At 39.1% G+C, this 144,179-nt stretch overlaps 3 protein-coding genes across 6 annotated transcripts; 1 reads left to right on the forward strand and 2 right to left on the reverse strand.

Annotated features, from left to right (window-relative positions):
• The first annotated feature begins 35,935 nt into the window (after positions 1-35,935).
• On the forward strand, positions 35,936-52,440 carry LRIF1 (ligand dependent nuclear receptor interacting factor 1). Of its 2 annotated transcripts, XM_004769753.3 has the most exons (4): positions 35,936-36,451; positions 47,491-49,000; positions 50,192-50,464; positions 51,457-52,440. In XM_004769753.3, exons 1-4 carry the CDS (start codon positions 36,384-36,386, stop codon positions 51,892-51,894), a joined length of 2,289 nt encoding a protein of 762 aa, XP_004769810.1. In that variant the 5' UTR covers positions 35,936-36,383; the 3' UTR covers positions 51,895-52,440. The 2 variants fall into 2 exon arrangements, with proteins under 2 accessions (XP_004769810.1, XP_004769812.1); XM_004769755.3 differs by lacking the exon at positions 47,491-49,000 and having other exon boundaries at positions 35,940-36,451.
• On the reverse strand, positions 48,014-101,784 carry CD53 (CD53 molecule). 3 transcript variants are annotated; one of them, XM_045081924.1, is made up of 8 exons: positions 101,554-101,784; positions 81,622-81,701; positions 79,959-80,135; positions 78,395-78,469; positions 77,783-77,878; positions 77,183-77,263; positions 76,011-76,094; positions 48,014-48,125 (listed from the first exon to the last, which is right to left on the reverse strand). In XM_045081924.1, exons 2-8 carry the CDS (start codon positions 81,682-81,684, stop codon positions 48,111-48,113), a joined length of 591 nt encoding a protein of 196 aa, XP_044937859.1. In that variant the 5' UTR covers positions 81,685-81,701; positions 101,554-101,784; the 3' UTR covers positions 48,014-48,110. The 3 variants fall into 3 exon arrangements, with proteins under 3 accessions (XP_044937859.1, XP_004769809.1, XP_044937860.1); XM_004769752.3 differs by lacking the exon at positions 48,014-48,125 and adding an exon at positions 74,335-75,203; XM_045081925.1 differs by lacking the exons at positions 48,014-48,125; positions 79,959-80,135 and adding an exon at positions 74,335-75,203.
• A 38,375-nt stretch (positions 101,785-140,159) lies between these two features.
• On the reverse strand, positions 140,160-141,110 carry LOC101688344 (olfactory receptor 11A1-like). The gene has a single exon (XM_004769887.1). The coding sequence runs from the start codon at positions 141,108-141,110 to the stop codon at positions 140,160-140,162; it is 951 nt and encodes a 316-aa protein (XP_004769944.1).
• Between the last annotated feature and the right edge of the window lie 3,069 nt (positions 141,111-144,179).

The raw sequence follows: 144,179 nt of genomic DNA on the forward strand, positions 1-144,179 counted from the left end.
GAGCCGAAGGCAATTTCTTAATAAACTGAGCCACCCAGGCGGCCCCTAGCTATAGCTATTTTAATACTTTTTTACTTTAGTCTTTACACAAAAGTGATTAACATATCACTATATTATACCATATCACCATACCACCAATTGAAGGATTCCAAATTTGACCATATACTTATCCATACCAGTGTGTTTTATATTTTCAAGTTTATATGTTACTGGTAGCATCCTTTCATTTCAGCTTTATGAACTTCTTTCAGCATTTCCTGTATTGCAGATGTAGTGGTGATGAATTCCCTTAACTTTTTTCTGGGTAACCTTTATTTTCCTTTACTCCTGAATAACATCTTTGCTAAATAAAATATTATTTGTTAGCAGTTTAATTACTATTTACTTATTCTTATTTATTTATTTATTTATTTAGCACTTTGAATATATCACTCTATTCTCTTATGGCTTGTGTGGTTTGTGATGACTACTCCACTAGTAGCTTTATGGGAGTTTCCTTGTAAGTGACAATCTTCTTTTTGTCATGCTGTCTTCAAATTCCCTTTGTCTTTGATTTTTGGCAGTTGTATTACAACGTGTGTTGGAGAAGAGCTCTCTGAATTTGGGGACCTAGAAACTAGATGAACTTGGATGTCCAAATCTCTCCCCAAGTTTGGAAGATTCTCGCCTATACTTTCTCTCTCTCTCTCTTTCTTTCTTTCTTCTTTTCTTTTCTTTTTTTGTTAAAAGTGCATTCTATTTTTAATTTAATTTAATTCAATTTAATTAATTTTTCCAGTGTTACAAGATTCATTGTTTATGCACCATACACAGTGCTCCATGAAATATGTGCCCTTCTTAATACCCACCACCTGAGATATTACTTCTTTAATTAAGCTTTTTGTTCCTTTCTTCTTCTCTTCCCCTCATGGGAATCCAATAATGCAGTTTCCCTTAACAATGTCTGTAAGTCATATAGACTTTCTTCACTTTTCACTTTTTTAACTTTTTGCTCCCCCAAGTGGATAGCTTATTTTTTTCATTTTTTAATGTTAATTTTTAATTCTGTTCAGTAAGCGAAAATATAGTACATCATTAGTTTTTGATGTAGGGTTCAGTGCTTCATTAGTTGCATATAATACCCAGTGCTCATCACAATACATGTCCTCCTTAACACTCAACACCCAGTTACCCCATTCCCCCACCCACCTCCTTTCTGTAATCTTCAGTTTGTTTCCTGGAATCCAGAGTCTTTCATGTTTTGTCTCCCTCTGGTTTCTTCCCATTCCTCTTTGGTCCTCTGCTCTATTCCTTATGTTCCACATATGAATGAAACTATATGATAATTGTCTTTCTCTGCTTGACTTAATTCGCTTAGCATAATCCCCTCCAGTTCCATCCGTGTCAGTGCAAATGGGAGGTATTCATCTTTTCTAATGGGTTTAGTAATAGTCTAATGTATATATGAACCACATCTTCTTTATCCATTTGTCTATTGAAGGGCATCTTGGTTCTTTTCACAGTTTGGCTATTGTGGACATTGCTGCTATGAACATTGGGATGCACGTGCCCCTTCTTTTCACTACATCTGTATCTTTGGAATAAATACCTAGTAGTGCAATTGCTGGGTCATAGGGTAGCTCTATTTTTAACTTCTTGAGGAACCTCCATACTATTTTCCAGAGTGGCTGTACCAGCATGAATTCTCACCAACAGTATAAGAGGGTTCCCCTTTCTCCACATCCTCACCAAAATTTATTGTTTCCTGTCTTATTAATTTTAGCCATTCTAACTGGTATAAGGTGGTATCTCAGTGTGGTTTTGATTTGTATTTCCCCGATGGGTAGCAATGTTGAACTTTTTTTTTTTTCATGTGTCTGTTACCCATTTGTATATCTTCTTTGGAGAAGTGTCTGTTCAGGTCTTCTGCCCATTTTGTGACTGGATTATTTGCTTTCTGGATGTTGAATTTGAGGAGTTCTTTATAGATCATAGATAATAGCCCTTTATCTGTAGTGTCATTTGCAAATATATTCTCCCATTCCATAGGTTGCCTTTTAGTTTTGTTGATTGTATCCTTCACCATGCAGAAATTTCTTATCCTGATGAAGTCCCCAAAGTTCATTTTTACTTTTATTTCTCTTGCCTTTAGAAATGTGTTTTGCAAGAATTTGTTGCATCCGAGGTCAAAGAAATACTGTCTTTGTTCTTCTCTAGGATTTTGATGGATTCCTATCTCCCATTGAGATATTGTGGCTGTCCAGTTTCCTCAGAGCCATGTATTGAAGAGATTGTTTTTTTTTCCCCCATTGGATATTCTTTCCTGTTTTGTTGAAATTTAGGTGACCACAGAGTTGAGAGTCCATTTCTGGGCTCTCTATTCTGTTCCATTGATCTATGTGTCTGTTTTTGTGCCAGTACCATGCTGTCTTGATGATCACAGCTTAGTAGTATAGCTTGAAGTCAGGCATTGTGATGTCCCAGCTTTATTCTTCTCTTTCAACATTCCCCTGGTGATTCGGGGTCATTTCAGGTTCCATACATATTTTAGAATTGTTTGTTGCAGCTCTCTGAAAAATACTGGTGGTATTTTGATAGGGACTGCATTGAATGTGTAGATTGGTCTAGGCAGCATAGACATTTTAACGATGTTTATTCTTCCAACCCATAAGCTTGGAATGTTTTTCTATCTCTTTGTGTCTTCCTCAATTTCTTTCATAAGTGTTCTGTAGTTTACAGGATACAGATATTTTACCTCTTTGGTTAGGTTTATTCCTAGGTATCTTTGGGTTTTGCGCATTTGTAAATGGAATAAATTTCTTAATTTCTCTTTCTTCATTCACATTGTTAGTGTATAGAGATGCAACTGATTTCTGTCCATTGATTTTGTATCCTGCCATGTTGCTAAATTGCTGTATGAGTTCTAGCAATGTGGGGGTGGATTCTTTTGGGTTTTCCACATAAAGTATCATGTCATCTTATTCACCAATTTGAATGCCTCTTATTTCTTTTTGTTGTCTGATTGCTGAGTCTAGGACTTCTACTACTATGTTGAACAATAGTGGCGAGAGTGGGCCTTCCTGTTCTCTTCCTGACCTTAAAGGAAAAGCTCTGTTTTTCCCCATTGATAATGACATTCACTGTGGCCTTTTCATAGGTGACTTTTATGATTTGGAGGTATGTTCCCTCTATCCCTGTATTTTGAGGAGTCTTAATCAAGAAAGAATGCTTTATTTTGTCAAATGCTTTTTCTAAATCAATTAAGATGATCATATGGTTCTTGTCTTTTCTTTTATTAATGTGTTTTATCATGTCGATTGATTTGCAAATGTTATAACACCCTTGCATCCCAGGAATAAATCCCACCTGGTCATGGTGAATAATCCTTTTAATGTATGGCCGGATCCTATTGGCTAGGATCTTGATGAGTATTTTGGCCTCCGTGTTCATCAGGGATATTGGTCTGTAATTCTCCTTTTTGATGGGGTCTTTGCCTGGTTTTGGGATCAAGGTAATGCTGGCCTCATAGAATGAGTTTGGAAGTTTTTCTTCCATTTCTTTTTTCTTTTTCTTTCTTTTTTTTTTTTTTTTTTTGAAACAGCTTCACCTGAATAGGTATACTTTCCTCTTTAAATGTTTGACAGAATTCCCTTGGGAAACTGTCTGGTCCTGGACTCTTGTTTTTGGGGAAGTTTTTGGTTACTGCTTCAATTTCCTTGCTGGTTATTGGTATGTTCAGGTTTTCTACCTCTTCCTGTTTAATTTTTGGTTGCTTATAAGTTTCCAGGGATACATCCATTTATTCCAGATTGCTTAATTTGTTGGCATATAGTTGCTGGCAATAATTTCTAATAATTGTTTCTATTTCCTTGGTGCTAGTCATGATCTCTCCCCTTTCATTCATGACTTTGATTTCCTTTTTGTTTTAGATAAGTCTGGCCAGAGGTTTATTGCTCTTATTAATTCTTTCAAAAAACCAGCTTCTAGTTTTGTTGATCTGATCTATTGTTCTGGTTTCTATTTCATTGATTTCTGCTCTAATCTTTATTTCTCTTCTCCTGCTGCATTTAGGTATTTTTACTGTACATTCTCCAGCTCATTTGGTGTAACATTAGCTTGTGCACTTGGAATTTTTCTACTTTTTTGAAAGAGGCATGGATGGCTATGTATTTCCCTCCTAGGACCACCTTTTCCATATCCCATAGGTTTTAGACTGATGTGTTTTCATTCTCATTAGTTTACATGAAATTTTTAGGTTCTTCTTTAATTTCCTGGCTGGCCTGATCATTCTTTATCAGGATGCTCTTTAACTTCCAAGTGTTTGAGTCCCTTCCAAATTTATTCTTGTGGTTGAGTTCCAGTACCAAAGCACTGTGATCTGGAAATATGCAGGGAATAATCCCAGTCTCTTGGTATCAATTGAGACCTGATTTGTGACCCAGTATGTGATCAATTCTGGAGAAAGTTCCATGTGCACTTGAAAAGAATGAGTATTCTTTTGTTTTAAGATGGAATGTTCTATATATATCTACAAAGTCCACCTAGTCCTATATGTCATTCAAAGGTCTTGCTTTTTTGTTGATCAACTGCTTAGATGATCTGTCCATTGTTCTGAGTGGAGTGATGAGGTGTCCTACTATTAATATATTATTAGTAGTAGGTTTCTTTATTTTGGTTATTAATTGGTTCATATCATTGACTGTTCCCATGTTGGAGGCATAGATATTTACAATTGTTAGATCATCTTGCTGGATAGACCCTTTAAGTATGATGTAGTGTCCCTCTTCATCTCTTACTACAGTCTTTGTTTTAAAATATAATTTGTCTGATATGAGGATTGCTGCTCCCAGCTTTCATTTTGAGGTCCACTCGCATGGTAAATGGTTCCCCATGCCCTCACTTTCAATCTGAAGATGTCTTTAGTTTCAAAATGAGTCTCTTGTAGATAGCATATGGATGGGTCCTGCTTTTTTATCCAATCTGAAACCCTGTGTATTTTCATGGGAACATTAATCCCATTTACATTCAGAGTAACTATTGAAAGATATGAATTTGGTGCCATTGAATTGCCTGTAGTCCCTGTTTCTGTAGATTTTCTCTGTTTCTTTCTTGTCTATGTTACTCTTGGGCTCTCTGTTCTCTGACAGTATCTCCCTTAGTATTTCTTGCAAGGCTGGCCTGATGGTCAAATAATCTTTCGGTTTTTGCCTGTGGTGAAGATTCTTTATCTCTCCTTCCATTCTGAATGACAGTCTTGCTGGATAAAGTATTCTTGGCTGCATGTTCTCATTTAATACCCTGAATGTGTCTTGCCAGCCCTTACTAATTTCTAATAATTGTTTATTATTGGCTTGCCAGATTTCTGTGGCCAGGTCTGATAATATTCTGATTTTCCTCTCTCTCTATGTAGGAAAATCCCTCTCCCTGGTATTCTCAGGATAGTTTATTTGTGTGTAAAATTTGCAAGCTTCACTATTATATGTTGGGGTGTTGATCTATTTTTATTGATTTTTGGAGGGGTCCTCTTTGTCTCTTGGACTCAAATTTTTGTTTCCTTCCCCTGATTAGGGACGTTCTCACCAATGATTTGCTCAAATATACTTTCTAGTCCTCTTTCCACCCTCTTGAGGTTCCCAATAATTCTGACATTGGAATGTTTCATGGCATCATTAATATCTCCAATCCTTTTTTCATGTGTTACTAGCAGCCTATCTTTTTCCTCCTCAACTTCATACCTTTCCATCAGCTTATATTCTAGATCACCAATTCTCTCTTCTGCCTTATTTACCCTGGCTGTTAGGTATGCTGTTTAGACTGCATCTCATTCATTGCATTTTTTAGTTTGGCCTGATTAGATCTAATTCTACTCTTTGAGTTTCTATATTGTCACTAATGCTTTTTTCAAGCCTAGCTATTGACTTTATGATTGCTATCCTGAATTCTATCTCTAATCTCTTGTTTATATCCATACCCATTTGTTCTGTGGCAAAGGACTTAGTCTTTTGTTCTTTTCTTTGTTGAGTGTTCCTCCTCCTCCTCATTCTATCGAGGAATGGTTGAGTGAATAAGCAGAGCCCAAAATATCAAGCACAATCAAAGCAAGATGCACACTAGCAGAATCTGAAGTGGTCAGAAGCCACTGCCAAAAAAACAAAGCCAACATGAAACACAAGAATAAAATTTAAAAAACAAATTTAAGGGGGGGGTATGGTGAGGAGGACTATAATCTCTCAGTCTGGAAAAGTCAGGGTATTTCAGTTGTTTTGGATGTATTTTGGCTTGTGTGCTAGAGAACACTATGTCCCAAAATTACAATGAATATAAAATTGTATATATATTAAGGTAAAATAGAATAGAGTGGGAAAAGGGCTAAAATAAAGCATATATCCATAAAAAATATAGGTGTGAAAAATTCAAGTTAAAAAGCTACTGTGAGATACAAGTTGCTATAATAAACATCTAGTTGAGCACCAGGTGTGGTGCATAAACAGTGAATCTTGGAACACTGAAAAAATAAAATTAAATTAAAAAATAAACATCTTCTAGTTCCATCCATGTTGTTGCAAATGGCAAGATTTCATTTCTTTTGATGGCTGCATAGTATTCCATTGTGTATATATACCACATCTTCTTGATCCATTCATCTGTTGATGGACATCTAGGTTCTTTCCATAGTTTGGCTATTGTGGACATTGCTGCTATAAACATTCGGGTGCATGTGTCCCTTTGGATCACTACATTTGTATCTTTAGGGTTTAGCGAAATAAGTCAAGCAGAGAAAGACAACTATCATATGATCTCCCTGATATGAGGAAGTGGTGATGCAACATGGAGGATTAAGTGGGTAGAAGAATAAATGAAACAAGATGGGATTGGGAGGGAGACAAACCATAAGTGGCTCTTAATCTCACAAAACAAACTGAGGGTTGCCGGGGGGAGGGGGTTTGGGAGAAGGGGGTGGGATTATGGACATTGGGGAGGGTATGTGATTTGGTGAGTGCTGTGAAGTGTGTAAACCTGGTGATTCACAGACCTGTACCCCTGGGGATAAAAATATATGTTTATAAAAAATAAAAAATTAAAAAAAAAATTAAAAAAAAATAAACATCTTGTTGAAATGAGGAGGTTAAAAAAAAAGAGAGAGAGAGAGAAAGTGTAAGAAAAAAAGAAAAGGAGAATTTTATCTGAAAAATAAACAAGTCATGAGGCCCTGCCTAGAGCTCAATATACAATTTTCTCCCGGCATTGGGATTTTACAGTATTATAGGATCCATAGGATTGTCGTTCACTTGTTTTTCCAGCCTGTCTTCTGGGGAAGGGGTCTGCCGCGCTGTTTCTCAGGTAACTCCACTTGCGGAGTTGCCCCATGCCCCCTCAGGAGGATATGCTCAGTGGATGCTGGTCCTCTGTATGTCCCTTTTTCCCTGGGAGATTTCTGTGCTTCTTCAGAGGATCAGAGCAAAAATGGCCATAACCAAACCTCTGGTCCAGAACAGAAAATTCACAGTCCACCCTCTTTAATAAACTCTCCAGGACAAACAGTATCCACTTCTATTTGCACTCCTGAAAATCGCAGACTTCTGCCTTGCATGCTCAAAACTACTATCTCAGAGGTAGTCCCAGGAGCCTGGGAGTGCCACTGCCCTTTGCTATTCTAAAACCACAAGCAGCTGTGGTCTCAGGCATAGACCTGAAGTTCCTGAACCAGGTCTAGATGCTGCTATAAGCCCTTTCTGGGCCACTACCACTCTACAAGTTTTTGAATGGTTATGTGTGCAGGTTCTAGATTTTTTCAGGCTGTTCAAGAGAAGAGTGATTATTGAATGGCTTGGCTGGAGGCTTATGGTGGCTTGAGCTGTGAGTCCCTTCCTGGGCTCACTGACTATAACCTGCTTCCTTGCTCCACTGGCAACCATCTATTTGCTATCTGTAGTGAAGAGTCTGTTTCTTGGGGCACCCGGGTGGGACGGTGTGTTAAAGCCTCTGCCTTCGGCTCAGGTCATGATCCCAGGGTCCTGGAATCAAGTCCTGCATCAGGCTCTCTGCTCAGCAGGAAGCCTGCTTCCTCCTCTCTCTCTCTCTGCCTGCCTCTCTGCCTACTTGTGATCTCTATCAAATAAATAAATAAAATCTTTTAAAAAGAGTCTGTTTCCTGGTTTACTTCTCTCATGTTTCCCCTCTGTTTATTTGTTGTTTTATCTGAAAAATAAATAAATGGAATCATATGGTAATTGTCTTTCTCTGACTGAATTATTTTATTTAGCATAATACTCTCTGGCTTTATCCATGTCATGGAAGATTTCAAGATTTCATTCTTTTTTATGACTCCATAATAGTCCATTGTATATATATTCACCATAACTTCTTTATCCATTCATCAGTCAGTGGACACTTGGGCTATTTCCATAATTTGGCTATTGTAGATAACGCGGCTATAAACATCAAAGTGCATGTATCCCTTTGAATTGGTATTTTTCTGTGCTTTTATATTTCCTTAAGCAATCCACTATCTTTTTTTTTTTTCAAGTTTTTATTTAAATTCTAGGAGTTAACATATAGTGTAATATTGATTTGGGGAGCATAATTAAAAGCTATCTTTTGTCATTGACTTCTAGCTTAATATCACACCCAGACAGGCTGGAAATATTTCAACAAAGTCAGCCAGTGTATGTTCATCTAGTATGATTCTCTACGGGGTCATGATTTAATGTCCTCTGTTATCATCTACTAGCAACTGATGGGAATGTAAACTTTTTTTATTGAATTAAAATTGGCATATAACATAACATAATTTTCAGGTGTACATTATGATTTGACATCTTTATGAACTACAAAGTGATCACCACAAAAAGTCTTGTTACCATCTGATACCATAAGTTTGACCTCCTTTACCCATTGCACCCACTTTCAACCCAGTTCCCATCTGGGAATCATCAATCAGTTTTCTGTATCTATGAGTTTGTTTTTGTATTATTTTTCTTCTTTTTTTTTATATGCCATATATTTGTGAAGTCATGGGGTATTTGTCTTTCTCCAGTTGATTTATTTCACTTAGCATAATATCCTCAAGGTCCATCCATGTTGTGTCTGTGGGAAGAGGTGAGTTCACGTCCTTTTAGTGCTGCCATTCTGAACCCGTTTCCCTGGAATGCAAATATTTCTTAAATGATTTCAAGTGACCAACTTTTTAAAAACTTTAAGCCAAGAGACTATGAACAAAACTTTATTTTTGAGTGACTGAAATAAGATGGTTTTCAGTCTGGATAAAACCCCTAATATGCTGATGGTATATGAAAAAAAAAATTCTTTTACTGAAAAGAGTAAAAATTAAACTATTATGTGGTTTATTAAACATTGTAATATGTTATTTGATGTAAACTTACACTAGATTCCCAGGATACAAACACCTGTAGGCATTTAAAAACTCATTAGCTAAAGAAAAGTCCAACTTGTTAAGGGATATTTGAACATTGATTAGGAAGTCTCATTAATAAAAGTTCTGTTGATTATAAAATGTGATAGCTTGTCTTTTCCTATTTTAAAGGTATTAAGAAAAGGTATTAAGAAAAATAAGAGGTAGAGAGTTTAAAAAGTGTCAAATTATCTCCTTTTCTGAATGAGAACTTTGCTTTCTGTTAGCTTCCTAGTTCTTGAAATAAATAAAGGTGTTATAAAATAAAATCAATAAAATGTTATTAAGTGACAATTACCATGGTTAAAATAACCTTGATTGATAAATTAAGTATGGGCCTGGAGAGCCATAAATACCTCATGAGAAGCCATATTTTCTGGGGCTCCTTATTGTGGGACTTATAACTGGCAATTTCCCTGTGAGAACCCTAGAAGGTTGGATTTGCATCGTTTCTGAGGATCATCAGGTTTTTAAGCCAGAGAGGCTTCCACATTTTACCCATTAAGTTAATTTCCATTTCTTTGAAACTGAGTTCTTACTTGGGGTGGGAGGGGGGGTTGGAATCAGAGAAAATAGGACCAAAGTTGCTGTGTAAACTACAGCAGGGACTGCTGTAAGTTTTAATTTGCAGTAAACACAGAGCAACACATGGCAAGCTCCGGTGACTGTCTCATAGCCTCTGAGTAGGCCTAAGAGTGGCCTATGATTGTTTTATAAGACCAAATCCTCAGTTAAACCTAAGGAAACTTAAAGTTGGGTGATGAAATCAGCATGATGATGGACTTGGAAATCCTGATATTTGTCTTCCTCACAAAAACAATAAGTAAACAACAAACCAACAAAGACAGCTCTTTGAAAGCTCAGCACTACAGTAAAGGAGCAACAGAAACCTGTGGAGCACAAAAACTGAGGATGGCTGCATAGAAAAGAGAAAGGATTATACCTGCATTACCCCATACAGCAGTCCAAAGAAGCTTAACACCAAGGAGGAGACACTTAGGGGGACTCACCCCACGAGGAAAAAGGGAAAAATCTCTATCATTACATGGGACATCTATAGCATTGCTACCAAGAATCCAATAGACTTTACCAACATTAAATAGCTGATGTAGTTGCCCAAGGTCCCTGTTGATGCATCTCTTCCCCGGGGCTGGTGCTGCTGCTGTGCTGTGTCTCATCCCTTGGGTTCTGAGGCAGGGATTTGACCCACCATTACCAGGGCTGCACTGTCACTACTCTGCACCCCACCAACTAGCACCTAAGTTGTGGCCATAGCTGCACTATTGCTACTCTGTACTCTGCTCCCTAAGGGATAAGTGATGATTGTGACCTTCCACCACCAGAGATTCACTAATTCTGCATCTTGTCCCCTAAGCCCAGGCCACAACTGCACCTTTTAGTCCCTGGGCCCATGCCCTGCTAGATTCTGCCTCCCTTCTCCTGGGGCCCATTACAGCAAGCCCCAAATACTCAGACCACAGTTCCATGAATGACCTGCACATGCCTCTGCCTCAAACACCAATGCCATCACAATAGCAAGTGTGACTGTGACCCAGACCTCAATCAACATGGTAGTTATGCATGTTCCTATGCACAGTTTGGCTGCTGCACTGGAGGCCATTGCTCTAGACTTGATGCCAGAAGAATATTCTGGGCTAGAATTTCCTCCCATGGACATAAAAGAAAAAGAGAACCCCAGCAGCCTTAGCCACCAAGTATCACAACATCCCTAGGTGCCACTATCACCAAAGACACCCATAACATTAGCCACTGAGGACCCTCACAGTCTTCTTGATATTGACTACCCATAATGGAGCTGTATAAATACTACACCGCTGTACTTTCCTTGGAATCAAAGATAATGCACCCCACCAACCACTACCCTCACAACCACAGGGAAGTTGCATGTGAAAGTGTTCCCTACTGAATAGATGATTTCTACCTCAAATGTACAGAGATCAACATAAACCCCCTAGAAAAATGAAGAAGTAAATAAATATGTTACCACTAAAGAAATAAAATAATTATCCAGTAACTGACCCAAAAGAAATGGAGATCTACCAGTTACCTGAAAAGGAATTCAGAATAATTATTTAAAGGAAGACCAGGGATTATCAAATAAACACAAATAAACAGCTCAACAATTTAGGAATATAATATATGAACAAAGTGAGAAGTTCAACAAAGAGATAGAAATACTTTTTAAAAGAAATAACCACAAAAATATACTGGAGCCAAAGAATATAGAGTGCAATGAAAAAATTAATAGAAAGCTTCAACAGTAGACTTGATCAAACAGAAAAATCTGTGAAGGTAAAGATGGATCTCTTTAAATTATCTAGTCAAAGAAAAAGAATTAAAAAGGAAGAAAGTATATGAGATTCTGGGACACCATCACAAGAACAAATATATTCACTATGGGAATCCTAGGAATCAAAGAGAGAGAAAGACAGAGACAGAGAGAGAAGGGGAAAGAAATCTTAAAAGTTAGTTCAGTTAACAAATGTATTATTATAATTAGTCCTTGATGCAGTGTTTAGTGATTTATTTATTTAAGTATAACACCCAGTGCTCATCACAGCATGTGCCCTCCTCAATATCCATCATTCTTCTATGCCCTTCCCGCATCTACTTCCCCTCTGAAACTCCCAGATTGTTTCTCATGGTCCGTAGTTTCTCATGATTCATCTCCCTCTCTGATTTCTCCCCCTTTGGATTTCCTTCCCTTCACATATTGTCTTCTGTGCTATTGCTTATGTTCCACATATTAGTAAACCATATGATAATTGTCTTTTTCTGTTTGACTTATTTCACTTAACATAATCACCTCCAGTTCCATCCATGTTGATGCAAAAATTAACAAAACAGGAAACAACAAATGTTGGTGAGGATGTGGAGAAAGGAGAACCCTCTTACACTGTTGGTGGAAAGACAAGTTGGTACAGCCACTCTGGAAAACAGTATGAGGTTTCTCAGAAGGCTTATTTAAAAAGTAATGTCTGAAAACTTCCCAAATCCAGGGAGATATATTGACATTCAAGTACATCAATTTCAAAGATCCCCAAACAGACTCAACCCGAAGAGATTTTATCCAAGACACATCATAATCAACTCTCAAAATCAAAGATAGAGTGAGAATTTTGAAAGCAGCAAGAGAAAAAAATCATCACTTACAAGAGAACATCCATAAGGCTATCAGCAGATTTTGCAGCAGAAATCTTACAGACCAGGAAAAAGTAGGCTAAAATATTCAAAGGTTGAAAGGGGAGGGAAAGCCAACCAAGAATACTTTACCTAACAAAGTTGTCCTTCAGAAATAAAAGAGAGATAGAGTTTCTTAGACAAACAAAACTTTAGGGAGTTGATTTTCACTAAGAAAACTAGCCAAAAGGTAGCAGAAGGAAGGAGATAAAGATTAGAGCAGAAATAAATGAAATAGAACACAAAGAAAATAGAAGATATAAAAAAAATAGAGTTTAAAAAAAATACCCAAACTGACAAACATTTAGCTATGCTAAAGAATAAAGAGAAATGACTAAAATAAAATTATAAATAAAAGAGGAGACATTGCAACTGATTCCACAACAATCAAAAGGATCATGAGAGATATTATGAACAATTATATGCCAAAAAATTGGGTAACCTAGAAGAAATGGATAAATTCCCAAATATATACAACTTACCAAGATTGAATTATGAAAAATGGCCAAAATTAACAAAACAGGAAACAACTTGTGTTGGAGAGGATGTGGAGAAAGGGGAACCCTCTTACACTGTTGGTGGGAATGCAAGTTGGTGCAGCCACTTTGGAGAACAGTGTGGAGATTCCTCAAGAAATTAAAAATAGAACTTCCCTATGACCCTGCAATTGCACTCCTGGGTATTTACCCCAAAGATAAAGATGTCATGAAAAAAAGGGCCATCTGTACCCCAATGTTTATAGCAGCAATGGCCACAGTCGCCAAACTATGGAAAGAACCAAGATGCCCTTCAACGGATGAATGGATAAGGAAGATGTGGTCCATATACACTATGGAGTATTATGCCTCCATCAGAAGGGATGAACACCCAACTTTTGTAGCAACATGAACGGGACTGGAAGAGATTATGCTGAGTGAAATAAGTCAAGCAGAGAGAGTCAGTTATCATATGGTTTCACTTATTTGTGGAGCATAACAAATATCATGGAGGACAAGGGGTGTTAGAGAGGAGAAGGGGGTTGGGGTAAATTTGAAGGGGAGGTGAATCATGAGAGACTACGGACTCTGAAAAACAATCTGGGGGGTTTGAAGTGGCGGGGCGGGGGGTTGGGGTACCAGGTGGTGGGTATTAGAGAGGGCACGGATTGCATAGAGCACTGGGTGTGGTGAAAAAATAATGAATACTGTTATGCTGAAAATAAATAAATTTAATTAAAAAAAGAATTATGAAAAATGGAAAATCCAAACACACTAATAAGAAATACACATACATATATGTATTTGGTTTAAAATATAATGAAATATATATATTTCAATTAGCCAACAAGTAGTAAATCGTTAGTTTTTGGTGTATTGTTCAATGACTCATTAGCTGCCTAATACCCAGTGCTTATCAGATCACATGTTCCCCTTAATGCACATCACCCAGTTACATCCCTCCACCCCCTCGTTTCTCCAACTCTCAGTTTGTTTCCCAGAATCCAAAGTTGCTCATGGTTTGTCTCTCTCTCTCTGATTTCTTCCCATTCAGTTTTCCCTCCCTTCTCCGTGCTACTGTTTATGTTCTACATATGAGTGAAGCCATCTGATAATTGCCTTTCTCTGATAGACTTATTTCACTTAGCATAATCTCCCCCCATCCAGTTCCATCAATGTCATTGCAAATGGTAGGTTTTCATCCTTTCTGGTGGCTGAGTAACATTCCATTGTATATATGAACCATATCTTATTCATTCATCAGTTAAAGGACATCTCAACTCCTTCCACAGTTTGGCTCATGTGGACATTGCTGCAATGAACATGGGGGTGCATGTGGCCCTTCTTTTCACTATATCTATATCTTTGGGGAAAATATCCAGTAATGCAAGTGCAGGGTCATAGGGTAGTTCTATTTTTAACATCCTGATGAACCTCCATACTGTTTTCCAGGGTGTCTATACCAGCTTGCATTCCCACCAACAGTGTAAGAGTGTTCCCCTTTCTCTACATCCTTGTTAACACTTGTTGTTTCCTGTCTTGTTAATTTTAGCCATCCTCACTGGTGTAATGTGGGATCTCCTTGTGGTTTTGATTCGGATTTCCCTAATGGCAAATGATGTGGAGCATTTTTTCATGTATCTGTTACCCATTTGCATGTCTTCTTTGGAGAATTGTCTGTCAGGTCTTTTGCCCACTCTGTGACTGCATTATTTGTTTTTTGGGTGTTGAGACTGAGAAGTTCTTTATAAATCTTGGATACTAGCCCTTTATCTATAGTGTCATTTGCAAACGTCTCCTCCCATTCTGTGGGTTGCCTCTTAGTTTTTCTGAGTGCTTCCTTTGCTGTGCAGAAGATTTTTATCTTGATGAAATCCCAAAAACTGACTTTCACTTTTATTTCCCTTGCCTTTAGAGACATACCTTACAAGAAGTGGCTGCAGTCAAGGTCAAAGAGGTTACGCCTGTGTTCTCCTCTAGGATTTTGATGAATTCCTGTCTCACCTGGAGGTATTTCATCCTTTTAGAGTTTATCTTTGTGTATGTATAGGAGAATGGTCCAGTGTCATTCTTCTGCTTGTGGCTGTCCAATTTTCCCAGCCCTGTTTATTGAAGAGACTGGTCCCCCCCCCCCATCGGATAGTCTTTCCTGTTTTGTTAAAGATTAGTTGACCACAGAGTTGAGGGTCAATTTCTGGGCAATCTATTCTGTTCCATTGATTTATGTGTCTGTTTTTGTGCTGGTACCATGCTGTCTTGGTGATCACAGCTTAGTAGTATAGCTTCAAGTACTATAGTTTGCCTTATAGCAGGCATTGTGACATCCCAGCTTTGATTTTCTCTTTCAACATTCCCCTGGTGACTTGGAGTCTTTTCTGGTTCCATACATATTTTAGGATTGTTTGTTCCAGCTCTCTGGTGGTATTTTGATAGGGATTGCACTGAATATGTTGATTGCTCTGGGCAGCATAGGCATTTTAACGATGTTTATTCTTCCAATCCATAAGCATGGAATGTTTTTCCACCTCTGTGTCTTCCTCAATTTCTTTCATAAGTGTTCTGTAGTTATAGAGTACAGATATTTTACCTTTATGGTTAGGTTTATTCCTAGGTATTTTATGGGCTTTGGTGCATTTGGGGAAATGCACCAAATGGAATTGATTTCTTAATTTCTCTTTCTACATTCACATTGTTAGTGTATAGAGATGCAACTGGTTTCTGTCCATAGATTTTTTTTAATTTTAAGCATAACAGTGTTCATTATTTTTGCACCACACCCAGTGCTCCATGCAATCCGTGCCTCTATAATACCCACCACCTGGTTCCCCCAATCTCCCGCCCCCCTGCCCCTTCAAAACCCTCAGATTGTTTTTCAGAGTCCATAGTCTCTCATGATTCACCTTCCCTTCCAATTTCCCTCAACTCCCTTCTCCTCTCCATCTCCCCTTGTCCTCCATGTTATTTGTTATGCTCCACAAATAAGTGAAATCATATGATAATTGACTCTCTCTGCTTGACTGATTTCACTCAGCATAATCTCTTCCAGTCCTGTCCATGTTGCTACAAAAGTTGGGTATTCATCCTTTCTGATGGAGGCATAATACTCCATAGTGTATATGGACCACATCTTCCTTATCCATTCGTCCATTGAAGGGCATCTTGGTTCTTTCCGCAGTTTGGCGACCGTGACCATTGCTGCTATAAACAGTGGGGTACAGATGGCCCTTCTTTTCACTACATCTGTATCTTTGGGGTAAATACCCAGTAGTGCAATTTCAGGGTCATAGGGAAGCTCTATTTCTAATTTCTTGAGGAATCTCCACACTGTTCTCCAAAGTGGCTGCACCAACTTGCATTCCCACCAACAGTGTAAGAGGGTTCCCCTTTCTCCACATCCTCTCCAACACATGTTGTTTCCTGTCTTGCTAATTTTGGCCATTTTAACTGGTGTAAGGGGGTATCTCAATGTGATTTTGATTTGAATCTCCCTGATGGCTAGTGATGATGAACATTTTTTCATGTGTCTGATAGCCATTTGTATGTCTTCATTGGACAAGTGTCTGTTCATATCTTCTGCCCATTTTTTAATACACTAACAATGAAAATACAGAAAGGAAAATTAGAGAATCGATTCCATTTACTATAGCACCAAGAACCATAAGATACCTGGGAATAAACCTAACCAACGAGGTAAAGGAACTGTACTTAAGGAACTACAGAACACTCGTGAAAGAAATTGAAGAAGACACAACGCTCTTGGATCAGAAGAATAAACATTGTTAAAATGTCTATACTGCCTAGAGCAATCTATACTTTTAATTCCATTCTGATCAAAATTCCAAAGAGCTAGACCAAATAATCCTAAAATTTGTACGGAATCAGAAGAGACCCCAAATTGCTAAGGAAATGTTGAAAAAGAAAAAACTGGTGGCATCACATTGCCTGATTTCAAGCTTTACTACAAAGCTGTGATTACCAAGACAGCATGGTACTGGCATAAAAACAGACACATAGACCAGTGGAACAGAGCCCAGTTATGGACCCTCAACTCTATTGTCAACTAATCTTTGACAAAGCAGGAAAAAATATACAATGGAAAAAAAAAAAAAACAGTCTCTTCAATAAATGGTGCTGGGAAAATTGGACAGCTATGTGTTGAAGAATGACACTCGTTCGCTTACACCATACACAAAGATAAACTCAAAATGGATAAAAGACCATAATGTGAAGCAGGAATCCATTAGAATCCTAGAGGAGAACATAGACAGTAACCTCTTTGACATCAGCCACAGCAACTTCTTTCAAGATATGCTTCCAAAGGCAAAGGAAACAAAAGCAAAAATGAACTTTTGGGACTTCATCAAGATCAAAAGCTTCTGCATAGCAAAGGAAACAGTCAACAAAACAAAGAGACAACCCACGGAATGGGAGAAGATATTTGCAAATGACAGTGGAGACAAAAGGTTGATATCCAGGATCTATAAAGAATGTCTCAAACTCAACACACACAAAACAGACAATCATATTAAAAAATGGGTTTTAAGATCTTGTTGCGAATTTTTGCATCCATATTCATCAGGGATATTGGTGGTAACATATAATGTATTACTTGTTTCACAGATACAGGTCTGTGATTCATTAATCTTACACAATTCACAGTGCTCACCATATCACTTACTCTCCCCAACATCCATAATCCAGCCATTCTTTAACAGGATTTTTAAAAAATTTTTATTTTTTAAAAATTTCTTTTCAGTGTACTAGAATTCATTGTTTATGCACCACACCCAGTGCTTCATGCAATATGTGCCCTCCATAATACACACCACCAGGTTGGCCCAACTTCCCACCCCCCCCAAAACCCTCAGATTGTTTTTCAGAGTTAATAGTCTCTCATGGTTCATCTCCCCTTCCAATTTCCCTCAACTCCCTTCTCTCCATCTCCCCATGTCCTCCGTGTTATTCCTTATGCTCCACAAATAAGTGAAATCATATGATAATTGACTCTCTCTGCTTGACTTATTTCACTCAGCATAATCTCTTCCAGTCCCATCCACATTGATACAAAAGTTGGGTAGTCATCCTTTCTGATGGAGGCATAATACTCCATAGTGTATATGGACCACATCTTCCTTATCTATTCATCAGTTGAAGGGCATCTTGGTTCTTTCCACAGTTTGGAGACTATGGCCATTGCTGCTATGAACATTGGGGTACAGATAGCCCTTCTTTTCACGACATCTGTATCTTTGGGGTAAATACCCAGTAGTGCAATTGCAGGGTCATAGGAAGCTCTATTTCTAATTTCTTGAGGAATCTCCACACTGTTCTCCAAAGTGGCTGCACCAACTTGCATTCCCACCAACAGTGTAAGAGGGTTCCCCTTTCTCCACATCCTCTCCAACACACGTTGTTTCCTGTCTTGCTAATTTTCACCATTCTAACTGGTGTAAGGTGGTATCTCAATGTGGTTTTTTTTTTTTTTAAAGATTTTATTTATTTATTTATTTGACAGAGAGAAATCACAAGTAGATGGAGAGGCAGGCAGAGAGAGACAGAGGGAAGCAGGCTCCCCGCTGAGCAGAGAGCCCGATGCGGGACTCGATCCCAGCACCCTGAGATCATGACCTGAGCCAAAGGCAGCGGCTTAACCCACTGAGCCACCCAGGTGCCCCTCAATGTGGTTTTGATTTGAATCTCCCTGATGGCTAGTGATGATGAACATTGTTTCATGTGTCTGATAGCCATTTGTGTGTCTTCACTGGAGAAGTGTCTGTTCATGTCTTCTGCCCATTTTTTGACATGATTATCTGTTTTGTGTGTGTTGAGTTTGAGACATTCTTTATAGATCCTGGATATCAGCCTTTTGTCTGTACTGTCATTTGCAAATATCTTCTCCCATTCCGTGGGTTGTCTCTTTGTTTTGTTGACTGTTTCCTTTGCTATGCAGAAGCTTTTGATCTTGATGAAGTCCCAAAAGTTCATTTTTGCTTTTGTTTCCTTTGCCTTTGGAAGCATATCTTGAAAGAAGTTGCTGTGGCTGATGTCAAAGAGGTTACTGTCTATGTTCTCCTCTAGGATTCTAATGGATTCCTGCTTCACATTATGGTCTTTTATCCATTTTGAGTTTATCTTTGTGTATGGTGTAAGCGAACGAGTGTCATTCTTCAACACATAGCTGTCCAATTTTCCCAGCACCATTTATTGAAGAGACTGTTTTTTTTTTTTTTCCATTGTATATTTTTTCCTGCTTTGTCAAAGATTAGTTGACAATAGAGTTGAGGGTCCATAACTGGGCTCTGTTCCACTGGTCTATGTGTCTGTTTTTATGCCAGTACCATGCTGTCTTGGTAATCACAGCTTTGTAGTAAAGCTTGAAATCAGGCAATGTGATGCCACCAGTTTTTTCTTTTTCAACATTTCCTTAGCAATTTGGGGTCTCTTCTGATTCCGTACAAATTTTAGGATTATTTGGTCTAGCTCTTTGGAATTTTGATCAGAATGGAATTAAAAGTATAGATTGCTCTAGGCAGTATAGACATTTTAACAATGTTTATTCTTCCAATCCAAGAGCATGGAATGGTCTTTGATCTTTTTGTGTCTTCTTCTATTTTTTTTTTAAAGATTTTATTTATTTGACAGAGATCACAGGTGGGCAGAGAGGCAGGCAGAGAGAGAGAGGAGGAGAAAGCAGACTCCCTGCTGAGCAGAGATCCCAATGTGGGGCTCGATCCCAAGATCCTGGGATCATGACCTGAGCCAAAGGCAAAGATTTTAACCCACTGAGCCACCCAGGCGCCCCTCTTCTTTGATTTTTTCATGAGTGTTCTGTAGTTCCTCGAGTACAGATCCTTTATCTCTTTGGTTAGGTTTATGCCCAGGTACCTTATGGTTCTTGGTGCTATAGTAAATGGAATCGACTCTCTCATTTCCCTCTCTGTATTATCATTTTTAGTGTATAAGAAAGCAACTGACTTCTGTACATTGACTTTGTATCCTGCCACATTACTGAATTGCTGTATGAGTTCTAGTAGTTTGGGGGTGGAGTCTTTTGGATTTTCCATATAACGTATCATGTCATCTGCAAAGAGAGAGAGAGTTTGACTTCTTCATTGCCAATTTGGATACCTTTTATTTCTCTTTGTTGTCTGGTTGCTATTGCTAGGACTTTTAATACTTGTTGAGCAAGAATGGTGAGAGTGGGCATCCTTGTCGTGTTCCTTATCTCAACGGGAAGGCTGTGAGCTTTTTCCCATTGAGGATGATATTTGCTGTGGGTTTTTCATATATAGATTTTATGAAATTTAGAAATGTTCCCTCTATCCCTATACTTTGAAATGTTTTAATCAGGAACAGATGCTGTATTTTGTCAATGCTTTTTCTGCATCAATTGAGAGGACTATGTGGTTCTTCTCTCTTCTCTTATTGATTTGTTCAATGAGAGATTTGCAAATGTTGAACCATCCTTACAACCAGGAACGATCCCACCTGGTCATGGTGGATAATCTTTTTAATGTGTTGTTGTATCCTATTTGCTAGGATCTTGTTGGGAATCTTAGCATCTATATTCATCAGTGATATTGGTCTGAAATTCTCCTTTTTGGTCGGGTCTTTGCCTGGTTGATCAGGGTAATGTTGGCTTCATAAAAAGAGTTGGAAGTTTTCCTTCTGCTTCAGTTTTTTGAAACAGCTTCAGGAGAATATGTGTTATTTCTTCTTTGTAAGTTTGGTAGAATTCCCCAGGGAACCCATCAGGTCCTGAGCTCTGTTTTTGTTGTTGTTGTTGTTGTTGCTGTTGTTTTTAAGATTTTATTTTATTTTTTTATTTCACAGAGCGATCACAAGTAGGCAGAGAGGCAGGCAGAGAGAGAGGAGGAAGCAGGCTCCCTGCCAAGCAGAGAGCCCGATGCGGGGCTCAATCCCAAAGCCATGGGATCATGACCTGACCCGAAGGCAGAGCCTTTAACCCACTGAGCGACCCAGGTGCCCCCTGAGCTCTTGTTTTTTGGGAGGTTTTTGATCACTGCTTCAATCTCGTTACTAGATATCAGTCTATTCAGGTTGTCGATTTCTTCCTGGTTCAATTTTGGAAGTTTATAGTTTTCCAGGAAGGCATCCATTTTATCTAGGTTGCTTAACTTATTGGCATATAACTGTTGATAATAATTTCTGATGATTGTTTCTATTTCCTTGGTGTTAGTTGTGATCTCTCCCTTTTCATTCATAATTTTATTAATTTGGACCTTCTCTAATTTCTTTTGGATTAGTTTGTCCAATGGTTTATTGATCTTGTTGATTCTTTCAAAAAACCAACTTCTAGTTTCATTGATGCATTCTACTGAATCTCTAGTTTCTATCTCATTGATCTATGCTCTAATCTTGATTATTTCCCTTCTTGTGTGTGGAGTTGGCTTAATTTGTTGTTGATTCTCCAGTTCTTTAAGGTGTAGAGACAGCTGGTGTATTCTGGATTCTTTAGTTTTTTTGAGGGAGATTTGGATGGCTATGTATTTCCCCCTTAGGACCACCTTTGCTGTATCCCATAGGTTTTGGACTGGAGTGTCTTCACTCTTATTGGTTTCCATGAATTGTTTAAGTTCTTTGATCACCTGGTTGATCCAAGCATTCTTAAGCAAGGTGGTCTTTAGCTTCCAGGTGTTTGCGTTCCTTCGGAACTTTTCCTTGTGGTTGAGCTCCAGTTTCAAGGCATTGTGACCTGAGAATATGCAGGGAATAATCTCAATCTTTTGGTACTGGTTGAGCTCTGATTTGTGACCCAGAATATGGTCTACTCTGGAGAAGGTTCCATGTGCACTCAAGAAGAATGAGTATTCTGTTGTTTTAGGGTGGAGTGTTCTGTATATATCTATGAGGTCCATCTGGTCCAATGTATCATTCAATGCTCTTGTTTCTTTATTGATTTTCTGCTTGGATGATCTGTCTATTACTGAGGGTGGCATGTTAAGATCTCCTACTAATAATGTATTCATATCAATATGACTCTTTATCTTGATTAACAGTTTTCTTATGTAATTGTCTGCTCCCATATGGGGGCATAAATATTTACAATTGTTAGATCTTCTTGGTGGATAGTCCCTTTAAGAATTAAGTAGCATCCTTCTGTATTTCTGACTATAGTATTTAGTTTAAAATCTAATTTATCAGATATGAGAATTGCTACCCCAGCCTTCTTTTGAGGCCCATTGGCATGAAAAATGCTTCTCCATCCCTTCACTTTCAGTCTGGATGTATCCTTAGGTTCTAAATGGGTCTCTTGTAGACAATGTATGGGTGGGTCCTGTCATTTTACCCAATCTGCAACCCTGTGTCATTTTATGGGTGCATTTAGGCCATTCACGTTGAAAGTGATTATTGGGAGATACGTTTTTACTGAGATCGTGTTACCTGTGAAGTCTTTGTTTCTATAGATTGTCTCCATATATTTCTGTTCAATGATATTCTTAGGATTTTTCCTCTTTTATAGAAACCCCCCTTAATATTTCCTGCAGTGTCGGGTTGATGGTTGCATACTCTTTTAAACCTTGCTGGTCTTGGAAGCTCTTTATCACTCCATCCATTTTGAATGTCAGTCTTGTTGGATAAAGTATTCTTGGGTGCATGTTCTTCTCATTTAGTGCCCTGAATATGTCTTGTCAGCCCTTTCTGGCTTGCCAGGTTTCTGTGGACAGGTCTGATGTTAAAGTCTGATGGGCTTTCCTCTGGACATAAGGAATTTCTTTGCCCTAGCTGCTTTGAAGAGCTCCTGTCCACAATTAAGATTCATCATTTTCACTATCAGGTGTCTTGAGGTCTTTCTAGATTCTATGATATTGGGGGGAGACCTTTCTGCCTCTAGTACATGAACGCTAGTTCCATTTTCGAGATTGGAAAAATTTTCATGGAGAATTTGTCCAACTATATCTTCTAGTTTTCTTTCTTTCTCCTCCCCCTCAGGGATTCCAATAATTCTGACATTGGAACATTTCATGGCATCATTTATTTCTCTAATTCTGTTTTTGTGGCTTCTAAGCTGTTTATTCCAGGCTTCCTCCTGATCTTTTTTCTCTATCTGTTTGTCCTCCAGATCACTAATTCTATCTTCTGCCTCAGTTACCCTAGCTTTTAGAGAATTTAGATTAGATTAGAACTCATTCAGAACATTGTGAACATCATCCTTGGTGGCTTTCACTTCTGCCCTAATCAATTCCATTTTGTCATCAACGGCTTTCTGCAACCTAGCTATTGCCTGGATAATTGTTAGCCTGAATTCCTTTTTTGACATGTTGTCTATTCCGTATCCAATAGCTCTGATGCAGAAGGCCCAGTCTCTAAATTTTTCTTCTGTTGGGCATTCCTTCTCCTAGTCATTTTGGTGAGAGATGGCTGAATGGAAGTGTAGCTGAATGTATTGACTGTGGTGCAGGCAAGGTGCATCCTGGAACGCTTCTGAGTAATCAAGAATCCCCACCCAAAAGAAAGAAAAAAGAAAATAAAAGAGAGAGAGATACAGGGAAAAAAAAGAAAGATAAAATAAAAAAGAAGGCCCAGCCCAAATGGGCCCCAAGGTAAGATTTATGAAGTATACAAACGAAAACAGACAAACAAAAAGACCGACAAAAGTAGATGACAAGAGAAAAATAAATAAAAACAAAAAAAGGAACTTCTTGAAAAAGAACCCCAAGTATAAGATTTATATACTACCAAGACAAAAACAAATACACAGAAACACTGGCAGAAGAAAAAGATGGGAGAGTGGCTATAAACTCTGTGTGGGCGAGGAAGTTTATTTTGATTCTTCCTAGATGTATCTTGATATCTCTGTTAAAGGACTCAACTTTCCTAAGATAAAGGGTGATTAAAATGGTTTGCCTATAGGGGTAGCATTGACTGGGGAAAGGGGATTACCTTGAAGCTTATCTCTATATGACTATTAAAAAAATAAATTAAAGTAAAATAAGATAGAATTAAAAAAATTAAAAATAGAAAAGCAAAGGAAAACACAGTTATATGTATCAAAAAGTTCAGGTTAAAAGGTTATTATGGAATTTGATGTACTGGACATCTCATTGTGATGGTAAATAGGTTAAAAAGTATATATATATATTTTTTTTTAAATGAAAAGAACCAGAATAGTAGGGATGAATTAAAAATAAAAGTTGTATCTGTGAAGTAGTGGTGGTTGTCCTCTTGTCTTTTTTTTTTTTTTTTCCCCAGTTGGCTTTCTGAGGGAGGCATCTGCCACGTGGGTTTTCAGGGAGTCTTTCTAGAGTCAAGTCCTCCTTCCCCCATCAAGGGGGTGGACTCTGAGGAAACTGGTTTTTCAGGCTTTTGCTCTCTGGACGTTTTGTTTGTTTGTTTGTTCGTTTCTCTTCCCTTGGCAGCTTTTGATGGTTTTTGGAGGTTTAGAGGAAAGCAAACTTCACCCAGACCTCCCTCTCAGAGAGAAGTCCCAGTCTGTTTCCCTCTGGGTGCTCCAGAGCACATAAATTCCCCCTCTGCTTCTGGTAGAGCACGTTCCCAGTCACAGTCTCTGGGGTCACAGGAACTCCTGCTTGTACTCAGGAAATGAGAAATACTAGCTGCAGCTATCTGGGCATCTCCAGTCCTCCAGAGAGGTCCCAAGCATGATAGCGCACTGCGATTTTCACACTGGCCCAGGCTGGGAATGCTCAGACTCTCCGGGTCCAAGAGAGCTCCAGCTGGCACCAGCACACAGCTCTCTCAGGGGACGGTGTAGGGCACAACTCAGACTCTGGTTGCACGGTGTGCATGTGGAGAGTGCAAAAGGCTGTGGTTCTGCTGGCTGGTGAGGCTCCCTCACCCTCACGGGTCCCACCACCCAGATGCTGTCAGGTGCACTGGTGACTCAGGGACCAAGACCTGGCTTCCTTGCCACACTCTCTCTGGCTCAGCACCATAGGTGGCTTTCCTGGGTTGGTGGACTTAAGCCCCTGTCCCTAACCGCCTGATTCCCACAATTTCTGCCTATGATCTTTGCTCTTTTTGAGTGCTTTCAACCAGACTCCAAGTTAATGCTGGTCCCCAATCACAGGACACTCTTGTATTGGGGTATTACTTTCCAATGGGTCTTTTCTATTGGCTCCCTCCCCCTTTTGTTTATCTTCCAATATCAGTCCCATGTTCCCACTCTGCTTTACCTTCCCACTGACATCTTCTGCCCCAGCAGAGATCCAGAAGTGTATAATTCTAATCTCAGGCTGATTTCATGGGTGATCAGAGTTCTTTGGTAGGTAATCAGCTCACTTTAGGATACAGGTTGAAATGGTGCCCTCTCCTACTCCCCCCCCCCCATCTTGTCTCTCCGCCTAGAGGGATGTTTTTTAATCTCCAAGTGTTTGAGTTCCTTTCAAATTTCTTCTTGTGGTTGAGTTTCAGTTTCATAGCATTGTGATTTGAAAATATGCAGGGAATAATCACAGTCTTTTGGTACCTCAATTGAGACCTGATTTGTGACCCAGTGTGTGATCTATTCTGGAGAAAGTTCCATGTGCCCTCTAAAAGATTGAGTATTCTGTTGATTTAGAATGGAATGTTCTGTTTATATTTGCGAAGTCCATCTGGTCCAGTGTGTCATTCAAAGCCCTTTTTTCTTTCTTGATGTTCTGCTTAGATGATCTGTCCATTGCTCTGAGTGGAGTGCTGAGGTGTCCTACTATTAATGTATTATTAGTAGTAGGTTTCTTTATTTTGGTTATTAATTGGTTCATATCATTGGCTGTTTCCATGTTGGAGGCATAGATATTTACAATTGTTAGATCATCTTGCTGGATAGACCCTTTAAGTATGATGTAGTGTCCCTCTTCATATCTTACTATAGTCTTTGTTTTAAAATATAAATTGTCTGATATGAGGATTGCTGCCTCAGCTTTCATTTTGAGGTCCACTAGCATGGTAAATGGTTCTCCATGCCCTCACTTTCAATCTGGAGGTATCTTTAGTCTCAAAATGAGTCTCTTGTGGACAGCATATGGATGAGTCTTGCCTTTTTATCCAATCTGAAACCCTCTGTCTTTTGATTGGAGCATTTAGCCCATTTACATTCAGAGTAACTACTATAAGATATGAATTTAGTGTCATTGTATTGCCTGTAAAGTCCATCTTTCTGTAGATTGTCTATGTTACTCTTGCGCTCTCTGTTCTCTTATGGTATCCCCTTAATATTTCTTGCAGGGCTGGCTTGGTGATCACATATTCTTTCAGTTTCCATCTGTCCTAGAAACTCTCTATCTCTCCTTCCATTCTGAATGATAACCTTGCTGGATAAAGTACTCTTGGCTACATGTTCTTCTCATTTAGTACTCTGAATATGTCTTGCCAGCCCTTTCTGACCTGCCAGCTTTCTGTGGGTAGGTCTGATGGTATTCTGATTTTTGTCCCTTGATACATAAGGAACCTCCTCTCCCTAGCTTTTCTCAGTATATATTCTTCACCTCTGAGATTTGCAAGCTTCACTATTATATGTTGGGGTGTTGATCTATTTTTATTGATTTTTGGAGGGATCCTTTCTGCCTCTTGGACATGAATCTTTGCTTCTTCTCCAGATTCCAGAAGTTACTCAAATTTACCTTCTAGTACCTCCCCCCCCCGCACCCCACCCCACCCCCCACCATCTACCCTCTCTGTGATCCTGATAATTCAGACATTGGTTTGTTTCAAGGCATCGTTAAATCCTTGAAAACTTTCTTCATGGGTTATTAGTTGTCTTTCTTTTTCTCAACTTCCTTTCTATCAGCTTGTCCTCTAGATCACTTATTCTCTCTTCTGCCTCATTAACTCTAGCTGTTAGAACATCCAATTTAGCCTGCATCTCATTCATAGCGTTTTTAAGTTCAGCCTGTTTAGAACTCATTTCTGCCCTTAGAGATTCTGTATTTTCATTTATGCATTTTCAAGTCTACCTATTAACTTTATAATTGCTATCCTGAACTCCATCTCTGACATCTTACTTATATATCTATATATTGATTAACTCTGTGGCAGAGAACATTGCCTCTGTTTCTTTCCTTTGTTATGAGTTCCTCTTTCTAGTTATTCTGTCCAGGGAAGGATAGGTAAGTGAAGTGAGTACAAAATATCAACCACAACCCAAGCAAAATGCACCCTAGAAAAAAATTTGAAGTGGTCTGAAGCTACCACAGAAAAGCACACGAACCCAAAATGCAATAAAACTAACATGAGGAAACACCTGGAACTCAATATACTATTTTCCCCTGGGATCCATAAGCTTTTCATTCACCTGTTCTTCTAGTCTGTCTTCTGGGGGTGGGGCCTCCTGTGCTGCTTCTGAGGTGTCTTTGTCTGAATGGAGTTTCCCCACCCCTTTTTGGGGGCTGGGCTTAATGTAAGCTGGTCCTCTATGTGGCTTTTTTTCCCTGGCAAATTTCGGCACCTCTTAAAAGAGGGTCAGAGCAAAAATGACCATACCCAAATCTCCATCCCAGAGACACAAGATTGCAGTGTCACCTCTTCAATAAACCCTCTGAGTCAGACAGAATCCACTTCTGTGTGTGCCAAAGTCTGCAGACTCCCATGGTTCATACCCACTGCAATCCTCCCCAAGGTGGGGGGGGGGTAATACCAGGGAGCCATGAGCGTCACTGTGCTTTGTGTCTTTGTGACTGTGAGCATGTGTGAGCTCATGTGTGCACCTTGCTCCACTATTCCCAGTTCCTGGCTGAGTGCCACCCTATTGTCCTTTCCAGGGCTGCTACCTCCCTGAGAGCCATTTTCCAGGTATGGGAACACCCATGTCATCACTCCCAGGATTGATAACTGACCCACATGTTCTGGTCCTTTTCCAAGTTCTCAGGCAAAGAGTGGTCTCCCTACCAACCCCACTCATGGTTTATAGCGACCAAAGATGAAATCCCTACTGGGTTCACTGACCATAAACAGTTTCCCATCTCCACTGCTTGGGCACTCTATCAGTTCAGGCACCCTCATTCATTCTGTCTCCTGGGATCTTGAGACCACAATGACCCACATAGAATTCTGTACTTTTAATTTCCTGAGCCCTTTTCAGAAAGGGATGTCTCTCACTGGAGCAGATTTCTAAAGGTTCCAATCTTGTGCTCCAGTGTTATATCACTTTCTGGCAGCAAGCTTATTGAGGCTGCCTCCCTCCTTCACTTATCTTCTGATATTTCCCTGCAGATTTATGACTCCCCTCTTCCTACCTTGCAAAAATCAGTTGCTTTTTTGCTTGTAGAGTTCCAGATATATTTTCTTACATCTCAGGCTGATTTCATTGGTGTTCAGAATGGTTTGATAGATATCAAGCTCATTCAAAGGACCAAATGAAATGCCCTTTACTCTACCACCATCTTCTAGAAGTAAGTATATTGAATCAGTAAATAAAAAAAACCTTCCCAATAAGGAAAAAGTCCAGGGCAAGATGCCTTCTCTGGTGAAATCTATCAAAGATTTAAAAAAGAATTGACAACAGCATTTTTCAAACTTTTCCAGAAAGTTGAGGAGGGAACACTCTCCAACTTGTTTTGTGAAACCAACATTATCTAATACCAAAGCTAGACAATGATACAAGAAAAGAAATTTACAGATCAATATTTTTGATGAATACTGATATAAAAATCCTTTACAATACTAGCAAACCAAACTCAAATGCATGCTAAAAGGATCCTACATTATAATAAAGTGGGTTTTATCCCTGGAATGCAAGGATGATTCAATATAAGCATATTGGTAAAAGGGATATACCACATTAACAGAATGAAGGTAAAATCATTGATCATTTCAGTAGATGCAGAAAAATTATTTTACCAATTTAACTTGCTTTCATACTAAAATATATTTTCAACAGATTAGGGATAGAAGAAATGTACATCAGCATAATAAAGTCCATAAATGAAAAACTTACAGTGAACATAAAACTCAAATGTAAAAAGCAAAGAACTTTTCCTCTAAGGTCAGGAACAAGATAAGGATTCCCACTCTCCAGACTTATATTCAACATAGTACTGGAAGTTCTAGCCAGAACGATTAGGCAAGAAAAGGAAATAAATGTTCATTATAGATCCTGGATATCAACCTTTTGTCTGTACTGTCACTTGCAAATATCTTCTCCCATTCTGTGGGTTGTCTCTTTGTTTTGTTGACTGTTTCCTTTGCTGTGCAGAAGCTTTTGATTTTGATGAAGTCCCAAAAGTTTATTTTCGCTTTTGTTTCCTTTGCCTTTGGAGACATATCTTGAAAGAAGTTGCTGTGGCTGATATCGAAGAGATTACTGCCTATGTTTTGCTCTAGGATTCTGATGGATTCCTGCCTCACGTTGAGGACTTTCATCCATTTCGATTTTATCTTTGTGTACGGTGTAAGAGAATGGTCGAGTTTCATTCTTCTACATATAGCTACCCAGTTTTCCCAGCACCATTTATTGAAGAGACTGTCTTTTTTTTCACTGTATATTTTTTCCTGCTTTGTTGAAGATTATTTGCCCATAGAGTTGAGGGTCCATATCTGGGCTCTCTACTCTGTTTCACTGGTCTATGTGTCTGTTTTTATGCCAGTACCATGCTGTCTTGGTGATCACAGTTTTGTAATAAAGCTTGAAATCAGGTAACGTGATGCCCCCAGTTTTATTTTTGTTTTTCAACATTTCCTTAGCAATTCGGGGTCTCTTCTGGTTCCATACAAATTTTTGGATTATTTCCTCAAACTCAACACACACAAAACAGACAAGCATATCAAAAAAATGGGCAGAAGATATGAACAGAGACTTCTCCAATGAAGACATAGAAATGGCTATCAGACACATGAAGAAATGTTCATCATCACTAGCCATCAGGGAGATTCAAATTAAAACCACATTGAGATGTCACCTTACACCAGTTACAATGGCCAAAATTAACAAGACAGGAAACAACATGCGTTGGAGGGGATGTGGAGAAAGGGGAACCCTCTTACACTGTTGGTGGGAATGCAAGTTGGTGCAGCCACTTTGGAGATCAGTGTGGAGATTCCTCAAGAAATTAGAAATAGAGCTTCCCTATGACCCTGAAATTGCACTACTGGGTATTTACCCCAAAGATACAGATGTAGTGAAAAGAAGGGCCATCTGTACCCCAATGTTTATAGCAGCAATGGCCACAGTCACCAAACTGTGGAAAGAACCAAGATGCCCTTCAACGGATGAATGGATAAGGAAGATGTGGTGCATATACACTATGGAGTATTATGCCTCCATCAGAAAGAATGAATACCCAACTTTTGTAGCAACATGGACGGGACTGGAAGAGATTATGCTGAGTGAAATGAGTCAAGCAGAGAGAGTCAATTATCATATGGTTTCACTTATTTGTGGAGCAAAACAAATAGCATGGAGGACATGGGGAGTTAGAGAGGAGAAGGGAGTTGGGGGAAATTGGAAGGGGAGGTGAACCATGAGAGACGATGGACTCTAAAAAACAATCTGAGGGTTTTGAATTGGTGGGGGGGCGGGGTGGGAGGTTGGGGTACCAGATGGTGGGTATTATAGAGGGCACGGATTGCATGGAGCACTGGGTGTGGTGAAAAAATAATGAATACTGTTATGCCGAAAATAAATAAAAAATAAATTAAAAAAAAAAAAGAAGGAAAAGGAAGTAAATGGCATCCAAGTCAGGGAAGAAGAAGTGAAACTGCCTCCATTTGCAAATGACATTATCTTATATATGGTAAACCCTAAGATCCCACCAAACAGCCATTAGAACTAATCAACAAATCTAGTAAAGTTACAGGATACAAAATTGATGTATCAGTTGCATTTCTATACACTAACAATGAACAGCAAGGCAAATTAAGAAAGCAATGCCATGAGCAGACACTTCTCCAAAGAAGATGTACAAATGGCAAACAGACACATGAAAAAATGTTCATCATCATTAGCCATTAGGGAAATTCGAATCAAAACCACATTGAGATACCACCTTACACCAGTTTGAATGGCAAAAATTAGCAAGGCAGGAAACAATAAATGTCAGAGAGGATGTGGAGAAAGGCGAACACTCTTACCTTGTTGGTGAGAATGCAAATTGGTGCAGCCACTTTGCAAAAGAGTGTGGAAGTTCCTCAAAAAATTAAAAATATGGGGCACCTGGGTGGCTCAGTTGGTTAAGCCTCTGCCTTCTGCTCAGGTCATGATCCCAGGGCCCTGGGATCGAGCCATGCATTGGGTTTCCTGCTCAGTGTAGGGCATGCTTCTCCCTTTCCCTGCCACTCTGCCTACTTGTGCTCTCTCTGTCAAATAAATAAATAAAATCTTTTAAAAATTTAAAAATAAAACTACCCTATGGCCCAGCCAATGCACTAATGGTTATTTACCCCAAAGATACAGATGTAGTGAAAAGAAGGGCCTTATGCAACCCAATGTTCATAGCAGCAAAGTCCACAATAGCCAAAATGTGGAGAGAGCCAAGATGCCCTTCAACAGATGAATGACTAACTTAGTTTTGTTTTTTAACTCTTTTATCTCTTTGGCAGATGACTTCCTGAAGTCTTCCATTCTTTTCTCAAGCCCAGTAAGTAACTTTATGCTTATTGCTTTAAAATCGTGATCAAGCATGTTACTTATATCTGTTTCACTTAGGTCTCTGGCCTATCTTATTCTTTCATTTGGCATGAATTCCTCCACCCTGGCATTTTATGTAAGTCTTATTACATAATAATATGTCTTCTTCTGTTTATTAGAAATTGCCATTAGGTTTCCTGCTCCAGAGAGTAATGGCTTTATGAAGAAGAGGTCATATAGTCTAGGATCTGTTGCTTCAGGGGGTGTCTCTTTGTGCTGTGTGTGCTCTCTGGTTGTGTTTTTGACTGCACTATCCTTCAGGCAAGTCTGCAGAGGTTCTCCTTGTCTGTAGTGGGCAGTGTCTGGACCTTTGCCATAATGTGGTAACTTGTCCTAGTGTGCTCTGGTCTGCTTGTTAAACAAGACCTGATATTACTTCCACTAGAACTGAAGCCCTGCAGAAATGTTTGGATGGGAGAAGTGGTGTGGGCAGGAGTTTCTGCTGGTCTTCTGAGGAAGGGATTTGCCACACTAGGACTTAGACAAATTTGATGAAGAAGGACAGTACTATGAGAGTGCAGGGGTGTGGAATTTGGTGTAAGCAGGCTAGGTAGCCAATTTTGTTACTGTGCTGCTTACTGCAGGTTGCTTTGCTCTTATGCTGAGGGGTAGGAAAATGGGGCCAGTTTCTTTGTCCCTGGAGCAACGTGGGAGGCAACAGAAATAATTTTAATAATTTAAAACTTCCTTTCTCCAACCTGATCTTTCACTATGTTCTCTAAGTGTTCTCCACCCAACTGCAGCTATCTTCTTCCCTTGCCACATACATTCATTGCTTTAAAACAGCCTTCAGCTCCCTCAGAAACATTTCTTAAAATGTTTCCCTTTTATAATTTAGATAAAGGAACCAGCATCAAATGATAGCTCATCATTGTAGCAGGATTCAGCAAGTGTTGTATTATAACTGCTGTTCATAATATTTCAAAGAAAAATCTGTCTTGTATTTAGTTATTTTCCCTTTTTATTCTGTCTTTTGCTTTCTTGTATCTTTTTTGGGGAGGGAGCTTGACCAATCTTGCTAAGTTTATCTTTTCTTTTTAGAGATTTTATTTATTTACTTCAGGGGGGAGGGATACAGGGAAAGGGAGAAAAAAAAATCCCAAGCGGATTCTGCACTGAGTTAAGAGCATGATGTGGGGCTTGGTTTTGAGACCCAGAGGTTCCGAACTGAGCTGAAACTAAGTCAGATTCTCAACTGACTGAGCCTCCCAGGTGCCCCACAACAGTTTATCTCTTTCATTGGTCTTATCAAAGAACAAGCTCTGGTCTTGTGAGTTTAATGAAAAATTTTTCTTCTATACTCCACTTATTCTTGTGTCTTTTGGTTTTGTTTTTCTAATACTTTTCTTTAACTGTTTTTTCTGCATTCCAAGATTCATTGTTTATGCACCACACCCAGTGCTCTATGCAATCCCTGCCCTCCTTAATACCCACCAACAAGTTCACCTATTCTTCCACCCTCCTTCCCTCCAAAACCCTCAGTTTGTTTCTCGGAGTCCACAGTCTCTCATGCTTCATCTCCCCCTCCAATGTCTCCCAATTTACTTTCCCTTTCCTTCTCCTAAGGTCCTCCATATTTTATAATATGTTTTAAATTGAATGCTTAATTCATTTGCTTTAATCTTATTTTATGACAAATGTATTTAAGTCACTTAATTTCCATTATTTCTTCTTTAATTCAAAGGTAATTTAGCAATAGCTTATTTAGTTCCTAAATGTCTCAAAGATATTCTTTATTATCTGAACTTCTAATTTAATCAATTTGCAGCCAGAAAACATAGTCTGTATAGTATTGGTTCTTTGAAACTATCAGGGTTTCCTTTATTACCATTACCATTATATAGCTTATTTTCATACATATTCTACATATGCTTAAAAATAATGGTAAACTAGGTGTCTTACTGGCTCAATCAGAAGAACATATGAATCTTGATCTTGGGGTTATGGGTTACTTAAGTAACAAATTAATTAAGAAAATGGTAAATTATCTAATGAATGGAGTTATTTATGTATCTACTGGATTGACTGGGTTTATTGTTTAGAATTTGTTATCTATGCCAGTTCTTTGTCTGCTTCAACTATTAATTTCTCAGAGATGTGTGTAAAATCATCCTCTACATGTATTGACTTATGAATCTACTCATTTCTGTCAGTTGTTCTTTAAATTTGTCACTATCTGTTATTATCAAAATATATATTTCAAGATGCTCTAATTTCTTTTTGTTCTTACTCTCATCCCTTTATTCTGTTATGTTATTCTCTGTGCATCAGTTTCTTTAACTGTAGTAATTTTTACTAGTTGTTGAGTAAGAGTTAATATTCGTAAAATACTTGAATAGCATTTGGCATAGAATTACATAAGTATTTAGTTAGTATTGCAATGAGTAGACGTGGTAATTAAAGCGATGGGCATGCCTGAAAACATCTGAGGAGACATGACAGTTCAAAAAACATAAAAGGATCAATGATAAATATTTAAGAAACTCATTTAATGGCTGAGAAGGGAGGGATAAACCTCCAAAAAAGACCGAGGAGAAGACAAAAAAGTAGGATGAAAACCGAGAAAGTACATTCCCAAATGGATAAAGAGTGAAGGAATAATTAAGTGCTGCTGAATACAGATCTGAATAAATGTGAGACAAACAGCATTAATTTGAACAGTTGAATGAGAGATTTAATGAGTACTGTGGATGCCGTGATGTAGCTCTAGGACCTCCCTTGAGGAATAAAGTCTTATTCCACCAGTTGCTGGGAGTGCTGCCAGCAGACATGTCTCAGCTGTCAACCTCCTTGAGTAATTGCTTTGGCTAAAGAGATCCTCCTTGCCTAAGGTCATACACCTTGCAAAGCCTGCATTCCTACTGGGAAAACTTTGAAAGTACATCACGTTAGAGGTCTATGTGGGATACCTTGTTGAAACTGGGCATCACAACTTAGCTTCTCCCTCTTCCCAGTTTCACGTCCCCTCACTCCCTTCCCCAAATATTGATACCTAATAAATTCCCTTCACAGCAAAAAGGCATTGAAAAAGTCTGCTTCCCAAGGAAATCAATCTGTGACAATGAGTTTCATTTATAGGAAGAGGTGATGGACAGGAAAACTGAGAATGCGAAAGGTAAGAAATAAATAATAAAAACATGGAAGAACTATGAATGGGCAAATTATTCAAGTAATTTGCTTTCACAGATCAGAGAATGACCAAAATGAAGACAGTATAAAAGGGTCACCACCCTGCTCCTTCTTTAGTATGGGCAATATTCGACTGAAAGATAAATGCCAGTTTCACATACAGGATTGTGTATCGCTGAAACTAACCTTCAACAAAGATGAACAACAATTAAAAAGTATTGCTTTCTGTTAAGGTACCAGGACATTAATAACTATTAACTTTAATAACTATTAACTCATTAAGAAGTTAGGTGAATGAGTAAACAGCATTTTAGAAAGATAAACGTAAAGCTTTGATTCGGCCACCTTATGCCAGCCTTCTAAATTTGAACAGTCCGTTTGAGCCAGTTTACATTTTTATTTTCTATACCTGATAAAACCATATTCTAAACTACTTCTCCCACAACTTCCTTCTAGTCCCAGCTGAACTAGAATGTCCACCCTTTAACCCAGAGACCTAAACGTTTCTCAGCTAAGTGATTCAACAACAGGAATCAAGAGATTTCCGGAAAGGATTTCTCTGGAAATCCAAATGAAGGTGGAAAACAAAAACAAAAACAAAAACAAACAAACAAACAAAAAACCCAAACAACAACAACAACTATGTGGAGAATAAACTTTTGAAGAATTAACGAATTAACTATATGGCCATGAGTAGTAATTTTGACCGAGGAATGAGATGAGCGTGGGGTGGAGGAAAGGTTAAAACTAGAGCCAAAGCTTCAAGAAAAAGTTAAAAAACAAACAAACAAACAAAACTAAACTAAACTAAACGAGAAACCCTATAAAGCTGCAAGAAATACAGCGCTGGCTACACGCAGGCGTCTAAAAGGTTCACACATCACCAGTGCACAGAGTCCAAAAGAGCCTTCCGACCCCTTTTAAAGCACTGGCGGGAAAGGAAAACTTACACTACCGGCTAACACAGAAGGCTGAAAATTTACGAATGACCCCGGAAACATTTTATTTTGCGTAGAAATCTTTAGAATATTCTTTTGTGATTCGTTATTTGATCCGGAAGAAGAGAGGGCAAACGCCACTTGCGATTGGATCCCATCATAAGGGCGGTGCTTCAGCGAGCCAGTCACCTTGGCAACCGGACGTGACGAACCCGGAAGCCAGTCTGAGCTTTGCCCGGCTGGCTACTGCGGTGGGCGGGGTCGGCCGGGCCTGTCCCGCACGGTCTTCTCCACTGACCCGGCACCCCTAGGGGCGGCGCCATTAAAGCCACGCCTTCCGTGTTGTCTCCGGATGGCTCTGAAGCGATGTCGTAGGCTCGCCGGGGCGGAGACTCGGGCCGCTCCTCTCAGAGGCTAGGGCCCGAGCGGCGTCGTCACCCGCTTGGATTCTTCCGGTTTGTGGTGGCTGCGTCGCGTCTTTCCGAAGGCTAGGGATACGCCCTCCCTAGACCCTGCCGTCGCCCTCCTTTCAGCATCGAACCTGAGTTGCTCCGGGACACCTCCAGCCCAACCTAATCTCGCTCAGGTTCTCTCCCTTTGGAGGACCTCGGCCCCCCATTGCCCACTTTCCTGGATGTGCTGGCCCCTCCCACCCCTCTAAAATGTCCAATAACCTACAGAGGGTCTTCCTGAAACCCGCAGAGGAAAAGTCAGGCAACGCCTCGCAGTGGTAAGTACCGGTTTCGAATCTCCCTCGACACACTGCCCCTCGCCCGCCTCTTAGCAGGGTGCCGAGTCGGCCGTCGTTTCCGGACGCCCTGAGAGTCAGAGGAGCGTGACCCCGCAGTGGGGGCGACTGCCGGGCTCGTCCCTTGGGCTACTCAGAGCCCTCAGAGCGCGCCTCGCTTGGAAGCGTAAAGCCTCTTCAGACCCTGACGCGGGCAGCCTCGGCCGCGGTTCCGCAGGATTCCAGCGTCTCAAGTTTCATAGGCGAAGGAGTAGATCTCCACGGGAGAGGAAGACCAACATGGCCGACGCTCCTGTGTGACTAAAACTTTCTGGAAGATTCTCGCGCACTCGCAGAAAAACACGCCGCGCCCAGCACGGAATAATAGCAAGTGCAGCCCAGGTGGCGCTGGACCTTCCGTGGAAATAGCAATTATTTAAGAGTTAGTGAAAAGGGAAGGAAAAATTTGTGCAGATGATAAGTACATGAATTCAGAAACTGAAAAATTGATACAGAGCTGGAATGGATTTTTAAAAAATTTCAAATAGTTTTTATATGCAAAGGAAGAAAAGTAGAGTAATTCTCATGTGAAATCCATCCTTTGGAACAGCGTGTTTGAAGCAGGTGTAATGAGAATGCCGTCTCTAATTGGATGTCTCTATACAGGAACTCTGACATAGGGAGATCGGTATTTCTTTAAAAGACTTAGTTGCACATTTACAATTTTTTTTTTAATCACTCAGTAGTTTCTTTCTTTCTTTCTTTCTTTCTTTTTTTTTTTTAAGGTTATGTTAGTCAAGATGAATTAAACGGGAACAAAACTGTTAGAGAAGATCAAGTATTTTAAGTTGTAGACTCCATGGTCAGTGGATGTGTAATTGGTGAGAAAAAACTTAATGAGTCTCTGCAGAAGGAAAATGTGAAGAAAACATGGAAATTGGAATGTAAAATTCATGGAAGAGGATTTATGTTTGAAGAACATCAGTCTACCTAAATTTAACCCTAGCTTTGACATTTACTGTTCCTGAGGCGAAGTGCGTTCTCTCCAGTCTCCTTTCCAGTAAATAAGAGTGCCTAGAGATATTTTAAGGATCAAAAGAATGAGTATATGTGAAATAGTGTAGGAAAAAAGAAAAGCAATACTTATATGTTATGTATTATTATTAGGAGAATACAACTTTATTTCTGTACAAATTTTAGCCCAGGAAATAGGTTTAATTACAAGTAGAGGCAAAACGGAATTGTAATAACGACTGAAAAAGCACGCACAATATTTTAAGAAGAACTCACTAAATGCGATGAGCCAAAACAATATGAAGAACTGCCAAGAAAGAACCGTTGCATTACATGTTGTAAAAAGAGCCAGCTTGTGTATACGGATAACGTTTGTTGGTTTCCTTTTGGTGGAAGCTGGGGGAGAGGCAGAGATAGTACTCTGTATGGATGACAAAAAAGTACAATTACTTCCTAATAACTGTTCATTTTTTCTCATTTGTTTTGGTATCTGGATATTTGATGACATTTGACTTGCCGTAACTTAACACAATTTGTCTTAGGATTGCATTGTTTTTCAGTATTAGAAATAAGGATAAGAATTTAACGTTTTTGTTTATTGTGTATTTTAACTCTTTTATTTAGTTTCTAAGCCTTTGGCTATCTGTATTTGACTTTTTTTTTTTTAATTACAAACAGTTGTATTTTGATTACATTCACAAGTCATTGGAAGTTCATTAACTCATTGGTTTATGCACTGTTTTCATCATCTTCAAATGCATTTATTTCTTCAGACCACTAAGGTTTGACATCACATTTTTGGAACATTACCAGATGCTTTTCTGAAATTATTTGACTCTTATTTTCGTTATTGCTTGCATATTTGATTCTATTCTGTTTTGTAAGTAACAATTGGCATGATGTACAACTATAACTTAAAAATCATTTGATTAATATCAGCTGTTGGAAGCTTGGTTTCCTTATTTTCCTGATAATTTTAATGGTACTAAATCATCTTCATAAACTTAAAATGAGTATGATTTATTTTCTATAGATGCTTGGATTTTTCTTGAGTTACTGCTGCTTGCTTTATAAGTTTTTCATTATTGGTTTTCAGAATGTTTATTTAATGTATATCTAATTCATCAGGGCATAAAGTATAAAAGTCTTTAGAACAAAGGAAAAATCTGTAAGATATTTGTGATAGAAGGCATTCAGTTTATCTAGATTGATGCTTTATCTGCAAAGAGCAAAGCAGGAGTTAGAATGGTTTAGTGGAAAGAAGGTAAGCTTTGGAATTCTAGCAATCGAGGTTTATGTCCTAGTTTACCATTATAGTATAGTTCAAACATTTGGTTGAAAAACATTCACTGAGTGCCTACATGATAGACTTTGCTAAGTGGAGAGACTGACTAAAGAAGAGAATATGAACCATGCACGAAAAACCTTAGAGTCTAGGGGGAGGTGATGTAATACACTTTTAAAATAGTGTTGTGCATAGGATGCTGTGAGAGCATAGAGAAAGGAAATTGTAGGAAAGGTTTATGGAGCACCTGAGTTTGGGAATGTAAGTGTCAGCTATCCAATTAAAGATGAATGCAGGCTGCATCCAAATGGAGGGAACTGGTAAATAAAGCACCAGTATGACTTATTACCAGGAATCAGTATTTTTGTTTGATTCTGTACTACAAGCAGGATAAATAGATAGCTCTTCGTTTGCTATGCTCTGCTGGGAAGATTAGACTTAAATCTACCTGAGGTCATTCAGAGGATTTTAAGAAAAGGTGGTCATGTTCCTGTGTGCATTATAGATAACTGATGGTAGTGTGGATTTGGGAGTGATGGATCAGGCATATAAAGATTCTATTTAAGTTGTCCTTTCAGATTTCAGAGATTTTGAGGGCCTGAACTAGCTGATGTAGAGTAAGGTTGGATTCAAAGAAATACAGAAGGGAAAATGGGCAGATTTTGTCAGTGAATTGGCATGAGGAAAAGGGGATCAATTATAATGCCAATTATCTGGATAAGTATTGGTAAATTAATTGAGATGAGGTGAACACACCCCAAAAAAATAATCGAAGAGGTATTTGAATTTGAAACTCAGGCAGGGTCAGAGCTGAAAACAGAGATGTAAGTCATCAGCTCAGAGGTATTATAATAAAAGCCTGTGATGATACATGTCAGAATAATGAGAATCAGGAAGTGACTGGCAACTGGCTTCTATCTGCATTTAATCCTTTGTTGTTAGATGGGGAGCTAAAGTTAGTGTCCCCAGCAGTGGGCTTGGTTTGGTCAGAAACTTGATGTTTCATTATCAGTTTATTGTGCATTTCCTTTGTAAAGTGTGTTATATTATCTTTACTGTTTTGGTGTGTAAGAAAGAGACATTGATACATATACCTGATGGGCTAACTGAAATCTGTTTCTCATTAATCTCTCACTTTAATCAGTCGAATATTTTGGATCCTGTTATGTTTGGCTTATACTAAAGCATATTCAAAAAAGTGGATGGGATTGTTAAAGAAAGCATGTAATTTTGAATAACTTATTTAATATTACTGAATCTCCAGCTATAAAAATCATAATGGCAATATCCACATTGCTGATACGTTTATCAGAATTAGAGTTAATGACAACTATTTACAATAATGGATCTGTTATGTATATAATATTATGTAGTATATATTGTTGTATGTTATTACATTATGTATATTGTGTGTGTACATAATGTTAAATCATAGATGGAAAAAAATGTCTGCTAGCAGTTGAAAAAATATATTTCGCAAAAATATCTGCAAAATGTTCATAAGCCTGCAAAATTTTTATCATTCCATTTCTTATATGTGAATGTTTTATGTCAATATTAGAATAATTTAAAATGTCAAGTTATGTAAGTATGTTTAATATACTTTTTATTAAGAGTTCTCATACCTTTTTATTCAAGTTCTTACATTGTCAAAAAACTACCTGATTCATTTACTTATTTTTGGACACCAATTACATATTTTAATGGAATATGATAACTAGCATATATTGGACCTTTATCATAATTCCAGCCAGTTATTTCATTTACTTCTCATTGCAAGCCTTACTGTCCCCATTTTGCAAATGAAGAAACAGATTCAAAGAAGTTAAGCAAATTTACTCCAATTAATTAACAATCGGAAGAGCCAAGATTAGAATCCTGTGAACTTTCTAATGTATTCTTTTCAGTTTTTTTAAAGTCTTAAACTTGACTGTGTTTGCAGTATAGTTCTCAGTTCAAACACCAACTGATCTAAAGTAACTAGCACATTGATGATTTTTCTAAATTTTTAAATAACCACACCAGAACATGGGGTGCAGAATCTGATTCTAATTTTAGTTCTAACATTAGCTAGCAGAATATGATTATTAAGAAGGAGAATCTTTATGAGGTTTTAGTTATAGGTGTTTTTTTTCTCTTTTTGAATTAGTTATAGTTTAAATGGAATGTCTTTTCTAGATCTGAAAAAAAAAGTATACTAATTGAAGAAGTATGAATTTCACCCTGATTTATTATTTTTTGCTTAGCATTCTACACTCCAGTTGAATTTTTAGAACTTATTCCATTTTCTGCTAGGAAATCATGGTGCTGTGGTTTTGTTTTGTTTTGTTTTGTTTTTAATGATGACTTGTAGCAGGAGATAATTCAGCTAACATTTTTACAATGTGCCAGTTGCTCTTTTAGGTGGAGAGGATGTGAATTGGATAATGAATTGGATAATTTACCTTTAAGGAATTTATGGTCTCTTGTAGATTATGTGAATCTGTATTGATACACTGACATAGAAGTTGTATTTTCCTTCGTTTTTTGGGGGGGGGAGGGGAAAGGGAAGAGAGAGGAAAAATGAATGATGAGACTTGAAAATAGTTTGTGCAATATAAATGTTTTCTGTAAAGCAGAAACATATAGGCCATATAATGAAGTATGTGAGTGAGGTATCAGAAGCCTGTGTCCTTTGTTTAAAAACCATACCAATTAAAAATGTACATTCCCATATGCAAATAATTATAAAAACATTATAAAAGTTCTGCTGTGTTGAAGCTTCTAGTCTGTGAGCCAGATATTATCGACAGATTCATTGACAAAAGTGTGTAAATAAACAAAAGGAGACTAAAGAAAAGGTATTGAGATAGTTCAGTTAAAGTAGAAATTTGAAAGAGCTCCATTTTTTATATAAGTTTTTTGAGGGCCTACTATACTTGGTATTGGGGGAATCATTACAAAGTAAATGATATAGTCTCTGTAAGAAAAACAAAATTTTACTTACTTTTTAGAAGACACTATATAGAAGGCATTATATAACTCCTAGCATTAGTGGCATCAGTGGGAGTACTTTAGGCATTTTTTTTTTAAAAGATTTTATTTATTTATTTGACAGAGAGAAATCACAAGCAGAGAGAGAGGAGGAAGCAGGCTCCCTGCTGAGCAGAGAGCCTGACGCGGGCCTTGATCCCAGGACCCTGAGATCATGACCTGAGCTGAAGGCAGCGGCTTAACCCACTGAGCCACCCAGGCGCCCTACTTTAGGCATTTTAAGTTGGAAGAAATCAATGTGAGTTTGACGGACTTGGAAATATTCGTGGAGAAGATGGAGTTGGTCCTCAGTTTATAGCTATGTTTTAGATTGTTGAAGAAAGAAAGAAAATAACCTGAAGTATACTTGGAGTAAATAATATACTTAGGATAATCAAGAATAATCCTCCCTTCCTGGGAGGACCAGAGATTTTTAAGTTGAGAAGTTATAGATGGTACTGTTGTAGAGATTGGTTGGATCTAGATTTTAGACAATTTTTCAAGTCAAGCTGAATTGGCAGTGATGAATCATTGGAATGTTGAGAAAGGAGGTAGCAGGATGAAAATAATGCTTTAATCTTCCAGAGATTAAAAACTTAAAACTAGTTTAAAAGTGAAGCAAAATACAGGGGTGAGATAGTGAGGACTGGACACAAGGTAATGCAGGTCTGATCTAGATAGTAGGAGTGGCAGTGGTGAAAGAGAAGAATGAGTAAAAGCTATAAAAAAAAAAAAAAACTTTACAAACTCAGTGATTCATTCACTATGCATTTATTGAATGTTTACACTTTGTAAGCATCTATACAAGATGTTTAGGGTGAATCAAAGGTCAAAAGGGTGATAAAGGTAAGTCAGAGACGACTAGGTGATTTAAAACCTAAGTGACTTGGGAAATAGTAGTGCTAACCTATGACTGGATAACTGGGTGGTAGGATTAGAGTACTAGTTAACAGTAGAGAGTAATTTGAACTTGAAAGTCATGGTTTTAAAAAAAAGTCATAGTATTAAAAGTGAAAATGTTTGGTAAGACAACACAGATAAGGAACTGAGGTCAATATTAGGGAATAGGAATAAAGGATATAACTATGGGAGTCACTATTGCAAAGGCAATAGTTGAAGCAGTTGATGCAATAGTTGAAGCATTTGGTTTTATGTAAGGAAGAATGTCTTGAGGAGAAATGGGTCAAGAGTTGTGCTTTGGGGAATAGTCATAGTTGGATACTTAAAATGCAGAAAGTGAATAAGAAAGGAAACATTAAGAAAAACAAGCAAATTGTGCACAGTGGAATTCATGTTAGGTAAAGGTCCACAGTGTGTAATTAGCTAGAAATGTCAGTTTCACTAGGGGGCACCTAGACAATGAGGATAAAGACAGATTTAACTGTGAGAACATAAATTGATAATCTTTGAGAATGAGATGTAGTAGAATAATGGGAAAGAAAATAGACTGCAAAAGAGAATGACTTTCTAGTGAACTTTTTGGCATATCAGTAACCAGAAGTTGGTAGATGGTCTTAATTGTGGTTCATGAACATCATCTACCAACTTCCTGTCACTGAATTTGAACACAGGTCACAATCATCTCTCTAATCCTGTGTGACTTTAGCAATTATATGGATAATCTGTTAGTCATCTAGTCTTTCAGTATAAAGTTCTTTTTCTTTGGTGATCTTATTCTCCATTCTGTCGCCATCCATCCACTTCTGTAGTTCTTGTTGTAAGATTCAATTGCTGCATCTATGAAATTCTTGATTCAGGCATTCTCTTTTCTCAACACCAGTTGCTTTATTTCTAGCTTACTTTTTAAAGTACCACACTCTGTGTTTTTTTTTTTTCCTTAACTTTATCTGGCCTCCAGTCCAGTAATCCCTTCATTCTCTACTTTTGCCTTCTACTTTTTCCTTTTGTGTTCTCATTTTCTTCTCCTTCTGTTTAGATTCTATATGTCCTCATTTTAATAATTTTTACCAATATCCTAAATTATTTTGTTCCTCTTTGACTTTGACTTTTTTGCCCCATTCTTCTGAAGCCGCTCCAACCCTGGATGAACTCAGGGATTTGCTTATACTTTGCTTAAACCCGATGAGACAAGGAAGATCTCACAAAAGCACAGACTGGTCTCACTATAAATTCATAATCTGCCTATATCCTTAGCTATCTTAGACTGTTTCAGATCTTTTTGATTCTCCTCAAATTTCTGTTTTTGCTCTCCTTATCACACCTTACACTTAATTAGCCCTCTTTATCCTCTAAATCTTGATTCATTTAACCTTAAAAAAGAGAAAACAGATCCCTTCTTGACCCCATTTAGCCTCCATCTACTTGCCAGTCTTTATCTTCCCTTTGACAGTCAAAGGTCATAAAAGTTGTCTGTACCTTCTATCTTAATATCCGTTTTTCATGTTAATTCCTGTGCAACTTTTGTCCTCCACCAAACTTTTTTTTTTTTTTTTAAGATTTTATTTATTTATTTGACAAAGAAAGAGGGAGACAGTGAGAGAAGGAACACAAGCAGGGGGAGCAGGTGGGAGAGAAGCAGGCTTTCCTCCAAGCAGGGAGCCAGACTCAGGACTAGATCCTAAGACCCCAGGATCATGACCTGAGCCAAAGGCAGATGCCTAACGACTAAGCCACTCAGGTGCCCCCAAACTTTTTTTTCCATGCAAGTTTACATTTTAATCTGCATCCTACTTGGCTTGTTAGAACTTTTAAATAGACTTGCCCATTTTCTCAAAACTCTCTTCCTTTGGCTTCCATTGCATCAAAATCTCTTGGTTTTTGTTCTCCTGCTCAAAGAAAATGGGAACCTGCTGAACTGTTTTAAGCAGGGAAGGATCTGTGGCTGAAGAAGAGTCCAGTTATGAAGCTACTACAGTAGTGCAAGCCAGCAGTGATGTTTGCTTGAATAGAATGGAGAAAGATAGTTTGGAAAGAATTGAAAAGATTAAGGGAAATTTAGGAGATAATACCAACAGGATTTTGTGATAGATTAAGTGTAGATGATTAGAAAGCAGGAAATTCCTTGTTCTGATTTATGATATGCCACTTATCATAGGGGAAGGAAAAAAAAAAAAAAACACTGGTAAAGTCCATGTTGAGTTTTAGGTGCATTTGAAATTCTGAATGGAAATGTCATTAGGGTAGTTGGATGTGTAAGTCTGAATCTCCAAAGAGCTAAGATGCAAATCCTTTAATTGTTGCTGTACAAATGGAGACTTATTGAAGTCATGCACATTAAAGAAATAATTGAGAAAAGCTTAAGAGTAGGAAGAGAATTCAGTCTCAGCTTTGGTGAATTTCAGCATTTGAAAGTTGATTCAGGTAGGATGAGTTGAGTTGACAAGGAAGACCAAGGAACTATTATGGAAGTAGGAGAATGTCCTGTCTAGGAAGCTTTTAAGAAAAGGAGCAAGCAGGGGCGCCTAGGTGGCTGAGTCATTAAGCATCTGCCTTCCACTTGGGTCATGATCCTTGAGTCCCAGGATTGAGCCCGCATCAGGCTCCCTTCTCAGCAGGAAGCCTGCTTCTCCCTCTCCCACTCCCCCTGTTTATGTTCCCTCTCTCATTGTGTCTCTCTCTGTCAAATAGGTAAATAAAATCTTTAAAAAAGGGGGGGGGCAAGCATTTTTGTTCTCATCCAAATATAGTGTATCATTTATCTCACCTAATGATAATTGCCTGTTTATCTGTCCATATAGCCAACAGTTTAAGTTCTTTTGGGGATTGTGGGTCGAACTAGCTTGGAGACAAGCAAATATTTTCTGTAAAGAGCCAGATAGTAAATATTTCAGGCTTTGTGGGCCATATGATCAATTCTGGTGTAACTACTCAACTGTGTTATTGTAGCATGAGAGCAACCATATATAGTACATTAAAGATGAGTGTGACTGTGTACTAATAAAACTTTACTTATGGATGCTGATATTTGAATCCCATAATTTGACAGATAACAAAATACGGCTCTTGTCACTTTTAAAAATCATTTCTTTTTTTTTCTTTTTTTTAAAGATTTTATTTATTTATTGAGAGAGAGACAGTGAGAGAGAGCATGAGCAAGGAGAAGGTCAGAGGGAGAAGTAGACACCCCATGGAGCTGGGAGCCCGATGCAGGACTCGATCCCGGAATTCTGGGATCATGACCTGAGCCGAAGGCAGTCATCCAACCAACTGAGCCACCTAGGCGTCCCTAAAAACCATTTCTAATAGAAAAAACATTCTTAGCTTATGGGCTGCACAAAAACAGGTAGGGGGCAAAATTTGGCTGAAGGCTGTAGGTTACTAACCCTTTTCCCATAATTGAGCCAGGTGCCTGACCCGTAACAGACACTCAAGTAAATTTTTGTTGAATAAATTAAAGTTGAATAAGTTCAGGCCTTTTCTCTGTTTTTTGGGGAGTGGGGAGGTAACGAAAGTAGGTTTAATTGTATTATTTTGGGTTACAGAAAAGTAAAACTGAGTTCCAGGGCTTCCTAGAATGCATAGAGTTTTTGGCTTTGATTTTTCTAATATGGGCAGTAAAACACACCTTTACATCATTGAGAATTCTAATTATTACTTGTTTTCATTTGGTCTTAGTCATATAAGGTCATACTGTTGGTAGGACATGAACTCGGCATTTCTGTTGCTAGGATTTAGCATGAGAGACAGTCTATATGCAGGTGAACAAATAGATTAGTATATATTGACAACTTGTGATGTGTACCATGAAACTAACAGGTGTAGTATTATACACTAATTATGAAAGATGGGCAAAGATAGTTAAAGTGGTTAGAGAATGCATCTCTTGGGAAGTATTATTAATGCTGACACTTGAGTTATATGGGTGGGAGAGGAGAGGAGTAGCTAGGTAGAGAGCACATGTGATTACTCTGAGTCCCATAAGAACTGAGTATTTTCCAGGAACTGAAGTGGTTTTAAGCATAAATAACTTGAGGTATCTGTATTGAAGAAATCTGCAAATAATTGCTTATAAAATAGAGATTGGTATATTTTGGATTTTTAAAAGTCAGTCTGTACTAAGATACATAAGTATCAGAATCAAAATAGGCTAGTTAAAAAAAAAATCCACTGTGTTCCACGTTCATTGAAAACCACAACTGAAATGGCATTGCTGTTATTTATATGGCTTGACAGGCAGTGGGAACTAATATGAATAATTTCCATACCAAGGGCTATTTAGCACCAAACTTCAAATGTGCTAAAACAATAAGTCAAGGAAGAAAATGATTCCTACATGAGTTACTCCATTTAGTCTCCGAAAATGTGGTACACTAAGGTATCATACCGTAAGAGATTCCTTAAGCAAAAGAAGGATGGCTGACAGTAGGACTTGTGAGTCATTGTCAATGGGAAGAGCACAACAGATTGGAAAGGAGGACAGAAGGAAATAATACAAGTTAAAAAAAAGAAGGGAGAATACTACTAGTTTAAGAGGAAAATATTGTAATAGACATAATTTTATACAGGGTAAAACCTTAGAAAAGTCTAATTTCCCCATTACCTAACCATACGAGCAATTCTAAATCGAAGCTGATCATACCTTTATCTCTCCTGCTTCAAAATCTTTGTTTTGCAGTATTTCACTTTGAAAACTCAAAGTGACAAATTATATACTTTTACCATATTTTATAAATTTTTATCTTTTTAAAATAATATTTGCAAATATCTGTTTTTAAATAAAATGTATATACCGTCTAGTATGTTGTATTGATTTACTCAATGTTCTTTTAAGTGTTTCAGGCTGCATGTACCAAGTAGTTCAGACGATTGGCTCCGATGGAAAAAATCTTCTGCAATTACTTCCAATTCCTAATTCTTCTGGAAATCTTATACCGCTAGTTCAATCTTCAGTCATGTCTGATGCTTTGAAAGGGAATACAGGAAGCCCAGTTCAAGTTACTTTTCAGACTCAGATTTCCAGCTCTTCCACAAGTGCATCAGTTCAATTGCCCATTTTTCAGCCAGCCAGTTCTTCAAACTATTTTCTTACAAGAACAGTAGATACAGCAGAAAAAGTTAGAGTTACTTCTGTGGGAACTGAAAATTTTACCTCATCAGTTTCTAAAGTTCAGAGTCATGGTGTGAAAATTGATGGACTCACCATGCAAACATTTGCTGTTTCTCCTTCCTCAACACAAAATGATTCACCTTATATTTTAGTAAATACTCAGAGTCTTCCAATGACTGTGAAGTCTCCAGTTTTGCCTTCTGGGCATCATTTACAGATTCCTGCCCATGCTGAAGTGAAATCTGTACCAGCGTCTTCATTGCCTCCTTCAGTTCAGCAAAAGATACTTGCAACTGCAACCACAAGTACCTCAGGAACAGTTGAGGCCTCCCAAATACCAACTGTTATTTACGTATCTCCTGTAAATACAGTGAAAAATGTAGTTACCAAGAACTTTCAAAACATTTACCCAAAACCTGTTACAGAAATAGCAAAGCCAGTGATACTAAATACCACACAAATTCCAATGAATGTTGCTAAAGAGACACAGTTAAAAGGTGGTCAGCATTCTCAAGCTGCTCCTGTGAAATGGATTTTTCAAGAAAATCTACAGCCTTGCAGTCCATCTCTTGTTCCTGTTAAGTCTTCAAATAATGTGGCTTCAAAGATTTTAAAAACTTTTGTAGATAGGAAAAATTTGGGAGATAATACTATAAATATGCCATCACTAAGTACTCTCAGTCCTAGTGGGACACAATCCAAAAGTATGCCTATTAAAGATAATGCCTTGGTTATGTTTAATGGGAAAGTCTATCTATTGGCTAAAAAGGGGACAGATGTTTTGCCATCACAAATTGACCAACAGAATTCTATTTCTCCTGATATTCCACCAAGAAAAGATACATCACAAATAGTGAGTTCAAGTCCAATCACAGAAATATCCAGAGAGGTTGTAAATATTGTTTTGGCTAAAAGTAAATCTTGCCAGATGGAGACAAAATCACTTTCAAATACTCAGCCTGCTTCCATGATCAATCTAAGGGCAGAGAAGAATAAAAAAGTGGAGAAACCATCTCTTTCTACCCCAAACCCACATAATATGAATCAATCCATTAACTACTTAAAACAGAGTAAGACTTTATTCACAAAGCCACACTTTCCAGATGGATTTAGTACAGTACAAAATGCCCCCAGAAAAGGAAATATCATCCAAAGCATAGAGAAAATAAGTTCCTCTGTTGATGCAACAACTCTTACTTCACAACAGTGTGTTTTCAGAGACCAAGAACCAAAGGTAATTTTCCCATGTCAGGGTGTTCTTTTTTTCTATCTATATAGAAAATTTTTCTTTCTTAATTCTCAAGTTAGTTACCTGTGATACCTCTTCCCCCCTCCTTTCCCATCCTCCACTCCCATCACACACAAATACCATACACACATGAATGCTTAATTAAGTCAAAGCTTTCATCTGAAAGAAATGTTTGAGGAGCATAATAGAGTACAAGCAGTACCTTTCTCTTAAATCATTTGGCATGCCAAATCTTTAAGACAAAATCAAACAAACAAAAAACTCAGCAACAAAGTTTAGAAGAGATAATGTGACATCAAAGCTTGGTAAAATTCTGTGTGTGTATATATATACATTTGTACACATATATATATATATACATATATGTACATATATCTACTAGATTAATGTTAGTGTATGAAAAGATCAATACTATGCATCTAGGAGAGCTGGGTTTTTTGTCTGTGATGGTGGGTAGATGTCTGGCAGTTTTTTTAGGTAGATGGTAGAAGGAGCAGAATGGGGCTGATCAGTACTGTTTGGTCATTTGCGGAAATAGGATTTATCAACATCTTTTTGTTGTTGTTGTTGTTAGTAGACAAGTTTCCCTTGTTGTTTTTTGTTTTTTTTTTTTTTAAAGCCCTCTCTGACTCTTCAATTATTCAACATATCCACATAGTTACCTTTCTGTTGTACTTAAGGTATGTGTCTGTGCTAAGTATTTGTGCTCACTCTTTCCTTATGGAGTGATCTACTTAATATTGCCAGTGTTTCTCCCCTTCAGTATAGAATTCATTGAATTCTAGATATGTAAGGAGGTAAATTCTGAAGTATAAGATTGATTAAAGGCATAAGACTTTTCCAGAAGACTATAATTTCCAACTAATGTTTTATAGATTATTTTTAACTTGTCATTAGTTTGTATTCTTATTTCAGTTTGAGAATCAACTGTCTGTTAACCTTTCTAGTACAAGAAAGCAAAATAAATGAGAAATTTTAAAGGGACAGTTTAAGTTTGTACTCAGTTAAATTCATTTTTTCAAGTGAGGGTGGTAAGATAAGGGTAATGTAAACCCCATTTAGGACTTTAGAGCATGATGTTTTAAGTAAGATGAGATGAACATTTAGCTGCTAGTCTGATAAAATAGCTTAAGTAATTAGCAGTATTGTTTGTGTGTTTTGTTTTCCTGATTCCAGATTCAGAATGAGATGGCATCAACATTCAAAAAAGTTACTCAAGAAAGAAATGACAAGAACCATTCCCAAGGAGGAAGCAGTAAGGCATCATATCTGAAGAGTGATGCAGAATTTAAAAAGATATTTGGTCTCACTAAAGATTTGAGAGTATGCCTTACTCGTATTCCTGATCATTTGGCCTCTGGAGAAGGTTTTGATTCCTTTAGCAGTTTGGTGAAGAGTGATACTTACAAAGAGACTGAATTGATAGTGAAGGAAGAAAAGAAAAAACAGGTAATAGATTTTTGATGTCCTTTGTAGTTACTCCATAGGTTCATGAATGTATTTTCTTAATTTGTTTTTTTAGTCTGTACATTGATATACATGATAGTTACCAAATTTGCATATGTGTATATATTATATGAAGTCAGTGTTAAAGAGAACCATATATACAAAGGTAAAAATACATCTCCAGTTAAAGATGTTGTATTGTTTCTATTCACCTATTTATTTTTTCATCAAAAAATTATAAGAAAATTCCCATAACTTTTTAATCTAGTTATCTTACTTTGAAGACCCAATGTAAAATAAATAATCCAACATGATCCAGTAAGCACTGGATATTAAACACAACTAATGAATAATTGAACACTACATCAAAAATTAATGCTGTACTATATGTTGGCTAATAGAACTTAATAAAAAAAATTTATAAGTAATCCAAATGTAGGGAAAATATAAGCATGTAGCTGTTCATTGCAGTATTACCCTTAATACAAACATTTTAAGAACTCTACTTGGTCAATAATGGTGAAAAGAAACATCTGTATAATTTGGCCTATTACTCTACTCTACTTTACCTATTACTCTTAGAAGTATATCATTATACTGTTTAATACCTCAACTTTAGATCAGAGACCAGTGAACCTTTGCCAATGAAAATCTTCAATATGTGCTTACTGTGGAAAAGGAAACAAAAAATTAAGTCAATTCTTTTTCTCAAGTACTTTACAAATGGCTGTTATAGTTTGGTGATAAATTGATACATCTAATACTTAAGTAGGAAAATGTGAATTAAGCAGTTTCTTCTCTGTGAATATCAGTAGGACACTGCTGTTCATTTTAGTACTGTACAGTGGTAAACAATTTTTTGCTGTAGTTGTCAGTATATTTTGTTGAGTTTAGTTTTAGTATCTGTTACCTGCAGATCCTGTTAAATTTGAGAGCACACTGTCTATATGGCAATAATTTGTTTTTCTTTGGAATCTTACTCAACATAACAACAGGGTTTTGATAAGAAAAGAAAAGCAAAAACCGTTAAGAAGATGGATCATACAAAGAAGAGAAAAACTGAGAGCGTGTATAACACAGCTGCAAATGGAGGAACTAACGTCACCAATTCCCAACTCATCAGCGGTATTTTACCAACTTCAGATGTATCATGCCATAACATTCTCACAAGCCGCAACAAAACCAGAGAAGAAAAGAGAACTGAGGTTGAACATTATACCCCTGCGAACCAGGAAAAAGGCACATTGAGTTCAAATGCAGCTTTTGAACAGAGTCATTCCTTTAATAAAAATTACACTGAAGATATTTTCCCCATGACGCCACCAGAGTTAGAAGAAACCATTCGAGATGAAAAAATAAGAAGACTTAAACAGGTTCTGAGAGAGAAAGAAGCAGCTCTTGAAGAAATGCGTAAGAAGATGCAACAAAAATAATAAAATATTGCTATACTTAAAGACTGCAGTGAAATAGCTGTGATTTTTTTCATATACTTTTGCATTAAGTTAATTATAGATGCATTCTGAAAGTGTCTTTAAATATGAAACTTGTTTTTTCATCAGTTAATGATTAAATTTTATTTAAAGACTACAAAAAAAGTTGATTCACACATGCCTCTTGTGAATAATCTACATGCGGTATCTGAATCTTTGCCTAGATACTTTTTTGGGGGGAAGGAAAATTTTTCTATTTTTCTATTAATTAGAATTCCCAAAGTTTGAATATTTGTGCAAGGTTTTTTGTTTTTGTTTTTAATTGTCTACATCTTTAGCTGAACTGTACAGGTGTTATTCCAACAGTAGAGAATTTATTGTATACTACTGAAATTACACAGTCCAAGGGAGGATACCAGTACTAACTTAGCCTTGCCAATGGGTTTATATATGTACTCAGACTGTATTCATAAAATGATACCATTGTTGTAAATCTATTTTATTTCATGAAAAAAAATGTATTATAACAATATTATTTAAAAATTCAAACATTTCTGAGTGAGGGACACTTGTTTTGTGGCTTTTACAAAGTAGTTTTATATAATTCAAAATGGGATTTAGAATCCAGGCTATATAGTGTAATGTTTGCTTAAAGTAATAAGTTATTATTCCTAGGTAAATGCTTTTTCTTCTTCTCCATCCTCTTCTTCCTCTTCTCCTCCTCCTCTTTTTTTTTTTGGATTATGTACATATGTAACTATGTGAAAAGTAAATCTGAACAATGGCCTCACTTAATACTTTTTAAAAATTGTAAAGTATACTTTTTCTTAATGGAGGCAAACATTTTTCTGTCTGATTATGTTTGATTTGGAGAGTTCAGGAGTTGTATGGGGATAGGGATTAATGGGAAGAAAGAAAAGTTTACCCCCCCCCAAAAAAAAGATCTCCAGAAGTAAGGTCACATAAAAGTTATACATACTGAGAAAAATGCAAACTGATTGACTAAATTCTTCTGCCTTTTTTTCTTATACCAGTTTTATTGAGATAATTCATTTACCATAAATTCACCTCTTAAAAGTGTACAATTCAGTGGTTTTTATTATAGTCACAAAATTGTGCAACCATTAACATGACCTAATTTTAGGACATTCTCATCATTCCTCAAAGAACCTCATACCCATTAGCATTCACTCTCCAGATCCTCCACCCCCTCAACTGTAGGCAACCACTAATATAGTTTATGTCTCTAGGGACTTGAGGAAATTTTTAAGCATGGTAGGAATTATTCAGGATGTTTTCTTATGTGATTGGCTTCTTTCACTTAGCTTAATGTTTTCAAGGCTCATCAGTGCTGTGGCATGTATTGGTACTTAATTCTTTTAAAATTTGCTGAACAATATTCCATTATATGAATATATCACACTTTGTTTTCCATTCATTGGTTTATGGACATTTGGGTTGTTTACAGTTTTGGCTTCTAGGTTCTTACGTTGCTGTGAATATTTTTGTATAAGTTTTTATGTGGACAAAGGAGTATATACCTAAGACTATAATTACTGGGTCATACCCTAACTCTGTTTAACGTTTTGCACTGCCAAACTATACATGGGTATTTCTTACCCTCCTCCACCAAAATGGATCTTGTCAAGGATACCAGTGACTTCTGTGTTGCTAGATATAGTAGTTATCTTAATTTATCTATCTGGGGAAATACAATTTCACGAATCAGTGCCTCCTTTGAAGAATTTTTAAATGTTTTGTTTTTAAAGATTTTACTTATTTATTTGACAGACAGAGATCGCAAGTAGGCAGAGAGGCAGGCAGAGAGAGAGGAAGGGAAGCAGGCTCCCTGCTGAGCAGAGAGCCTGATGTGGGGCTCGATCCTAGGACCCTGGAATCATGACCTGAGCTAAAGCCAGAGGCTTTAACCCACTGAGCCACCCAGGCACCCCAAGAATTTTAAAGTGTTTTATTAAACAAGCAGTACATGTGCATTGTAAAAAACTTAAAAATACAGCAAACTGAAGTATTAAAAATTGAATCTTCATCATCACACTTTGAAATATTAATGTTGGGACATGGAGACACGTAATTACCTCTTTTATTAGGTTTATTCACAGATATCTTACGGTTTTTGGTGTAGCTGTAAATGGGGTTGATTCCTTAATTTCTCTTTCTTTTGCTTAATTATTGGTGTATAGAATTGTAGCACATTTCTGTATGTTAATCATATCCTGTGACTTCACTGAATTTGTATATCAGTTCTAGTAATTTTCTGGTGAAGTCTTTAGGGTTTTATATATAAGGTATCATGTTATTTGCAAATAGTGAAAGTTTGACTTCTTGACAATTTGGAGGCCTTTTATTTCTTCTTGTCTGATTGCTGTGGCTAGGACTTCCAGTACTGCATTAAATAACGGTGGTTAGAGTGGACATCTCTGTCTTGTTCCTGAGCATAGAGGAAAAGCTCAGTTTTTCCCCATTGAGGATGGTATTAGCTGTGGGTTTTTTGTATATGGCCTTTATTATGTTGAGGTATGTTCTCTCTAAACCTGCTTTATTGATGGCTTTTATTATGTGTGAATGTTGTACTTTATGAAATGCTTTTCTACATCTACTGAAATGATCATACATTTGTATCCTTTTTTAATTAATGTGGTATATCACATTGATTGATTTGTGAATATTGAACCATCCTTGCAAACCAGGAACAAATCCCACTTTATTACAGAGAATGATTTTTTTAATGTACTGTTGGATTCTGTTAGCTAGTATTTTTATAGAGAATTTTTACATCCATATTCATCAAGGATATTGTCGCATACTCTTTGTCATTGTTGTGTATTTATCGGGTTTTGGTTTCAGGGTGATGTTGGTCTCATAGAATAAATTTGGAATTTTTCCCTTCTTATTTTTTGGAATAGTTTGAGAAGAATAGGTAGTAACTCTTCCCTAAATGTTTGATAGAGATCTCCTTTGAAACAAGCCGTCTGGCCCTGGACTTGAGCGTTTTGGGAGATTTTTGATTACTGATTCAGTTTCTTTGCTGGTTATAGGTCTGTTGATGTTTTCTATTCCCATTTCAGTTTTCATAGTTTATATGTTTATTGGAATTTGTCCATTTCTTCCAGGTTGTCCAATTTATTGACATACAGTTTTTCATAATATTCTCATAATTTCTTGTTTATTTCTGTCATGTTAGTTATTTCTCTTCATCACTTGTGATTTTTATTTGGGTCCTTTCTCTTTTCTTTTTGATAAATCTGGCTAGAGGCTTATCAATTTCACTTATTTTTTTTTTTAAAGAACCATCTCCTGGTTTTCACCAATGTGTTCTGTTGTTTTTGTTTTTGTGGTATTTTGTTTGTTTTTCTATATCATTTATTTCTGCTCTATATTTCTTCTGGCTTTAGACTTCATTTGTTGTTCTTTTTCCAGCTTCTGTAGGTTGGAGATATATAATTAAAGGCTTTTAGTAAATAGATATTTGAAGTCATAGGTCTGAATAACATCACTTAAGGAGATTGTATAAACAGAGGATAAAATTTAAAGGTTGGGAAAAGGACAATCATGAACTTTGAGGATTGGAAGAAGTGAATGTTAAATGAATTGTATTTACAAATCCTTGAATAGTGTCTGACACATAGTAAACAATATATCAGTGTTTGTTAAATAAAATAAATTCTAAAATCACCCTGATATATTGCATTCATCTTCCATTTCATTTTCTTACATGTTTTAGCCTACTTTCTCCTTTGATTTTTCTGCTTCTTTATATTAAGGTTTTGTTGATCATGAAATCAACAAGCACCTACATTTCTTCTGATATCATATTCCATTATGCTGAAATGAAATGCTTGAATCCTTTACTGTACCATACCACTAAAACTTAAGGTCTCCAACAACGTCAAAAATTTGCTGTATCTAATGTCAATTCTTAGGCTCTATCTTACTTGACCTGTTGGTAGCGTTTGACAATTTTTATCAGTCTGTCAGTGAAATGTGTTTTTCACTCGGCATCCAAAGCACCATATTCTTGTTTTCCTGCTTCCTTATTGGCTGCTCCTTCTGTCTCTTTGGCTGGTTCCTTACCTTCATGATTTCTTAAATGGCTCAGTGTGTGTATGTCTTTTATTTTACATCTGTACTTGTGTTGACCTCATCTAGTTCTTACACATCAGTGCTTCTGCATACTACTATTCCCTTTGAACTTCAGCGCTATATATCGAATCATCTTCTTGACATTACCACTTAGAAATTTGATTGGCATGTCAAGTTTGACATGATTCAGACCCAGCTTGTGATTATCATCCACACCCCAAATTTGCCTCAACCAAGATTTTCTCTAAGTTAATGACAAATCTAGGCTTTCATTCTTTCAAGCAGAAACGAGAAACCACCTTGATCTCTCTTTTGCTCATAACCTACAGGGTGTCTGTTGGGAAAATTTTCTGATTTACATTCCCATGATACCTGCAGTGTGACCATTGCTCACCACCTCTACTCTGACTACCTTCCTTTAATTCATCTGGATTATTGAAATAACCTTCTCCCTGTTTCCAAAAGTATCCTCCTACAACCTATACTTAGGACGATAGCTGAGTGATTTTGCTGTAAGGAGGGGGAAGGCACTAAAAACCCAATAGAAAAATGGGAAAAATACACGAACAGACAACTCACCATAAAAGATTTTAAAACAAACTGAAACATATAAAAAAAATTCTCACATTCACTCAAAATTGGACAAATGCAAATTAAAACCATTCAAACCATTTCTCATTGGTGAGACTGGAAAAATTTTAAGAAAATGGCAACACATTCTGTTGGCAATGCTGTGAGGAAATAGACATGTTCATATATTGCTGATGGGACTACAGATTGTACAATTCTGAAGAGAAATTTGGCAATGTCAAACAAAATTTTCCTATGTATTGTTTTGACCAATGCAGCCAGCAATTCTAAGAATTCACCTTGAAGATATGCCTCCAACAATATGAAAATATGCACGAGTTTTTAATTACAGCATTGTTTTTTTAATTCCCAAGTATAGGAGGGAGCCCAAATGCCCATTCATAGGAAAGGGTTGAAAAAATCATAGTATATCTACACCATGGAGTACTAAGTAGCTGTAAGAAAAAAAAAGAAGAATATAACTGATACGGAGTGTTTTCTAAGACATGCTGTAAAATGAAAAAAAAAAAAAAAGTACCAAAGAATATATATAGCAATCACCTCTCATATAAGGAAAAAAGAGAAGAAAATAATAGATATCTGTTCATTTGTACAAAAGAAATTAAAGATAAACCAAAAACGAAATAAGGGGAAGAGAAAGAAGAGAAGGGGACTGGGTTAACAAGGATGAAGTACAATAATATCTTTGTGTATATAGCTCTTACTCTTAGAATCATAGAAGGGTTTTTGCATACCCTTTACATAATCCCAAATAAAAATGATTAAATTTTAATCATTTAATCAAATATAATCATTTAATCATTTGAAAAAATCATAGTATATCTACACCATGGAGTACTAAGTAGCTGTAAGAAAAAAAAAGAAGAATATAACTGATACGGAGTGTGGTTTTAATCAAATGATTAAAACCAAAAAGAAAATAGGGAACCTAAAAGGGAATGCAAATACTAACAAATGAAAGGGTATTTTACAAGAGAATAGCGTGAACACAAAGGGATGGGAAAGAAAGCTAACCTAAGTGACTTAGGAAGCAGTAGCTTCACCAGGCACTGGAAAGGCCAAAAGCTTAAATGCTGTAATCTACTTGGTAAAAGTGTTTCCCATAGGAGTATGGGTTTGCAATCCCGACACTACCTTTACTTGTATACTAGAACTGAACAAATAAGTACATATATATTGTAGATAATGAGAGACCACTTTCACTGTTGGAAGATACTACGAGGAAAGGAGGAAGGCTAAAATAAACCCTGTGGTATTGGATTAGAATAAGAGGCATTAGTATAAACTCAGGTTTTTAAATATATATTCAGGCAGATAAATATACATACGGGTGTATGTGTGGGTTATACATACATACATACACTCATATACTTTCTAACTTTGTTCATTGGGATGGCCTAGAAGCAGTGACACTCCAGAACCATGAGCACACCTAACACCAAATCTTGGTTTCTAGACACATTCTTCAACATAAAGAACCAGGACTCCTTGCAGAAGTTGATTTCAGGACAGGCAAGAAAGATACAAAATGAGCCTAGAACATCTTGTCATGTCAGAAGGTAAGGAAATGCCCTCCAAATGATGGGGGAGAATTTGAAAACAGGAGCCAGTTTGAAGGAGTTCCTAATGGCCAAAACTGGAATAACTTGAACAATGGTATTTGACTTTAAGCCCTAGAACAAAATATGCCCAGTGAATCTATACCATATATATATAAATCAAATATGTAAACAAGGGAGAAGGAACAGCTCTTCCTTACAATTGAATTCCAATTACTAGATGTAGACAGAAAGAGGGAATACAGAATTCATCATTGCAATTGCCCTAATTACTTGCAAACAAGATTCACCAATGGATGCTAGAATGATTAGGCAAAAGTTGGGGAAGAAACAGGATTTGCAGTTTCAAAGTATCTTCCCAAAGACGTTTATTAACTGTGAATGTAGAGATAGTCTTTAGTGGAGAAACCTAGCAGACACCAACCCATGCAAATGATCAAGGTAAATATCACCAGTAATAAGACATACCAATATCACAAATCCATTATATGATGCATAAAGTCATGTGTGTGGTAGTCTCTCCAAAAATATAAAACCTTTCTGTTATGAATGTTCGTTTCCCCCTAAAACTCATACTATGAAACCCTAACCCCCCATTCTGGCTGTATTTGGAGATAGGGGCTCTAAGGAAGTAATTAAGATTACATGAGATGGTAAGGATAGGGCCTTAATCCTATAGGATTAGAGTCCTTTATAAGAGGAGACTTCAGAGTGTACTCCTCTCTCCACACCCTCATCCAACACAAATGCACTAAGCCAGCAAGCTGAAACTGGGGAAAGGTTATGCGACGACTATAAGAATGATGCCATCTGCAAGTCAGGAAAAGAGCTCTCACCAGAAACTGAATTGAGTGGAACCTTGATCTTGAACTTCTAGAACTCTGAGAAATGATATTTTTGTTGCTTAAGCCACCTAGTCTGTGTTATTTTGCCATGGTAACCTTAGCAAACTAATATACTTTCCAAGCATGAGAAATTATCAGATAAACTCTACTTTTGGGGCATTCTACAAAATTACTGATTATTATTCTTCCAAAGTGTCAAGATCAAAAGACAAGGAAAAGAGTGAAGAACTGTTGCACACTGGAAGAAACTAAGGAGGGAAAAAAACCCAAAACAACTACATGCAATAGGGGACCCAGGTTAGGATTGTGAAACAGAAAGATGACACAAGTGGAAAAAAAAATATGTGAAATGTAATAAGGCCTATAGTTTAGCTAATAATATCACCTATTTAACCCATCTCCCTGACCACCTCCATTCTGATAACTATCACTTTTTTCTCTATAGTTGAGACTGTTTCTTGTTTTTTTTCTCTCTCTCCTTTTTCCTTTTTGTTCATTTGTTTTCTTTCTTAAATTCCACATATGAGTGAAAGCATATGGTATTTGTCTTTCTTCCACTCACTTATCTTGTCTAGCATAATACTCTCTAGCTCCTTCCATGTCATTGCAAACATAAAGACTTCATTCTATCTTATGGTCCATTATATAGATAGACCACATCTTCTTTATCCATTCATCTATTGATATACACTTGGGTTACATCCATATCTTGGCCACTGTAAATAATGCTGCAATAAACATAAGGGTGCATATATCTTTTCAAATTAGTTTTAGTTTTCTTTGGGTAAATACATAACAGTAAAATTATTAGCTCATATAGCATTTTTATTTTTAATTTTTTGAAGGACCTCCATACTATTTCCTGCAGTGGCTGCACCAATTTACACTTCCACCAATGGTGCACCAGGGTTCCTTTTTCTCCACATCCTCATCAACATTGTTATATCTTGTCTTTTTGATTCTAGCTATTCTGACAGGTGTAAGGTGATATCTCATTGTGGTTTTGACTTGAGGTTCTCTGATGTTGAGTGATATTGAGCATCTTTTCATGTGTCTGTTGGCATTTGTATGCCTTCTTTTGAAATATGGCTATTCGGTTCTGCTCATTTTTAATCAGATTATTTGTGTTTTTTGGTGTTGAATTGTATAAATTATATGTTTTGGATATTAACCCATTACCAGATATATCATTTGCAAATATCTTCTCCATTCAGGAGTTGCCTTTTGTTTTATCAATGGTTTCCTTTGCTGTGAAAAAGCCTTTTATTTGGATGAAGTCTTAATACTTTATTTTTGCTTTTGTTTTCCTTACCTGAGGAGGCATATCTAGAAAAATGTTGCTAAGACCAATGTACAAGAGATTACTGCCTATATTTTTTTAAGGAGTTTTATTGTTTCCAGTCTCACATTTAGGTATTTATTTATTTATTTAATAAAGTTGACATTCTGTTTTTATTTATTTTTTAAATTAATTTAATTTTTTCAGTGTTCCAAAATTCATTGTTTATGCTTCACACCCAGTGCTCCATGCCATACATGCCATCTTTAATTAATAGGTTTTTTATTTCAACTTGGTTAGATTTTAGCTCTTTTATTTCTCCAGAAAGGGATTCTCTAATATCTTCCATACTTTTTTCAAGCCCAGCTAACACCTTGGTAATCATCATTCTGAACTCTAGTTCTGACATCTTACTAATGTCTGTATTGATTAGATCCCTAGCCATGGGTACTGCCTCTTGTCCCTCCCACCAACCACCCCTGAGGTGAGTTTTTCCTCCTTATCATTTTATCCAGATAAGAATAGATGAATGAGAACAAAATACTAAAATGGTAGCAATGACCCCAGAAAAATATACACTAAACACATCAGAAGAGACCCAAAACTGGAGGGAGAATAAAGGAGGGGAAAAAAGTAAACAACAACAACAACAAATATATATATTAGATTGGTGAATAGAACAGAGCCACACACTTGATTTTGGATGTATTTTGATCTGTTAGAAGAGACTGCCTCCCAAAATTTTAAAGAAAGAAAAGCTTATGTATATACAAAAATAAGGGTAAACACAATGAAGGGATAGAATATGACATTCTAAAAAAAGAATTGATAAGTTGATTGAAAAAAGAATGAGAAAAAAAAGAGGAAAGAACGTGATTAGGCTGGAGACTAGAACAAAGATATGAGCTAAATTAGGGTATATTTTGATCGGTAGAAGAAACTATATCCCAAAATTTTAAAGAAAGAAAAACCCATATGTATACAAAAAATAAGGTTAAAATAATGAAGGGATAGAATATGACTATAAAAATGAAAATTAAAAAAGATTTTTTAAAAAAGGCATTGATAAGATAAAATAGTTTTAAAAGGTTAAAATACAGATGTAGTGAAAAGAAAGGCCATATGTACCCCAATGTTCATAGCAGCAATGGTTACAACCACCAAACTGTGGAAAGAACCAAGATGCCCTTCAAAAGATGAATGGATAAAGAAGATAAGGTCCATATATACAACGGAATATTATGCAGCCATCAGAAAGGACGAATACCCAACTTTCGTATCAACATGGATGGGACTGGAGGAGATTATGCTGAGTGAAATAAGTCAAGCAGAGAAAGTCAATCATCATATGGTTTCACTTACTTGTGGAGCATAAGAAATAACATGGAGGACATTAGGAGAAGGAAAGGAAAAGTGAATTGGGGGAAATCAGGGGAAGATGAAGCATGAGACTATGGGCTCTGAGAAACAAACTGAGGGTTTTGGAGGGGAGGTGGGTGGGGGAATGGGGGAACATGGTGGTGGGTGTTAAGGAGGGCACATATTGCATGGAGCACTGGGTGTGGTGCAAAAACAATGAATCTTGGAACACTGAAATAATAAAATTAAAAAAAATAAATTCAATTTAAAAATAAGGTTAAAATAGGAAAAATTTTTAAAATAGAATAAGAAAAAAATAAAATTTAAAAAATTTAACTTTAAAAGGTGAAAGAATCATTGGGAGGGAAGCCATGAATTCTATGTGTTGCATTCCCCTAATTCTGGAGTTCTGCAGTTCTCATTGATCAGTGAACATGGTCTTGGCTGGATGTTCCTGCTAATCTTCTGGGGGAGGGGCCTGTTGCCATGATTCTTAAATGTCTTTGCCAGAGGTGGGATTGCACCACCCTTGCTAGGGGCCAGGCCGCGTAATCTGTTCGCATTTGCTCTCAGGAGCTTTTGTTCCCTCAACGCTTTCCATAGAGCTTTGGAGGAGGAGAATGAAGATGGCAGCCTCCAATTCTCCAGCTGGTAGGAGCCAAGAGCTTGGTCCCTACTCCTCAGTGCAACCTCAGAGAAAAGCAGGCAACTATGCCTGTCTCCCTGGTCTCTGGCCGCACTCCATGCTCACCCAGCCTGTAACCAAGCCTTTCTATCTCTGACATCTGGACCCATTTGGAGTCTCCAAACCCAGCAGATTCCTGCGGCGTGCTCCTCTGCCACTCCTCCCAGAGAAGAAAGGTGAGTTCCCCCGGATCTGCTGCTTGTGCGGTCCCTGCCTGAAGAGTAGTGGTCCACCTGTGCCTCGGATCATGGTCTAAGGTAACCCCGACCTGGGAGCTCACTCCCTGGCTCCATGTCTGCAGCCAGCTTCCCCGCTCCAATACCTGGGAGCTTTGACACACACGCCCCTGGTCTTTCTCTGACCCTGAGGGCCCTGAGACCACATTGTCCCTGTGAGGGTTCCACCACACCCCCACACGGCCCCCTGCCCTGTTAGCCTCTGGAGCCGCTATGCTCCTCAGTGGAGCAGACTTCTAAAAGTTGTGATTCTGTGCTCTGCTGCTTACCAGGGGCTTACCAGGAGCCAGCCCCTCCCCCCACAGTCTTTCTTCCTGTATATCCCTTTGGATTCACTTCTCCGCACATCCTACCTTCCAGAAAGTGGTCACTTTTCTGTTCATAGAATTGCTGCTCTTCTTCTCTTCAATCTCCTGTTGAGTTTGTAGGTGTTCAGAATGGTTGATAACAATCTAGCTGAACTCCTGGGACCTGCCGAAATTTAGATCTCCCACTCCTCTGTCATCTTGCTCCTCCCTGCTCTGTTTGCTTTTGCTGGTTCTCACTCATGTTGCCATGTTTATTGTGTCTATTTCTATCTTTGGCTAATAATTGGTAATTAACCTTGTAAAATTAAATTTGAGATATCCTTAAGGTCTCAGGTAGAAGTTCCTTCAGCTAGAATTGTTTTATTACTTACTTTTCCCTGGTCCTTGTAGATACCATGACTGAGGAATGACCCCAAAATAACTCTACACAGCTTGGACCTAAGCTGTGATTCACTCAGGTGTAAACCTGAATGAGGGCCCAACTGTGGACCCTACTTCTTATGCCCAGTTTTGTTTTTTCTAATTCTTATACTCTACTTTTGCCATAGAAGTTTAAGAAAGTACCTTTCTGTTATAGTTTTGTTAGAAGTTTTTAAGTGTGTATTTTATTCTTTGGTGTTTTGTGGGTTTCTTTTTTTGTTTTTAATTGAAAGATTTTTTTATTGCAGCAAAATATATGCATAAGATAAAATTGACCGTTTTAACCATTTTAAGTGTATAATTCAGTAGAATTAATATTGTTGTGTAATTGTTAAACCTCTCATTTCATATAATAAGACAGTAAAGCTCAAGAGGCCAACTTGTCCAATGTCACACAGGTGATTGGCAGAAGAACTCTACATTGTGCAGTCAGTGCTTTTCCTGGTTTTCCTGTTCATTCATTTTATGGTTAAATAAATCGAGCCCAGAAAGGTAAAGTATCCTTGATCACATCAGGAGGAGGAGTAGTCACATCTACAGACCTCATAGTCCAATGGTCGGCTTTCTCCACCTCACTACTTCAGACTGCCAATATCCCTCACTATTTTCATTTTCCAGTCTTTCCACAGAAATTCCAGGCTTCTGTGCACCAAAATGTGAGTTTCACACAGCCCGTTATCACCTAAAAGTGATTTTCTAAATTGGTGCTTGGCAAGTGTCAAATCCATTGGCTGCAATATGTCTTCATGCCAGACTTCAGTATTTGTCAGTTATGGATTAAAGACACTGCTTGCCACCATTTCCTGCCACAGCTAAAGTTTTTCATGCATTGTTTTTGGCTGAAAATCAAGTTTAAGGTATTGGGAGAGTAATTTAGATTATATACATTGGGATTAATTTGATTAAACATATGGCCATTTACATATGACAACTGATAAATTACTGAATACCACATCTGAAACTAATGATATACTATAAATTAGCTAATCGAATTTAAGTTTAAAAAAATTAAAAACTAAAATGATACTCTCCCCCCCCCCACAAAAGAAAAAGAAACTTCAGAAAATGGGACTTGTCTCATAGTATGGTAGGTTTTCCCCAGTATGAGGGCAAAATAGTCACAAGATTCAAGCTGGTCAAAGAAAGGACACATGCCCACCAAGATTCCAAAGCAGGTCCATGATGATGGTCAAACAGGATTCGGTATCTATGATTATGCTTTGCATTATACCTCTTGTTTTGTTATCAGGAAACTATTACACTTTGTCTTAAATAAAATATCTCTATCAGTACCAACACAGATCATACAAACATGTAAGCTAATATGAGCTAAAGGTTTGAACATGCTTACTTCCTATAGTCCCAGATGCCAATAAGCTTTTAAACAAATAAAAAGAAGTTAAAATTCACATGTAATGAAATCTGGAATTAGACCAAATACCTTTCAAGTGGGAAATGGATAAGCAAACTATGGTACAATACACAATGGTATACAATGAGCTACTTATATAATGCATTAATACAGAACTTTAAAAGTGTTATGCTAAATGAAATAAGCCAGACTGTAAAGGTTGCCTACTGTGTGATTCCATTTATGACACTCTTACAAAAGCAACCTAGAAGGACAGAAATCAGATGTGTGGTTGTGAGTGGACTGAGGAGGATAGAAGGGCCTGACTACAAAGGGGTGTGGGGAAATTGTGGGGAAGTCGTGGTGGTTACATGACTGTAAACACTTGTTAAATCTCACAGAACTGCATACCTAAAAGGGTGAATTTTACTGCATGTATGTTATACCTTAATTTTTTAAATGGGTGAAAAATCAATGAATATATCTGCATTCACTTTTTCCAGCCTATATTTACTGATTATCCACTATGTGCTGGATACTCTTAGGTGGTTTTTTTTTTTTTATGTGAAGTGATGAATGTGTCAAGTATTTTGATCTTGGTAACCATTCCACAATGTATATGTATATCAAATCATCATATTTTATGCCTCAGATATATACAATTATATTTTTAAACTATTCTCCTATAAAGCTAGGGGAAAAAAGGTGTCAGTAGGAATCTTACCAGTAGCAGTTTAGACAATTTCACTGCCTAATTTTTATTAGGAGTATATTTTGAATTTTTTCAGATGTATTTTTAAAATATTGAAATAATTATATAGTTTCTCCTTTAATATGATGTAAATTACATTCATGGATTTTTAAGTGACATGCATTTATTTAATTCCTGAGATAAAATTATTTGAACACAAAATATCTTTTTTATATGTTGCTGTTATTAATTCTGCCAGTATTTTATTTAGAATTTTTGCATCTATGTTCATGAATAAGATTGTGCTCTAATTTTTCTCTCTTATATTGTTCTTGTCAAGTTTAAGTATCATAGTATTTTATTTTATTTTTTTATTGAAATTCAGTTAGCCAACATAGAGTACATCATTATTTTTGATGTGTTCAATGATTCATTAGTTGTGTATAACATTGCCCCTTAGGCAATCTAATTTTTTTCACAGTACATGTCACTTCATAACATACTACAGAATTTAATTGTACACTGCATTTATTTCTAATGTTTACCCCTTTCCAGAAAAATGTAAGCAATTTGAAGGCAAAGATTTTTGTTGCATGCATATATCTCAAGCACCCAAGCTCTTAGCATATCACAGACTTTCAATACTATTTTATGTGGTAATAATTTCACAATATATACATGTATCAAATGATTTCTTTGTATACTTCAAATGTATATAATATCATATGTCAATTATATCTCAATAAAACTGGAAAATATCTTTAAATAAAAGAGTTGAAGACAGATATAGTGACACAAATTACCTTATGATCAGTTTTCACAAATTGTTCCGTGTTCCATGCCCACTTAAAAAGTGTATTTATGAATCAGTCTGTTACAGGGATTTGACTTTACACAATCTGGTTAAACAATCTCTGAAAGGATGTTTTCTGCTCATCTGAGGTTAGAGCTTGAAGTCTGCAGGGGAGGCATTTGGGAAGGAACTATGGAACTAAAGTGGGAGAAAGCAGGAACAAACCTGGAAGTGAGCTGGAACTTACATGGACAGACAGGAATGTATGTCAGTTCTCAGGACTCCAGGAATAATACTGTGTGTCCTGCAGGAGAAACTAATGCCGTTTGTCCCGAAGCTTAGCATGTACCCGACTCAAGAGTTTGAGAAGCTGAAGGGGGATCCAGTCGAAGGTGAGAGCTATTAGACTGGCTGCTGTTCACACCACCAACAAGGTGAGCCAGCAGACCTGTGATATCTGTTGACTCTGCTCATAACTTCTAAGTGGAAAAACAGTATGAGTATTTAGGTTGAATATAAGAAATAGCACTGAGGGTTATAGAGGATGGGAGGGAAAATTGAATGGGACAAAATCAGAGAGGGAGACAAATTATGAGAGACTCTTGGCTCCAGGAAACAAACTGAAGGTTGTGTAAAAGGAAGGGGGAGGGATGGGGAAACTGGGTGATGGGTATTAAGGAGGGCATGTGATATGATGAGCACTGGGTGTTAGATGCAACTAATGAATCACTGAACACTACATCAAAAATTAATGATGCACCACACCCAATGCTCCATGCAATACATGCCCTCCATAACACCCACCCCCTGGCTACCCCAACCTCCCAGCCCCCCGCTCCTTCAAAACCCTCAGATTGTTTTTCAGAGTCCATGGTCTCTCATGGTTCATCTACCCCCCCCCCCCAATTTCTCTCAACTCCCTTCTCCTCTCCATCTTCCCATGTCCTCCATGTTATTTGTTATGCTCCACAAATAAGCAAAACCATATGATAATTGACTCTCTCTGCTTGACTTACTTCACTCAACATAATCTCCTCCAGTCCTGTCCATGTTGATACAAAAGTTGGGTATTCATCCTTTCTGATGGAGGCATAATACTCCATAGTGTATATGGACCACATCTTCCTTATCCATTTGTCTGTTGAAGGGCATCTTGGTTCTTTCCACAGTTTGGCGACCGTGGCCATTGCTGCTATAAACTTTGGGGTACAGATGGATCTTCTTTTCACTACATTTGTATCTTTGGGGTAAATACCCAGGAGTGCAATTGCAGGGTCATAGGGAAGCTCTATTTCTAATTTCTTAAGGAATCTCCACACTGTTCTCCAAAGAGGCTGCACCAACTTGCATTCCCACCAACAGTGTAAGAGGGTTCCCCTTTCTCCACATCCTCTCCAACACACGTTGTTTCCTGTCTTGCTAATTTTCACCATTCTAACTGGTGTAAGGTGGTATCTCAATGTGGTTTTAATTTGAATCTCCCTGATGGCTAGTGATGATGAACATTTTTTCATGTGTCTGATAGCCATTTGTATGTCTTCATTGGAGAAGTGTCTGTTCATGTATTCTAACCATTTTTTGACATGATTATCTGTTTTGTGTGTGTTGAGTTTGAGAAGTTCTTTATAGATCCTGGATATCAACTGAAAAGAAATAAATAAAAAAATAAAGTGGAAAAAAAACCTTAATGATGTGCTATATGTTGGCTAATTGAATTTAAATTTTAAAAAATTTAAAAAATAAATAACTGCTGCTTCCATACCACCTTCCAAACTTCATGCAGAAATGTCTCTTGTGGGGGCTTCCTGGGAGGCTCAGTTGGTTAAGCAAGTGACTTTAGTTCAGATCATCATCCTAAAGTCCTGGGATTGAGTCCCACATTGGGCTCCCAGCTCCATGGGGAGTCCGCTTCTCCCTTTGACCTTCTCCCCTCTCATTCTCCCTCTCACTCTCTCCTCTCTATCTCAAATAAATAAATAAAATCTTTAAAAAAAAAAAAAAAGGAAATGTCTCTTGTGGTCCACGCTAACCAGAAACACACAGGACCAGAAAATGTAGGATTTGTAGTTTAGCTTAGACAGCTTTGAACACAATAACAGAAGGATTATACAAATTTAAAATTTTATATTCATGTGTTGCAAGTTTTATCATTATAAAATGTCTTCATTTCTATAAATGCTATTTGCCTTAAGGTGTATTTAACCGAGTTTGACCACCTTTCTCTTGATTAGTGCTTACCAGTTACAAGATCAAGAATGGAAGACTACTGCCATCCCAGCAGTCCCTGCGTATTCCTTCACATTCACAACTGGCTCCCTTCACACACAGGCATCCACTACCTTGACCTTATAAGAGTAATTTCTTTCCTCTTGGTTTTCTTTTAAATCTCGTAATGTGTTAACTTTCATTGATTTTTAATCTATTGAAAGTTTAAAAAGTTTTTTCTTTTCTTGTGGTGACTACCCTAGAAATTCTATACACTTCCCCTTTCAAGGTATGGATTTAAAAAATATTTACCTCCCTCCTAGATAAACAATAAATACTGAAACTCCATTTATCCTCTTCTTGACTTGCTGTTGTCTAGTATTTTGTATCTACTTCTTGGTTTTATCCCAACAATGCATTATGATAATTATGATAATAATTATGATAATATCCTAACAAGGCATTATGATATCCCAACAATGCATTATGACAATTTCTAGAATCAATGGTTGTTTACACATTTGTATGTATTTAACCATTTTTTTTCTTCTTGGTTTTTCTTGTATTTCTGATTTTCGTCTGAGATCACTTTATTTATACCTGGAATTTATCCTTTAGAATTTTTAGTGAGTGTGTGATGATTACAAATTATCTTGGCTATTTAGTCTTAGTTTTTCTCTGAGAACATTCTTTTTTTTTTTTTTTAAGACTCTATTTATTTATTTGACAGAGAGAGAGATCAGCAACACAAGCAGGGGGAGTGGGAGAGGGAAAGCAGGCTTCCCAACAAGCAGGGAGCCCATTGTGGGGCTTAATCCCAGCTGGAATAGATCATGACCTGAACCAAAGGCACCCAACTGACTGAGCCACCCAAGTGCCCTTCTAAGAACATTCTTATTTCAACTTTAGCATTTTGAGGTCCACACTCTTCTAAGGAGAATTACTACTGATATGTCTATGGTTAATCTATCATTCTTCAAAGATAATCTTTCTTTTCCCTCTGACTGCTTTAAGGTTTTAGTCTCTGGTTTTCTTAAGTTTTCCTATGGCTATAGAGGTGGATTTGTTTTTATTTAACCTTCTTGAGATTGAGTGAACCTTTTGAATCTGTGCATTGGGTGTTTCATCAATTCTCACTCATATTCCCTTCAAATATTTTCTTCGGCCCATTTATTCTCTCCATTCATTCTAGGACTCATCAAATGGACTCAAACTGTATTTTCTACATCTCTCATCCTTTCTACATTTCCTATATTTTTACATATTTGTGCTGTATTCTCAGTATTTTATTTCTGTTCTATCTTCTAAGTAACAAATTCTGTCTTTTGTTTGTATTCAACCTTTTACTGAATTAAAGTTTTTAACTTCAGTTTTTGCTTTTTTTCATCTTTAGATGTTATTTGGTTCTTTTTAAAGTTTGTGATTTTTTTTTCTTTTATGGCTTCCTAGTCCTGGTAGAAACTTTAAAGTTTATGATTTACTTTTATATCATGGTAAGCATAGTTGATAGTTGATCTAAAACACATGTCTGAAAAGCCTCGTCTGGAACAGCTATTAGGCTTGTTGTCAATTTCTGTTGCTTAGAGAGTTCCAGGACCTGGTTCAATATTACAGAGAGACTTTGAGCTTGCTTCTCTCAGTTCTCTATAGTATGTTTAGTTGGGATGACTTCAAGCCAGTTTAAGTTCTAAAGGGTCACTGGTCCAACTCGACCTTGTTTAGCTGGTGTGCAAAGACATGGGAGGTTTGCTCTGTTATTACAACAACATGAGGAGGTTTCCTTTTGCTTTTCCTATTCATTTTCCTTTCCTAGTTGGTTCAAAACCACAGAATTCCATTCTGTAGTTATCAGAATTTAAAGTAACTATAGGGCATCAAGCTCTTGTTTGTTTTGACAGAGGATGGGGTTCAATATAAAGGTCTTCCACATGACTCCTCCCACCTATAATGGTGTGTCCTGACAAAGATTCAAAAGACAAGTATTTGTGATATTAGTTCATACTTTCTTAACATAGGTAATGTTGGTGCTCTAATATTCCATTCTGTTTGCTTATTACTAGAACTACAACTTCTTTTGCTGTTCTTAAATCTACACCCCCATTCACCCCACTCACCATGTTAAGTCTAGATGTGATTCTCTTTTTTTTCCTTCATGAAAGTAGTCCATTTGACTTTTTATTTGTGGATTTCATCTTTCATCAGTTCTGGAATATTCTCAACAATTATGACTTCAAGTATTGTGTCTACTATGCTTTGTATATCCTCTTTCCAGAACTCCAGTTATACTTATGTTAGACTATAACTCTGTCTTCATCATTTCTTAATCTTGCATTCATGTTTTTCACTCCTTCTAAGTGCTACTGTATTACTATCCTAGAGCTGTTGGAATAAAGCACCACAATTTGGTGGCTTCAAATGAAAGAGAATCATTCTCTCATGATTTTGAAGGCTAGAAGTCCAAAATCAACGTGTCTCTGGGTGTTGGTTCCTTCTGGATGCCCTGAGGAAGAATTTGTCCCATGTTATTCTCCTACCTTCTGGTAGTTCTTGGCAATCCTGTGTTTCCTGGCTTTAGACACATTATTCCAATCTCTGCCTCTGTCTTCACATGGCCTTGCCCTATGGGTCTTCTCTGTATCTGAGTTAAAAATATCCCTCTCTTTTCTCTTATGAGGACATAAAACATTGGATTTAGGGCTCACCTTAAATATAGGATAATCTAATCTCAATATCACTAATTTAATCACATCCACAAGGACCCCATTTCTAAATAAAATTTTATTTACTAGTACTAGGGATTAGAATTTGGACATAACCTTTCTGGGACTAAGTTCAACCCACTATAGCTACATTCTGTTTAATTTATTCATATAAATCTTCTCATTTATTAATTTTGCTTTACTTGTATCAAATTTGCTTTCAAATTGTTCATTTAAATTTAAAAAAATTTCAACCGGGGCGCCTGGGTGGCTCAGTGGGTTAAGCCGCTGCCTTCGGCTCAGGTCATGATCTCAGGGTCCTGGGATCGAGTCCCACATCGGGCTCTCTGCTCAGCAGGGAGCCTGCTTCCTCCTCTCTCTCTGCCTGCCTCTCTGCCTACTTGTGATCTCTCTCTGTCAAATAAATAAATAAAATCTTTAAAAAAAAATAAAAATAAAAATAAAAAATTTCAACCACTGTATTTTCCTCTTTCAAAATGATTACTCTTTCTTTCAGTTATTCTCTGCACATAATTTTAAATCTGTTCTTTATTTTCATAAATATTAAAAAATGGCTATATATTTAAGTAAGTATAATATCTGAAGTTTTATGGGTCCATTGCTATTGTTTTTGTTTCCCTAGGCTCATAGTTCCTTGTTTTCTCATATTTTTAGTGAATTTTAATTGTGAGCAGTTCAATTTATCTAAAAATTTGCTTTTTAAGATTCATGGAGACCAGGTATTATCATTACTATTATTATTATTATTAATTTTTCCAAGTTTTAATTTAAATTCCAGTTAGTTAACATTCAGTGTAATATTAGTTTCAGGTGTAAGATTTAATCCCTTTTTAAAAATTTATTTGTCAGAGAGAGAGAGCACACACAGGCAGAGAGAGTGGCAGGCAGAAGCAGAGGGAGAAGCAGGCTCCCCGCAGAGCAAGGAGCCTGATGCAGGACTCCATCCCAGGACACCGGGATCATGACCTGAGCTGAAGGCAGCTGCCTAACCAACTGAGCCATCCAGGCATCCCAGGTGTAGGATTTAATGATTCATCACTTACATACAATACCCAGTGCTTATCACAACAGACCTGATATTAACGTGGGCTCATTCAGAAAGTGTGTGCATTTTGCTTCTGCCAGAGCCTGGGGTAACTTTTTGTTTGGACTACTTTAAACTAAATTTTAGTTTGAGATTTTGAAGATGAATCTGACACTTTAAGTTTTCACTTTGAGTCAATGTAATGGCCAGATTATGGATGCAACTTTTTAGGGATGTTGCTTTCCTTTGCTATATCGCCAAGTTGCAAACAGATTTTCATGCAATCTTTTGGAAAATGAGTGGTATTTCTAGTTTACTCTTATACTAAAGTATAGCACTTTGGTGCCTCTGACTTAAAAGAGGAAAGGTCTCTGCTTAGACTCTCCACCTTAGACCCTGAAATGTGACATGTACCCTATGTGCCATGAAAACTGAAATCCAAGTTCACCTAGTTTGACAAATGTCCTCAAATTTCTCTTACCCCTCTGGTTCCCATCATCACAAAGTTTCTGGCTCTAGTATTCTTTACTTTCATTCCAACTCAACAGTACTCTTAATAAATTGTTTTAAAGCTTTTATATAGCACTTTAGTTGTCTATAGTGGAAGTTTAGTCTATCTTATCAGAAACAGAAATCTCTTTTTTCTATTTGAGTCAATTTGGATGGTTCCTATTATTTTAGAAAAATGTTTATAGCAAGTACAGCTTCTTTTCAAAATGATTGGCCTAGATTTTTTTTTAAATCATGTAGTTTTATGGTTTTTAAAAGTTTAGCTGTAGGGGCACCTTGGTGGCTCAGTAGGTTAAAGCCTCTGCCTTCGGCTCAGGTCATGATCCCAGGGTCCTGGAATCGAGCCCTGCATCTGGCTCTTTGTTCTGCGGGGAGCCTGCTTCCTCCTCTCTCTCTCTCTCTCTGCCTACCTGCGATCTCTCTCTGTCAAATAAATAAATAAAATCTTAAAAAAACATTTTGAGCTGTATTGTGGTTATGGCACAATCTTTATTTTTTCTTTTTTCATTGTTTCCAACTTAGGCCAATAATTAATAGAGACAAATGAATAGCAATTAAAATAAAATGTAACAAGACCTGCGAAGTTTCTATGAGTGCATTATGGAGGTATTCACAAAAGACATTTTGTCAAGATTTAAATGGGGAGATGTGTGGAAAGCTCTTAGCACACTATCTCATACTTGTAAAGACCTCAATAGATGCTAAACTTAATACCAGGGAAACCTTCCTTAGGGCAGAGGAATTATCCAGAGTGATCATTGGCTGAATGGGAAAAATATGTATAAATAAAGCTCAGAGCAACTAAATAAACTTCAATAGAACTAAAGTTGGGATAAAACAGCAAGAACTGGAGGGCTAAGGGTGGGACATATCATATAGGTCCTGGTAAACATAATAAGGAATCTGAATTTTATCCCAAGAGAAACATAGTATTGAAGGTTTCCCTAGAACTACCACTAAAATGACCAATTTTCCTTAAACGGAGGTGAAAGATCCCACACAAAACTTCAAGAACAAAACCCAATTCTTCTGTCCTTTTCTCTGCCTTCTCTACATTTGGTTCTGTTTTTAGATATGTTCTGATTTTATGCCTTATTACATATGGTTATTAGACAATTTAATTTAGTTTATAGACAATCCAATTAAGCTTTTCCTGCCCAACAGACATGTGGCTGGCAACCTTTAAAATGCCCACCAGTGATTTCTGCTCTCTGGTAACCTCCTGACCCTGAGTGCGGGTTGAAATTTTTGACTCACTTCTAAGGAATATAATATGGCAGGATTGATGTGATGGCACTACTGAGTTAGATTGTAAAAGGATTGTGGCTTGTTTGGGGTGCTGTATTTCATGTTCTCTCTTGGATGTTTTGTAATGAGGGAAATCAACTGTGATGTCATAAGGCAACCCTGTGAAAGGTGGCAATTGGCAAAGAACTGAGGCCTACCAAGAGGCATATGAAAGATCTTGAAAGTATATCGTTTTCCAGTTGAGCCTTCAGATGAGTGTAGCCCTGGTTTGACAGAGCTGATTGATTGATTGGTTGATTGTAGTCATGTGAGAGACTATGAACCAGAATCACTCAGCTAAGCTGCTCCCAGATTCGTCACTCACAAAATATGTAAGATAATAAGTACATGTTCTCAGTCCCTAAGTTTTGGAATAGCTTGTTATGCAACAATGGATAACTAATATATCCAGCTTGCTGGCAGAGCAATCAGTCTGAGTCACAGAAAACATCTGAGATATAGGAATGAGAATGTAATGATTGAGGTCATAAGCTGTTTTATTTATTGAGGAGATAAAATAGTACATTAACAAAACCTTATTTGATAGAAAAATAATACCAGAACTCTTACGAATGTGATTATTAGCTAAACCACTAGAGATACCGGTCCTGCTAAGTTCTTCCATAGCTATGTAACTCAAAGGCTAAGAGACTGGCTGAAGTCAGGATACGAATCACTGGGCAGTTACTTCTAGAAAGACAGAAAGAATCAATAAGGTCCTTTAATAAGGAAGTTGCAAAGTTTCTCTTTGGAGAAAGAGTACTCTGTCATTCCTATAGTGAAGGCCCAGGCCCAGTCAAAAGGAAAAAGAGGGTTGTGACAATGATCCAAAGAGTCTGGCCCCAAAGGTCCCTTCAGCTTCTCTTTTGCTTGGTTTTGCAGAGTGGACTGGACATGATTTAGAGGCTGGAGCCTTATTTGACAACAAGCAGATGCAAAAATTCAAGTCCCAAACCCATCCTTTGCTCTTGAGCCATTAGTGCAGGTTCTCTTGGCTTCTCATGTCCAAAAAATGCTCAGGTATTAGTGTCACCACCTTGAGGGACATAGCTGCCCCATAAGTGGGTAAACCAGAACAATTTCTGGTGCCTGAGATGGGAAATGTCTGGCTAATACCTTCTTTTCTGGTTTTATGATACAGGGACCAAAACAGGGAAAGGATGAGAAGGGGACAAAGACACCAGGCCAAGAGATGACCATTTAAGGCTTCATGCTAATAACTGATTTTGGGTTTCCAAAGATGAAATAAGCCTCTCCAACACAAGGCAGTATCATGTCACAGCCCTAGGGCCTGGCTGGTTTTATCAATCTGGCAGTTCAAGGTCAGCGCAAAGGACATCCCCAACACCTGAGAAAAGAGTTGAGAAAATGTGAAGTCTTCATAGGAAGAGCCATCTCTCCCATACCCCTGGGATTAGCCCCAGAGAAAAAGAGTGTCCATCACACAGGAACCACCCTTCATGCCATGATTACCCAATTCCTTCTCTCTTCTCTCCTTTTGCTTTAGAATTGTAGTGGGGGTGATGGTGTCAGAACAGTAGAGGATAGAATGTTGGGACATCTTGGTCTCCTTAAGAAGTCACTTGTATAGTCAAGTACTGCACAAGTCAACACTTTGTGCAATGAGTCATCTTTACCCGTGCCCTGAGATTCCTTAGTTTCCAAGCAAAGAAAAATTATTTCCCTCTGAGCTTCTTGATTACATCTTAGCTCTTCTGTGACATACCCAAAATACTTGGGTATAAAATTAGTAGAAATGTCACATAATAAAAAAGAACACAAAACTATCCCTAATTCACCCCTGACTTACCATGCTAAGCAGAGAAATTATGATTATGATTTTTATCATCAGCTCCTGCTTCCCATACAAGGCTACTGTATCACAAGCTTTTTCACACTAGCTCAGTGAATGACCAAAGTAGAGGTCTGCCTGATGATTTTTAATTTGACTATAAAGCACTCATATCTCTTAGTGTTAAGTTGACCAGATAGATTTTGTAGCATATTTTCTGAGCCTTAAATTGGTAATAACATCATTTGCTACCTGACTGGAGAAACTCACATTTACTGAGCATGTACTATGTATCTGGTACTGGTCTAAAACTTTGACTTACCTAATTTAATCTTCACAATAGTCCCATGATTAAGTTCTTACCTGAATCACACATACACAGATAGTGATGATTCCAATGTGCAGGAAGTTGGAGTGAAACCACAGTTTTGCTTGTGCATAGCAACCCTAGAAAAAATTGCAAATCCAAAGGATACCAGTATATTATTTGACTTGATAAGGAACCTGATTTCAGAAGATAGTTCATATTTTACCTTATGCCAAAAGACTTAGGCAATTTTTATTTCCTTTCTGTGTATGAAGAAATAGGCATAAAGCAGGGAATATTAAACTACAGACTTTTCTGGTCTTGTTATCATCATAGTAGCACCTAGATTTCTACATACAGAGTTAGAATGGCTCCTGAGAGGCATTTCAGCAATAGATGTCTTTATGTTCTTTAAACATCCCCTGCTGACTTGGGACAAATAAATGGGGAGATAGCCTATGCAATTCTAGAGTTGGTTGCATTTCAGCTTCTGCTGAAACCTGAGTCTATCATAGCCCTACCAAGCTCCAGGCCAGAGCTAGTTGGTGAGTATCTCAGTCTTTCTTCATAGACCTAAAAATTTCTGGAGATTTTCAAACAACCCTAAGGTGGATAACACCAGGTAACAGGAATTTAGGAACTTAACCTTGGAATATAATCTTGGCTTCTTCTCTCGCCCTAGTCTGGAGGTCTAACATAACACAATGAAAAAAAAATAAATAAGCAGGCAGGTTGTTTCAGTAGTTCTACCAATTCTCTTTCCTACAACTCCAGACTCTTTTACTAATGATTCATTTTACCAAGAGGCTGGATGTTGCCATTTCCAAGGAAGAAAAGCAGAGAAACAGGAAAAGAGGAAGGTTTTCTACCTCAACTTTATAATTTTCACTTTCAACCAAAATACCTATTTCTTGCTCAAGAAAAATGTAGATATAATCCTCTGCCACTATCACATAAACTTTTCCCCTCTAATGTAATAGTTTAGGGTAGCAAGATTTGTGATGGCATCTCTAGTCTAATGAGCTTTTTCCTTTCTTTTCTTTTGTCTAGTTGTCTGGACAACTTTTGTCTAATTTGTCTAGTAACCTGGGATTTCTCCCTGGCCTCTATTTTATCCAAGGTTCCTTGTTTCTGGTTGGGAGGACTAAGTCCTGTATGACTAGAGTTTCTAAGATAATTGAAAGTTTAACCAAAGAGGCTAATAACAGAAAAGTTGCCAAAAAATTACCTGAACTTGTGGATTTGAGGGACAAGATGCTGGTGGGTGACCGCCCCAATCACTTGTGCCATTTACACCACAACATTGCAGCTAAAAGCCAAACCCCCAAAAAACATGATGGTTAGAAAGTTAACAGAAGGAAAACTGTAACTTGGAGAAAAGGTGGGCCCTTCGGATCTGACTGTAGTGGAAAATACAGAATTAGCTTAACTACTCTGGCTCCTTAGAACAAAATATTTTCAGATCCATTATACCATTTCATTCACATAAATCTCCTTCAAGTATAAAGGGCATGTTTAACTTATCCATATTTTACAGATGAAAAATTAAGTACACAGGGGATTCAGTCTGACATGTTTGGGTCTTCCTTAGATCTTAGTAGGGCGTAGACAGTGAACCTACCTGAGAATGTGAAGGATGAGAGAATGTAGAGAACTTTGTACCAATCAGACAGATTTGTGTTTGTGACTACTAAACATTATTTTGGACCTAGGGGCTGCAGACCTTAGGTTCTGGACCTTTTAAGAAAGGAAGTTCCTTTAGCCTCCAGGCACTGAGGTTGGAAAATTAAGTCTGGGCTAAGCTGAGGAAGATTCCATCTATACTCACAAATGTCTGGATGGAATCCCATGTTGCTCTGGTGCTGTTGTTCGAGTGGTATTGCTGGATGCTCTCAGTCAGGCTTGTAGACACATAATTATTCAACTGGGTGGGACATATTCCAGCAGAGAAGACATTATAAAAAGCAGGTGAGTTCAAGGAACAAGCAATTTCTAAAAATGACTGGTGGTTCCATTTGCTCCTCCCTTCCAAATGATCTCCTCAGAGCTAAGGAAGTGAGGAGCCAGAGTTTATATACAGGGCAAAGTGCTGAGACTGAAATAGCATTGCAGGAAGAAGTTCATAGTAGCCTCTTGTCTTTCCAGAACTCTGGTTTTTCAGAGGGAGACAATCAAAGCATGGGCTCTCTTAGGCATGGAGACAGACATTTTCTACTGCCAGACACATAGAGGGAAGGAAGTAGGTGGAGGATAAACTTGTTTTTACTTTTCTTCCTATTCATCCTTCAAAGCATGATTCAATTGCAATCTTTCATGAAATTCCATCCCCCCCCCATTTACAGTTAATTTCTTTCTTCCATCCTTCCACTTTGCCTCTATCTCTATTACAGGACTTCTTCTCCCCCATCAGAAATACAATAATTTATTCTTTATAGCTTACCTTCTGATCATACACGAAGAGCAGGATGGCCATGGTCACCTCAGCAAGGAGTATAATCAGCAGCAGGAAAAAGAACTGAGGCAAAGTAGAGACATGCTCATAGCACTGATCCTAGTTCTTCCCTCACTCCCACTGCACCCTGGGAGTATCCAAACATGTCTCCACACGTGTACAGAAGTTCCTATTTCTGCTTTCTCAGGCCCTCATAAGCCTTTTGTTTTGTGAGGGATATGTGTCATTCTTGTGCAATTAGACTCCAAGTCTTTAGAGGGCAGATCAGCTGTCTTCTAACTTTATTCTCCTCTTCCTTTATTCTAAGGAAGACCCAAACATGTCATGTGCCTATACAGCTCCATGCACATAATGAGTATGAAATATTATTTGTTGAATCAGTGAAGCAATTTTGGCATCAGCTTTTTGAAACAGTTGAGCAAAAGAGCAGTAAACTAAACTATATGTCTTTAGTTTGGGGTCTGGTCCCTTCTGCAAGATCAGGGTTATTTTGGGGTTGGGATCAGGTGATGGTGGAAGTTGAGAGGAGCCCTATACAGATGTGGAGAAGAGGTATTCTAATCACAGTCCTAATACTTGGTTACCTCTAGCTGTAGATGCGTACTCCCTTTATGCTAATTACACACAGCAGAAAACACATTGTCACTTATCCTGCTTTCCCTTTCTATCGCAATATTATTTTTAACTACTTAAACCTGTTTAATCTTTTCCCTATGTCTATCAGCTCCCATCTTTTGCCATTAATCTGGGAACTGAGAACAGGAACTTTTTATTCTATGTCTTGGTTTCAATTTAAGAGTTGACCCATAAGGGAAAGAAAATTAACCAAATAACCTAAGGAAGAACCAAGGTGACTGGGAACCCTTACTAAGGATGGAGTAGTACTGCTATATCAAGCACTGTTCTGGGTCCACTTAGAGATACAAGGAGCTCTTCTTTCATAGAGCTTACAGGTAAAACCTAAGCCTAAATGTACTCTTCAGGAGTCTTAACTGATAGGGAACAACAGAAAAGCTCTAGCATCTCTCTTGTTAGATCACAATGGCTACCACCTAGGGCCTCACTTAAGTTGGATCATCACACCGTCATGTACCCTGTGCGGATCTGAGATAGAGAAGCATCTTCTGTCATTTTAGGAGGGCCACAGTACTCAGAAGAATCTAGAGACTAGATTTTCCATCAGTTAATGACTCTGATTCAGATCCTAAAAATACATACTGATGTGAAAGCATTTAAGCAGATGGATAACACTTGATTTCAACCAGACATGAAGAAATAAAATGTCATAAAGGGAAATTATGACAAAGGCCATTATTAACACTGTACAATGAATCCCAAGAAAGATAGCAATGTCCTCTTCCACATATCCCTGGGACCCCAGACAGAAACAAAATACTATTGCTCTAGACAGATTTGGCCAGCTTAAAGTGCCAATCCTATGTTCCTATGATTTCCCTGTGCCCATAGGTTAGCTACCAAGGAACATCTTGCCTGGGACCTAAGGTATCATGTCTCTCTACTTAGGGTAGCACATCTGCTGCAAGATACTCACTGACATAAGCAGACACTTGTTCTCCTTGATGGAGCCCATGCAGCCCAGGAAGGCAACCACCATGATAATGGAGCCCACGATGACAAATGCATTGCCCAGTGTGAGGGAGGGGAACAGGCTGAAATTGTTGTGGACCAGGAGATAGATCCCAAAGCCCAAAATGCAGCAGCCACAGAACTGAAAGAAAGAATCCCACAACATTCTTGAATATCTGCTCACATTTTCACTTGAGATTAGGGTGGAGGGTGGGGTAACCATGTTATGGGTATTAAGGAGGGCACATGTTGTTATGAGCACTGGGTCTTCTATGGAACTAATGACTTGTTGAATACTACATTAAAAACTTATGATGTACTATATGTCAGCTAATGATAATAATAATAATAAAAATTTTTTCTTAACTTTCCCACCAAAGAATCAAAAAAAAAATCATATCTTTCCATTGGCTCTATCAAGACTCTCATGAACAACTTCTTTTCCCAGCTTTCCCCTGCACCTAGAAAAGAAGTGATCCTACTTTCCTCCTGTGATGTCCCACTCATGCTTCATCTTACCCATATCAGATACCAGGGAAAGCTCGCTGTGAGTAATATAGTATCTTCAAGCTTCAGCTCTCCTACTCCTTGTTCCCACAACATCTTACACATGGTCTTCCCTTTGGAAAGCACAACAATGTAGAGGGGATGCCTGGCTGAGAACTTTATCTTGCTAGGCAGAAAACTAGAGAGCCAAACTTTTAAGAATCTTCTAATAGACACATGAGTGCAAACTGATCCTATATTTGAAATTCAATTGCTAAATTTGGTGTGGTGAAACCTTCCCAGAAAAGATGATGTCCCTTTCAATCAGTTACTCATCCAAGGGATTAAGGGAGGGAGGGGAGCAGGAAAGTGTTATTTATTCACAGAATAGAGAGTCTCAGGTTTCTCACCCATAGATGTCAGCAGTGAGCAGTAATAGCCTCAAGTCCCCAGAGAGAGGAAGAGCCTGCCAATAGATCTGCACTGGATAAAGATGTGGTACATATACACAATGGAATATTATTCCATCAGAAAGAATGAATACCCACCATTTGCACTGACATGGATGGAACTGGAGAGGATTATGTTAAGCGAAAAAAGTCAAGCAGAGAAAGACAATTATCATATGGCTTCACTCGTATGTGGAACATAAGCAATAGCATGGAAGACCATAGGGGAAGGGAGGGAAAACTGAAGTGGTGGGGGGAATCAGAGAGGGAGATGAACCCTGAGACTATGGACTCCGGGAAACAACCTGAAGGTTTCAGAGGGCAGAGGTATGGGGAGATGGGGTAGCTGGGTGATGGGTATTAAGGAGAGCACGGGTTCTGATGAGCACTTGGTGTTATATGAGACTATTGGATCATTGAACATTACACCAAAAACTAATTTTGTACTATATGGTGGCTAACTGAACATAATTAAAAAAAAGATAACTGCACTGGTACTTTTCGATTTTACAGGCTTAGACAATGGCAAGATGGGAAGAGGGGAAATTATTACTCCCTTGTTTTAAGCTGGGTATGCCATTCAGACATGCATGGGTTGCTCTCCACACCACGATGGATCTTCAGTAGAGGAGAGAGAAATAGAATGGAGCTGGGAGGAGATGAGCTCCACGTGCTCAGAAGAGGCACACTTACCCAAAAGAGCAGGTTGAAGAAAAACAGAACGTACTTCAGCAATTTCAAGCCGCTCATGCCCATGCTGGGATATTCTTACCCTAAAAAGTGAAAGGAAAAAAAGAGGAAATAAGTTACCTGGCTCTGTAACGTGACACTGGTGAGCAGACAGTATAAATGTTCAGAGTTCAAGATCTCTTGGGTTTGAGCTGTGAGTATCCTCTGGGAAGTTTCTCCAAACTCCCTGTTTTCCCCGTCTCTGAACCAAGGTACCAATTGGTTTATCTTGGACACTCACTTTTGCTCCAATTCGCAAGCCAAGAATACTTATCACTGAATTAAGCACTGTAGAGGAAAGCAATAGAGTTGCTTTTGGAGGAGTGAGTCACAGTAACACAAACTAGGCCAGTGCTCAGAGAAAAGTGCTTGGGCATTTACTCAAGAAAGCAGGCTAGGGGTCAGGAATTAATCAGCTGTGGAGGTCAGTGACTTGATCAACCAGTTCCTTAAATGCCCTGAGATGTATATATACTACATTTGGTAAAACTCTCCACATGAAAGTGGGAGGAACATACATATGTATGATTCATTCTTCTACTGAAGAAACATTTATGATGTTTTTTATTCTAGATACTGTGGGAGATATAACTGTGACTAAGTAGTAGCTATCTTCCAGGAGATGTCAATCTTATAGTAGAGATAAAACTAGCTATCAAATCCAATGGAGAAATGAAGAGATAGCAATGAGAACTTGATTTAAAAATATATATGTAATTTCATTTTCTCAGCAAGGTATTAATGTGCAAACTCTCACCCTCAATTCTAGAGATCTGAATACACAATTTTGAATTTTCTCTCAGACATAATTTGGCTTTATAGAGTAACTCGTATTTTAAAACCACACATAAGCCTGCTATATATAAAGCAGAATGCTATTTTATTGGGGGTTTTTCCCATTAGAACTATGCCTTTTCTAGTATATAGATTGCTTACACAATCTATTGCCTGTACTCTCTTAATAGTATCAAGCTATCCAGAAATCAGATGGTCTTGAGGGATAGGTCATCTAGGCTATTAATAAGCCTGATGAGCTATTTGTATTCCACAATAAAATAATCTCTGTTGTAAAGACCAAATATATATATTTATCTCATATCATTTTGTCCTTCTCCTTCCCTTTCCCCTTCTTGTCTTGACCCTCAGTATTATTCTTAATTCTTCATCAATATTTTAGCCAAGTTAAAGTAAAATTGATTATATTATAAGTGTGTTTGTATATACTTGGGAAGTTAATATGATGACTTACTACATAGGCTTTGAGGTCAAACTTGAATTCAACTCTCACATATGCCACTAAAAAGCTCCATGAGATTTGGAAATTTACTTAACATTTCTAGTCACAATTTATTCCTATGTAAAATGAGGGGTAATACTTACACCTCCTAGGGTGGATGTGAAAATGAAATGATCTTACAACAGAGACTGATATACCACTGTACTCAGTAAATGGAACCCATGATTATTTTGTCTTAAAGAAACTCTCTGGGGAGGGAGAAATGGAAGTATACAAAGTTCCACTATGCGGTGTGGTAATGTTATTTGAAGACAGACTGTGATGAATTTAAGATGTACAGTATACACCATAAGGCAGCCTCTAAAATAGCAAAATGGGGAATTAATAAGTCACCAAAGGATAAATAAATAAAACTTAAAAAAATAGGCCAGCAAAGGAGATAAAAAAAAATTTTAAATACTGGATTAGTTGAAAGAAGCCTGGAAAAAAAAAAAAAAGAGGAAAAGGAAACTGCTACGGTCTGAATGTTTGTGTCCCCACAACATTTACAGGTTGAAATCCTAATGCCCATGATGGTGTAGCGACATAAGGTTTTGGGACGCAGTTAGGTCATGAGGGTGGAACTCTCCTAAATGGGATTAGAGATCTTATAAAAGAGACCCCAGAGAGCTTCCTAGCTCCTTCCATCCCGTGAGGACACAACAAGAAGTCTGTAACCCAAAAGAGTGGTCTCACCTGACCACATTAGCATCGTGATCTTAGATTTCCAGCCTCCAGAACTGTGAAAAATATATTTCTGTTGTTTATAAATTACCCAGTCTTTAGTATATTGTGCAGCAACCTGCACAGACTAGGACAAAAACAAAGAACAGATGGGGAAAACAGAAAACAAATAGAAAGATGGGACAAAGAGAAAACAAATATGCTCAATTCTAACCATATTAATAGCAAGTAAATGAAATGGTCTAAGTACTCCAGGTATGCCCCAAGATAGCCAATTGGGTGAAAGAATATTCAGTCATGAATTATCAGAAAAAGAAGAAAACAATCCCACTTAAAAATAGCATGAAAAAAAAATTCTTAGGAGTAAGTTTAACCAAAGTGGTAAAAGATCTAGACACTGAAAAACAGACATTAATGAAAGAAATGTAAGAAGACACAAATAAATGGAAAGATATTCCATGCTTCTGGATTGAAAAAATATTGTTAAAGTGTCTGTGCTACCCAAAGTGATCCACAGATTAAATGCAATATATGTAAACATTTCTGTGGCATTTTTCACATATACAGAATAAACTATCCTAAAATTTATGTAGGATCATAGAAGACCCTGAATAGCCAAAGGTATCTTGAGGAAGAAAAACAAAACTAGAAACATTATACTTCCTGATTTCAAATTATATTACAAAGCTGTCCTAATCAAAATAATATGACATTAGCATAAGAACAAACACATAAACCAATAGAACAGAATAGGATGCCCAGAAATAAATCCATGCATCTATGGTTAATTTATTTAAAGCAAAGGGGCCAAGAATATATGATGGGGAAAAGACAGTTTCTTCAATAAATGGTGTTGGGAAAAGTGGTCAAGCACAAGCAAATGAACGAAATAAAAGCACTATCTTATACCAGTCACAAAAATAAAATCAAAATGGATTATAGACTTGATATAATAGTGATTTGAAGGGGACACATGTACCTCAATGTGTATAGCAGCAATATCCACAGTAGTCAAAATGCAAAAGATCCTAAATGTCCATCAACAGATGAATGGATAAAGAAAATATGGGAGAGCCATACAATGGAATATTACTCAGCCATCAAAAAGAATGAAATCTTACTATTTGCAACGATGTGGATGGAACCAGAGGATATTATGCTAAGTGATAAAAGTCAGTTGGAGAAAGACAAAAATTTCACCTATATATGGAATTTAAGAAACAAAACAGATGAGTATAGGTGAAGGGAAAAAATAAAATAGGATAAAAACAGAGAGGGAGGCAAACCATGAAAGATGCTGAACTCCAGGAAACAAATTGAGGGTTGCTGGAGGGGAAGTGAGTCGGGGGATAGGATCATTCGGGGTTGAGCATTAAGGAGGGCACTTGATGTAATGAGCTCTAGGTGTTATATGCAACTGAAGAATGACTAAATTCTATACCTGAAATTAATGCACTATATGTTACTTAATTGAATTTAAATAAAAAATTTAAAAATGGATTATAGACTTGAATGTAAGACTTGAAACAACAAAACTCCTGGAAGAAAACATAAAGTGTAAGCACCTTGACATTGGCCTTGGCAAGAATTTCTTGGATATAACACCAAAAACAAATGAAACAAATGCAAAGATAAATAGGTGGGTCTGCACAGCAAAGGAAACCATCAACAAAATGAACAGGCAACCTATTTAGTGGGAGAAAATATTTGCAACATATATCTTATAAGAGATTAACATCCACAATATATGAAGAACTCATGCAATTCAATAACAAGAAGCAAAAACAAATATATGATTTACAAATGGGCAGGGGAAGTGAATAGACATTTTTCCAAAAAAAGTCATACAAGTGGCCAGCAGGTATAAAAAAGATGCTCAACATTACTAATCACCAAGATGGAAAATGCAAGTCAAAACTTCAATGAGATATCACCTCATACCTGTTAGGAAGGTTATCAGCAAAAAGCTACAACAAGTGGTGAGAGGATATGGAGAAAGACAGCCTTCATGCACCATTGGTGGGACTGTAAATTGGTTACAGGCACTATGGAAAACAGTATGGAGGTTTCTCAAAAAATTAAAAATAGAACTATTCTACAACTCAGCAATTCCACTTCTGGGCCTATATCCAAAGGAAAGGAAATCATGGTCTCAAAGAAATATCTGCACCCCCATGTTTATTGTAACATTACTTACATAGCCAAGACATGGAAACAACATATGCCCATTGACATTTCAATTTTTAAAAAATGTGGTATAGGGTGCCTGGGTGTCTCAGTTGGTTGGGCATCTGTTCACTGCTCTGGTTGTGTTACTGGGATCCTGAGACTGAGTCCTGCATTGGTCTCCTCACTCAGCGGGCAACTTGCTTCTCCCTCTGCCTGCTGCTCCCCCTGCTGCACTCTCTCTCTCTCTCTCTGACAAATAAATAAATAAAATCTTTTAAAAATGTAGTATAAATATACAAAAGAGTATTATTAAGCCATGAGAAACAAGGAAATCCTACCATTTGTGACAATATAGATGGACCTTGAGGGAATTCTCTCAAAATTCAGAAGACAAATAATCCCATTTGAAAATGGACAAAAGAGGGGCACTTGGGTGGCTCAGTTGGTTAAGCGACTGCCTACTGCTCAGGTCATGATCCTGGAGTCCTGGGATCAAGTCCCACGTCAGGCTCCCAGCTCCACGGGGCGTCTGCTTCTCCCTCTGACCTCCCCGCTCATGCTCTCTCACTCTCTCTCTCTAATAAATCAATAAAAAAAATCTTAAAAAAAAAAGAAAATGGACAAAAGAATAAAAAGAACAAAAGATCTGAATAGATAGTTCACCAAAGAAGATACACAGATGAAAAATATGTAAATGAAAAATAACTCTACTTCATTAATCATTAGGGAAATGTAAATTAAAACCAAAATGAGATACTGCTGTCTCCCTCCTAGAGTGGCTAAAATTAGAAAAAAAAAAAAAAAGACAAAAAATGACCATACCAGGGGTTGATGAAGATGTGGTTAGTGAGTGTGTAAAATGGTATATCCACTTTGAAAAACATTTTGCCAGTTTTGTGAAAAGTTAAACATATACTTACATGATTTAGCCATTCCACTCGAAGGTATTTATCAAGAGAACAAAAAGCATATGACCATACAAAGACTTGTACAGGAATGTTCATTGCAGTTTTATTTGTAATAGCTCAAAGCTGAAAACAGCCAAAAGGGCCATCAACAGATAAATGGAAAAACAAACGGTGATATACCTATCAAATGGTATACTACTCAGGAATAAAAAGAAGTGAACTGCTGATATACAACACAGCATAAATGAATCTCAAAATAAGTATGGTGGATGAACAAAGCTAGACAAAGAAAAGACTACATAGTGTATGATTCCAGGTATATAAAATTTTAGAGATAAAATGAAAACTAATATATAGCAACAGAAAGCAAATCAATGATTGGGGATTGAGGCAGAGGAAAGCAGTGGTGGTGGCGGGGGTTAGGTAATTAAAAGGAGAGGAGAGACAGGCAGGAGAAAGGGATTACAACAGACTATGACTGATCTTTTGGAAGTGATGAATGGTTTTTATCTTGATGTAGTGATGGTTTTATGTATGTATGTGTACATCAAAAAGTCCTATCTAATTTGTCCCTGTCCATCTCTCCAAATTCATGGCAATATACTCTGGCTTATAGTTTATTTTTAAAATTTTTTAAATTTATAAAAGCACTTTAGATATGCATGACATATGTACATACTAATATATACAACTCGATGAGTTTGGGATAAGTGTACACTCATGAAACCATCACTAGTATCCAAACTGTAGACATTCCTATTATTTCTTGAAGTTTCATTCCATCCCATTATTATTATTATTTTTATTTTTTGTGGTAGTAATACCAAATATAAGATCTACCCCCTTAGCAAATTTTGAATGTACAATACTGTATTGTTAGCTATAGTCACTATATTGAAGAGTATATTTCCAGAACTTACTTATTTTGGATAACTAAAACTTTGTGCCCTTTGACCATCACCTCCCTATTCACCTCTCTCCCAAACTGGTAGCAACCACCATTTGACCCTACGCTTTCATGAGTTTGACTATCTTATATTCCACATGTAAGTGACACCACACAGTATCTGTCTTCCTCTGTTGTGCTTATTTCACTTAGCATAATGTCTTCCAGGTCCATCTATGATGTCACATGAAAACAGAATTCGAAAAATAAATGACTCCATGAAACATTCCAGTGTCAGTGAGGGCATGGAGAAAGAGACGGGGGACTAGAAGATATATTTGAGCAAACCCTAACTGAGAACTTCCCTTATCTGGGGAATGAAACAAGCATGTATGTCCTAGAGGCAGAGAGGACCCCTCCTAAGATCAAGAAGAACAGACTTGAGGCACCTGGGTGTCTCAGTGGGTTAAAGCCTCTGCCTTTGGCTCAGGTCATGACTCAGGGTCCTGGGATTGAGCCCCACATTGGGTTCTCTGCTCAGCGGTGAGCCTGCTTCCCCTTCCCTCTCTCTCTCTCTCTCTGTCTACTTGTAATCTCTGTCAAATAAATAAATAAAATCTTAAAAAAAAAAAAAAGAAGAGCAGACTGACCCAAGGCATGTAATAATAAAATTCACAGGTCTTAGAACCAAGGAAACCACCTTAAGGGCAGTTAGAGGGGAGAGATTCCTTACATACAGAGGGAGGAACATCAGAATAATGTCAGACCTATCCATAGAGACCTGGCAAGCCAGAAAGGGCTGGCAAGACATATTCAGGGTACTAATGAGAAGAACATGCATCCATGAACACTTTATCAGGCAAGGCTGTCATTCAGAATAGGCAGAGAGGTAAAGACCTTCCAGGGCCAGCAGAAACTGAAAGAATATGAGACCAGTAAGCTAGCCCTGCAAGAAATATTAAGGGGGTTCTATAGAAGGATAAAGACCCTAAGAGTGATATAGAACAGAAGTTTACAGAGACAATCTACAAAAACAAGGACTTCACAGGCAACATGATAAAATCATATCTTTCAATAATCACTCTCAACACAAACAGCCAAAATGCTCCCATGAAATGGCACAGGGTTGCAGACTGGATAAAAAGATAGGACCCATCCATGTGCTGTCTTAAAGAGACTAATTTTGAACCTAAAGATACATCCAGACTGAAACTGAAGGGATGGAGAACAATTTTTCATAACAATGGACCTCAAAAGAAAGCTGGGGTAGCAGTTTTCATGTCAGACAAATTAGATTTTAAGCTAGGGACTATAGTTAGATAAGGACACTATATCATTCTTAAAGGGTCTATCCAACAAGATGATCTAACAACTGTAAATATCTATGCCCCCAACATGGGAGCAGCCAACTACATAAGCCAACTGTTAACCAAATAAAGAGACATATTGATAATAATATGTTAATAGTAGGACACCTCAGCTCTCCATTCAGCAACAGACAGATCATCTAAGCAGAAAATCAACAAAGAAGAGCTTTGAATGGCATATTCAACCAGAATGGGCCTCATAGATAAATATAGAACATTCTACCCTAAAGCAACAGGATACTCATTCTTCTTGAGTGCACATGGAACTTCCTCCAGAATAGACCACATACTGGGTCACAAATCAGGTCTCAACCTATAACAAAAGACTGAGATTATTCCCTGCATATTCTCAGACCACAATTCTATGAAGCTGGAATTCAATCATAAGAAAAAAATTGGGGGGTGCCTGGGTGGCTCAGTGAGTTGAGCCTCTGCCTTTGGCTCAGGTCATGATCTCAGAGTCCTGGGGTCGAGGCCTGCTTTGGACTCTCTGCTTAGCAGGGAGCCTGCTTCCACCTCTCTCTCTGCCTGCCTCTCTGCCTACTTGTGATATCTGTCAAATAAATGGGTAAAATTAACAAAACAGGAAACAACATGTGTTGGAGAGGATGTGGAAAAAGGGGAACCCTCTTACACTGTTGGTGGGAATGCAAGTTGGTGCAGCCTCTTTGGAGAACAGTGTGGAGATTCCTCAAGAAATTAAAAATAGAACTTTCCTATGACCCTGCCATTGCACTCCTGGGTATTTACCCCAAAGATACAGATGTAGTGAAAAGAAGGGCCATCTGTACCCCAATGTTTATAGCAGCAATGGCCACGGTCGCCAAACTGTGGAAAGAACCAAGATGCCCTTCAACGAACGAATGGATAAGGAAGATGTGGTCCATATACACTATGGAGTATTATGCCTCCATCAGAAAGGACGAATACCCAACTTTTGTAGCAACGTGGACGGGACAGGAAGAGATTATGCTGAGTGAAATAAGTCAAGCAGAGAGAGTCAATTATCATATGGTTTCACTTATTTGTGGAGCATAACAAATATCATGGAGGACAAGGGGTGTTAGGAGAAGGGAGTTGGGATAAATTGGAAGGGGAGGTGACTATGGACTATGGACTCTGAAAAACAATCTGAGGGGTTTGAAGTGGCGGGGGTGGGGGTGGGAGGTTGGGGTACCAGTGGTGGGTATTAGAAGGGCACGGATTGCATGGAGCACTGGGTGTGGTGAAAAAATAATGAATACTGTTTTTCTGAAAATAAATAAATTAATAATAAAAAAAATCTTTAAAAAATTTTGGAAGAAATTCACACACTTGGAAGCTAAAGATCATCCTGCTTAAGAATGTTTGGGTCAGGGGTGCCTGGGTGGTTCAGTCAGTCGGACAGTTGCCTTTGGTTTGGGTCATGATCAGGGTTCTGGGATCGAGCCCCACATCAGGCTCCCTGCTCAGTGGAGAGCCTGCTTCTCCCTCTCCCTTTGCCTGCTGCTCTGCCTACTTGTACTCTCTATCTCTGTGTCAAATAAATACAAATCACTTAAAAAATCTTCTAAAAAAGAATGTTTGGGTCAACCAGGAGATCAAAGACAAACTTAAACAATTCATGGACACCACAGAGAATGAAAACACATTGGTCCAAAACCTATGGGATACTGCAAAGGTAGTCTTAGGAGGAAAATACATAGCCATCCAAGACTCAGTCAAAAAAATAGAAAAATTCTGAATTTACCAACTAACTTTACACCTCAAAGAACTGGAGAAAAAAACAACACATTAAGCCTAACCCACACACAAGAAGGGAAATAATTAAGATTGGAGCAGAGCTCAATGAATTAGAAATCAGAAACACAGTAGAACAGATCAAGGAAACAAGAAGCTTGTTCTTTGAAAGAATTAGTAAGATTGATAAACCTCTAGCCAGACTTATCCAAAAGAAAAGAGAAAGGACCAAAATTAATAAAATTATGAATGAAAGGAGAAAGGTCATGACTAACACCAAGGAAATAGAAACAGTTATCAGAAATTGTTATCAACAACTATATGTTAATAAATTAAGCAACCTGTGGGAAATGGATGCCTTCCTATAAACCTATAAACTACCAAGACTGAAACAAGAAGAAATTGACAAACTGAATATAGACCAATAACCAGTAATGAGATTGATGAATCAGTTATTCATCAGTTGCCTATAACACCCAGTGCTCATCAGATCACATGCCCTCCTTAGTGTCCTTCATCCCAAAGATTTCATTCTTCTTGATGGCTGAGTAATATTCCATTGCACCTATACACCACATCTTCTTTATCCATTCATCAGTTGAGGGATTCTTGGGTTCTTTCCATAATTTGGCTATTGCTGATAGTGCTGCTATCTAAAAACCTAGCAATCAACATTGACTATTTCAGTGCCTCCTTTTTCACCTGTGCTCACAGGGTTCTTTGCTGAAATTTGCTGTTTTCTCTCCCTCTGACCCCTTAATTTGGTTAGCCACTACTCATCCTGACATTCAACCCCAGTGTCACTCTTCCAGGAACCTCTCTGATTATATCTGTTTCTCTGCACCCAAAAAGGTGTGCCCATAATATCTGCACATCCTGGTTACTGCCCTAGGCTTTTTGTTTTTTTTTTTTCCAAGAGAATATTAAATCGTTTATTGATTACACATGATAATGGATGATACACAAGATTTAATCCTATCTATAATTTTATCTGATACCATAATTCAATTTAGGTATATTGCATAGGATGTGCCAACAATCATATTAATAACCAAATAAACTCCAGGACTTTGCTTGGGTGACCTTTTAATGGTGAACTCCAGGTTACAACACATTAACTGTCAGTTCAACTACACCAAGGTTTGTGGAGACGATGGCTTCTGTGCCCAAGCAGGTTGCAAATAAATTTCGAATGGAACCTGGCATCACCCTGAAGGAATTCTAACTTCACACTGTTGGGGTAGTATACCAAGATGGCTTCAGAGTAGACTAACTTTACACAACACATTTTTAAAAAAGACACATTTATTCAGCGTCATGATCAGACTATTACATTTAGCAATCAACAGCATGGATACAAAAAAAAAATCTACATTAAAACCCTTTGTTGGAATGCTTTACACTTTCCACAGAACAGAAACTAAAATAACCTTTTATACAATTAGTCACAAATATAGTCCTCGAGTTTTTTTGCCCATACACATGAGTATTGTCTAAACATGTCTTCTTTGTAGCAGCTAGGCCCTGCCACCACTGTGCTTGGCTGAGTTCACAAATCTATTGTAACCTGTAGCTTCCCTGTCACGTCTCTGGCTCTCCTCTCCTGCGAAGCTTTGTTTCCTGGCAGTAATTAAAACCTTCTGCCACTGCCATAGCTGCTGCTGGAGCCACCATAGCCACCTTGGTTTCGTGGTTTGGCAAAGTATTGGCCTCCACCACCATAAGGGCCAGTGCTTCTGCCTCCAAAATTGTCTCCTTTCATGGGTCCAAAATTTGAGGATTGATTGTTGTAATTGCCAAAATCATTATAACTTCTACCACCTCCAAAGTTGCTTCCATCATTACCAAATCCGTCATAGCCATCCCCACTGCCACCATATCCACCACCACCTCGACTGCCACTAAAGCCACCTCGACCACTGAAGTTTCCTCCGCGACCAAAGTTGTCATTCCCACCAAAACCACCTCCATGACCACCACCAAAGTTTCCAGAACCACTTCGACCTCTTTGGCTGGATGAAGCACTAGCCATCTCTTGCTTAGAGAGCACTTTCCTTACTTCACAGTTGTGGCCATTCACGGTATGGTATTTTTGAATGACAATCTTGTCTACAGAATCATGGTCATCAAATGTTACAAAAGCAAAACCCCTCTTTTTGCCACTGCCTCTGTCAGTCATGATCTCAATCACTGTTCGAAATAATCTCTTAGATGATGTTCTTCAGTGTCTTCTTTAATGCCACCAACAAAAATCTTTTTCACAGTTAAGTGGGCACCAGGTCTTTGAGAATCTTCTCTTGAGACAGCCCTGTTTGGTTTCACAACTCTTCCATCCACCTTGTGTGGCCTTGCATTCATGGCTGCATCCACCTCCTCCACAGTGGCATATGTGACAAACCCAAAGCCTCTGGAGCGCTTGGTGTTGGATCTCTCATTACCACATAGTCCGTAAGTGTTCCCCATTGCTCAAAATAGCTCCTCAGACTCTCATCGGTTGTTTCAAAGCTCAGACCTCTGATGAAGAGCTTCCGCAGCTGTTCAGGCTCTTTGGGAGACTCTGACTTAGACATGACGGCGGTGGGAGGGGAGACTTTAACGATGCTTACTCGGCAGCGTCCACAGGCAGAAAGTGGCTCTTTGTTTTATAATTATCTCTTCCCTCTCTAGAATGTGAACTCCTTGAGAGTAGGAGCTAGTTTATTCATTTTTTAATCCTTGAGATCTAACACAGTCCCCTGATTACACTAAAAAGAGTAAGATTGTTCAATAAGCGTTTTTGTCAGTTAACTCTGAATAATCTGGTATGGTGGAATGAACATGACACTACAGCATCAGAAGCCTTGGGCTTGAAAATTATTCTACCAATAGACCAATCTTTTGGATGTGGGCAGGTGACTTACATAGAAACTTGGGCCAGATGCCTCCTAGGGTCACCACAGCCCCAACATCCTGGGATCCCGAGATCACCTCTTCAGGTCCCTGTAATCAAATGGTCCACAGAGAACCAACAAATGAAGCGCCCACAGGCCTGTGGGTATCCCTACTGAATTTTCCCCCCACAGATAGGAAGAAGAAACTCTTCTTTCTCCTTCCTTTATTTTTCATTTGCTCAGACTCCCACTGGTTGAAGGAGAAACCTACCCTTTTGGTGAAGATTGTCACTACTTTTACCACGTGCATGGCCCTAGTTTTCTTATTAACCCAGACAGAATGACACTCTATTTCCCCTTCCTTTCTTCACTGTGACTGCGTCAGCTATTGGGCTCTTGCCCCTTCCAGCCCAACTGTCTGGAAGAACTGACACCTCTTTGCAGTCAAAATCTGCTCCATGACTCATGGCTCTGTGAAGAAAGTCCCTGACGTCAGCTTCCAGGAAACCCCTGTGACCAAACTCCAGTTAACTGTGGCCAGGGATGAAGTTCACTTTTCAGTTCCCTCCAAGCATATCTTTGGCTAGTAAATTGTCTTGTGGATTTTTAGCTCAATCGCTCCTTTTTTTTTTTTTTTGGCCCATCCTTGCAGGGCCATCATATCTAGTCCTGAATTAATTCGAACTTAGAAGTAGCTAAGGTTGGGAAAGAAACTTCAGGAAGCTATCAGTTCAATCCAGTCTTATGCGATCCAATCTTGGAGCCACAGCAAGATAGCTTTGGTGTTATGCGGACTATTATATTTATGAGATGTTAATACATGTTCCCCGAATGAAAACAAGCAAACAAAATCATAAGGAATCACTATATTGTGCACCTGAAAGTAAAATTATGCTGTATGGTAACTAACCAAATTTTTTTTAAAAGATTTTATTTATTTATTTGACAGACAGAAATCACAAGTAGGCAGAGAGACAGGCACAGAGAGAGAGGAGGAAGCAGGCTTCCGCCGAGCAGAGATCCCGATGCAGGGCTTGATCCCAGAACCCTGGGATCAATGATCTGAGCTGAAGGCAGAGGCCTTAACCTGCTGAACCAACCCAGGTGCCCCAACTACCAAAATTTAACTAAAAACTTAAAAAAAAAAGGAATAAAAGGAATCCATGGTAAAATAAATTTGAAAATAAATAGGATTAAATAAAAATAAAAGAAAAAGCAATAAACAGTTCTTTTAATGAATGACGTTGGAGAAACTCATTACACGCTAATGTACATTGTTACTACAAACCTATTCTTCTTTTAAAGATTACTTATAACTGCTCAGAGAACATAGTGTTCCACAGAATAGAGTTTGATAAACACTTGTTGCAGAATCAGACGGATCTAATTTTGAATTCTGGCAGTGCTATATGCCAGAAATGTGGCCTTGGGCAACTAGTGTAATCTCTCTTCTTTCACAATTTCCTCATCTTTTTAAAAATGGTGATATCCACATGCAGCTCACATGTGGTTCAAGGGTTTAAAAGAGATAACATCTTCTAGATGGCTCAGCACCAGAGTACATGGTTCAGTGAGCACTGACTAAAAGATCAAGTTTAGAGATTCCTTACCATAAGGGTAACCCTGGGCTTTCTGCTAGATTTTCAGAAATAAAATACAGCAGGGGCCAGAAGGCCTTTAATAACTTTTTGCTTATTTCATTTTTTTGGTAAATACCTAAAAAAAAAAAAATCTGTGCCCCCTCTGTAAAAAAAAAATTCAAACAACAAAGAAAGTACAAGGTTGAAAGCATAAAATCTTCTGAAATCTCATGTCCAGAGAGAACCACCATTGACATTTTTGGTGAACACCTTTCCAGACATTTCTCCCTATATACAGATCGATTTGCCAGCTTACACAGAAAAACAAGGTACTCAGTAAGGTGACTTTTGGCTTCCTATCCTCTTCTACCCAGTGCCTGTGAAGCTTTTTGGTTCATCAGTGAAGAACAGTGGAAACTTGATTAACAAAAGATTTTTCTAAATAAGGAAGAAAATCTTCTCTATGAGGGTCCCCCAAATAAGGACAAAATAAATTTAAATAGATGATAGAGTTCACTGAGCCCTGCAAAATGCTGAATGTTTCATGAATGTGTTTTGTTTATAATCCTTGTATCAACCCTGTAACTTAGGTGTCAAAAGCCCCACTTTGCAAACAGGAAATCCAAGGCTCAGTCAACCCACATAACGGCACAAGTTCACCCAGCTAATGAACAGCAAACACAGGGCACAAGGCAAGGTCTCTCAGCCTCCCATACCACCTTCTTTCCACTGCCCCAGGCCCCATTTTGTGCCTCTCACTTCCCAACCCAACTCACGCCCTGCAGCTTGATGAGCCTCAGGAAGACTCCTTCCAACTGTCAGAGTGAACCTCTGTGAGCAGCGGCTGAGAGGAATGGGGGTTATGCAAGTATGTCTCTCTGAGGGAGTAATAAGCAATCACAGGGGGAAAGGTGATACTAAAATAAAACTAAACCAAACTAACATTTATGCATTGTTTTCCTCTCATCCTTCCCTCATCTTGTCAAAGGCATGTGTTTGTCATCTTAATCCTCCCCAAAATTGTGATCTGGTGAAAGCTTTCCTATTCAAAGCTGTTATCAGGGAGACAAATGGGTGATTTGTGTAGGAAAGAAAGAAGAAAGAAGCAAAGAGGAGAGAAAAAATGAGGAAAGACAAATCCAGATGATCTCGGAAGCTCATTTCCTAGAGGTTCTCTTTCCTTACCCCCAAAATATGTAGAATTTTGCTGTGGAGGATCCCTGTCCTGGAGACCCATCTATGGTGCTTTTAGGCAAGTATGTCAAGTGTGAGCAAGGTTCTCTGTGGGCTAATAAAATCCACTTCTGGGGCACCTGGGTGGCTCAGTGGATTAAAGCCTCCACCTTCTGCTTGGGTCATGGTCCCAGGGTCCTGGGATCGAGCCCCACATCGGGCTCTCTGCTTGGCAGGGAGCCTGCTTCCTCTTCTCTCTCTGCCTACATCTCTGCCTACTTGTGATCTCTGTCAAATAAATAAATAAAATATTAAGGAAAAAAAAATCTACTTCTGTGGTATTCCCATCAAAAGTCTGAATAACCTGAATCTAGTCATGAAGAAACATGAGACAAGCCAAATAAAGAGACATTCTAGAAAATAGCTTGTCTATACACTTCAAGAATATCAATGTCATGAAACACAAGGAAAGACAAAGGAACTATTCCCGGTAGAAGGAGACTAAAGAAACAGGACAGTTAAAAGCAAGGTATAATCAGAGATTTCCAGTCACTGTAAGGATACCAATGGGCAACTGATGGAATCTGAATAAAATCTATAGATTGGTAACAATATTGTATCAGTGTCAATTTCCTGATTTTCATTAATATAAAGTAGTGTGTCAGAGAATGTATTTGTTCAGAGAAAATACACAGTAGGGACTCCTGGGTGGCTCAGTCAGTTAAGGGTCTGCCTCCAGCTAAGGTCATGCTCTCAGGGTCCTGGGATCGAACCCCAAATCTGGCTCCTTGCTCAGCGGGGAGTATGCTTCTCCCTCTCTCTCTGTCCCTCCCCCACCTTGTGCGCTTGCGCTCTCTCTCTCTCTCTCTCTCTCTCACTTTGTCTCTCTCTCTCTCTGTCTCTCACTCTGCACACTATCAAATAAATAAATAAAATCTTTTAAAAAAAGGAAATACACAACAAAGCACTCTGTGGGAAAGGATATCATGCCAGCAATTACTCCCAAATGAGAGAGCGAAGGAAGGTTAAATAAAATGTGATAAAATATTAATACTTGGGAAACCTAGGTGAAGCGGAGTATTCAGAAATTCTTGGTACTAGTTTTGTAAGTTTTCTATAAGTCTGAATTGAGAGAGAATGTTGAATATGAGTAAATGATCTAAGGAATCCTGGTCTTTAAGTCATTACGTGATAATTCCCTGATAGCATAAATACTGAGATCCCACAAGAGCTGTTTTTAGAAGGACAAACCATAGGATAATTCTTTAAGGCCTCTATTTGTTCCTAATAGGGAGTGAGTATCAAGCCACAAGTTCAAACTGAAAAGTTATGAGGTATCAAAATAATTTCTCACTCCCATTTGTCAGTCTAGTTCTCCTGAAATATAAAACGTCAAACAAAATGTGACAAATTAAATATGTTTCAAATATTCCATTTGCTAGCATATTGACTTCAGGTCAATTGGATTTATGATTAGATTGTATTTTTTCTGTTTGCTTATGTTAAAATGCACTGGAAATCTATTCAAACAAAGAACACAGTCTAATGATGCTTATTTAATAGGAGGTTTATAAGAAAAGAAAGTATAGTGTGTAATGGGGAGGAAAGAACATTCCATGGAGAATCTGGAATTATTATTTAACTTGTTTTAAGACTTTGGACAAGTTTCACCTTACCTGAAAAATAAGCAGTTTGCAATGTTATAAGGATAGCTAATGTTTACTGAGTTGAACACTTCATTTGAAACTAATATAATCCCGAATTCCATTTAAGTAACAACATTCTAACACTTGGAAAATAGGGCTCTTATTTTAAGTGGTTATTGAAATGTAGCCTTGTGGCACTTTTCCTTAACAGTTCTTGGCCATTGCTGTGATGTACTGATGTTCCTGCTTGGGAAGGACTGGTCTCATGTGCTGGTGACCTGGGGAATGAAAAGGGACCTTGCCTCTGTGTCGTAACCCAGAGATCCATGGCCTCCACTCTGGGAGTGCTCACCTAGGGGCTTTGGAAATGGCTTCCTTCTTCTCAAAGCCTGTGTCCAGACAGCCTTCCCACACTTGCCCTCCAGCTACAATCCTTGCCTCTGGCCCAGCCTTCACCCCTGCAGGCCTGCTTTGTGTAGCGGTCTCATTTCTCTGTTCCTTTCCTTGGGTGCTCTGAACCTGCGGCAGCAGCTGGGCCCCGGAGCTTTCTGAGGGCATGCACCCAGTTTGCAGGCCTGGGGTGGCCTGCACACACTGGGGGCTAGCTTGGACAGGAAGTAGGGGGCGGGGGTACTAATGTAGGAACACAAACAAAACCACTGTAACTAAATCAGCACAGCATTTTCTGGAACAGAAGCTGAGGGACCGGGGCCAGAACCTCATGAAGAGCTCCAAACTTCACCCTAACTCGGGGGAAATCGAGATTAAGGAGTAAGAAAGCTGCCCCTTCACCCTCATTTCAAGCCACATTCCATCAATTCTGATGTCTCAGGCACAGCCACGGCCAGGCCCAGACCTCGGACCTGCCTGGTTGTTTGGTCTTGCCTCTCACTTCCAGGTGCTAGGTTCTAGAACCAAGTAGAAGAGAGAGATATTCACCTCCTGTGCTCCTGCTCACTTGCCTCAGATGCATCTGGGATGGGGGCAGGTCCCACTCTTTGAGTGTGCATGTGCTGTGCCCCATCTGGAATGCTGTTACCCCCAGTCTCCATAGCAAACTCATATTTCTTTGAAAATGAGCCCAAGCAGTCCCTTCCTCTCCAAGGCACACTCCTACACTCCTCCCACATTTTGTGCACACTCTTTGTCCACTATCAAAAAGATCGCCTTGTGTTATATTGGTGTGTTGAGTCTGTACTCCACACCAGAATCTACAAAGTCTTCGAGATTGCTAAGCACATCAGTTATCTCCGGGTTCTGGGCCTTAACACAATGCCTAGCTGTTTGTAAGCTGTGGGGTGGACAGGAAAAGGGGAAAAGGCTTCATTTCTGGAGTCTGAACCCCTCTGGGTGGTCAGAGATCAACCTGAGGACACCAGAAACCAAAGACCAATAGATTTGACCTTGTCTGTCTGTGCTGGTTGATTACCAAAGATGAAGTGGCTTCAGCAACAGTAGCTGCAAAGAAATGGGCTTTGAATCATTTCCCATGGGTATAAAGGTGCCCAATCCTTTCATTTAAAAGCTAAGTACTCTTTTTTTTTTTTAAGATTTTTATTTATTTATTTGACAGACAGAGATCACAGGTAGGCAGAGAAGCAGGCAGAGAGAGAGGAGGAAGCAGGCTCCCTGCTAAGCAGAGAGCCCGTTGCGGGGCTCGATCCCAGGATCCTGGGATCACTATCTGAGCCGAAGGCAGAGGCTTTAACCCACTGAGCCACCCAGGCACCCCTAAAAGCTAAGTACTCATAATTGGCCCACACAGAAAACAACACAGGAAATCAAGCTTCAGTTCAGTCTCTGCTCCAAACCAACCGCAATTTCAAAACAGTGCAGATTCCGGTAGAGATTGAGAAAGCAACCCTCCTTTGTTTTAACCAGCAGCTAAGACTCCTTTTGCTCAAGTCTCTTCCAAAGCAGTGATATATTTTATCTTCCATAGGAGTTCCTGAAGGGCAGGACTATTTTAGGGAGACAAATCTTGATCTTGCTATTTTTGTCTCCCCGCCAGAATCTTCCAAAGCAGGGTGCTTGGCCCCAGGAGTCACTTAATGCATGATCATTTAAAAAAACTCGTAGGACGCCTTGGTGGCTCAGTTGGTTGGGCAGCTGCCTTCAGCTCAGGTCATGATCCCAGCCTCTTGGAATCGAGTCCCGCATCGGGCTCCTTGCTCGGCAGGAAGCCTGCTTCTCCCTCTGCCTCTGCCTGCCATTCTGTCTGCCTGTGCTCGCTCTCTCTCCCTCTCTCTCTCTGATAAATAAATAAAATCTTAAAAAAAAAAAAGTCTGGTCAGTAGAGCATGCGACTCTTGATCTCAATGTTGTGAGTTAAGGATTACTTTAAAACCCAGTCTTAAAGGGCACCTGAGTGGCTCTATTGGTCAAATGTTTGACTCTTGGTTTAAGCTCAGGTCTTGATCTCGGGGTTGTGGAATAGAGGCCTGCATCTTATTCCATGCTCAGTGCCTGTTTAAGATTCTCTTCCTCTGCTCCTCCACCGTACCCCTAACTTGCACACACACACACTCTCTCTCTCAAATAAATAAATAAAATCTTGTTTAAAAAAATTTTGAAAAAATAAAATATAAAATCTGATCTTTATTTTTAAATTCATGGCTCAATGGCCCCTGAGGTGCTTTGGGAATCTAGAGCCCTTGGAGGTGTTGCCATCCCTCATTGTTAGGTCGGTTAGTAATGGTCCTTGAGGGCTTTTCTCTCCAAGGGTATAATCAATTGAGATTCCTACAGGTCTTAGAAGGAGAAAGCTCTGATTTAGTGTTTCCTATGGTCTCCTGACCTCTAGTAATGACTAGGGTGGTCACAGAAAGCCAAAACCAAAGCCTGACTTTGACCTTCTGAGTCCATGAGACCACAGTCAGTAGTTATAGGGCACAAATTAGAAATCATTACAATATCAAATTTTGTTGGTTGGTGCCTGTCACATTATATTTATCAATATTTATGGTTTGTATACCAAGGACATTTATTTGGCAGAACCCTGAGGACCACAATGTTCTTCCTATTGTTTGAAAACAATCAATCTAAGCATCTCTTTGGAGTGTTCAGCTTTTACCTCTTGATACACAGGCAGTGGGAATGCCCTGCATTCCTGACTCTGAGCTATTTAGTGGCTCTGAAGAATCACAGTAAGAGGCATGAAAATTGGTTGAATGAAGAACTGCCATCTCCCAGCTGCCTTTCTAAATGGCTCTGGCCGTTAGTTCTCTCCTCACTCTAAAATCACAAGATCTATCTACTAAGAGACCTGAGCATGTATGAAATCTCCCCAATGTCATGTCCCGCAGAAGGCTCCAGGCATCAGAAATGACTACACACAGAAATTCAAGTTCTGAAGCAATTTAAGCCCACGAGGTCCTGGCCCAAAGAGGTTTCAGATAATGGTCACCCAGTTAAATGAAAAGTCTCTATGGCCTGCTTGTCTTTTCAGGGGTGCCAAAATCTTAATCTTTTGACTTTCCTGCACTAAATATTTGTGAAATAGAAGTTCCAGGAGATTTTGGACTTACTGAAGAGGCATATAGACAATCCTAAGACAGCCCATCCCACATAATACAGTTCAGGTCTTATCAAGCCAGATCAAAATGTTACCCAACTTACCTTTTGCAGGCACTCACTCTTCCTTAGTCTTTTAGGCAGGATCAGTGATTATCCTTGAGGTGGTCACAATGAGGCTGGTAACACGGATGTCCGGGGCTATTTGTATAAAAGGAGAAGTGAAGGGAAAATAAATGTGCTCACACTGTGACAACAGGAAGCCCAGTTGATGAGAAGGAGGAAGTGAGGCTCAGCCTGCTCTTTTTAGCCTTAGAGATGTAATCCTTCCCCTGTGGCTTTTTAGACACCTACTCTCATGACCCACCCAAATATGTAAACTTGTTTCTATGAAACACTGGAAAAGTCAAAGACCAAGCTGGTCAAGGCACTCATTGGTGAGTCCTGGCGGGTTCTGGGATGATTTGGGCTTTAATTTCTGTCTAGAAAAAGTCAGTGCTTCTCAATCAAGATGGCAACTCAATCCACACTCAATGTGTGGATTGTTCAAGAATAAGTATGCCTGGGTCACCTGGGTGGCTCCGTCAGTTAAGCATCTGCCTTTGGCTCAGGTCATGATCCCACGGTCCTGGGATCGAGCCCCACGCCGGGCTCCCTGCTCAGCAGGGGGGGTCTGCTTCTCCCTCTTCCTTGCTTATGCTCTGTCTCTCTCTCAAATAAATGAATGAAGTATTTTTTTTTTTTTTTAGAAGAAGTATGCCTGGCCCTCCGTTCGGCAGATGGAAACTGGAGTAGAACCCAAGAATAATTATTTTTGGAAGTTTACTAGGACTGAGACAGGAATGTCTCTCTTTCTCTTTTTTTAAATTAATTTATTTATTTTCAGCATAACAGTATTCATTATTTTTTCACCACACCCAGTGCTCCATGCAATCCGTGCCCTCTCTAATACGCACCACCTGGTACCCCAACCTCCCACCCCCCACCGCCACTTCGAACTCTTCAGATTGTTTTTCAGAATCCATAGTCTCTCATGGTTCACCTCCCCTTCCAATTTCCCCCAACTCCCTTCTCCTCTCTAACTCCCCATGTCCTCCATGCTATTTGTTATGCTCCACAAATAAGCGAAACCATATGACAATTGACTCTCTCTGCTTGACTTATTTCACTCAGCATAATCTCTTCCAGTCCTGTCCATGTTGCTACAAAAGTTGGGTATTCATCCTTTCTGATGGAGGCATAAGGAATGTCTCTTAAGCCTCTCGGCCTTCTCCCCACCCTCCCTCCAGCTGCCTTCCAGAAGATCTCTAGTTTCCTGTTGGATTGGGATGCTATTTTCAGACACCTGTGTCTCAGAAGCTGGACTTCCCTTGCATAAGGATATTGCCAAGGGTAAACCCCAAGGCACAATCCAAGGGACACTGGTAGAAATGATTTGGTTAGTAAAGGGAGACCCAGATTTAGAACCTAAACTTCTGAGTTTTGATCCCAGCTTTATGTCTGTTAGCTCTGCGGTCCTGAGCAAATCTCAGCCTTTCAGCTTCAGTTTATTAATGGCAACATCTAATAATAACCCCGCTAGATAGTTACCGTTATTTCCCCATTTATAGATGAGAAAACAGAGGCTCAAAGAAGTTATATATTTAGCACAAGATTATACAGCTAAGAAATAGACGTTGTGGGGTGGGGGGTGCCTGGGTGGCTAAGTGGGCTGTGTGAGCCACTCTTGATTTTGGCTCAGGTCATGATCTCAGAGTCATGGGATTGAGCCCCACATTGGGTTCCATGCTCAATGCAGAGTCTGCTTCTCCCTCTCCCTCTGCATCTGCCCCCTACCCTGGCTTGTGCGCTCCCCTCCCCCCCACTCTCTCTTTAAAAATAAATAAATAAAACATTTAAGAAAAAGTTATAACAGTTGGGACTCAAATTCATAGTCACAGAGAATGCTATTTTAAAAGCCCTATGACCAGTAGACTTTAAAAATCTTATTTCCAGTTTTCTCTCTGCTTTGTCTATGCAGATTTTCTTAGAACGAAACCGTTAAGGGCTAAGTGATAACCCCAACATATCCCAAGTCAGCTGTGAAATGCAGAACCTACCACTGAGCCACAGTTTCGTTTTTTTTTTTTTTTTTAAAATCTGATAAAGGAAGACATGGACATTCTCCCCAGTGATCGACTTAGAAACACGCGTCTGGGAAGGCAAGCTCTCTCTTGTTTTCCTTTACCCTGACACATCCAGATTCTGCAATCACTTCTGACCAGGGCTGGCTTGTGGAGAATGCTGAGTTCAAGGGGAAATGGATCCTGACTGCAGAACGTGTCAGTCCTTAATATTCTCTAAGTGCACAGATTCCTCCAACCTTATGAGATCATGGAACAGCAAGTGTGTGTGTGTGTGTGTGTATAGTTTTTCTCAGGGAACAGTTTTTCAGCATCACTGCTCTGTAGGAAATACTGTCGTCAATTCTCCTCTCTTCATCTGGTATCAGTCTGAGGAGTTGGTGCCCCTCCCTCAGGGCTGCTGTCACCATGACAGATCCCTGCAGTTGGGGGTCTAAGAAAAGATTTCTTGCCAGGCTCCCATTCTCTGTGGCTTCCATTACTATCTCTTTGTGCCCAAGAGTCACAGATCTACGTGTGTGATCCAAGTTCTCATTGAGCTCCACGTATGTGCTTGAAATCCCCTACACGACATTCAGCTTGGGAAGCCAGGCATTCTCCTGCTGAAACCTCCTCCTCTCCTGTATTCACCATCTCAGGGAAAGGCTCCACTCAGTGCCCTGTTGCCCAAGTCAGGCTTCCTCTTGGGCCTCTTTCCCACATCGTGGCATATGACCATCCACCAAGTCCTAGAAATTGTATCTTTCCCTCACTATTTCTCCAGTCAGGCAACTTCTGTCCAACTCCAGAGCCATACACTAATCCTTATCTCTCACCTGGTTCACTGCATCCCAGGCTCCTGCAAGATCAGCCTCGGTGCTTTCTCACTCAACCCTGACAAGGAAATCTTTCTAAAAATGATAATTATCAGTCGTTCCCCAGCTTATAGCCGTTCCCCAGCTTACAGTCCCTCTCTGGTTTCCCCTTAGGTTTTTTATTTGGTTTTGTTTTTGTTAAGTAAGCTTTATACCCAGTGCCCAAGAAGTGTTCCCCTTGGGCCAAAAACTTGTGCTTTCCACATGGAAGTTATGACTGTCTTGTTAGAGCTCTATCTTCTTTGAACTCAAGTGGGGATGGATACATGAGAACCCACCGAGACCGTATGACACTGTAGCACAGATGAAATGAGCCCGAGCTCAGAGAGAGCAGAGTGACAGGTCTGTCTGCAAACACCGTTACTCTCTGTGTTGTCTGAAGTAGCTATGAATTCCCCTCCTGACCCCTCCATCCTGCCTTCCCTCCCATCCATCAGCAAAGGACTGCACTGCCCTAGGACAAGAATCAGGAACTCATAGCTCATTAAGTAGCATCCCCTTTGCTTCTCCTCAGAGTGACAAGAGGCTCCTTTTGCAGGCCAATTCACTGCTAAGCCTCAAAGTACAAATATGTCCAAGTGTGGCCATGCTAACTTGGGGTATCCTGTGCCCCACAAGGACAGGTATCCTCAATAAGCCTGGGAATGTCACTGGCAAATGTTGCTTTGAGACCCGACTTACAGATGACAAGTCAGTTATAAAGATTTTGAGGCTTAAAAAAAAAAAAAATACAGTGCAGGTGGGGCGCCTGGGTGGCTCAGTCGGTTAACTATCTGCCTTCAGCTTGGGTCATGATCCTGGGGTCCTGAGATCGAGTCCTGCATCAGGCTCCCTGCTAAGCTGGGAGTTTGCTTCTACCTCTTCCTCTGCACCTCCTCTCTCTCATGTGCTCACTCTCTCTCTCTCACACATAAATGGATAAAATCTTAAAAAAAAAATACTGTGCAGGTAACTGTGACACAAAATCATCTGTAGAAGCTGGTCACCCCAGAAGCTGTGGCTTTCTTTTTTTTTTTTTTAAGATTTTATTTATTTATTTGAGAGACAGAGATCACAAGTAAGCAGAGAGGCAGGCAGAGAGAGAGGAGGAAGCAGACTCCCTGCTGAGCAGAGAGCCCGATGTGGGGCTCGATCCCAGGACGCTGGGATCATGACCCAAGCCGAAGACAGAGGCTCTAACCCACTGAGCCACCCAGGTGCCCCGAAGCTGGGGCTTTCTGTAAATACTCTCTCCTTATGCTCCTCTCCATCAGGGCATACCAAATGTCCTTGACCTTACAGGGCATAAACTAATTCAACTGTGAACTCCCTGATTTTGTGTATCTTTCCAGCAGGGAAAGTAAGGGAAGCTAAATTGAAAAGGTCTAGCTAAAAAAAAAAAAAAAAAAAAAAAAAGTTGTGTGTGTGTAATGCATGTGTAAGTATACATATTTAGCAGCAAAACTCTCTTCATTCAAATAAAGCTTAAAATGGAACAGCCATAACTAAGATAGAAGAAAGCAGAACTGCTCAGAGAATGCAGGGGTGGGGCTCATCCTATCCCCTCTTTCGTGACTTCTTGGCTTCTTGGTCCAACTCTACGGATAGAAAAGCCCTGGTCCAGGGGACCAGGCTCCTGGTTCCCTTGCCAGTGTTGGGGTTTGTTTTTAGTTGTAGGCCCAGGGCTGTGGCCCCTCCAGTCCTTCAGGCCTCACTAGCTTGGAGAAAGTCTCATTATCATGGCTCAGTGGAAATAAGAAGCCAGTTCCACCCCACAGCTCCTCTTCCCTATTTGGGAGGCTGGGAGTTGTGGCTTCCTGCAGAACAGATAATGGGGAAATGTTTTTCTCAGCTGACAGAAATTGCACTGCCACAAATACCCTGAGGCTTTCTTACCAGATTGGAGGTTGTGAACTCGGAGTAGGTACCATGTGGGGCTTGGGGCGGGTGCAGGATGTTACCAGCTCTGTGCCCCATGATACACTACACTCTCTCCTAGCCAAGAATAGCAAAATGGGTTCCCCTTTCTGCACATCCAGAATGCAAGCTGGTGCAGCCACTTTAGAAAACAGTATGGAGATTCCTCAAAAAATTAAAAATAGAGTTACCCTATGACCCTGCAATCTCACTATTGGGGATTTACTCCAAAGATACAGAGGTAGTGAAAAGAAGGGCCATATGTACCCCAATGTTCATAGCAGCAATAGGCACAATTGCCAAACTGTGGAAAGAACCAAGATGCCCTTCAACACATGAATGGATAAAGAAGATATGGTCCATATATACAATGGAATATTATGCAGCCATCAGAAAGGATGATTACCCAACTTTTGTATCAACATGGACGGGACTGGAGGAGATCATGCTGAGTGAAATAAGTCAAGCAGAGAGAGTCAATTATCATATGGTTTCACTTACTTGTGGAACATAAGAAATAACATGGAGGACATTAGGAAAGGAAAGGAAAAGTGAATTGGGGGAAATCAGGGGGAGAGATGAAGCATGAGAGACTGTGGACTCCGAGAAACAAACTGAGGGTTTTAGAAGGAAGGGGGTGGGGGGATGGGTGAGCCTGGTGGTGGGTATTAAGGAGGGCATGTATTGCATGGAACACTGGGTGTGGTGCATAAACAATGAATCTTGGAACACTGCATCAAAAACTAATGATGTATTTTATGGTGACTAACTTAGCACAACTAAAATAAAAACGAACAGCAAAATCGTAATCTTGCAGGCAATTCTGGCATACCCCGGGGGGAGCTCCTTCTCATCTCTGGGCAAGGAGAACAGCCAGAGATGACAGGTTGTGTGGTATAGGCGGGAGAGGCCTGGACACAGAAACAGAAGTGCTGGATTCTAGTCTTTATTCTATAATTACCCAGGGAAAGTCTGCTTAATCCTCTAAGGGCTCACTTCCCTGTCTGTGGAAGAAACTAGACCAGGCAATCCACACATTCTCTTTGGGTCTTAAGCATTCTGAAAATTTATTACTTTAGAATATCGAAAACAAATTCCTAAAATATAGTTATTTAGTTAGCATCTGGTGTGGAAGGTGGAGCCTTCTAATTCTTATCTAGCATTTGTGTTCTTATTTAGCAGCAGTATGAAAAAAGTACGGCATTTCTGCCCTTACTGGACAAAGGCTAGGATCAGTGAGTTCAGGTAATTTGCCCAAAGCACACTGCTAGAAAGTGGCAGAGCCCAAATGGAAAAACTTGCCCATGACACCAAAGCCTGCTCACCCATTTAGCTATCCAGCTTCCCCCAGAGGTAATCTGACATTCTAAAACTTGCTCCCCTTGGGGATAATTGAAAGCTCACGATGTTTACTTTCACCAGGAATATCGCAAGGTTCTCTCTCAATACTTTCCAGGTTTATAGAAAAGGAGCAAGAAGAGGACAATCCTCCATAAAGCAAAGCCTGAGAGTGTTTTCAGACACCCAGCACAGACTCCTGCGTGCTGTTTCCCTGACAGAGTTTGGAGTAAGCTCCATGAATGGTGCACATAATCTCTAAGTAAAACAAACAAACAAACAAAAAACCACAACAACCACCCAAAATGCTTCAAGAGAAAGGTTTAGACAAGACCTATTTGTATCCTCAGCATTGGGGAGCATAATCCGAGGAACCAGAGGCAGGCAGCATCTCAGTGTGTATTTCTGATGTTAGCTTTTCCACTCTGAAGTCAACTCAGCATTTTAGAGTTGCTTAGAGCAAAAAACAAACACATGCCCACTACACCCTATGTTCTAAGTACTAAGAGTGCTTGCCAGCGGGAAGGGGAATGAGTTTGGGCAAGAGCCTGGCAGAGGGCCTGGCAGAAGGAAGTGACCTTGGGAGACAAAGCCCCAGCTCCTGGCTGAGCCTGCCCCTAGGACAGCATGGGAGATGGATGGAGCCCTGCAGATATCGTTGTGGGTTGTGGGTCCTTTGCCTAGCTGCATCTTCCCAAAGCTTCACTTCCCACCGGGAAGCTCTAGAGTGTGAGGGCTTAGAAAATGCTCTGTCTACACAAACTCTACTTCAGAGAAGGAAACCAAAGCTCCAAAAGCTCCAAATTATTTTTTTTTCCTCCAAATTCTTGATGGATAACTTATACCTTGTGACTAGAGCTATTATTATTTTTAAGTTTATTTTTGGAGTAGTTTAAGGTTCTTAACAAAATGGAGTGAAAAGTACAGAGAATTCATATATATCCCCTGGCTGCTGTGAAAATTAGAAGAAAACCTTGTTTAGAATGGAGTCAGGAGGCCAGCAGGGGGAGCTCTCACACCCTACCACTACTTGTCAATTGCGGCCCCAACAGGAAGAGTTGGCTACTTGGGCTTGGATATTTTTTTACTATACAGGCAGAAAAAAAAAAAAAATACAGATGTAGCGAAAAGAAGGGCCATCTGTACCCCGATGTTTATAGCAGCAATGGCCACGGTCGCCAAACTGTGGAAAGAACCAAGATGCCCTTCAACAGACGAATGGATAAGGAAGTTGTGGTCCATATACACTATGGAGTGTTATGCCTCCATCAGAAAGGATGAATACCCAACTTTTGTAGCAACATGGACAGGACTGGAAGAGATTATGCTGAGTGAAATAAGTCAAGCAGAGAGAGTCAATTATCATATGGTTTCACTTATTTGTGGAGCATAACAAATAGCATGGAGGACATGGGGAGTTAGAGAGGAGAAGGGAGTTGGGGGAAATTGGAAGGGGAGGTGAACCATGAGAGCCTATGGACTCTGAAAAACAATCTGAGGGTTTTGAAGGGGTTGGGGTGGGAGGTCGGGGTACCAGGTGGTGGGTATTAGAGAGGGCATGGATTGCATGGAGCACTGGGTGTGGTGCAAAAATAATGAATACTGTTATGCTGAAAATAAAAAAGAAATTTAAAAAAATAAATAAAAAAGAAAAAAAAATAAAATAAATTAAGAGAAGTAAAAAAAAAAAAAAAAAAAAGGCTCTTCCCTTGCCTGGCACCAGCCCACCCAATGAGAAACTGCCACAACTCAGCCAATGAAAAGTCACTACACTTCTTTTTTTTTTCTTTAATTAATTAATTTATTTTCAGCATAACAGTATTCATTGTTTTTGCACCAAACCCAGGGTTCCATGCAATACATGCCCTCTCTAATACCCACCACCTGGTTCCCCCAACCTCCCACCCCCCACTGCTTCAAACCCCTCAGATTGTTTTTCAGAGTCCATAGTCTCTCATGGTTCACCTCCCCTTCCAATTTCCCCCAACTCCCTTCTCCTCTCTAACTCCCCATGTCCTCCATGCTATTTGTTATGCTCCACAAATAAGTGAAACCATATGATAATTGACTCTCTCTGCTTGACTTATTTCACTCAGCATAATCTCTTCCAGTCCTGTCCATGTTGCTACAAAAGTTGGGTATTCGTCCTTTCTGATGGAGGCATAATACTCCATAGTGTCACTAGATTTCTAACTCCCAGTTTAACCCAATGGATTTTTTGTTTAGGGGAGCCTTCCCAAGTTCCCATTCTCCTCTATAAAAAAACCTTCCCTCTCTTTTGTTCTTTGGACTTGCGTATGGTTTGCTGTATCTTACTTGTTGGGATTTGCAATTCTGGGCTAGTTTCAAACCCATTGTTGTTGGTGAGATAACTGACAGTTTTATATTTAAGGTTAACATTACGTGGTGATCTGAAGCGGGATCCAGGAGACCCCCAACTCTGAGGCTGGTGAGTGAGCAGGTGCCTGTACCCACAGATCCAGCTGAGCTCCCTGCTTTCTTGCCACTTGTGAGTTCGAGGGTAAGTTTTCTCCTAGATTTCAGCTTTGTTCTCTTTTGTTTGAGCTCTTCAGGCCTGTCACAAGCATGCAAGCATGCTATGAAGGTGCCCACACGGGTTGTGTCTTTCCAGCGTCAGCTTTATTCAGTCATGACACAAGATTAACATAACTGCAACAGGGTCTTATCAGTCTTGGGGCTTTGCAGGTCTCTTCCAGTTCTGGTGATTATCAACTTTGAGTTCTTCCAGGCTGTCTTGGCTTTGCTGGTTATCAGGTCTGGATGCAGTCAGGAGGTGCTGGTTTTGTTGCTTAGCGATCTTGGCTGCAACACCCCTGGCTGCTTATGTCACTGTTTAACATGAGTCACTGCTTGACAGGGGTGACTCCATCTTGCTTTCTACATTGTACCTGGTGATTCCGCATGATTAATCTATCAGGGTCATTCAGGAATCAAGTATATCTTCAACCAGGTCAGCACACAGTTTATTTCGGCTAACTTGGTGAAGGCAAATCTAAGTCATCCAATCATGGTTCCAATCAAACAAAATCAAATCAATCTCAAATCATATGAAATGTCAACTGACATCATAAAATGAAAGTGACACTGAATAAAACAAGTTAGATTGAATTAAATGAAGGTAAATCACTTTAAAGTAAAGCAAAATTAATTATTAAATCAAATATCAATCAAATCAGATTATAAAGTCAAATCAGAATACTCAAACCCAAAGTCACATTTAATAAGAAGTCAAGTAAAAAAAAAGCTAATCTAAATCTGAATTTAATTACCTTAATTACTGTAAATTAGATAATCAAGAAAGCAGTCAAATCAAATGAAAATCGTATCAATAATTACATGTAGGTAGAAGCCCAAAAATACATATGGAATCTTCAACCAAAGAATAGTAAGGGTGTGGTTAACTTTCGTAATTTTTGTAATTTTCCCTTCTTAAGCCTGAATGTACATAACATTCTAATAGCATGTTTAATAAGATATGGAATAGGGGTGCTTGGGTGGCTCAGGGGGGTAAGTCTCTGCCTTTGGCTCAGGTCATGATCTCAGGCATCAGGCTGCCTCTGCCTACCTCTCTGCCTACTTGTGATCTCTCTCTCTCTCTGTCAAATAAATAAATAAAATCTTTTAAAAAAAGATATGGAATATAAATAATAGCTAAAAACAATACAAGGATTTTTTTAATGGATTCCCAAATGTAAGTAGAGAAATAATTTCATTCCATCTTTAAGTATTTTAAAGGGTTGTAGTCAGACCATAAGCCAGAACAAATCATATATTTAAAAGGTTTTGTTAGCAATTCTAGAAACATCTTGGAACATTTCTTAGGTAGATTTTGTGTATCTGTTTACTGCAGCTAGGTTGTTATTAATGAGTGCCAAGGCCACAGGAGCAGCCTGTGCAGCTGGTTCAGAGTGGGTTAGCTTGTGGGTCAAGGTTTCATGGGCTGCTTTGAGCCCTTCTAAGATTTCAACTAAAAGTTTTTCAATAATATCAGTTTTTACCCAAGGCAATTCTGTTATTTAAGTATGATAGGATGTTGAAAAATCTTTACACAAATATTCTAAGATAAAAGTACCCATCTTGGTAACATTATGAAAGTATCACATAAACAGCATACAATAAATTGATGTACTCACTGTCCATGGTAATGGGCATCCTTCATCCTAGTGTGATTAAAACACATGACCTCTGAGAAGTTCTTTACATAAATCATCCAGTTAAAATGTCCCATGTCTAAGAATAAATTTTCCATGGATGTTCTTGTTGAAGGATAAAGATTAGCATTGATTTCTAATTCATGGCAGGCATAATGTCATTAGACCATTGAAATATCATCTCTTTGGGTAGCAAATATCCATCAATCTGTAAGAGTGTTTGGGTTGCTAAAAGAGCTGTGTTGCCACATACTTCTTGTATGTGTATGTGTCATATGCTAGTAGACTTTGACCCTTCCTAAGTCTGAAAAATGGAAGTTTACATTGTCCTGTACTGTCAATACCCAATGGTCGGAGGGTGTCTCACTGTAAAAGAGACTGTCTAGTCCAAAGAATGCATTTTGCTGCCTGTTAAATGTTTCTGATATCATTCCGTGCTCTCAGTAGGTTATTGAGTTTGTAGTGGCAATTTTTATTGAGTTATTGAGTTTGTAGCAGCAATTTTTCAATTGTTCCCTTATGTAGAAATTTCTTTTTTTTAAAGATTTTATTTATTTATTTGATACAGAGAGAGAAAGAGAGCACAACAATGGGGAGCAGTAGGCAGAGGGAGAAGGAGAAGCAGGCTCTTCGCAGAGCAAGGAGCCCGATGCAGAGCTCAATCCCAATACCCTGGGATCATGACCTGAACTGAAGGCACACGCCTAACCTACTGAGCCACCCAGGCATCACACTTAGGTAGAAATTTCTAAGATTGAGTAAATTCTGTTGGAAATCTTGGACCTTATGGTCCATGTCACAGTTCAAGTCCAGTTGGTAGGCACAGTAACCATGCACAGTTGAGACTATAAGATGTAGTTCTCTGAGTGCTAGGGAGATTTTGGAACTTAAATTGCCTACTGCAGTAAGTAGGGGGTTCACATGTTTTGTTTTGTTTTGTTTTTTTAGTGTAAATGAAATGTAAATAACTCCTGTTAATGGCCCGGATTTCCATTTCTTGAATTCCAAAAATCATTAGAGATGATGCCTCTTCCTACTAGGATTGTAGGGGTGCTCTAAATTTAATCTTGTCAATGGGTAGTACATCGGGCAATTCCTGGGTGGCTGTTCCCAGCTCTCTTGCATAAATCTTACATTAAGGTTCTATATGAAACAAATTGAATTGTTCCTTTTGGAAGGTGATTTGAACTCTCTGTGGCATAGGTTTATATCCAGTTCTCATAGGGTTAAGTAATACAGGTTCGAACATACTTGGTTTGAGAATTTTTGGTGTTGAGTTGGTAATGCCTTGTGTCCATTATGGTTTCCAGTGGAGGGTTCTCATACAATGTGTAGTATTCCTATATCCCCTCTCAATAATACATGGGCCTGAACTATTGGGTGATATATCCCATTGGTCGAAGGTAGTTACTTTCGCTGCATAAATTGGTATTGATGAATCAGTTCTGGTTATATTCTCATATATAGGGTGCTGTGCCAATCGTGTGAGTTCTACCCATTGTGCATCTGATGACTGGATCCATGAAAAGACAAATTTTTGCATACCTGGACCAATCTGTGTCACTAGGTCTGCATTAAAATCAATTCCTAATGTTTCCCATCATGCTCATGGTCTTTGTATAACTGAGGTTTTGTTCACCAAAGGATAGTAAAAATATATTGAATCTAATTGTTCTAATGTACATGCCAGTATGATCCCTTCCTTTGTTATGTTATATGGGTTGGCTTTAGATTTGGATATTAAGTAACATTATAGTATTGGCAATTGAGTTGTGTCTAGTTGCTAGGTAGGTGTGAAAGGAGCTAAGGTGGTGGTACTCAGGTGCAAGGCTATGAAAACATCATCTAGAGAATGATCACAGGAAGAGACTGTATTGCCCCATTTACCTCTCGTGTTCTGAAACTCATTTGGGAATGATTGTATAGGTGTCATAGGCTTTTTTGGGAACTGTTTGGCCTTAACTACAGGGTGATCAGATTTCCAACAATTAGATATATCAACCGGTAGTTTGTAAGTTGTGATGTTAGTTTGCAGTAGGGGCCTCATAACAGGTAATCCCTAAAACCATAAACATTATCTCTGAAATATTCCACTACGTAATATTGCATTCAACTTTTGATAAGCCTGGATCATATCCAAAAGTATTATCCCTGGAAGAGATGTCAATTCCATGAAGGTGTGAAACAATAATGATATATTCCGTGAGGATGTCTTCAAGGATTGAGGTATTGTGTGGCATGTGCATGTAACCTTTGTGCCATCATTCCATTGTATACTGTATCCTGGGCTATTGAAGTACAACTTAAATTCAGCTATCTCATTAAGCAGGAGTTGTCTGGTCATGGTATTGTTTAAGAGTTTTTTTGTTTGTTTGTTTTTAAAGATTTTATTTATTTATTTATTTGACACAGAGAGAGAGATATTACAAGCAGGCAAAGAGGCAGGCAGAGAGATAGAGTGGAGGGGAAGCAGGCTCTCCATTGAGCAGAGAATCCGATGCGGGGCTTGATCCCAGGACCCTGAGATCATGACCTGAGCCGAAGGCAGAGGCTTAACACATTGAGCCACCCAGGTGCCCCTGTTCAAGAGTTTTGATTCTGTTCCATTATGATTTGTTATGCAAAAAGTTTCAAAGACTGACTTTGAGGTTATCTTTCCTGCTCTAGGGCAATTTATCCTTCCGGGTAATGTCCATGTCCTGTAAACCAATGTTTTAAAGGGTGAATTGTTCCAAATGGTTCGTTTAGGTGCTGGTTTTCTGAATATTCTGCATAAGAGTGGCCCATCATGTGTGCTGCTATAAGGTTCAGTTGAAAGCATTCACGAATAGGTTTTAAAAAGCACTGGTCTTGTAGCATTGTCCCTGTGTAAATGTGTGGTAAAATTACCTTTAAAGCCCCTTAGGCAGGCCAGTGTCCATTGATGGCATAATGGTTTCATCTAATAATGTGTGTTTTTTGGTTCCTGTAAATCCGGTCTGGCTTGATGTGTGATGTTGTTATCTGGCTGTGTAAGAAGCATTGATCCTATTTTTAATTTTGAATCTAAGTCTGTAGGTGCAAATGTTCCATTTCTTCTTCTCTAAAATTCTTCAGATGTTAAGTAGGTTGATGAAATCTTGGGGTACCAAGTGCCATGTGTGGTGGTGTTGCATTGTGTGTCTTTTTTTTTTTTTTAAGATTTTATTTATTTATTTGACAGAGAAAGATACAGTGAGAGAGGGAACACAAGCAGGGGGAGTGGGAGAGGGAGAAGCAGGCTCCCTGCAAAGCAGGGATCCCAATGCAGGTCTCGATCCCAGGTCCCTTGGATCATGACCTGAGCCGAAGGCAGACGCTTAACGACTGAGCCACCCTGGCACCCTGCTTTGCTAAAACAAAAATTGCCAAAAAATGGTAAGTCTGGAAAACTTGTTAAATAATAGTCATTAATATGTAATGTTGTGGGTATGTTGTTATGATCCTTTGGGTATCTGGTTGGCAATGGAACCTTGTCTAGGGGTGGGTTAAATTATGTTAAATGATATCATTGGGGCTTAGTACTAATAGTACTTTCAGAATATTCATATTTTGTCATATTCATTAATATGAGTAGTATTTTCAGGATATTTGTATTCATCATATATATCTTATTGTTCTAAACCTGGTTAGTCCCCAAATTTATACTTCGTGTTGACAAGGGATTTGTGCAGGTATATTATAACGTTAATGCATGTGATATCTTGGACATTCTGCAGTGTGAATGGCTCTGTGTTGGGTACATATGCTTGTGTGGTGAGATTATGTAGGATGGTACTAATTAATGTTTTTATTTTTTCTTATTTCTGAAAATTTTCTTTTCTTTCCAAGGATAGGTTACATATTATCAAAATTGTCTTTTAGAAGAGGGTGTGTCCATCCCTTTTTGTTTCCAGTAAAAATTTTCTTTTTTAAAACTTTATTTGAATTCCCGTTAGTATAAATTCCCATTAGTAACATAGTATAATATTAGCTTCAGATGTACAATGTAGTGACTCAACACTTATATACAATACCCAGTGCTCATCACAAGTGCACCCCTTAATCCCTATCACCTATTTAACTTGGCCTCCCACCCACCTCCCCTCTGGTAGCCATCGGTTTGTTAAGAGTTTATTAAGGTTTGTTAAGTTTCTTAAGGTTTGCCCCCTTCCTCTTTTTTTTCCCTTTGCTCATTTGTTTTGTTCTTAAATTCCACATATGAGTGAAATCATATGGTATTTGTCTTTCTCTGATTGGCTTATTTTGCTTGGCATAATATTCTTTTGCTCCATACATGTACTGGCAAAAAGCAAGGTTTTATTCTTTTTTATGACTGAGTAGTATTCCATTGTGTGTGTGTGTAGTGGTATGTATATAATATGTAATATATAAATATAATGTATAAATTATATATTATATATGGTATATATAATATAAAACATAAATTATATAATACATATATAAGCTATATATATATATATATATATATATATAAAATATACACACACCACATCTTCTTTATCCATTCATCAATTGATGGACACTCGGGTGGTTTCCATAATTTGGCTATTGTAGATAATGCTACTTATATACATCAGGATGCATGTATCTCTTCAAATGAGTATTTTTGTATTCTTTGAGTAAATACTAGTAGAGCAATTGCTGGGTCATAGGGTAGCTCTACCTTTAACTTTTTGAGGAACTTCCATGTTCCTCATGCACCAGTTTGCATCCCCATCAATAGTGCAAGAGGGTTCCCCTTTCCCCACATCCTCATCAACTCCTCTTGTTTCTTATGTTGTTGATTTTAGCCATTCTGACAGGTGTGAGGTAATGTCTTATTGTAGTTTTGATTTGTATTTCCCTGAAGATGAGTGATGTTGAGCGTTTTTCATGTGTCTGTTGGTTGTATGTCTTTTTTTGTAAGATTTTATTTCTTTTATTTCTTCTTATTGTCTGATTGCTGTGGCTAGGAACTATGTTCCAGTACTATGTTAAATAACAGTGGTGAGAGTGGACATCCATGTCTTATATTCATCCATGACTAAATATTCCAATTGAAAATGGGCAGAAGATGGGCACCTGAGTGACCCAGTGGGTTAAGCCTCTGCCTTTGGCTCAGGTCATGATCTCAGGGTCCTGGGATCAAGCCCCACATTGGGCTCCCTGGGCAGCAGTGGCCTGCTTCCCCTTCCCCCCTGCCTGCCTCTTTGCTTACTTGTGATCTCATTCTCTCTCTCTGTCAAATACATAAATAAAATCAAAGACTTGAATAGACATTTTCCCAAAGAAGACATATGGGCGAGGCACCTGGGTGGCTCAGGTCGTTAAGTATCTGCCATCAGCTCAGGTCATGATCCCAGGGTTCTGACGTCAAACCCTGCATCGGGCTCTCTGCTTCACAAGGAGCCTGCTTCTCCCTTTCCCTCTGCCTGCAGTTCCCCTGCTTGTGCTCTTTATCAAAGAGCCCGGGAGCCAGGGAGCCCGATGTGGGGCTTGATCCCAGGACCCTGAGATCATGACCTGAGCCAAAGGCAGAGGCTTAACCCACTGGGCCACTCAGGTGCCCATCTTCTGCCCATTTTCAATTGGAATATTTAGTCATAGATGAATATAAGACATGGATGTCCACTCTCACCACTGTTATTTAACATAGTACTGGAACATAGTTCCTAGCCACAGCAATCAGACAGTAAGAAGAAATAAAAGGCATCCAAATCAGCAAGAAAATAGTAAAACTTCCACTATTTGCAGATGACATGATGCCCTATGTAGAAAACCCAAAAGACTCCACCAAAAAAATTGCTAGAACTGATATATAAATTCAGTAAAGTCACAGGATACAAAACCAATGTACAGAAATCTGTTGCAATTCTATACACCAGTAATGAACTGGCAGGAAGAGAAATTAAGGAATCAATCCTATTTACAATGGCACTAAAAACTTTAAGATACCTAGGAATAAACCTAACCAAAGAGGTGAAAGACCTGTCCTCCAGAAACTATAAAACACTGACAAAAGACATTGAAGACAATGAAAAGAAATGGAAAGACAGTTCATGCTCATGGATTAGAAGAAGAAATATTGTTAAAATGTGCTTACTTACCCCAAACCGTCTATACATTTAGTGCAATCCCTATCAAAATACCACCAGCATTTTTCACAGAGCTAGCACAAATAATCCTAAAATTTCCATGAAACCAGAAAAGACACAGGATAACTAAAGGAGTGATGAAAAAGAAAACCAAAGCTGGGGGCATCACAATTCCAGACTTCAAGCTCTATTACAAAGCTGTCATCATCAAGACAGTATGGTACTGGCACACAAACAGACACATAGATCAGTGGGACAGAATAGATATCCCAGAAATAGACCCTCAACTCTATGGTCAACTAATCTTCAACAAAGCAGGAAAGAATATCCAATGGGAAAAAGACAGTCTCTTCAACAAATGGTTTTAGGAAAATTGGACAGCAACATGCAGAAGAATGAAACTGGTGCATTTCCTTACACCATACACAAAAATAAACCCAAATGGATGACAGACCTAAATGTGAGACAAGAATCCATTACAATCCTAGAGGAGAACACAAGCAGTAACCTCTTTGACGTTAGCCATAGCAACCTCTTACTAGATATGTCTCCTAAACCAAGGGAAAGAAAAGCAAAAATGAACTATTGGGACTTTATCAAGATTAAAAGCTTCCTCACGGTGAAGGAAACAATGAACAAAACTTAAAGGCAGCCTATGGAATGGGAGATGATATTTGCAAATGACTTATCTGATAAAGGATTAGTGTCCAAAATACATAAAGAACTTACAAAACTCAACACCCCTCCAAAAATCATACTAATGTTTTTTGATTTAATGGATATGGTTAATTCCATGTTTTTAGGTATTTTGATAGAGATAGCACTGAATGTCTAGATTGCTTTGAGTAGCATATGTCCATTAGGTTTTATTTTATTTTATTTTATTTTTTATTATGTTATGTTAGTCACCATGAGTACTTCATTAGTTTTTGATGTAGTGTTCCATGACTTATAGTTTGCATATAAGACCCAGTGCTCATTGCAATATGTGCCCTCCTTAATTCCCATCACCAGGTTAACCCTTCCCCCTCTGTTACCTTTGAAGTCTTTCTTTCTGTAGATTGTCTCTATATTTCTGTTCAATGCTCTTCTTGGGCTTTTTCCTCCTTTAAAGAAGCCCCCTTAATATTTCCTGCAGTATCAGCTTGGTGGTTGCATAGTCTTTTAAGCCTTGCCGGTCTTGGAAACTCTTTATCTCTCCATCCATTTTGAATGTCAGTCTTGCTGGATAAAGTATTCTTGGCTGCATGTTCTTCTCATTCAGTGCCCTGAATATATCTTGCCAGCCCCTTCTGGCTTGCCAGGTCTCTGTGGACAGGTCTGATGTTATTCTGATGGGCTTGTCTCTGTACGTAAGGATCTTCTTTGTCCTAGCTGCTTTCAAGACGTTCTGCCTACAGTTATAATTCTTCATTCTTACTATTAGGTGTCTCGAGGACTTTTGAGAATCTGTAATCTTGGGGGGAAACCTTTCGGCCTCTAGTACATGAATGCTGGTTCCATTCACGAGATTCGGAAAATTTTCATGAAGAACTTGTTCCACTATATCTTTTAGACTTCTTTCTTTCTCCTCCCCTTCAGGGATTCCAATAATTCTGACATTGGAATGTTTCATGGCATCATTTATTTCCCTGATTCTGTTTTCGTGGCTTCTAAGCTGTTTATTCCAGGCTTCCTCCTGATCCTTTCTCTCTATCTGTTTGTCCTCCAGATCACTAATTCTATCTTCTGTCTCAGTTACTCTAGCATTGAGAGAATTTAGATTAGATTGGAACTCATTGAGAGCATTGTGAAGCTCAACCCCAGTAGCTTTCAGCTCTTCCCTAATATTGAAAACATGATCTCTGGTCGTTTTCAGTTTGGCCCTTATCAATTCCATTTGATCACCCATGGCTTTCTCCAACCTAGCTATTGCTTAGATAATTGTTAGCCTGAATTCTCTTTCCGACATATTGTCTATGTTGATAGCTGTTAGCTCTGTTGCAGAAGTCCCATCCTCTGTATTTTTCTTCGGTTGGGCATTCCTCCTCCTAGTCATTTTGGTGAGAGATGGCTGAACGGGTGTAGCTGGATGTATTGACTGTGGTGCAATCAAGGTGAACCCTGGAACGCTTCTGAGCAATCAGGGTTCCCCACCCAAATGAGAGGAAAAAGAAAAGGAAAAGAAAAAAAGAAAGAGGGAGAGAGACAGGAACGAAAGGTGAGATAAAAGAGAAGGTTCAGCCCAAATGGGTCCAAAGGTAAGATTTATGAAGTATACAAACAAACACAGACAAACAAAAAGACTGATAAAAGTATATGACAAGAGAAAAAAAAATATATATATATACAAATAAAGGAAGAACCTCGTCAAAAAGAACCCTGAGTGTAAGATTTATATACTATCAGGACAAACACAGAAACACAGAATATTGGTGGAAGAAAAAGATGGGAGAGTGGTTGTAAATTCTCAGTGTGGGTGAGGAAGGTGGTTTTGATTCTTCCTGGATGTATCTTGATATCTTTATTAAAGGACTCAACTTTCCTAAGATAAAGGGGGATTCGGAATTGGTTTACCTATAGGGGTGGCATTGATTGGGGAAAGGGGATTACCTTGAAGTTTAACTCTATATGAATATTAGAAAATAAAAATTTAAAAAAGGAATAAACTAGACTAAAATAAATTAAATTTTTAAAAAAGAAATTTAAAAAATAGAAATGCAAAAGGAAAACCCAGGTGTATGTATCAAAAAGTTTAGGTTAGAAGGTTATTATGGAATTTGATGTACTGGACATCTCACTGTGATGGTAAATAGGTTAAAAATTTATCTATATAATAATAAAAAATTATCTATATATAAAAAATGAGCCAGAATAGTGGGATTGAATTAATAATAAAAATTGTCCTATGAAGTAGTGGTAGTTGTTCTCTTGTCATCTTTTTTTTTTTTTTTTTTCCTTTCCTGGTTGGTTTTCTGGGAGAGGGGCCTGCCACGTGGGCTTTCAGTCAATGATGTTCTCTGAGTTAAGTCCTCCTGCCCTCCTCAAGGGGGTGGGCTCTGAGGAAACTGTTTTTTTCAGGCTTTTGTTCTCTGGAGGTTTTTATATTTGTTCACTTTTGTTTTTCTCTCTCGCCTTGACTGCTTTTGATGGTTTTTGTAGGTTTAGAGGAAAGCAAACTGCACCCTGACCTCCCTCTCAGAGAGAAGCCTCAGTCTGGCTGCAGAGCCCCAATAAATTTCCCCTTGGCGGTGGGGGACTCGGGATTTTTTGCTTGTACCCAAAACCATGGCAGAGGCACTGTCTGGGTAGCTCCAGACTGCCAGAGAAGTTCCAAGCAGTGATCACACACTAAGGTTTTCCTGCTGGCCCGGGCTGGGAGTGCCTGGTCTTTCCAAGAGCACCTGGCTGGCGCCTGTGTGCACCTCTCTCAGGGGAGGGCGCGGGGCACAACCCGGACTCTGATGGCGAGGCAGGGCACTCGTGTGGGGACTGCAAAAAGGCTGTGCTTCTGTAGGCTGGTGAGGCTCCCAGCCCCTCACAGGATCCAGGAGCCAGGCACTCTCAGGTGCGCTGGTGGTTCAGGGACCAAGACCTGGTTTCCTTGCTGCACTCTCTCTGGCTCTGCTCCAGGGGTTGCTGTCCTGGGTCTGGGGACTTAAGCCCCTGACCCTAACACCCCAATTTCTGCAATTTCCCCCCAGTGATCCTTTGCTCTTTTTGAGTGCTTTCTACCAGATTCCCGAGTTAATGCTGATCCCCAGGCACAGGGCACTCTTGTATTGGGCTATTACTTTCCAACGCATCACCTCTGGTGGCTCCCTCCCCCTTTTGTTTATCCTCCGATATCAGTCCGACTTTCCCACTCCACTTTACCTGCCCACTGGTGTCTTCTGCTCCAGTAGAGATCCAGACGTGTATAATTCTGATCTCAGGCTGATTTCGTTATTGGAGTTCTTTGGAAGGTAATCAGCTCACTTTAGGGTGCAGGTTGAAAGGGTGCCTCCTCCTACTTCTCCACCATCTTGTCTCTCAACCCTTCCCCCTCTGAAACACTGGGTTTATTTCCTGGAGTCCTTAGTCTCTCATGGCTCTTCTCCCCCTCTGATTTCCCCCTCTTCATGTTTCCCTTCCTTCTCCTAACATCCTTTATGCTATTCCTTGTGTTCCACATTTAAGTGAAACCATATGATAATTGTCTTTCTTTGTTTGACTTATTTCACTCAGCATAATCCCCTCCAGTTCTGTCCATGCCAATGAAAATGGTGGGTATTCATCCTTTCTGATGGGTGAGTAATATTCCATTGTATATATGGACCACATCTTCTTTATCCATTCATCTGTTGAAGGGTATCTCAACTCAATACCCAAAAAAACAAATAAAGTTAAAAAATTGGCAGAAGACATGAACTGACACTTCTCCAATGAAGACATACAAATGGCTAACAGACACATGAAAAAATTTCAACATCATTTTCAAATCAAAACCACATTGTGATACCATCTTATACCAGTTAGAATGGCAAAAATTAACAAGGTAGGAAACAACCAATGTTGGAGAGGATGTGGAGAAAGGGGAACCCTCTTACATTGTTGGTAGGAATGCAATTTTTTACGGCCACTCTGGAAAACAGTATGGAAGGTCCTCAAGATGCTATAAATGGAGATACCCTATGACCTAGCTATTGCATTACTACGTATTTACCCCAAAGATACAGGTGTGGTGAAAAGAAGGGGCACACGCACTCCAATGTTCATAGAAGAATGTCCATTAGGTTTTTTAAAAGATTTTATTTATTTATTCATGAGATAGAGATAGAGAGAGAGAGAGAGAGAGAGAGAAGCAGGCTCCCCATTGAACAGGGAACCTGATGCAGGACTCGATCCAAGGACCCCAGGACCATGACCTGAGCAAATGCAGATGCTTAACCATCTGAGCCACCCAGGTGCCCTCCATTAGGTTTTAATACTAACCTTATGGGACTATTAAAATTAGATGACATCCCTGGAATGATTAGGCCCCCTTTTAATAATTCCATTATCTTATCTGTTATTTCCTTATGTTCCATTTTAATGGGCATTGTTCAGTAAATGATCCCCTCTTGGGGTCTTGAGAGCTCTATGGGATCTATTTTCACTTGTGTCAATCATGGCTTCTTATTTTTCATCTCTTTTTAATGGTATCCCTTCTTCATATAACTTTGGAATCAGATTCATTCCTATAATGTTTTCCAGCGGCAACACATTCACAAAGGTGTATTTTATGGCCTCTCCATCATATATTAGCACTTCTGTTTCTATGGGTATTCCTTATTTTTCCTCCCAATCCTCCAGTATTTATAGTTTTTTTCTTTATTGGATCTTTCTCTCTTTAATAGTGATATTTGAGATCCTGTATCTACTAAAAATTTATCTATTATTATCTTTTCTTATTCTTAATGCTAATTGCAGATATGACCTATTATCCCTGATTCTGGTGATGTACTGTTCCACCCTGGGGTTCTCTAGTATTTTGGTAAAAAAAGCTTTGGTAAAGACCCCTTTGTTCCTTTTGTCAGTAATTCTATTCTTCTCTTGATGGTTTTTTTTTTGTTTTGTTTTGTTTTGTTTTTAGATCTTTTTTATTTGAGAGAGAGAGAGGAAGAGAGAGAAAGAGATCAGGGAGAAGGGGTAGAGGGAGAAGCAGAGGACTCCATCCCAGGACCCTGGAATTATGACCTGAGCCAAAGACAGACATTTAACCCACTCGGCCACCCAGGCGCCCTCTCTTGGTGGTTTAAATGAGACGTTTCTTTTCTCTCCTCTTATGTCTTGATTTCTGTATGCATTTCTCTTAACTTTCTCATTTCTTTGTTTCCTGTTCCTTTATTGATTTCTGTTCCCTGTGCTTCCTTGTTGATATTTTCCTTGGTTTCTTCCTGGATATCGGTGGTTAGACTCTCTATTTTCTCTTCTTTGATTATTTGATAATTCTGCGTTCTATGTCTATCAAATGGTCTGTTTGTTTTGTTCCCAGACACCTGCACAGTAGTGTTCAATGTAAACCTCTGCTGTGGTCTCTTTCTCTCAGTGGATGTTTGCATGTATGTTCATTTGTATGAGCAATGCGTGGAGGTGTCATTGAGGGTTTGTGGATGTTCTCACATCTCTTAAAATCCTCATCCAGTGGATTTGAGTTATTCATGGGCCATAAATATTTTCTTATGTGTGACTGATAGCTCAGCCAACGATCTAAATGTGTCTATTACATCTTGAATGTTGTGGCATCATGCTAATGTGTTCATAAATGAATTTTTTTTCATTCTCTTGGGCTCTTTTGATCTCTTCAGGCATCTCAGATGGTTTTGGGAATCTTCCCTGAGTGTTATATCATTGCCAGATTAGCCAATTTTGACAATGTAATCCAACCTGTTCTAGATCAGTCCAATTTAATTTACCTCCAGATTTTTTAAAATTTTTTATTTCTTTTCATCATAACAGTATTCATTGTTTTTGCAACATACGCAGTGCTCCATGCCCTCTCTAATACCCACCAGCTGGTTCCCCCAACCTCCCACCCCCCACCCCTTCAAAACCCTCAGATTGTTTTTCAGAGTCCATAGTCTCTCATGGTTCACCTCCCCTTCCAATTTCCTGCAACTCCCTTCTCCTCTCCATCTCCCCTTGTCCTCCATGCTATTTGTTATGCTCGACAAATAAGTGAAACCATATGATAATTGACTCTCTCTGCTTGACTTACTTCACTCAGCATAATCTCCTCCAGTCCCATCCATGCTGATACAAAAGTTGGGTATTCATCCTTTCTGATGGAGGCATAATACTCCATAGTGTATATGGACCACATCTTCCTTATCCATTCATCTGTTGAAGAGCATCTTGGTTCTTTCCACAGTTTGGTGACTGTGGCCATTGCTGCTATAAACATTGGGGTACAGATGGCCCTTCTTTTCACTATATCTGTATCTTTGGGGTAAATACCCAGTACCGCAATTGCAGGGTCATAGGGAAGCTCTATTTTTAATTTCTTAAGGAATCTCCACACTGTTCTCCAAAGTGGCTGCACCAACTTGCATTCCCACCAACAGTGTAAGAGGGTTCCCCTTTCTCCACATCCTCTCCATCACACGTTGTTTCCTGTCTTGCTAATTTTGGCCATTCTAACTGGTATAAGATGATATCTCAATGTGGTTTTAATTTGAATCTCCCTGATGGCTAGTGATGATGAACATTTTTTCATGTGTCTGATAGACATTTGTATGTCTATATTGGAGAATTGTCTGTTCATATCTTCTGCCCATTTTTTGACATGATTATCTGTTTTGTGTGTGTTGAGTTTGAGGAGTTCTTTATAGATCCTGGATATCAACCTTTTGTCTCTACTGTCATTTGCAAATATATTCTCCCATTCCGTGGGTTGCCTCTTTGTTTTCTTGACTGTTTCATTTTCTGTGCAGAAGCTTTTGATCTTGATGAAGTCCCAAAATTTCATTTTCACTTTTGTTTCCTTTGCCTTTGGAGACATATCTTGAAAGAAGTTGCTGTGGCTGATATCGAAGAAGTTACCGCCTATGTTCTCCTCTAGGATTCTGATGGATTCCTGTCTCATGTTGAGGTCTTTTATCCATTTTGAGTTTATCTTTGTGTACGGTGTAAGAGAATGGTCAAGTTTCATTCTTCTACAAATGGCCATCCAGTTTTCCCAGCACTATTTATTGAGGAGACTGTCTTTTTTCCACTGTATATTTTTTCCTGTTTTGTCGAAGATTATTTGCCCATAGAGTTGAGGGTCCATATCTGGTCTCTCTACTCTGTTCCACTGGTGTATGTGTCTGTTTTTATGCCAGTACCATGCTGTCTTGGTGATCAAAGCTTTGTAATAAAGCTTGAAATCAGGTAATGTGATGCCCCAGTTTTATTTTTGTTTTTCAACATTTCCTTAGCGATTCAGGGTCTCTTCTGATTCCATACAAATTTTAGGATTATTTGCTCCAGCTCTTTGAAAAATACTGGTGGAATTTTGATCGGAATGGCATTAAAAGTATAGACCGCTCTAGGCAGTATAGACATCTTAACAATGTTTATTCTTCTGATCCAAGAGCATGGAATGGTCTTCCATATTTTTGTGTCTTCTTCAATTTCTTTCATGAGTGTTCTGTAGTTCTTCGAGTACAGTTCCGTTACCTCTTTGGTTAGGTTTATTCCCAGGTATCTTATGGTTCTTGGTGCTATGGTAAACAGAATCAATTCTCTAATTTTCCTTTCTGTATTTTCATTGTTAGTGTATAAGAAAGCCACTGATTTCTGTACACTGACTTTGTATCCTGCCACGTTGCTGAATTGCTGTATGAGTTCTAGTAGTTTGGGGGTGGAGTCTTTTGGGTTTTCCATATAAAGAATCATGTCATCCTCAAAGAGAGAGAGTTTGACTTCTTCATTACCAATTTGGATAACTTTTATTTCTCTTTGTTGTCTGATTGCTGTTGCTAGGACTTCTAATACTATGTTGAACAAGAGTGGTGAGAGTGGGCATCCTTGTCATGTTCCTGATCTCAATGAGAAGGTGGCAAGATTTTTCCCATTGAGGATGATATTTGCTGTGGGTCTTTCATAGATAGATTTTATGAAGTTCAGGAATGCTCCCTCTATTCCTATACTTTGTGGAATCTAGATAGGAGATAATCCCTTTCTATGCCAAAAGAATAGAATTTTTGTGACATATTTCACAGTTACTTCCATAATTGTGTGGTTTAATGAGGGGGCTTCCACTAAAAAAGGTACCTGATACATTTCCCCTGATAGTGCTGTATTCACCACCACCACCCCGAATTATTAGTCTTCTGGATCCTCAGGATGGGGGTCCTGTGGTCCCAAGGGTGGTGCATCCTTTAAACTGAAATTATTCATTGATTTCTCCTGCTTTATTTGTTAGTTAACTCTTTCCCCCTTTGTTGATCCTGGTCTTGCTGAAAGATGGTTTTCATCAGTAAGATGGGAACCTCTGCAGTGAGCTCTTGGGACACTCAGAGTTTTACATTTTTATGATCCTTCAGATTTATGATTACATCTCCTAGAGTCCTGTCTGTGAGTTTCTCTTTGACTTCCAACTCCATGGGGTACCCAGGGTCTTCTATACAAAGTAATGACATCTGGCCTCTCTGCCATCTTTTTAAATTATTTACGTAGTGTCAGACATGGAATAGTCAGCATCTGGAGTGTCTGACAGTTTGTTGCAAGAGTCCTCCCTCTTTACAGGGGTTTAATCAGTCTTAGGGCTTTGCAGGCCTTGACAGAGGTGAACTCTATCTTGCTCTCTGTAAGCCTTATTTGGGATCTGTTTTAAGGGATTGTTTTTGTTGTTGTTGTTGTTTTGTATTGTTTTGTTTTGTTTTTGTTTTTCCTCAGAGTACTCATCAGGGCCTTTGGACCAACTTCATTTAGGAATCATACTGTTCCTGATGGAGATGTGCTGGTGGTTGGTCTGATTCCTTCTAGGACTGGGCTGTTCCTGTTGAAACTGTGCTGTTTAGGAATTTGTCTCTTTACTTTAGCGAAAGACCTCTGACAAATGACATCCCAGTGAATGCGTTGAGAGCATTCAGCCCCTTGGGACATGGGCTGGTTTTACATTTAAAAAATATGGTCTCCTGAAGGAGTCAAGATAGCAGAGAAGTAGCAGGCCGAGATGACATCAGGTAGCAGATCAGCTAGATAGTTTATCAAACCATTCCAAACACGTACAAATCCAACAGGAGATCGAAAAGAAAAAGAGCAGCAATTCTAAGAACAGAAAAGTGACCACTTTCTGGAAGGTAGGACATGAGAAGAAGTGAATCCAAAGCAATGGGAAGATAGACCGCTGGGGGAGGAGCCAGCTCCCGGTAAGCAGCGGAACAATGGAGCACAAAATCAGAACTTTTAAAAGTCTGCTCCCCTGAGAGACATCACTCCAGAGGCTAAGTGGGGGTGGAGCCCTCATGGGGATAACATGGTCTCAGGTCCCACAGGGTCACAGAAGGATCAGGGTGTTTGAGTTTCACAGAGCTTGCAGGTATTAGAGCAGGGAAGCCAACTACAGAGACAGAGCCAAGGAGTGAGCTCTCAACTCGGGGTTACCTTAAACTGTGATCTGTGGCACAGTCAGGCCACTGCTTTTTGAGCAGGGACACCACAGGTGGCAGATTCGGGAAGAACCCCTGGAAGAGTGGCAGGGATCTGCTGGGTTTAGTGACTCCAGGCAGGGCTGTGTGCCAGAGACAGAGATGTTCGGTCACAGGCCGGGTGAGCTCGGATCGTGGCCAGGGACCAGGAAAACAAGAGTCATTGAGCACTTTTCTTCGAGGGCGCATTGAGGAGTGGGGCCCTGAGCTCTCAGCTCCTCTGGGCTGGAGATTGGAAGGCCGCCATTTTCATTCCCATTCTCCAGACCTCTACAGAAAGCGTTCAGGGAACAAAACCTCCTGAGAGCAAAGCCGAGCAGATTACTTAGCCCAGTCCCTGGCAAGGACTGAGCAATTGTGCCTCAGGCAAAGACACCTTAGAATCACTAGAACAGACCCCTCCCCTCAGAAGATCAGCAAGAACATCCAGCCAAGACCAAGCTAATTGATCAAGGAAAACAGCAGAATTCCAGAGGACAGGAAAGCAAAACATGGAATTCATGGCTTTCTCTCCATGATTCTTCAGTCTTGCAAAGTTAATTAATTAATTTAATTTTATTTTTTTCTTATTCTATTTTTTTAACTTTTACTCTTTCCTCTTTTAATGTTTTTTCTAAACTAGTTTATCTTAACAATACCTTTCTTTAAACAATATCTTTTTGAACCTTCATTATTATAGTCATATTTTATCCTTCATTGTATCTAACTTTATTTTTTGTATACACATAGGGTTTTTTCTTCTAAAAAATTTTGGGATACAACTTCTAAAAGATCAAAATATACCCTAAATCTAGCACAGGGCTTTGATCTAGTCTCCAGCCTGAGCAAATTCTCTCCACTTTCTTTTTCTTTCTTTTCCCAAAGAACTTATCTTATTAACTCCTTTTTAGAATTTAAAAAAAAATTTTCATCCTTACAGTCATATTCCATCCCTTCACTGTGTTTACCCTTATTTGTGTGTGTGTGTGTGTGTGTGTGTGTACATATATATATAATTTCTTTAAAATTTTGGGAGGTAGTTTCCTCTAAGAGACCAAAATACTCCCAAAATTAAGTGGATGGCTCTGTTCTATTCACCAGTCTAATATATATATTTTCTTTTTCATTTTTTAACTTCTTTTTAACCCCTCTTCTTCTCACGATTTGGGGTCTCTCTGATTTGGTTAACGCACATTTTTTCTGGAGTCTTTGCCACCCTTTTAGTATTTTATTCTCTCATTCATATATTCTTTTTTTTTTTTTTTTTAATTTTTTATTTTTATAAACATATATTTTTATCCCCAGGGGTACAGGTCTGTGAATCACCAGGTTTACACACTTCACAGCACTCACCAAATCACATACCCTCCCCAATGTCCATAATCCCACCCCCTTCTCCCAAACCCCCTCCCCCCGGCAACCCTCAGTTTGTTTTGTGAGATTAAGAGTCACTTATGGTTTGTCTCCCTCCCAATCCCATCTTGTTTCATTTATTCTTCTACCCACTTAAGCCTCCATGTTGCATCACCACTTCCTCATATCAGGGAGATCATATGATAGTTGTCTTTCTCTGCTTGACTTATTTCGCTAAGCATGATACGCTCTAGTTCCATCCATGTTGTCGCAAATGGCAAGATTTCATTTCTTTTGATGGCTGCATAGTATTCCATTGTGTATATATACCACATCTTCTTGATCCATTCATCTGTTGATGGACATCTAGGTTCTTTCCATAGTTTGGCTATTGTGGACATTGCTGCTATAAACATTCGGGTGCATGTGTCCCTTTGGATCACTACATTTGTATCTTTAGGGTAAATACCCAATAGTGCAATTTGCTGGGTCATAGGGCAGTTCTATTTTTTTCAACATTTTGTGGAACCTCCATGCTGTTTTCCAGAGTGGCTGCACCAGCTTGCATTCCCACCAACAGTGTAGGAGGGTTCCCCTTTCTCCGCATCCTCGCCAGCATCTGTCATTTCCTGACTTGTTGATTTTAGCCATTCTGACTGGTGTGAGGTGATATCTCATTGTGGTTTTGATTTGTATTTCCCTGATGCCGAGTGATATGGAGCACTTTTTCATGTGTCTGTTGGCCATCTGGATGTCTTCTTTGCAGAAATGTCTGTTCATGTCTTCTGCCCATTTCTTGATTGGATTATTTGTTCTTTGGGTGTTGAGTTTGCTAAGTTCTTTATAGATTCTGGACACTAGTCCTTTATCTGATATGTCGTTTGCAAATATCTTCTCCCATTCTGTCAGTTGTCTTTTGATTTTGTTAACTGTTTCCTTTGCTGTGCAAAAGCTTTTGATCTTGATGAAATCCCAGTAGTTCATTTTTTTTTCCCTTGCTTCCCTTGCCTTTTGCGTTGTTCCTAGGAAGATGTTGCTGCGGCAGAGGTCGAAGAGGTTGCTGCCCGTGTTCTCAAGGATTTTGATGGATTCCTTTCATACATTGAGGTCCTTCATCCATTTTGAGTCTATTTTTGTGTGTGGTGTAAGGAAATGGTCCAATTTCATTTTTCTGCATGTGGCTGTCCAATTTTCCCAGCACCATTTATTGAAAAGGCTGTCTTTTTTTTTTTCCATTGGACATTCTTTCCTGCTTTGTCGAAGATTAGTTGACCATAGATTTGAGGGTCTATTTCTGGGTTCTCTATTCTGTTCCATTGATCTATGTGTCTGTTTTTGTGCCAGTACCATGCTGTCTTGATGATGACAGCTTTGTAATAGAGCTTGAAGTCCGGAATTGTGATGCCACCAACGTTGGCTTTCTTTTTCAATATCCCTTTGGCTATTCGAGGTCTTTTCTGGTTCCATATAAATTTTAGAATTATTTGTTCCATTTCTTTGAAAAAGATGGATGGTACTTTGATAGGAATTGCATTAAATGTGTAGATTGCTTTAGGTAGCATAGACATTTTCACAATATTTATTCTTCCAATCCAGGAGCATGGAACATTTTTCCATTTCTTTGTGTCTTCCTCAATTTCTTTCATGAGTACTTTATAGTTTTCTGAGTATAGATTCTGTGTCTCTTTGGTTAGGTTTATTCCTAGGTATCTTATGGTTTTGGATGCAATTGTAAATGGGATTGACTCCTTAATATCTCTTTCTTCTGTCTTGCTGTTGGTGTAGAGAAATGCAACTGATTTCTGTGCATTGATTTTATATCCTGACACTTTACTGAATTCCTGTATAAGTTCTAGCAGTTTTGGAGTGCATTCTTTTGGGTTTTCCACATATAGTATCATATCATCTGCAAAGAGTGATAATTTGACTTCTTCTTTGCCGATTAGGATGCCTTTAATTTCCTTTTGTTGTCTGATTGCTGAGGCTAGGACCTCTAGAACGATGTTGAATAGCAGTGGTGATAATGGACATCCCTGCCGTGTTCCTGACCTTAGCGGAAAAGCTTTCAGTTTTTCTCCATTGAGAATGATATTTGCGGTGGGTTTTTCATAGATGGCTTTGATGATATTGAGGTATGTGCCCTCTATCCCTACACTTTGAAGAGTTTTGATCAGGAAGGGATGTTGTACTTTGTCAAATGCTTTTTCAGCATCTATTGAGAGTATCATATGGTTCTTGTTCTTACTTTTATTGATGTGTTGTATCACATTGACTGATTTGCGGATGTTGAACCAACCTTGCAGCCCTGGAATAAATCCCACTTGGTCGTGGTGAATAATCTTTTTAATGTACTGTTGAATCCTATTGGCTAGTATTTTGTTGAGTATTTTCGCATCTGTGTTCATCAAGGATATCGGTCTATAGCTCTCTTTTTTGGTGGGATCCTTGTCTGGTTTTGGGATCAAGGTGATGCTGGCCTCATAAAATGAGTTTGGAAGTTTTCCTTCCATTTCTATTTTTTGGAACAGTTTCAGGAGAATAGGAATTAGTTCTTCTTTAAATGTTTGGTAGAAATCCCCCGGGAAGCCGTCTGGCCCTGGGCTTTTGTTTGTTTGGAGATTTTTAATGACTGTTTCAATCTCCTTACTGGTTATGGGTCTGTTCAGGCTTTCTATTTCTTCCTGGTTCAGTTGTGGTAGTTTATATGTTTCTAGGAATGCATCCATTTCTTCCAGCTTGTCAAATTTATTGCCGTAGATTTGCTCATAGTATGTTCTTATAATAGTTTGTATTTCTTTGGTGTTAGTTGTGATCTCTCCTCTTTCATTCATGATTTTATTTATTTGGGTCCTTTCTCTTTTCTTTTTGATAAGTCAGGCCAGGGGTTTATCAATTTTATTAATTCTTTCAAAGAACCAGCTCCTGCTTTCGTTGATTTGTTCTATTGTTTTTTTGGTTTCTATTTCATTGATTTCTGCTCTGATCTTTATGATTTCTCTTCTCCTGCTGGGTTTAGGCTTTCTTTGTTGTTCTTTCTCCAGCTCCTTTAGGTATAGGGTTAGGTTGTGTATTTAAGACCTTTCTTGTTTCTTGAGAAAGGCTTGTACCGCTATATATTTTCCTCTCAGGACTGCCTTTGTTGTGTCCCACAGATTTTGAACCGTTGTATTTTCATTATCATTTGTTTCCATGATTTTTTTCAATTCTTCTTTAATTTCCCGGTTGACCCATTCATTCTTTAGAAGGATGCTGTTTAGTCTCCATGTATTTGGGTTCTTTTCAAACTTCCTTTTGTGGTTGAGTTCTAGCTTTAGAGCATTGTGGTCTGAAAATATGCAGGGAATGATCCCAATCTTTTGATACCGGTTGAGTCCTGATTTAGGACTGAGGATGTGATCTATTCTGGAGAATGTTCCATGTGCACTAGAGAAGAATGTGTATTCTGTTGCTTTGGGATGAAATGTTCTGAATATATCTGTGATGTCCATCTGGTCCAGTGTGTCATTTAAGGCCTTTATTTCCTTGCTGATCTTTTGCTTGGATGATCTGTCCATTTCAGTGAGGGGAGTGTTAAAGTCCCCTACTATTATTGTATTATTGTTGATGTGTTTCTTTGATTTTGTTATTAATTGGTTTATATAGTTGGCTGCTCCCACGTTGGGGGCATAGATATTTAAAATTGTTAAATCTTCTTGTTGGACAGACCCTTTGAGTATGATATAGTGTCCTTCCTCATCTCTTATTATAGTTTTTGGCTTAAAATCTAATTGATCTGATATAAGGATTGCCACTCCTGCTTTCTTCTGATGTCCATTAGCATGGTAAATTCTTTTCCACCCCCTCACTTTAAATCTGGAGGTGTCTTCGGGCTTAAAATGAGTTTCTTGGAGGCAACATATAGATGGGTTTTGTTTTTTTATCCATTCGATAGCCTGTGTCTTTTGACAGGGGCATTTAGCCCATTAACATTCAGGGTAACTATTGAGAGATATGAATTTAGGTCCATTGTATTGCCTGTAAGGTGACTGTTACTGTATATGGTCTCTGTTCCTTTCTGATCTACCACTTGTAGGCTCTCTCTTTGCTTAGAGGACCCCTTTCAAGATTTCCTGTAGAGCTGGTTTGGTGTTTGCAAATTCTTTCAGTTGTTGTTTGTCCTGGAAGCTTTTAATCTCTCCTTCTATTTTCAATGATAGCCTAGCTGGATATAGTATTCTTGACTGCATGTTTTTCTCATTTAGTGCTCTGAAAATATCATGCCAGCTCTTTCTGGCCTGCCAGGTCTCTGTGGATAAGTCAGCTGCCAATCTAATATTTTTACCATTGTATGTTACAGACTTCTTTTCCCGGGCTGCTTTCAGGATTTTCTCTTTGTCACTGAGACTTGTAAATTTTACTATTAGGTGACGGGGTGTGGGCCTATTCTTATTGATTTTGAGGGGCGTTCTCTGAACCTCCTGAATTTTTATGCTCGTTCCCTTTGCCATATTGGGGAAATTCTCCCCAATAATTCTCTCCAGTATACCTTCTGCTCCCCTCTCTCTTTCTTCTTCTTCTGGAATCCCAATTATTCTAATGTTGTTTCTTTTTATGGTATCACTTATCTCTCGAATTCTCCCCTCGTGGTCCAGTAGCTGTTTGTCCCTCTTTTGCTCAGCTTCTTTATTCTCTGTCATTTGGTCTTCTATATCGCTAATTCTTTCTTCTGTCTCATTTATCCTAGCAGTGAGAGCCTGCATTTTTTATTGCACCTCATTAATAGCTTTTTTTATTTCAACTTGGTTAGATTTTAGTTCTTTTATTTCTCCAGAAAGGGCTTTTATATCTCTCGAGAGGGTTTCTCTCATATTTTCCATGCTTTTTTCGAGCCCAGCTAGAACCTTGAGAATTGTCATTCTGAACTCTAGATCTGACATATTACCAATGTCTGTATTGATTAGGTCCCTAGCCTTCGGTACTGCCTCTTGTTCTTTTTTTTGTGTTGAATTTTTCCCTCTTGTCATTTTGTCCAGATAAGAGTATATGAAGGGGCAAGTAAAATACTAAAACAGTGGCAACAACCCCAGGAAAATATGCTTTAACCAAATTAGAAGAGATCCAAAATCGTGAGGGGGGAGAAAGGGGATAAAAAGAGGTTCAAAAAGGAAGAAAGAAAGAAAAAGAAAAAAAAAAAGAAAAAAGGAAAAAAAAGAATTAAAAAAAAACACCTAAGAAAAATATAAAAAAGAAAAAATATATATATTAGATAAATTAGTAAAAAATCGTTAAAAAAGAAAAAGGTAACAGTTTAAAAAAAAAAAAAAACATTTTACCCGAAGGCGAGAAAAAAAAACAAAAAATGAAAAAGAAAAAAATTAAATTAACTGCAAGACTAAAAAAAAATCACAGGGAAAAAGCCATGAGTTCCGTGCTTGGCTTTCTCCTCCTCTGGAATTCTGCTGCTCTCCTTGGTATTGAAACCGCACTCCTTGGTAGGTGAACTTGGTCTTGGCTGGATTTCTTGTTGATCTTCTGGGGGAGGGGCCTGTTGTAGTGATTCTCAAGTGTCTGCCCCAGGCGGAATTACACCGCCCTTACCCAGGGCCGGGGTGAGTAATCCGCTCTGCTTTGCTTTCAGGAGCTTTTGTTCCCTGAGCGCTTTCCGTAGAGTTCCGGAGGACGGGAATACAAATGGCGGTCTCTGGCCCGGAGGAGCTGAGACCCCAGGGCCGCACTCCTCAGTGCGCCCTCAGAGAACAGCGCCCAGTTACTCCCGTCTGCCTGACCTCCGGCCGCGCTCCAAGCTCACCGAGCCTGCCACCGGTTCAAGGTAACACCGAGCTGTGAGCTTACTGTCGGCTCTGTCTCTGTAGCCAGATTTCCCATTCCAATACCCGCAAGCTCTGCGACACTCAGACACCCCTGATCCTTCTGTGACCCTGCAGGACCTGAGGCCACGCTGACCCCGCGTGGGCTTCGCTCCGGTTTAGCCTCTGGAGCGATGTCCCTCAGCGGAACAGACTTTTAAAAGTCCTGATTTTGTGCGCGGTTGCTCCGCTGCTTGCTGGGAGCCAGCCCCTCCCCCCGGAGTCTGTCTTCCTGTCGCTTTGGATTCACTTCTCTGCCGGTCCTACCTTTCAGAAAGTGATTGTTTTTCTGTTTCCAGAATTGCTTTTCTTCTTGTCTTCAATCTGCCGATGGATTTTCAGGTGTTTGCAATCTTTAGATAAGCTATCTAGCTGATCTCTGGCTAGCTGAAGTAGTCTCAGCCTGCTACTTCTCCGCCATCTTGACTCCTCCCCCGGGTCTAGGTGTTTAATGCTGACAGATTACCTTTTGAGTCCCTGTGATAACTTATAGGAGACTCCTTAGCCAATGCAGGTTTTTCATGGTTTATAGATAGTTCTTATTTAAAGGATAAAAATGGTAAACATTAGGCTGGGTATGTTATTTTAGCTCTTTTTGAAGTCATTGAAACATCACCTCTACATTTGACTGCTTCCCTGACACACTGAGTTATGTGCCCTTACTCAACCTTGTATGTTAGCCAAGGGTAAACTGCATTTCTGTCAATAGTTGGTATGCCTGTGGGGTAGCTCATGACTTTGGAATATTATGGAATCAACAAGGTGTCCTAAACTTCAATGGGAATACAATTTAAAATGGCTCCTATGTTCAAAATTTATTTTATACACACACACACACGCATATACATATATATGTGTATTTATATATATATATGCATATACATATATATGTGTATATACACACACACTCCTATAAATACACACACACACAGTTACCTTTGCAGCTGTTTTGGGCTATTAAGGTTCCTGGGCATTCCAGACTCAACTCCCTGGAGGCCAAAGTAATCTATCTCAGTGATATTTCCACCAAAATTACTAATTTCAAGGAAACTAGTAGTCAAATTTCTGTTATGACCCAAAGGGATAGTCTCCCAAATGATAAATTTTGGAAAATTTGACAAGAGATACCCCATAGTTGGTTCCATAGAGGGAAAAAGCAATTTGGAAACCTAGTCATTGTTAGTTTGATTACAAAAAGGGAAGGGGGCTTTCTCCTGTAGACATGCCAATGCTTCTTTTGTTAGAAAAGATTATCTTTACCCGAGGAACCTCTCTCAAACCTCATTGTAATCAGGGAACCCATTTGACTAGTCAGGTGCTTTGACAATGCTGTGTTATTTGGCTGGTTTTATACTTTCCGTATGCATATCATCCTAAACCCTCAGAGTTAGTCAAATATGCACTAAGTTTAGGCACTAGGACTCAACTAGAAAAATTTGTAGAGACCCTCCAGACACCTTGGCTGAAAGCCTTGCCATTGGATCTTCTAAATCTCAGATCCATCCCCATGGGAACTCATAGTCTCCTCCTTTGAGATAGTCACACAATGTCCAATGCACTTGTCCCCTGTCTCCTTTGACCCACCCACAGTTGATAAAAGGAGATAGAGGTATACTTCAACAGTGTAAGGTTCTAACTGCTTCTATTAAAAATAGTATGTTTGGTGGGTGCTTGAGTGGCTTACTCAGCTGAGCATCCAACTTTTGATCTCAGCTCAGGTCTTGATCTCAGGGTTGTGAGTTCAAGCCATACATTGTGCTCCATGCTGAGTATGGAGCTTACTTTAAAAAAAAATAGCCATGCTTTGTGGCGCAGTCTTTTCATAGTGCAGTCCTAGAAGACAATGACCTTAAGCATCTTGTAACCTAGAGATTTCATCTGTTGGGAAAAAATGCCTCCAGAAAGACTCTTCAACCTCGTTAGACATGCCCTTATCAGGAACTGCTAACCCACCCTTGTGCCACCAAACTCCAGGGAATAGATTCCTGGATCTGTGTGATGCATCTAAAGAAAGTCCCAATGCCTGACTCGAAGCACACACCATCTGGTGATCTGAAAGTAAAGATTTTGAGGAATTGAAGCAGGCATCTGATGAGAGCTTTCCCAAGGTGTCCAGACCAGGCTTGTATACATTTTCTTACTGTGCTTCTTCCCTCTTCTGCATGGGAGCACAGTGCCCTCTCTGCATTTCCCGAGCTCTCGCAAAAGGGGGAAAACTTTTCTTTCAATTATGGCCTTTTGGTAATAGTACAGTCCATCATCCTGGGACAAGTGCAGGGTTAGAAAGTTCAGAATTCACAAAATTCATATGAATTTTCCAAATTCATGGTCTCTGAATTTTCAGTCTTACTATGTTGTTGATAATACATTTGGTCCTAAACAGTTCTTTTGAGATAACAGCATTCTTTTTTTTTTTTTTTAAGATTTTATTTATTTGTCAGAGAGAGAGAGAGAGAGCGCAAGCACAGGCAGAGAGAGTGGCAGGCAGAGTCAGAGGGAGAAGCAGGCTTCCCGCGGAGCAAGGAGCCCAATGTGGGACTCGATCCCAGGACGCTGGGATCATGACCTGAACCGAAGGCAGCTGCCCAACCAACTGAGCCACCCAGGCGTCCCAACAGCATTCTTTTAAAGTGTCTTTGAAGTTTTCAAAAACTTCATTGGCTATGGCTTTATTTATACCTATACTGTATCTTCCCAGATGCCCTTGGTTAACTCCTTCAGGTGCTCTCATAATATTTACTACTCTGCTTTTGTGACTTCCAGGAGGCATTCTATGGGAGTTTGCCTTCATAAGGAGAGTCTTTTCTCCCATAAGTCAGATTAAGTGCCAACGAATATTTCAGTTACCTACTTTTCAGACCTAGAATCCTGGTTTAGAACCATCACACAATTCGAAATTGTTGTGTTACTTCTCCTATTTTTTTCAGAATTATTTTACACTTTATATTTTGTTGCCTGTCAAAACTTTTCTAAATTTTTAAATTTTTAAAATTTAAAATAAAAAATATGATGTACACAATAAAGTGACGCTATCTTGGTGCTCTGAGATGACTGTGACAAGATATGGGCTTTAAGTTGGAGCACCTGAGAGTTTTTCCCTCCTAACCTTCCTTGTTACTCAAATGTGGTCTTATGTGGTTTCCAACTACTATACACTTTACCTCTATTGTAGGATGTGACAACCAAGAAGGGTACTTTCTGGCACTGAGGGGCAAAACCACTAAATATGGAAAACCTGACTCTTGACCAGCGATACTTTGGAAGAGAGAGATCCTGATCAAAAATTTAAAGGGACAAGGTGAAAATAAAAGGAAATCTCATTTGGAATGGTGTTGGGAGACCAGCAGAGGGAGCCTACCAGTCATTATTTGGTGACCCAACTGGGAGAGATGGATCTTGCACATGGATACTACTTGACTATCCATGCAGGAGGAAGAAAGGCTCTCTCCTGCTCCTGCAACAGTCCAGCTAATGAGAAGCCACTGTACTTTGAACTCCCTGTTAACCATGATGGAAGTTTTATTGGTAATAGTCTTCCCAACTTAAAGGAGTGTTCCTCTCCTGTTCTGCAGATTTGGCAATAGCCCTGCCATATCTTCTTTATCTGGATAGCTATCTGCTATTCCCAAATAAACCCATTTTTGCTGGTCAGATAACTGTAAGTTTTATTTTTAAGGTTAATATGCCACACTTGCAGTCTCCCCCATTATCAACATTTCCCACCATAGTGGCACATTTGTTCCACTCAATGAACCTATGTAATTTACATTCAAGTGTCCTCTTGGTTGTGTACATTCTGTTGGTGCTGCCAAATGTATAATGACAGGTATCTGCTCTGTAGTAGCATACAGAATAGCTTCACTGCCCTAAAATCCTGTGTTCTCTATTCATCTCTCCCCTGACCCTAACCTCTGTGAACTACTGGTCTTTTTATTATCTCCATAGTTTTACCTTTTTTCCCTGGCATGTTATATAGTAGGGACCCTATGGTGTTATGATTGACTTCTTTCTCTTAATAACATTCATTTCATATTTTGAGACCTCATTACTTTTTAGCATTGAATAATATTCCACTGTCTGAATGTACCAGTTTATTTTTCCATTCATCCATTGAAGGACATCTCGGTAGCTCCCAAGTTTGGGAAATTATGAATAAAGCTGCAGTAAATATCCATATGAAGTGTTTTTGTGTAGACATAAGTTTAAACTCATTTGGGTAAATACCAAGGAGTGTGATAACTGGATTGTGTAGTATAAGTATATGTAGTTTTATAAGAAACTTCCAAACTGTCTTTTAAAGTGGCTGTGCCATTTTGTATTCCCACCAGCAATGAATGAGGGTTCCTGTGCCTCCACATCTTCACCGGCATTTGGTGATGTCAGTGTTCTGGATTTTGGCCATTCTAAGAGGCAAGTACTAATCATCTTATTTTTTAAAATTTTGAATCACAAGTGTAGTTTTACAGTAGATTTCTGTATGTAGTTTGACATTAGTTATCTGATTAACATTTGTCATTTCCCTAGAGACTGTGGGCTTCATGAAGGCAGGGACTGCTTCTGGTTTTGTCTTTGTTATCACCTATGTGTAGGTGCCAGGGCTGCCTCAGACATAGTAGACCATGATGAATATTTGAATAAATGAGCAACCAGCTGTAGCAGTTCATTTGGAAGGTGAGCTTTTGCACAAGGATCCAGATCTACTGAAGATAAGGGAGCAGAACTTGACCTACTGAAGCCATTCCTGGGACCCGAGTTCACCTGAGGCTATCAGAACTCTGCAGCACCTGCAGCCATGCTTGGAGACATCCTGTCATCTGACTTTAAGAACTGCCAGTATAGGTGGTGTCATTTACATAGAATCTAAATTGCTCAATCCAATCCATTGTCCCTTGGACAAATATCCAAATTTTCCTTTTGCCTTAGCTGAGGAGGAAATCTGGCTTCTTACTCAAGCACATCTTCAGGGCTCCATGGATATCTCTGTTTCTCAGGCTGTATATGATGGGGTTGAACATGGGTGTCAGGATGGTGTAGAGCAGAGAGAATCCTTTGCGCAAGAGTTGTGAAGAATTGGCTGAAGGCACAAGGTACGTGGCAATGAGTGTCCCATAGAACACCGTGACCACAGTGAGGTGGGAGGAACAGGTGGAGAAGGCCTTTCTCCGGCCTGTGCCAGATGGAATTCTTAGGATAGCAAAAAGAATGCAGGAGTAAGAGGCAGCAATGAGGAGAAATGGAACCAGAGTTACTGCTGAGGAGGTGGCAAAGGCGATGGTCTCTGTCAGTGAGGTGTCCATGCAGGAGAGATGGACAAGAGGGGTGAAGTCGCAGAAGAAGTGATCAATCTCTTCTCCACAGAAGGTTAGTCTAGACAGCAGGACCAAAGTGATTGCTGTAAGGAGGAAGCAGCAGAGCCACGAGCTGGCAGCCAGCCTAATGCAAAGGGGGCCAGTCATGAGGACAGGATAGCGGAGAGGTTGGCAGATGGCCAGGTATCGGTCATAGGACATCACAGCAAGCAGGAGACACTCTGTTGCAGCCAGGGATCCAAAGAAGTAGAATTGGGTTAGGCACCCAGCCACAGAAATGGCCTTCTGTTCGGCTATGATAATCAGCAACATCTTGGGGACAATATTGGAGGTATAGCAGATCTCTAGAAAGGACAAGTTCACCAGAAAGAAGTACATGGGGGTGTGGAGGTGCTGGCTGAGCAAAACTAGCAGAACAATAAGGATGTTTCCAGAAACAATTAAGACATAGAAAGCAAAAAACATCACAAAGAGGAAAATATTTAGCTGTTGGTTGGAGGAGAGTCCTCGAAGCACAAATTCCACTATGGTCGTTTGGTTTTCCCAGGGCAGGATTACCATGCCTTGGCTTCCCCAGGACACCCAGTGATAAGATGTGCAAAGTACAGAAAGTTCTACCTTACATGTAGACCATGGTCTGACAGTGGGTGATTTTCATCCCCTGCTCAGGTTTTTGGAAGGGTTTTTATTTAAGTAGAGGAGTATCATCTTTTTTTCCAAAGCCTGAAATGGTAAAGAAAAGAATTTTCAATAAGAACTTATGATGGCTCCAATCCCTCCTTCTTCTCCTGACTGTGTCTTCATTTCATCAGGAGTAATGTCAGGCTTTGGGGAAAGCAGGACATTGAAGGAAGGGGAAGAAGAATACAAAGGGGAGGCAGGACAGAGGAAAAACAAAGGGAAGAAGAATAATCTGCTGTATGCTCATTCTGAATGCACTACAGTATCTTGGGGAATTTTGGAAGGAAAAGAAGATCTAAAAGGAAGGTAGGCACATTCCAAAGAGTTTATGAACAATCAGTCCGAACCTAGAAAATCAAGGGCCCGAGCCAAAGAACCCTCCTCTCCCTCCTCAGGCATTGGTTATACAGGGATCCTATCCTACCTATGGTCCCTATCATATCTGCTATGCATTTTTTCCCTTTCAGCTTCTCAGGGAGTTGAGAAGTAAGTTTCTTTTTTCTGTTAGTTTCCAGAACATTAGCAAGAGAAAATCATGTGCATGCACTTGCTGGTATAACTCAGAGGCAGGGGTACTGTCTCTCACAGTTTTTTTTTTTTTTAAGATTTTATTTATTTATTTGACAGACAGATCACAAGTAGGCGGAGAGGCAGGCAGAGGGAGAGGGAGAAGCAGGCTCCCCGCTGAGTGGAGAGCCCGATGTGGGGCTCCATCCCAGGACCCTGGGATCATGACCTGTGCCGAAAACGAAGGCAGAGGCTTTAACCCACTGAGCCACCCAGGCACCCTTCTCTCACAGTTTTAAAAATCAGGTCATTAAAAAATTTTTGTGAGTGGCCTGGGTGGCTCAGTTGGTTAAGCGTCCATCTTGAGCTCAGGTCATGATCCCCGGTGTCCTGGGAGCAGCCTGCTTCCCCTGCTTGTGCTTGTGCTTCTGCTCATGCTCTCTCTTCTTTCTCTCTCTCATGCACATGCACTTTCCCCCCTCTCAAATAAATAATAAAATCTTTTTTATTTATTTGGCAGACAGAGATCACAAATAGAGAGGCAGGCAGAGAGAGAGCGAGAGAGAGAGGAGGAAGCAGACTCCCCGCTGAGCAGAGAGCCTGATGGGGGGCTCGATCCCAGGACCCTGGGATCATGACCTGAGCCGAAGGCAGAGGCTTAACCCACTGAGCCACCCAGGTGCCCCTAAATAATAAAATCTTTTAGAAAATGGGGGCACCTGGGTGTTGCAGTCATTAAGTGCCTGCCTTTGGCTTAGGTCATGATCTTAGGGTCCTGGGATTGAACCCCACATTGGGCTCTCTGCTGAGCGGGGAGCCTGCTTCTCCCTCTCTCACTCGCCCTGCTTGTGTTCCCTCTCTCGCTGTGTCTCTCTGTCAAATAAATAAATAAAGTCTTTAAAAAAAAAAAAAAAGATTTTATGCTGGGCAGCAGTAAATGGGAGAAGATTCAGAACCAGGTGGCCTAAGGCACTAAGGAGTATAAGGTAGCCACAGGTTCTTCTGAATGAGATAAGAAGGCCCAGGTCTCCTCCTCAATTCCATCTTGTTCCAAGCCATAGGTCCCATCCAAAAGTTCAAGACAGAGAGAGTACTTACACAAGAAATACTGCTATCCTCAGACAGGGCCAGAGGCTGAAACCATTTGATTCTTCTCAACCTCCTTGTACTGGATCTGTTACCTTCTTTTAAAAAAATATATATTTATTTATTTATTTATTTGAGAGAGAGAGAGAGGGAGAGAGCAAGCAAGAGCGCAAGAGGTGGGTTAGGGAAAGGCAGACTCCCTGTTGAGTGGAGATCTCAACTCGGAGTTCAATCCCAGGACGTGGGATCATGACCTGAGCTGAAGGCAGACACTTAACCAACTGAGCCACCCACCCGTCCCTGGGTCCATTACCTTTTAAGAGGAGAGGGGCGCCTCAGTGGTTCAGTGGGTTGGGCCTCTGCTTTCCTCTCAGGTCACGGTCTCAGGGTCCTGGGATCGAGTCCCACATCGGGCTCTCTGCTCAGCGGGCAGCCTGCTGCCCCCTCTCTCCCTGCCTGCCTCTCTGCATACTTGTGCTGTCTCTCTATCTCTCTCTGTCAAATAAGTAAATAAAATCTTTTTAAAAAGAAAGAAAGAAAAAGATAGTTGTGGAGAAAGTGAGTGCCTGCAGGTGGAGATGGGAAGCCCCATGTGCAGGTACAGAAAGCACCGGGGTAATAAAAGGGTGGTTACCAGGCCAGAGAGCCCTATACAAAGCCAAGGGTATGGCTTCATAAGGATCAGACTTTGAAACAAGTTATTTAACTTCTCTGAGACACAGTCTCTCATCCATAAAATGGGATACCAGGAGGGAGAAGAACTTAACATGTGCCTAGCATGTGCAAAACCATAAATACAAAGGCTGCGAGATTGCTGGCTGTTCCGGGCTGCCAACCTAATGTAAGTTCACCAAGGAATTGCCTTTACTTTGAAGGGGCGTTGGCAACAAGTGCCGTTTGTTTTGCTCTTTCCTGCAGTGTTTGTGTATGTAATGGTGGGAGTCAGGAAGCTCTTCCAGCGATCTCATCAAACTAAGAGCTCCTGGCAGTAAATGAATCCCATTTTAAAATTGACCCAGTGCCCTTGGCATCATTTGGTGGGGCCCCAGTCCTAGCTTTCCAAGTGACTTGCAGAACTCACCTGGAATTTGCGTTGACTGAGAGTCCTGGTGCCCAGGGGATGCTTGGCCACTGGTGACTCAGATTCTGAGCCCGTTGAGCGGAGTGTGAGGAAGGCACAAAGAGACACCTTCTCTCCATCCCTGAAAAGCACAAATAAAGATCTGAGATCTCGGAAGGAGGGCTTTGGTCTGACCACTCACAGCCAGAATCCTGGTTGCTGCTGCATTTCCCGCCAATGAGAAGGACATCATTGGATCCCAGGCATGTCTTAAGTGCTGAAAACATAGACTGCTG

Source organism: Mustela putorius, unplaced genomic scaffold (genome assembly GCF_011764305.1).
Source record: "Mustela putorius furo isolate JIRA1106 unplaced genomic scaffold, ASM1176430v1.1 tig00000585_pilon_pilon_pilon, whole genome shotgun sequence".
Lineage (NCBI taxonomy): Eukaryota > Metazoa > Chordata > Mammalia > Carnivora > Mustelidae > Mustela > Mustela putorius.

Excerpts from the sequence above, each read along its gene's own strand:
- LRIF1 (XM_004769753.3), top strand. The coding sequence starts at position 36,384 with ATGTCCAATAACCTACAGAGGGTCTTCCTGAAACCCGCAGAGGAAAAG. Across the intron at positions 49,001-50,191 it reads TCAGAGACCAAGAACCAAAG|ATTCAGAATGAGATGGCATC; the intron begins GTAATTTTCCCA and ends TCCTGATTCCAG. Across the intron at positions 50,465-51,456 it reads AGGAAGAAAAGAAAAAACAG|GGTTTTGATAAGAAAAGAAA; the intron begins GTAATAGATTTT and ends ACATAACAACAG.
- CD53 (XM_004769752.3), bottom strand. The coding sequence starts at position 81,684 with ATGGGCATGAGCGGCTTGAAATTGCTGAAGTACGTTCTGTTTTTCTTC. Across the intron at positions 77,879-78,394 it reads TCTTCGTGTATGATCAGAAG|TTGAATAATTATGTGTCTAC; the intron begins GTAAGCTATAAA and ends TGTCCCACCCAG. Across the intron at positions 75,204-76,010 it reads TCTGTGTATGTGTGATTCAG|GTGTTGGGGATGTCCTTTGC; the intron begins GTAAGAACTTAA and ends CTCTTTTCTCAG.
- LOC101688344 (XM_004769887.1), bottom strand. The coding sequence starts at position 141,110 with ATGGTAATCCTGCCCTGGGAAAACCAAACGACCATAGTGGAATTTGTG.